Consider the following 135,332-nt stretch of genomic DNA (forward strand, 5'->3'; position numbering starts at 1 on the left):
TCGTGAAATGTATTTTTTATTGAAAAAAGAATAAACCGATTGAAAGATTTTTCATTCCGTTCAACAATTGGTCAAACCTGTATTGCAAGTGAATGATGGACATGCTAAAGAAGTCGAAGTTATTTTCCATTAAGAGAAACTTACTATTTCTTCGCAGCCATTTTTCTAGCGAAACGTTTAAACTTTCGAGATTAATGATAGCTCAAGAGGGAGAGATGGGCGAGGGGTTTCAAGGGGTGGAATACATCGTGATCGTGGGGAGAGACGACTCCAAGATGAGAAACAAAGAGAAAGCGCGCAATACCGGTAGAAAGCCGGGAAGTAAGAAAAGGAAGAAGACTGCCGAGAAGAACTGGCAGAGAATAGGGAAGAAGAAAATAAACAAGATGGCGTCTTGAAACGTGGATCCAATATGAAGGCACAATAGCGTGAACGCCCTCACAAATCCCCCCTAGGAAAAAAAAAATAAAAATGACGAGAGATGGATAAACAGGAAAAAGATACGAAAAGATCCTAAGGGAAAACGACGGGTGGACGAAAACTGAGAGAAAACTCACACAGAGAACATAACTAAGGGAACAGCGAAGTTGAAGGAAAAGAAAGAAAAATAGGGTTGAACTTCCAGTGGAATACTTCTTATTATTGGCATTTTGTCCCACAAATAACAAAAAAAAACTCAAAAATTTTATTATTGATGATACAGAATTTCCTTGTTCGTATCATATTTTTCGCTACGTGAACGAGCATTCAACCGATTAATTACGTTCTTTAATTACGAAAAAAAACGTTGAGTATCTTGATTGACTCAACGTATATATAACCGTGTCCGAACACGCAGGGAAAAAAAGAGCTCTCAGGAAAAATGAATGAAAAACTTGAGAAAATATGAAACTCTTGGAAAATCGATTCCAATCAAACAGTTTGCGAATTAAAATGAAGTCTCTGGAAGCAGCGAATTCTGTGCAAACACTCGACTCTCTTTTCATAAGTTCCAGACGAAAAAAGGCATAATCGAAAGTTACGCGGAAAATAATAATTGTCCCTATCGAAGCGAATGCTTTATACTCGATAAAGCTGCACTTTGGATACGTAAGATCGTGAAAAAAATCTCTATGAAAGATTTTTACGGAAGTATATATAGTTTCCGTGACAACTGTTCAAGAATTCACAAATGATACAGTGTCGAGAAAATCATTTATTCTGCTAGATGAAAATGTGAACAAAAAAAAAAGGTAGTCGTCGTAGTTGTTGTGACTGGAATGTTACAAATGGCAGTTTTATTGGGTTGCACAGCTTTCTCTCTCTTTCTTCAGTGGAGCAGATGGCCGGAAAGAAAGCGTGGGCGGAAGGAATGGGAGGAGGGCTAACCGTGACGATCACGAAAGTATTTAAGTATATCCCGAGAGTCTATCCAACCTCGATCGTCCTCTGATTGCTGTTGTTCCTGAAGTGGGTCTCTTGCCTTGGGAAAATTGAAGAAATTCCATGGCATCGACCATCGCCACCGTCACACAGGCAAAAGCGTTGAAAACTTTTAAGAGCTAATGGACGAAGTGTTCGAATAGGGAATTAAGAAAAAAAAAACGAAGTAAAAACATTGGTTCTATGACCTCTGTTGGAAAAGTCGGGATAGTTTTCTGTGTTGTTTTTGTTGCTGCTGCTGTCCGGCGGGCTCGACAGGACGGTGAAAAGAGTTGTAAAGAACGCATCGTGAGAAGCGTACAAAGAAATTCGTCTTCGGTGGCCTGCCATATTTGCTTTTTCTTGCCCGCAAAAAAATCCTCCAGATTCGTTCTTTTTTCCTCCGTGGTTTGTTATCTCTCCTAATTAATTTTGTTCATCTCCCCTTTCATATCATTTTATGATCCTCCGTTTTATAATATTTTCGAAATAATCATGGCATCCAAAGCAATTGGAATGAATATATGAAAAGTGCCATGACTAATTAGTCGTGCAAATATCTTTTATGGAATTTGTCATAACGAAAATTCTGTATTAGATACGATAACCGAGTTGATTGGTCTGATGGATGTATTTTCATGATTAGTGAAAAAGTTGTTAACCCCAATGAGCGAGGAGCTATCATCCCTCGCAGGTTCTCAAAGCTCTCCATCATTTCTGACCCTTTGCCAGTACTGAACTTTTTTCAATTCATACATTTGCAATTAATCCTTTCATTGCTAATGACGTGTAGAAAAAAGCATGTAAAAGCAGCCTGATTCAATAGCGACGAAATAAAAAATGGGTTTTTTTTTCGCATCGTTATCAATTTTATCACGACAAGGTGTGATTTTACGAGTGTCAATGGTTTTTTTCTCATAAAAATACATTCTCAATATGCTATTGAACTGAAAGAATTTTTTGTCATCTTTTTTCTTGTGTGTGTTCATCTTTTCCACAATTTTTTTTTTATTTTTGTATAATCTCCTTCAACTTCGGAAGAGTATCATTAACGACACTTCTGAAGCTTCACTGATATTCCCAATTATATTTCCTCTTCGGTTTCCCGTTTGCGAGATTCTTAGTGAATTCATAGTTATAGAACAAACGAATAAAAAAATGAAAAAAAGGAGGCGCCACATTGTGAATAATTACTCCGGATCGGATGCGTTCATGGAAGCGTACTCGTTTTGGATTTTGGTCTGCGAAAATCGACAGAGATGTCTGAAATTTCGTGCTTCGAATGAAATGTCGAAAAACGATGCTTTTTCCGTATTTTCGTAGTTTAACGTTTATTTGGCTTTGCAGTTTCCCTTTCGACCGTTGTGGTCGCAGCAATCCATCCGTGTATACATGTAAAAACAATTCCATTTTGCAAATTTGGAAAGGACGAAACGAAACAAAGCAAAAAAAAATGAATCAAATGGCTCGAAAACTTCGAAAATTTTTTACCATGCAGCTTTCCCCACACTGCACCTCATTGCTCCAGGCGCCACTAAAATCTAAGGGATTTATTTCATATTTTTTTCTATTTTTTGTACTGTGTACTCACAAAAACATATTTTTATACGGTCATGCAACTCTCCATACGATATGTGAAGTTTCGAAACATTTCCCATGGAAACATCGATCGGTTTTTCATTCGTGAAATAATAACTAAAAATTGAATCAATTAGTGAGGAGGCGGAAATACAACATCTCGATTTTATATAATATCTTTTTCCGAGTGAGATGAAAAAAATGTAGTTGAATAAAAAACATGGAAAAACACTTTGATTTATGATGAAAATGAAAAATTCATGAATCGCACTTTTCACCGCGTGGACATCATCGATCGTGACCCCTGTGTCGTGGAATACGAAAATTTTGCCCGCAAGTAATATGAAATAAAATTAAAAAGTTAAAATCAAATTCATTCGAGAGATTGAATGCGTAACAAAAAATTGGATAAATTTATTCCGCCATACTTTTCGTCACTAAAAGTATCGATCGCAGGGGGTAGCACCTTGGGATATGAAAATTTCGCCCCGATCGCATATCGTGAACATCAGGGGTGAATTGAAGCGAGGGAGAAAGGCGGGGAGAGGGTAAGACATGGGATAAGAAGGGAGTTAAGTCGCAAAGCTTGCCCCCGAGATCGTTTCTCATGTGTGTCGAGAGAAATGAAAAGGGGAAAAAAATAGAAAAGTAAAGAGCCACGAAAACTGCATTACTGGAATATTTATCCCGTGGTCGTTGGTGAATTCTCTCGCGAAATTCATATATTCAACATGAGAAAGAGCGAGCGAGAGAGAATTGGAAAAGCTCTCTCGGTGATTCTGGGCTTGGTTCACCGACTGGAATCCCACGAGAATCGACCCTACCCCAATCCCGAAGTTTTCATCCCCGCATTTCCCCAACGTTCCTATCGGGGGTGCTATAATGCCATGGAAAATACGATTAATTAGCTATTATTGTTAATCAGATAACGAAGAACTGTTCGATTGAAAACGTTCAATATCTCTGTTATAAATTACTCTTGGATCCTGTCTCAAATACTTCAAAACTTTTCATTATTTTATGAGAAAAATGAAGCAACGATTTGTAAAAAAAAAATTAGGTTCATTCATTACTACGTAATAAAGGAAATTCGAGACTGAAATGTTGATGGTCGACAGCAAGTTGTCGGTAAATTCAGAAAATCACGGTAATATGTGTGAATATTTTTGAGATGCTGTTACATTTCGTGGAAATTGTATAAATTTTTTCCACTAGTTACCGCGTATTAGTTTGGTAGCAAGTTAATTATTGAATATCGACTTTTTTCTGACATTTGTCACTCCAGCACATGGAAGTCGTACAGTCGTGAAAAGTTATTGAATTTTTTCATTAGTTATATCCAAGATTTCGTAAGAAAAAAAAATCGATCCTTGTATTTCGTGGATATTCAAGAATGCATACGTATTTTAGTTTTTGAACCTTACCGTTGAAAATCGACTGAAATATGAAAAAATATCTGATGAAAAATCATTCAGATTAAACGAAAAATGGATTGGTAACGTTTGGCAACGCTGTATTCAATATATGTTCACATATGTGATAGCATAGTTCGTCCTTTTGATCATATTTTGTCTTTCGTTTGCTTTGCCACATTTTTTTTCAGCTTTTACAAAAGGACCATTTTTATTCCGGTTAAATTTTTAATCGTTCATTTTTTTCTTTTTCCTCCACTGCAATACTACTTTGGACAGCAAACTCACTTCAGAACCTATAAAATTTTTAAACAAAACTGACAGCGTGACATCGATAGCAGCGGCAGCTGTTGCACCATGCCCGTCAAAATGAACTCTTCAAACGTTTTTTAATAATAAAATTGTATGAAAATTAAAGTCTACCTTTTAATGTTGTACGAACAGCATGTTTCTAGTCATGTAACGATATACCGGGATATTGAAAATGTATTGATATTCGATATTTATATTATTTTAAGAATCACATGTTTTTCGTTATCAGTTAATCTGTATCGGTCAACTCGATATTATTTGACCTCTTGTTGTTCACATAAATCCAAATACTTCCAAATTCAAACATATATCTCAGGAGAGACATAAAAAATCTAATCATTATAGGTCATTCATTTTAGCAACTCGAAATATCAATAAAACTCTCGAAATATTTGCTGAACGACACGTGCCTTTTATCGCAAGTATAAATATCGATATGTATGGGATGTTAGTTCCGAGCTTTAGGTTTGATGGATCAAAGTCAACCTCGAAATGGGGACGTCTCTCGTGAATTTTTATAGAGGTGTGCAAACACGTAACACCCCCGGAATCGTATACATACATATATATATATATACATGATTTTCGATCTCGAAATCAGCTCACGAATTTCATTTTTCTGTGTACGACTTTCGGCAGGTTTTTGTTTATTTTTGTATGTGCGTGTGCATATTTTTTTTTATTCTCTATTCAACAGGACAGCTTCAGATTGTTGTTATTATTTTGAAAGGGAGGACGCACAATTGAAAAATCCTTCAATTGCTATCCATTTCGAGGTACAATTAGGTTGAGCAGATATTTTTTATGGCACTGAAAATGACTTAACTCGAAAGAAAAATAATGAAAAAGGATATTTTTTAAGTTTGTTAAAAACGAGGCAAGCTCACCAATCGGCCGTAAAGTTAATGCCAATGAAGAAAGATAAAAACAGAAAAGTTAAACGACAGAAAGAAAAGTTGAAAATTTATTGTTTCTCTTATTTTCGACGGAAATTTTAAACCGTATTTTTTCAATGTTTCCCTCTGCTACCGTCAAAAACGGTGATTCTTACCGGAAGCGATGCTATACCACGAGATTTCTCAGAAAGAAGAGAATCACGAGGCTTGTGTGTGGAATACGAGACGAAAGAAAAGCTCGGGAATGAAAAAGCCGAGCGGGGAACAAAACGAAAAGCAACGGGGTGAGATTCTCCACCACGATTTTCAACGCGCTTCCTATACGTGTATTACGTCCATCAAGGTTCAAGCACATACGGTTTTTCGGTTTTGAATTTTCGCTCTGACGTGAAATTCACTTTTCTCGGAGCCTAGATCGTTTCAAAGCTCAATGAGAATTCGTATGGATATGTATGTATATAAAAGGGTGTTGTCAAACATTTGAATGTGCCACAGGAAAAGCCAAACGAGCCTTTTACAACTTTTTATTTTTGCCCCTGTTTTTTTCGCCATCCTGTCGATGAATGTTCGACTTTTATGCTCTTGTATTTTATAACGACTCGTTCACTACTTTTTCTCTGGAATAAATTCGGATAGAAATTATTCAAATAATTTATTCTGAAAATATTGGAACAACGCCATAAAAACCAGTAACTATACGAATATAAATGTTACGAAATAAATCATGAATAAATAAAATACATTCAGGGAGCAGATAATCAATCGGTTATCGATTAATTCATCCGACTCGCTCCGCACGTTGACGTTTTACCTCCTTTTCTCCTCGATTATCGAAGAGTAACGTCTTTTTTTATGCCCTCGTGAAAACGAAATGGGCAATAAGACAGCCTGCGACAGCCATCATTTAAAATGTTCTCATTCGCATGCCTATAACGAACTCCTAAACATGGACTTTACGTAAAAAACTGTATATTTATAATGTTCCAATCCTGTTTATTATTCATTAACAATAGCATTATTTCAATGTCATCGTACTTGGTCAATTATTGAGTTAACAAAATCATCTTTCCCCAGATCTGCTGAAAAAACGGTTATTGCTACATATTTTTTCTATAGTTACACGAATAACACTAGTCCCATACTGTTGGTAACACTTTTATCCGATGCGGGTGAGGGTTATTAAAAAAAAATTCAGTCGGACAATAATACGAAACGTGACATCGAGTCGAAGTTGTTAGATTAAAAAAACGATGCAACGATGATTATGCCGCGCTACTGGCTTGCGAGCCTTAGGGCACGTGAGACTTGAGAAAAAAGGGCAAAGTTAGCGCCCTTATAAGTTGCGAGGTACGACTGTTCGTAAAGTTTACATGGCCGTCTGGTAATCTCGTTATTTTAGTTTCTTACCTTGCTTTATTTTATTCTTTTTTGTACATTTTTTTCGCATCTTTTCAGGCCTGGAACTCATTTTCTCTCTTATTCCACCCCTTCCGGCAAAATCTCGGGCGAGTACTTTTCCGACACTCTTTTAAGTGTGAAGTAACAAACGTTGACTGGATACAAAAGAACAAGTTCTTCCGGCGAGCAGTATGAGAGTAACAGAGAGAGAGAGAGAGAGAGAGATAGAATCGGAAAGAAGGGGTAGCCGAAGGGGGTTGAAAGAGGGTGTGTGTGTGTGAGAGAGAGAGAAAGAGAGAGAGAGAGCGGAGGAAAGTAGCATTACTCTCAGCCCGTCTGGTTCAGTCCGAAGGAAAAGTTGAGCTCGCACCAGGGGTAACAGGTTGGAGAAAAGGGTCAAAGAATAGGAGGAGGGATAGAATCTCCCGTGTTTCAGGGGGAGGATAACAGGTTGGAGGGAGTCGAGTTTGCCGAGGTAACGATGCGCGGCAGCTCCAGGGCGACATTATATCGTGCTCCGCCTCGACGTCCGAAGACGAAAGGAAAAAAGCATACAAGGAGAGCACAAAAACGCACAAGACAGAAAAAACGAAGGAAAAAAGGCCTGATTCTTGGGATGAGAACACACGCAGCGTCCGTGTACGAGCATAGTATCGACCTCTTATGCCGTTGAACCAGTCCCATCGATGTCCAACCCTCTACCCTTTCGCACCCCAACTTATAAATGTTTTATCGGTTCTGTGGTCTGAATTTTTCATGAAATATTGCGTCTCCGAGAGGCTCTTATCATTCTTCTCCTTCCCCTCGTGAACTTCGTCTAAGGTCGCGTTGACGCTACCGTACGCATTATTCAAGGTCACCGAAAGAACGATCAGATCAAGATTAAATTCGTATATCCACGTCGACTATAATGTCAAATGTTTGATATGAATGTTGGATTTGAAATTTGATTTTCTGTTGGAAAATGAAATTTTGACACTTGGGTATTCTAATAAAGAGTGACATAGAGTCAAAAAAAGTTCATCAAGGGCACGGTAATGACCAAAAACCGATGAGAATTCAGTTTTTGTCTTTTTCCTCATTTCTCCGATTTCGTTTCGAATTGTTGACGCTAAACAGAAGGAGAAAAGATCGGTAGTTCAAAACCCTCTTTCCAGTTGGTCGCTTTTGCCGGCTCGTGGCTTTCAGGACGTCGGTGACTATTGTCCAGGATCCAGAAAGTAAGTTTTGTTCTGAGTGATACACACGCAGATCGCGGGGGTGTGGAGAACAGGGTTCGAGGGACCTGGCAAATGGAGGGGATGCTCGCGTCGCCGACGATTTTACCTTCCCCCGTTCCAAACCCACTATTCTTCTCGCACCCTCCCCTCCTCCCGACCTACGCCACGACGCCGGTTCAATACGCATGCGAGATAAAGTCGAGGTTGACGCGCGCATGCGCTTTTAGCGGTCGAGCCTTGCTGGCTCTTTTCGATCGACGGGACCACGGGCAGAGCGAGCGAAAACTCGCCGTTGACGACCTCGCACACGTAGTAGTCGCCGAACGGTTTTGCGGCTATCGGACGCGCTACTCCGCACATTGAAACCCTCAACAAATATACATATATCTATAGATATATTGTCGTATATATGCACAAATATATGTCTATTTACATATATATGCACATTAATTCGTTCAGGTATATTAGGATGGCCTGAGAGTCACATGAAAATATTTGTCATCGAAGCGGCGCTCAAATTGAATATTCAAATACAAGAGTGTTTGGAAACATTTGGGATCATCCAGTTGCGAACTAAACGACGAAGAGTCTAATTAAAAAAGATAAAGTTTTTAATGTAAATAATTAATTATTTACTCTTAAACTGACAGATCGCTGATTCAACATGTGGCAAAGTGCAGGACTATCCGGTTGATCCAGCGTCATGGTTAAAAAGTCAACGTACCGGCGTGGAGGGCACAACGATGGAAGCTTAAGTGCTTTGTGCCTGATACGGCATTGTTGTTTTTCCCCGAGGGATACTTAGCGTCCTAACTCTTGAAGAATACAAAAAGTGGTACTGGTAGTTGTTCCCTTGATCGTTAAGTGCAGAAACTCCGACGAAGACGAATCGGTAGATGAGAAATAATCGTTCGGGTGGTTATGCCGGATAAAGGAAGTGGGATTTAGTGGTTTTTTGGGGGGAAGATCTTACGCGGGCTGGATAAGATCAACACCAAGATGAAGGCGAGTTAGGGAGGGCGAATCGGAGTGAGTTATCGCCTTTGGAAAAGGGTCCCAATGGCTCTTCGGTGTACGGGGGCTAATGAAGTGTCTGCAGTGTCTGTGCGGGTTAGTGATCAGTGCGATATCGACGGACCTTAATGACTGACTTGTCTGCATCGTTAAATGATGGCCCACAGATTTTTGGTAAGCGAGTTTTTTTTATTAGCTTTTTGGACGAGCCGCGTTGAAGAACATTCGGACGTTGATGGTTGAATGAGTTTCGCAATAATATGTTTGAAATTCTCGTCGAGAGTGGAACCGGTCAACGTTACCGGAAGTTTGATTCGCTCGCAAGAGGACCAATTTGAGGACCCACGTTACTCGAATGTTCCATTGGAAACGGAAACACGAAAAGGATCAAGATTTCCTGAGTTCACGTCCCCCCCCCCCATTCTTACTCTCAAATCCCTGAGTGATAAAGCATCCAGCACCCTCATGACGATTCGTCACGGGAAATCTTTGTCCTTGATACTTCTAGCGGCCGAGGATCGTTTCTCATATTAATATTCCTGGAATTGGAAAGGAATGTATCTTCGCTTCGATACGCGTCAAACTCGATCACATCATCCGAAAAGTACGGATGAAGAAAAGAGACATATAGAGGTCGTTGGAAATGTCAATGAGATGGTGATGATTTGGTAATGAAAGTTAAAGCCTTGCCGCAGCGGATACCAGAGCGGATAACGTTTGTTACAATTCGGATTGGATCATTTGCTCCATTTCGGAAACACCAATAATTCCTAGAATTCATCGGTGAACTTCACCCTTACGTTCTATTTGCTAAAACCTCAAAACCGAAAACGCATCGTATTTGACTTCGGCACATGGAACTTTTCGCTTTGAGGCTACGAAACCCAAGCAACATTCATTAAATCAAAACTCTACTCCTATTTCCAGAGTTGTTCATCATTTAGAGCAAAAGCTTTCACCGTTGCTCTGCTTATCTTAGGCTGAAGTTCTGTCGGAAGCCACGATGCTTGGAAGCACCAAAAGAGCTACCATGTGTAACGATAAACTCTGAAAGGAGAATTGGATAGAGATTCATAGACATAAGAAAAATAGTCGGATTTGGCCTGAACCGAGTATAGGTACAAATCAACAAAACGAGACTGGTTAGAACGAATTTTTCAGACAAAAAACTTGTTGTTTGGTCCACCGACGGTCATCACCAGGAAAACTGAAACTCACATTGCGATGAACTGAAAATTGACTCTTCGAAAGTCACCTTCGCAAAAATTGACAAAAAACATTGATACTATGAAGAAATATGCCGACAAGAAGCTAAAGTTAATGAACAAAGCTTGCTCTTTCTAAAGATTGTTTGACATGGTCAGCGGTGCTTGCTTCCTGAGTTCGTTATCGATTGAACAGACTTTAACGCGAACATGAGATACATAAAAGCAAAAACTTGTTGAAAGGAAAGTGCAGTGTGGTGAGGAATGAGAAGTAGGAAGTGATATTGTGCAACGTGTAATGCAAGAAACCGATTCGATGTTACCGATGTTGTTATAAGTATATTTAGTATGTTAGTGGTTGGAACAATAGTGGGACGACCATGATTCATCGAAAGCTGCTCTTGATGAGCACAACGAGTTGGACGAGGAGTTCGAGCAGGCATCTGAATTACGTGCTGATAGTCAACCTATTGACTCTCTGGATTATCGGAGCACTATCCGTCAAAGACAGTGAGTACACAACAATCTCTAACGCAGTCTCCCCCCCCCCCCCCCCCCACCTCTCTCTCCCTCAATCTCTCTTCCTCTCTTGCTCCGTCCTGCACCCTAATAACCTTCCAGTCTCATACATGATTAATTACTAAGCCGATATAAACTGGGATAGCCAGGTTACGGGATTAATTGCGCCACGATGCTTACCCAAAACGGAGGCAAGAACCCCACGTTGGTCAATTACGAATTAGGATAACGAAGTGATCCAACCACAAATCCTGAAGTCTATGTCTTCATTCCTGGTCGCTTCCTTGGTGTCGATACATTTTCCTACTGAATTTAGGGCTTAATACATCATTTTCCCGTAAGTAGGTAGATTCGTTGACGACGAGAGGTATATTTTCGAAAAATCAACTCAAGTAACTTGTGAGCAATGATTTGAATCAAATACAACTCTTATAAGATTTCTTGATGGTAAAAAAAAAACAGTTTCCAGACAACTCGATTGATCGTCATTTTCATTGAGCGAGGCTTAAAAGGTTGCTGACAACGGAATATTTTGAAGGAGAGTTGATCTCGTGATGTAGATAAAAACGATGATGGATTTACGCCTTTGTCTTAAACTTTCAGAACTGCGATAGCAGTATCTTGAGACAACGAAAAAAATTGTTCACCTAAAAAGACCATCACCCATCACGATATCTCATTCTGTTTCCATAATCTGCTGACAACGTGTTATAGTTGAAAAAGCATTACCAATGTGGAATAAGTGGATTCACGAGTTCTGGATTGGTTCTCGAATATTCTTAGGTGAAATTCGTCATGGCCGCGCTAGCTGAAGGGAAATACGACTCTCTTCGATCAGTCTGACGTCGGAACCGATGCCGCCAGCTACAGGCTCTTCGGTTACGAACATTGATGCATTTAAACTCTGGTCTCTCCTCGATCTCGGGCGTCATACATCTGCTCCACTCGAACGGTTCAACCCATGGGGCGAGGGGGATAGTACCGAAAGCGATATAACTTCCGTCGTATATATTCTATCAATCCTCGTTGGAATGGGACTTCGATATCTTCCTACCAGCGACAAAATTGCTCGGTCGAACTACCTTTTACGATGAGATCGTGCATCACTCTGCTCCAAGTCTTCCACTCACGAGAGCCAGCATCCTCTGGACGGATGTGACGTATGGTTGAGCAAACTTCATCATCTTGTTGTATCGCTTACACGAATACCGGATGTGCATCTGGCGCCTATTTCATGCAGCGCCCATTTTGTTTTCTCACCTAGTTTATTCTTTAAATTCTACTCGAATCGAACCACTACTTGGTGTACCGCTGTTCATGGGAAAGAATATTTAGAAAGACCTCAAAACAAAAAACAAAATAAGCAGAGTGTTTGTTCGTAAATTGATGGGGTTTGAGAGGGTATTTTAATACAAACATTTCGAAAATTGTTTATCACTCTTAGTAGATTAAGCTTGAGAATGAAGAAAACAGAAGCTGTTGTTGAACACGCATAAAAAGGTCTCGATCGATCGAATAGTCCACGCAATTGTACTTTTCGCAGTAGCTTCTCCATCCATCTTCTTTTCGAAAACAACCCTCGATGGCATTCGGTCGTTGGTACTTCTTGGTGATTGCACGAGACCTCTTTGGGGAAGCCTGTCGCTGATGGCCGAACTTCGGACAATGGGAAAACTCCAATTGTCACATCAACACACCAATAAATGCTGTGCAGGCGGATAGACCGGAAGTGAACACTCGAGAATCCAAACGAGGGGAAAGAGTGTCCGCGAAGTAAGGGTGAAAGGGAGCAGGGGGTTGCAAGCTCTGGTTCGAAATCGACGACAGCAGGCGCAACATTGTTGACCTAGCTCGAGGTTGACCATAAAGTCCAGAACCAGTACATAACCCTTCTTCAGACTCCGTTTCTTCATGGCTCAGCCTATAACTGTAGACGCTCTGTGTAACTGCCTGAGAAGAAGGAGAACCAGCAGAGCAAATCTGATGTACAGCTGCTTCACGGTTTCTGAATACGAAAAGCGCTTCTACGGGTCTTCATCGCACCCATCTACGACAACGAAGGATTCCAACGTCTTGCTTGTGACAGTCCAGCCATCCGTTACGCTCCTACAACTCTGAAATAGTTTGAAAATGATGGCACGATACAGAAATAGATAGCTGAACAAAGAGTGTTGGATGTAAAAACGTTACAATGCCCATGGTTACCGTTCTGACTCAGACGACCAAAAAGATTTGGATGGACATGTGAATACCTCGGGGATTCCCATTTCTGTTTTGCAGCCACTCTACGCGACTATTGAAAAAGGCCGAAACTTTTTAACTATCTTGAAAAAGTGCTTGGTAGTACGAGAAATGCCATTTGCAATCGTTCTGAATCTTTTTACGAGACTAGAGAAACTTCCGGTAAAACCGATTATTTGACACCGTTTGGTAAAGTTCTACGACGACGACCAAAAAAGCTCAAACTTCTCAGAAGCTTTGACGAACAATTGGAAACCGAGCGCGCCAATAGATTTGAATGTTTACACAGAGCTTGTAGTCGAAAAGTGCCGCCGTAGAATGTTGAATAAAATGGTAGATAAATTGAGCGTACAAACACACCGTTCAAGATCTTTCGTTTGTGAAGTTATCGTAAAATGGTATGCAGGAAAATTCAAAGCTGGCCTCTTTTGTCTTTCGGGCGGATGACGTTCTCTCTTCTACCTCTTTTTTTTCAGAAAGCGCGTTCTGGCTCGGGTAACCGTTCGGGTAACCGTAAAGCTTTAGGAAGGTACGTGTTCACACTCTTATTGACTCGAACAGCGGAACAATAATGCAGCCGTCGGTAGTAGTGGTAGTGAACCAGGGGGCTAAGTTGGAGGACGAAGAGGGAATATTTGCCATATAGTATATAGAAGAATGGGGAATAGGGAGGCGAGTTTGCGGAGGATAATATCGCCTCGACAATAGCTTCACGACGGGCCAGAGTGTAATATCTCGCTTCAACCCTCTCACAACCTTATCGCTTTCTCTCTCTCTTTCTCTTTATCCACCCTCCAGCCTTAGCTTTGCTCTACTAGGATCATACGATTTTTCTTCGAATCTCACCCTATCGTTCTTTCTCGTGAATGGAACCTCATCCCAACGACCACCAACCCCCCTCTCTCTCTCTTTCTCTCACCTTCTCCGTCAAACTCAAATCGTACACCCTCTAGTTTCATCCCTTTGGTTCGGGGTCCTTCTCTCTGATTCCACACTTTTATTCCACATTGTACGTGATCTTGAACGATTACATAAATTCGAACATTTTGTATGGACACACGAGTAGTCTGGATCATATCAACCGGAGGGGAGTTCTGTTTATCGGAATGCTAACCGTTTAGCTTCCGAGTGCCCAATGGGGAAGGACTTTTCATCCTGCATAACTTTCTTTTTGCCTACACCCCACTCAAACTCACTAGCTAAATAATGTCTTATCAACAAACTGTGTGTGGCAGTTCTCTAAACATAAATATAATCTTGGCGATGGAACTCGAAGATAACTTCGTATCCCATGGACCTTAAATTGGGGATTCGAAACTCCTCGAATCGAGACAAGTTACAAAACTCGTTATCGTCCATTTCTCATAGAATTATTGAAGATTCTCGGGACGCACGTTGGGTCACCCTGAGGAATCAGCTTAATCTCACTTTTATTACTGCGGTATGAGATAGCCGCACGATGACCCGGCGTCGAAAGAAACTTTCTTGACTTTTGTCATATCTTGGATCCCTTCCCTTACACAGAGAGACCTTATAAACCTTACGGATACCGTCCCCGTGACATTCACGAGTTCGCGATATCATCACGATATAATACTGCATTATACCCACTTTTCCTTGGCTGCCCAGCTCCGAATATCCCTTTTCATAATAACCCTACCTTAAACTCACCAGTATACCTAACCCCCTCGATTTATTCCATCTCCATCCCCTCAGCCGAAACTTCGGACGTATCATCTTTGCATCATTCCTCATCCAGCATTTCCCTTATCATCCTCATAGTTCTTTATTCATTCGTGATCGCATTGCGATGAGCCGGAAAATGATTTTCGGACCTGATGAAAATGTTGCGTGATCCATTGGATGGTTTTTCGAATTTGTGAGAACCCTGAATGAGCGAGCTGTTCAGTCGGCGCGAAACGAGCGACAGTGCGGTGGATGATATCAGCACTTTTTTCTCCGCTTATTTCACGCTTGAAAAATCGGATTTTGAAACTCGTTGAAAGGTCAATACTGACAGATACAAAAAAAACTCGGCAAGTTCTTTTCTTTACCACGGTGCTTTTACGCGACGGTCGAATATTTTAAAATGACGAAAATGAGCTCCGCGTATTCAAGAGAGTTCACGTGAAAGAAGGTAAACGAGAAAAAGACTCTCAAGCCCAGCAGCAGTTAACCCGGGAGCCCGGAAGAAAAACAAGGCCGAGAAATGTCATCGGGCGTATATGGGTATGACTTTGACCCGAATTACCGAGTCCAAGCCGGTTAGTTAAACAGGAAGGAGGAGGACGAAGAGAGGTGGTAAACGGTGGGTAAACGCGTGAAAGTAGTTGTATAAGTCGGAGAGGATCAAGTGCATGGGAGAGTAGGAAAAGGCGGGGATCGTGATCGTCAGTGGATAGCCGTGATCCTCTTCGTCTATTCGGCACCCTAACCCCATTCGTCTTCGCTTCGGCAAGTAGCGTGTATGTTGAATTTCTCCTTTCCAGGATGGGGCTCAGGAGAGAGCCCCGTTCCACCTCAAAAAGAGGCTACGGTCGTCTATCCTCTTATATAGCTCTCCTCCTGCTTCGACTACTCGTCCTCGTGCTTCACCGCCTTCTATCCGATACGTGCGATCACGCCCGAACCGAATTCCAACTTGAAAATTACATGCATTACTCATCGAGTTCAGGCGGATACTTCCTCTCGTAGTTTATACACATAGACTCACTCACGTACGCTGACGAAAATAAACACACTTGAGAGTTTCTCGAATCCGTACCTCGTTTCCCATATTCTTTCAGCATGGTATTCTTTCAGCATGGAAAAAATGCCCGAATAAAACTATGGCATGTTTTTGGGGCCGGAGGACTCGAGCGAAGGAACATTGAAGCTGTAAGCGAAGGGGGCTGCTGAAAACATGCACCTATCCGGGAAATCCTTAACGCGTGCCTGCACTCCCAAGTCTCTCGGGAGGTATTTCTATCCCATATATATTCCTGACTCGAATGTGAAGCTTCTTACCTTACACCAACACTTATTAAGTATTCAGCTATTCCCCTCGAATATCTTGTCTCGTACAGCCCCTCCGAATACACCAACCTCGTTCCTTCCACGTCTTCAATCCCACAGCCCTCCAAGGCACGTAAACACATATGGTCTATCATTACCATGATTAGATTTCTGAATCGACCCTTGAACCCCCCCCCCCCCCCAATTTTTTCATCCTTTCACCTCCTTTATGCGTAAACCGAATTTTATCGACTCGATTTCACGCACAATTGCCACCATTTTGTGATAACAGCTTTCGTAACAACTGCTATGTGGCCACGCTTTTTATGAGAGCTAGCTCGAAGATATTAGATGGAATGATCCTACTCGACGAGGAGTGATTCGAGTGTGTGCTAAAAGTCATGCGCCAGCTTTTTTTCTCCAAGAGAAAGCTCGTGTGTGTAGAAAGCTTGTGTACAGAAAGTATTAATTTATCAAACAAAAGTGACGAGAAGTCGAGTCACGATAGAGAAATATCACTTTGTTCGAGTCCAGAGCACCTGATGCACTGCAAAACGTCGAGGCTAAATTGAAGTGGGATTTGCACGATGGTCCGTAACCCTCATCGTCTATTCGACTATGTGCAACCCCTTTCCTCCCTTTGCCAGGGAACAGCTCTCACCCGGCTCCCGAACGTCCATGAAAAATTTGCATCTTCTCCGGCTTTCGGCAACCTTTCGTCATGCTTTTAATTAATTTTTATCCCTCGAGTCGTTCTTCTATCCTAGCAAAGGAGAATTCTTCTCTTTTTCCAAAGCCTCATCCCCCTTTTTCACCCTCAGCCATACGGCTATCCTCTAATGATATGCCAAGCTGAAATACCCAGCTTCAAAAATTCACGAGCGCTTCTTCGAGCTCACCAGCCTTGTATTATCTCAACTTGGAAGGATTTGCGTGCACATGAAACCCCCTTATATATCCTCCAGGCTTAAGGTTGCTACTGCTGTACACTCCCGACTGAAAATCTCTCCGTCTCGAAACATATACAGCTCTTAAATGAAGAATTTACGAGAGTCAGTGATTTTCGAAAGATTTTATATAGATTCGGAGTACACATAGAGGCAGCTAAGATTATTCGTCGATGTTTAAATAATATATTTGTTCGACAGATTGTCATAAGAAATTCTTATTCTTAATATCCGTAGTCTTACGAGTTCAATTTTTTCTTATAATCTTATTCCGAACTTTTGAAACATCGAAAGTTTTTTTTCCACAGAATACTCGTTTCGTTGAAAATAAGCGATTCGTGCAGATATCAAGATTTTTTAAATGTCAGCTTTTCTAAGAGATACGAGGAATAAAAGAAATTGTTTGAGTAGTCGAGAATTGAAATTTTTAGGAAGCCTCAAGTTTTGAAGATCTTTCCGGCAGTATTTTTAGCTGGAAATGTACATGATTCTTAACAGTTAAAGATTTTCTTGAAATGCGAAAGCCCGCTTCCTCCGGAATAATGGGCCAAAAGGTCAGACGCAGATTACGTTATATATTTTTGTCCCTTAGCAAAACTCGTGTCAACGTTTGTCGAGGGAAATTTTATTAGTCGTCCTTTGTATATCTGTACACAAAGAAGATTCCGGTTGACGGAATAAAGGTTTGTGAAACTGGAATTTTTTCGTTCGTTTGACCAAGAGGAATTTCAATAATAATGGTGAACACGTGAATAAGAGAAATCTATAGGAATAACGATTACATGCGAATGAGACGTTGATCGTACAATAAAAAATTTTGTCAACTTTTTCGCTTCGTTGTGAAAGTCCACTCGAAATTTTTGTCGATTTCAATTGACATCGTTTGTCGAAATGTTCGCGTAAATTTTTGGATGAATTATGAGGAGAAACGTTTGATATTGAAGCGATCGAAGATTATGAATAATATGAATACGAAATCAACGAGTCTTCCGAGCGTATATACGATCGTTCGAATAATTCGAATTATTCCGCGTTGCGGATCAAACTATCCAAGGGGTTGAATTGGCCAAAGCAGGGAAGAGTAGAAGCAAAATAAATTAAAAGAATAAAGCACGTCGAATACGGAGCAAGCGAGGAAAAACCTTGTGTCGAAGAAAAAAAAACGTTACCGACGAGAAAAAAATGAATAAAAATGCTGCAACGTGAGGAGAGGACGAAGTGAAAAAAAGACATGAAAAGATAGCGAGACCAGCTGAACAGGCAGAAGTAGGTTTATCGCAAAAAGAATTATGTAAATAAGGATAGAAAAAGGTGAGAAAAGACCAAAAGGAATGAAGGAAAGGTGGCGTGAGATTAAAGGAATAAGAAATGAAAATACGTAGAGAGGGATTATTACGTCGGACGAGAAACGAGCTGAGAAAGTGCTCCGCCATCGTTGATCCCAGAGCTCCTAACGTTGATGCTGTTAGACGAAGAGTAAAACGCTTTCCAAGGTGCCTTCGACCTTGTAATCACGTTATCTGACCTGCAGATACCATTTTCAAACGATAATCTTCTTTTTTTACCAACAACCTGCCCGAGATAGAATTTCAACAATGTGTTAGTATCAACACATGATAGGATCCTTCAGCTAGAATGAGATTCGAAATTCACTTGCTTATGCGCTGACGTATACCGTAAGGCGTCAAAGATGCATCATCGTTACGACCATCCGTTACATTTAATCCACCAATAACCAAAAAAACGTCCGACATGTATTGCAAATTGTGACTGGGCTACGGCGTTGTCTTACCGCTCATCGTGAGCATTCTTCACGCTCACAAGTGGCTCACGTACACCCGTCTGGTGTATCTCAAACCATGCATGCGTGACTCTAGCTCGTCCGCACAATTTGCAGCAAGCTCCTCGAGTGTCGATAGAAAAATAACTTCGGCCCGATATAATGAGGGAATAAAAATCAAACATTACCGAAACATCGGAGCATCGCGAGGGGACCGAATATCAGTGGCACATTAGCTGACCTAACAAAATTCGAACATCAACAACAGGCCGAAGTAATCATTTTGAAAGGAATGACCAGTATAGTATATGAGCAATCAACGAGGTCCAGTCAATACTGGGATAACGGGCTAACTAGGATCAACAAATGCACTGTCAGGCTAGAGAAACGGGTCGGAGAAGGCTTTTAGCGAGGTGGCTCGTTGCAGCCTTACGCCGTAACAGGTTGAGCTCGTGTGAAGGCTGCTGACCTCATTCACGTGCGTATCTGTAAATGTATAAATCTGTTATTATTACGCCAGAGCCGTTTGTGGCACGCCCTGTATAATAGCGAGCTCGCGGTTTCGTTCAATCCGTCCTAATGCACACCCTGAAAACCACCGGGGCATTGTGCAACGCTCAATCGACCCTCCCACCAACCGAGCCTGGATTTATACAACCTCCAGTGTTATATATATTTATTTTTTTTTCCCGTCTGTCGCCACAAAACCATTTGACTCTCCCTCTCGTTCCCTCTTTTGCACCTTCACGCTTTCCATTTGATGCTATCCGAACTAATTCACTCTCCCCAACCGACTGTACATCTCCACAGGTTGAATAGCTCCGAACTCATGTGAAAATCCACCCCCAGCAAACCTTGTTCCCATTATTTCGTGAGCGTTCAATGAAAAATCTGTACTCCACGGTATTTCATTCAATTTGACTTCCCTTCGTTTTCTACGGGCATGCATTCGTCGGGAGGGATTTTTACAGCTTTTTCCCCTTTCTGAAAACAAGCACGTATCAACGCTGTAACAAACAAAACCGATGTTAGTGATGAACCCTCCCATGATCATCGAGACACACGCGTATTTCGTTTGTTTTTTTCTTCCTTTCGTTTTTCCATGCTAATATAATTGATGACACGACGCTTTTCAATCGAATTGTAACCATGGTCGAGCAGGCGAACAACGAATGGATTATATTTTTGTGAACACTTGAATTTATTATCACGAACATTTCCGTTTCTCCCATGTTTTATTTCATCCTCGCTCGAAGAGGATCTATTAACTTGCAAGGCGAATGAATTTTATTTTCTATTTTCGATAGTTGAAATAGGAACATTTTCAAGAGGCCAAATTTTGACGCAGTTTTTTGTTTCTTGCTTGAAAATGTTTCTCTCAAACTGCTGAGGTCGACGCAGAGAAGAGGAGGAACAAATACCGGCGGGGGCAAAAAAATATGAATGTTTAATGCCCCTGTTTTCGCATTAATCCTAGCACTGAGGCGAGCAAAAAATGCGCATGGAAACCGAGCTGACACAGGAGTTGATGCTCAAGGCCGTTGGAGCCTCGTAAATCGACGGGTATCCATGCGAGATCAAAGGGATCATAAATTGATACGAAACGTGGGAAGCTGTGCGAGGACGAGGGAGTGAAGAGGAAAAATAAAATTTGCAAAAAATAAAAAAACGCGACACTTATCCGTGCACATTAAAAAGCATCGGAGCACGAAAACTGGAGTCGAACGAAGCGCCTCGTTCGATACACTTGCTCGAACAGTCAAGAGCTTCGGCGCCGACGACGCGGACCGAGTGTGACGACTTTTCCAACTAGTCGTTAATGACGGTGCTTCCTGCATAGATTCGAATGTGTATTCAAAGGCTGATGGGCTTCTTTGCTCTTGAATTTTAATTGTCAACTCGATATATGCGTCGAACTCGAAAAAAAAAAACAGCTCATAAATGGGAGGAAAGAAAGGGTGATCTCTTGAACCACGACGCAATTAATGACGAGACATGAAATCAACGAGGAAATAATGGCATATTGGAATCACCTTGGTTTAAAATTAATTACTATCGTACATGGACGCGGAATTATATTAACCTCTAATATGTCAATCATAACTTTAATCTCAACAATATAATGAAATTGTGAAATAGTGATGATGATCACAAATAGGTCGGCGAATTCAATGAATTACAAAGATAATGAATGAAAATGAATATAAATGAGAGAACGATGTCGGAGGAACGAAAAATTGAATTTAATGTCGTTGGAAATTTATGATCTTTTTGATATTTCGTGTCTCACAGTGGGAGAGTGAGTGACAAGTGACGGGGCCGTAAAAATCCGTCAACCCACTCGCGTGCTTCGAAGAGTTTTTCCAGAAAATCGCAATAAAGATCGGGATGCTTCGGGACGAGTTCAGCTTTGTCACTTTCATTTCAACGATGTCACACTTCGGTTCAAGAGTCACTGACATTTATGTACGTTTCAACATAACACGCCACCCCCTTTTCTCATTCTCATACCTCCGTATACATATACGTGTATCCGGAAGCTTGTTCTACCATCTTTCCCTCGAGTGACTCGAAATTTTCTTGATGCGTAGAGGTCATGAATATGAATCTCGACAGAGCTTCAAATTGTCAAATGTACACGAAATTTCTCGCATGACTTTGAGATTTCTTATCTGCGTCGTAAGAAACTTCTAATCCTGAAACAAAAAGCCGAAAGTTTCGGTACATTTATCTCTTTATCGATCAAAATTTCAGGCAAATTCAACATCATTGTTAACTCTGAAATGAGAAACAAATTAATTTTGACTATTGGCTGAGTGAATGATCATTGAGGAATCGATACGGCTTCATAAATAAATAAAAAGTTAAATGCCGCAAATTGGACAAGGGAAGTTCATAGAAAAGTCCATTATCTCGAGTGGTGATGGAAAAAAGAAAAAAAGTTGAGTTCGTTTTAGTGTGGATAGAAAAGTCATGAATATTTTACATTTTTCAACGCCGTACGGGAATCGATAAGCAATTTCTATCGATTAATCATGCACAAAAATATTGGGCATTTATAAGTTGACATTTTTAGGCAAACGCTTCCACGTGTAAAGCATATTTTTTGATTAATCGAAAGGCTGATTAAATTTTTGCAATAATCGCTTACTTTTGAGATATGGAAGCTTTTAAATTGAACGAAAATGATATAGCTCCGACATGTGCTGGACTCCGTCCAATAAACCGGTAGCTATTCCCAATGGACGCGTGAATATTAAGCGTCAACGTGCAGAAACTTTCGTAAAAATTTCACCGGTCGTTTCACCGGGACAAATCCAACGAAGGGATGAAATTTTCAGCGGAGCCAAAGCTTGATTAAGCCCCGTGGCAGATGTGGTATTTTCTGTGTTTTCAAATTGAAATACAACTTTTCAACGAGAAGTAAATCATGACGAACTAACGACGACAATAAAGAAATTAGTGTGTCATTATTATTTGAAAATGGGTGCATTACCAATACTTCGCTCTGATATACTATTTCCGTTGAACTTTTCACAATATTTCATCATCGTCGAATTTTGAAAATTTTTCATCAATAAAATGAACGATTGATTCGGTTAAAATATTTGCATAATTAATTTTCTTTTTAATGAAACAGTGCTGATTGGCCAGCCCGAAATATTTCACATCACCGTGGAAATGAATAATCAGCGGAAGGTAGAATTTATTCACTATATTATTTTCGACGTTGAAATGTATAATTCAATGTTTTCGGCAATACTAATATTAGTGCCACGTATTCGGGATAAAAATGAACGTATTTTCTCGAGCATACTAACACGTAACTTCTGATGGAAAGGTTTTTTCTCGGTCAGTAAATTTTCATACTGGATTTTTGTCAGCTTTTATAACAATTCCCATGTTTCTTTCCCTTTAAATTTATCATGCGATTACAGTGATACACAATTTTGTGTAGCATGCCATAAAATAGCTCGTTTAATAAATTTTCAATTCGTATAATGAGTAGGAGAACGCGAATCAACATATTATCTAATTGGTAAAATTCGTTAAAAATGTATTCCATTAAAACGCCGCTTTTCATTTGATATTACAAAAATTTGTATTCTCTGAATTGTTCAGAGATTCAGTTCCTATTTTCATTGTCATATGGATCTGCCATTGATATGGTTATCCGTCAAATAGGAGAGACCGGGAAATAACGGGGTATTTCAATATGTATATACGGAATTGAAAATTCGAAAAAAAAATTCTTTCAAAGTTTCTTATCTTGTTATATTTTTTCACCATTCCTTTTTTATCTCTCTTTTTCCGTACTTTTATTCAGTGCATCTCAAATTTTTTTACGACGCTTCTCAAAAAAAGCAATCAAGATACATTGTACTGAGATTGTAGTAAAAAAAAATCATAAATTATTGATGGGTATCTCGTTTTACTGGACTTTTTTTCATTCGCAAAAAATTATGCTACATTCTCGGTTTCGAACGTAAAAAAGAGACAAAGCTTCTCGAAACTCTTAAAAACCATAATATTCCTTTAGATACCCCGTTTTATCCCGATCTCTATCCAATTGCACTTTGTATTCGGGAATAACGTCGAATATTTATTTACGAGGATAATAAACAAACATCGATGTAATGTACTACTATGACGCGGTAATTATGCACGCGTCACATAATGGTTCACATTGTCTCCGGATTTTGATCATTCGCAAATTGCCGTTGTCATCTACTAGTTTGAATAGCCGAGATGAAATTATTAAGAGACTCGGTAGAATCTCGGGACAAGTATTATAATAAACCTGAAACACAGCACGAATGCTGTAAAAAAACTAGAGACAAGTACATTTATGCCCTCTGGGAAGTCATCTGTAAGATCATGGAAATCAATGGTTGTAAGACTTTAAATCCAAGAAACAAAACGTTGTCAAATAAATGCAGAAATTGCCGAGCACATCGCAATACGAACAAAAGAATTACAAAAGAAGAAAAATAGGACAAAAAAAATTAAAACCACAAAAAATACAAAGACAAAACATTACAAAAACAAATTGCGACTAAAAAAAATTAAGATCATAAAATTTTAAAAAAAATTACCCACGGAAAAAAATTATATACCAAAAAATTGAAACAAAAAAAATTTGGCCGTTGTACTTGGCGTTTTTTTTCTAGCTAATATTATCTAATTTACCTGTATCTTATACTCACAAATTCGAAAGTTGAGTAAAACGCCAAATACAACGGCCAAATTTTTTTTGTTTCAATTTTTTGGTATATAATTTTTTTCCGTGGGTAATTTTTTTTTTAATTTTATGATCTCAATTTTTTTTAGTTGCAATTTGTTTTTGTAATGTTTTGTCTTTGTATTTTTTGTGGTTGTAATTTTTTTGTCCTATTTTTCTTCTTTTGTAATTCTTTTGTTCGTATTGCGATGTGCTCGGCAATTTCTGCATTTATTTGACAACGTTTTGTGGAAAAAGTGGAAAAAAATATACCTAGACATCGAAAACCATGAAGAAATATATCTGGACATCGAAAACTATGGAGGCGCCGACTTAAATGTCGAAAACCTTGCAGTCGTCGACCTAGACATCGAAAACTATGGAGCCGTCGATCTGGACATCAAAAACCATGGAACCGTCGGCCTAGACATAAAAAACCATGGAGCCTTCGACCTAGACATCGAAAACCATAGAGCCGTCGACCTAGATATCAAAAGCCGTTAAGAAATATTCCTAGGGTCGAAATCTATGAAGCCGTCGATGTAAATGGCAACAACTATCATGAAACATACCTAAACATCGAAAACCATGAAGAAATATACCTAGACATCGAAAACTATGGAGAAATATACGTAGACATCGAAGACTATGAATAAATATACCTGGTCATCGAAAACCATGAAGAAATATACCTAGACATCGGAAACTATGGACCCATCGACCTAGAAATCGAAGACTATAAAGCCACCGACGAGAGATGGATTTTGCTTGTGCCTTTGGTGAATAGGGGTCGAGATCGTTTCTCTACTGCGTATGCACCGACACATCATTCTAACCTCGTACGATGACGCGCGTAATTATTTTTTTCAAGCTTTGCTCGTACAAAAAATAAAGAATGTACGAATGTACATTTGGCGCATTCTTCACTTAAATTCACTCCAATGCTTATCACCAACGATAAGCACGAGTAAAAAAAAGCCCAATCTAACGATTTACTCGATAGCATCATACCTACTAAAAGAAGATTAAAAAAAAGATTCGGCCACAATACGTGACTCAGATTTCTTGGAAAAACGAACATGTGGTATGTCACATCACCTTTAATCCCCGAATGATTCGATAACATTTTGTGAAATTGACAGCTTAAATTTTGAATACAACGGGGAACTGTCACTTTCCAAATTTTTGAAGCATGAACAGATTCATGGAAATATATAGATATACAATTTGTATTATGGCACCAGAAAAAAATATATTGATATATAAAATGTATTATGGCACCAGATTTGTCACTAAAGAAAAAACAAATAAACATCAAAAATGTGTGCGAAAAAATGCAACATTTTTTGATGAAATTAAAAAAATAAATCATTAATATCTTTTCAATGCGTTAAGCTACAGAGTTCGTAGAGGTCGCGATCGAAAGATAAAAAAAAATAAAAAATATGTCATCTTGCAGAATTCACAGAAACACTATAATTATTAAATCATTAAAGAAATAAATTTCGAAAGTTATCGAAAACAGCTGAAAAACATCGTCGCTCCTGTAAAGACTCTCTGGAAGCGACTCGTCATACATAAATGTACTTGTCTCAGAGTCGCTACCGCGACTCTAGATTTTCGTCCAATTTCAAGATCTATAATTAAATATTGTATCATGAATAGCCCAGATGAAATTATCAAGAGACTCGGTAGAGTCTCGGGACAAGTATGTTATACTATTTTCGTCCCATTTCGAGATCCATAGTTAAATATTGTATAATGTTTCGTTTCGATAGTGTCACTCGCGGATTCCCTTGAAGGTGATGGATCACACGATATCATACGTTGCCGCACCCACCCCTCCCTTGTCGGTACTGCAGAACTCGAAACCAGCTACTGCGCAAACTACCGACAGGTGTCGCGACGCGATACTTCCATCAGGTTCCAACGAAGAACCCGATGGATGAGCAGTAAACCTGATGCTCGCTTAAAAAAACGGTAAAATAGAATAAACAATTTGTCTTGTTTATACCAAGGAACGATTTCCGTTCCGTAAATCTCCAACAATTTTCATCGCTGGTTAGTTCAATGGAAATTGAACTCTCCAGCAGTGAAGACTGCTGGGTTCTCGCTCGAGACAGCGATAGAATTCGATAAACAATTTAAATTGTTTATCCGGGAGAATGTTAGTTCTTTCCGAATATCTCCAATGATTTTCATTGATGGCTCTCCAGCAGTGAAGACCGCTGGGTTCTCGCTTGAAAAAACGGTAGACATAAATAAACAGTCAAATTGAAAAAAAAGAAAATTTACCAGAATTATTGAAAATTTCGCATCTTCAGTCGCTGTTTTTTTCTCCAGTTATTTTTTCTCCCTTTCGACATCGAGCACGTTCCTTTGTATATTTTGTCCTTTATTCTTCAGCACTACACTTTTTCCGCACCACTACACTGCACAAGAAGACTTTCTGTCAAATCCATGACGTATACGAAACGTCATTTTCTCTTATGCTCCTTCGTTTGTCTTTTCAGAAACTGATGGTCGCGCACATTTCGATAAACCAATGTCGATAATTTTTTTTAATAAATTTTTAAAAGCTTCTTTCTCCTTCATTTCATGATCGATTTGGATGCAATAAAGCTCAAAATGGGTGTTTTTTCATTGCCATTGGCTGACATTCACCAAATTGCGATTCGATGGATATTTACTGACATGAGTTATTCTACAATTACTCAGATGGTAATACGAAATGCAAAAAAAATCAAAATTTCGAAAAACCCTCATGTCAGCCCAATTGTGGCACAATACTGTATTCACAGTTTAAATTTCAACACAATCGGTTGAACGGTGCGGCAGAAATTAACTTTCGAAATTTCGATCTGCATATACCGACTGATCCATCACCTGCTTTAAAAACTCAAAATTTAAAAAAAAAATCTTTTTTTTAAATTGATTTTCTTTTTTCATCAATCAATAAATTGATCTATCAACTCAAGATAAGCCATGAAATAATTATATTATCATTGAAAATATGGATATTTCCACCATTTGTGATATTTGTACAGTTTTATCTCATTTACGATAACTTCATGATATTCTTTGAAGAACATGAGGCAAGGGAGCACCATAAGCAGTTAAGCTGGATGTGTCGATTTGCATATGTTCTGTCAACTACTGTCGTATTAAAAAAATTATTTTTCATACTTATTTCTCATTTCCTATAAAAAAAAAAAATTATGAGGCAAAATGGATTTGCCCTCGAAAAAATGCTCTTTTGACGATTTTGACTAATTTTCTTAGATATGTGGTGAAATTAAATAAAATTTGAATTTTATGAAAAAAATGGGGCAAAAGTGACCTTTTCTTTGTGAGAAAAAATTTTTGTGTCCACTTTGCCCCATTTTATCTTAAATTTTGCTGAAAGTTTTTCCTTTCTTGGCGTTTTATTTTAACGGAACTTGGTTGAAATTTATGAAACGAAATTGATCAATGGAAGAAGAACAAACCCACTGTTCTCATTACACTCAATTTCATATTATGAAGTGAGAAAAAAAATCCTATGACCTCGCCATATCATCGCCATGAGGAGCGACGTCGCTTCCGAAGCCCAACATTGCCCACGACTGGGATAAGTAAAATGTGATTTGGTGGCACTAAGAATAATGTTAGAACGCCTCGAACTGCTATTGTTTTATCAAGAGACGCGGTAGCGGCTCGACGCCAAGTATTAAAAGGAAAAACTGCAGCGCAAAAGAAAAGCCAGCGCGAGCCCTGCCGCTACTCTTATATACGCGAATATGCCGGTTTTATGACGTCACAGAATTTTCAAATGGCTCTCACAAATAAACCATTTCATAAAAGAACTTGAAAATTTGTGACGATTTTTTTTCGATTTTTCTCTTTCCATTGGTCTTTGTTGCAAGTAAATCCGTCCAGTAGATCCTGAGATATGTAACGTTAGTGATTTAAAATCCATCATTTCGGGATTTTCATTTTGTTAGAGACAGAGGGGCGTAAGTTACGCTTGTTTACATTTGGACTTACGTCCTTTGCACGATTTCTTACTTTTGTCACACTCTACGTCACGCACTACGCTGAACGCGGCTACCCCCTCTCTTTCTGCGTCGCCGAGCGAGAGAGACAGAGAATGGGCGCACAGCGGGGGCAATACCAGCTCCTGGTTTGCGCATAAAATATGTATATAATTATATAATATATATTTTATTTATTAATATTAATTAATAATAAAATATTATTATAATAAATATTTTATTATAATTAATATATAATATAATATAATATAAAATGATAATAATATAATGAAACAAAAAAATTGAATAATACCAATAACATTAAATAATAAATAATAAAAATAAAAAAATATAAAATTCTGGTCGACGCCGCTGGATTTTTCGAGGATGTCTAAGGCGATAGATCATGGGTTTTGGAGGACTAGGTTTAGGTACATTCTATCGTGAATTTCGATTTCTAGGTGGACGACCCCATAGTTTTTTATGTCCAGATATATTCCTCCATGGTTTTCGCGATCGAGGTTGACGGCTCCACAGGTTTCGATGTCCAGATATATTCCTCCATGGTTTTCGTGGTCTCGGATAATTCCTCTATGGTTTTCGATGTCTAGGTATATTCCTCTATGGTTTCTGATGTGCAGGTGTATTTCTCCATAGTTTTTAATGTCCAGGTGTATTTCTCCATAGTGCTTGATGTCTAAGATATATTTCTCCATGGTTTTCGTGGTCTAAGTATGTCTCTTCATGGGTTTCGCGGTCGAGGTCGACGGTTCCACAGTTTTCGATGTCTAGGTATGTTTCTCCATGATTTTCGTGATCTAGGATAATTTCTCCATGGGTTTTGATGTCTAGGTATATTCCTTCATGGTTTTCAATGTCTAGACGTGTTCCTTCATGGTTTTCGTGGTCCAGGTATATTCCTCCATGGTTGTCTCGGTGTAGGTAGATTCCTCCATGGTTTTCGTGGTCTAGGTATGTTTCTTCATGGTGTTCGTAGTCGAGGTCGATGGCTCCACTGTTTTCGATGTCCAGGTATGTTACTCTCGGGTTTTCGTGGTCGAGGATAATTCCTCCATGGGTTTCGATGTCTAGGTATATTCCTGCATGGTTTTCAATGTCTAGGCATGTTTAATCATGGTTTTCGCGGTCGAGGTCGACGTTGCCACAGTTTTCGATGTCCAAGTATGCTTCTCCATGGTTTTCGTGGTCTAGGATAATTCCTCCATGGGTTTTGATGTCTAGGTATATTCCTTCATGGTTTAGAATGTCTGGACATGTTCCTCCATGGTTTTCGTGGTCCAGGTTCCTCCATGGTTTTCGATGTATGGATATGTTTCTCCATGGTTTTCGTGGTCTAGGTAGATTCCTCCATGGTTTTCGTGGTCTAGGTATGTTTCTTCATGGCTTTCGCAGTTGAGGTCGACGGCTCCACAGTTTTCGATGTCCAGGTATGTTTCTCTCGGGTTTTCGTGGTCTAGGATAATTCCTCCATGGTTTTCAATGTCTAGGCATGTTTCTTCATGGTTTTCGTGGTCTAGGATAATTCCTCCATGGGTTTTGATGTCTAGGTATATTCCTTCATGGTTTTCGATGTCTGGATATGTTCCTACATGGTTTTCGTGGTCCAGGTATATTCCTCCATGGTTTTCAATGTATGGATATGTTTCTCCATGGTTTTCGTGGTCTAGGTATGTTTCTTTATGGTTTTCGCAGTCGAGGTCGACGACTCCACAGTTTTCAATGACCAAGTATGAAGGACCACGAAAACCATGTTCCTTCATGGTTTTCGTGGTCCAGGTATATTCCTCCATGTTTTTCGTCGTCCAGGTATATTCCTCCATGGTTTTCAATGTCTAGGCATGTTTCATCATGGTTTTCGTGGTTCAGGTATATTCCTCCATGGTTTTCGATGGCTGGATATGTTTCTCCATGGTTTTCGTGGTCTGCGTATGTTTCTTCATGGTTTTCGCAGTCGAGGTCGACGGCTCCACAGTTTTCGATGTTCAGGTATGTTTCTCTCGGCTTTTCGTGGTCGAGGATAATTCCTCCATGGGTTTCGATGTCTAGGTATATTCCTCCATGGTTTTCAATGTCTAGGCATGTTTTATCATGGTTTTCGCGGTCGAGGTCGACGGCTCCACAGTTTTCGATGCCCAAGTATGCTTCTGCATGGTTTTCGTGATCTAGGATAATTCCTCCATGGGTTTTGATGTCTAGGTATATTCCTTCATGGTTTTGAATGTCTGGACATGTTGCTTCTTGGTTTTCGTGGTCCAGGTATATTCCTCCATGGTTTTCGATGTATGGATATGTTTCTCCATGGTTTTCGTGGTCTAGGTACATTGTTCCATGGTTTTCGTGGTCTAGGTAGATTCCTCCATGGTTTTCGTGGTTCAGGTATATTCCTCCAGAGTTTTCGATGTCTGGATATGTTTCTCCATGGTTTTCGTGGTCTAGGTACATTGTTCCATGGTTTTCGTGGTCTAGGTAGATTCCTCCATGGTTTTCGTGGTTCAGGTATATTCCTCCAGAGTTTTCGATGTCTGGATATGTTTCTCCATGGTTTTCGTGGACTAGGTAGATTCCTCCATGGTTTTCGTGGTCTAGGTATGTTTCTTCATGGCTTTCGCAGTCGAAGTCGACGGCTCCACAGTTTTCGATGTCCAGTTATGTTTCTCTCGGGTTTTCGTGGTCTAGGATAATTCCTCCATGGGTTTCGATGTCTAGGTATATTCCTCCATGGTTTCAATGTCTAGGCATGTTTCTTCATGGTTTTCGTGGTCTAGGATAATTCTTCCATGGGTTTTGATGTCTAGGTATATGCCTTCATGGTTTTCGATGTCTGGATATGGTTTTCGTGGTCTACGTAGATTCTTCCATGGTTTTCGTGGTCTAGGTATGTTTCTTCATGGTTTTCGCAGTCGAGGTCGACGGCTCCACAGTTTTCAATGACCAAGTATGAAGGACCACGAAAACCATGTTCCTTCATGGTTTTCGTGGTCCAGGTATATTCCTCCATGTTTTTCGTCGTCCAGGTATATTCCTCCATGGTTTTCAATGTCTAGGCATGTTTCATCATGGTTTTCGTGGTTCCGGTATATTCCTGCATGTTTTTCGATGTCTGGGTATGTTTCTCCATGGTTTTCGTGGTCCAAGTTGATGGTTCCACAGTTTTCGATGGCTAGGTCTGAGTTTCCATAGTTTTTGTTCTCTAGGTATATTTCTTCATCATTTCCGTGATCTAGGTCGGTGACTCCATACTTTTCGATGTCTAGGTATGTGTCTACATATTTTTCAATGTCTAGGTATATTCCTCCATGGTTTTGGATGTCCAGGTATATTTCTTCATAGTTTTAAATGTCTACGTATGTTCCTTCATGGTTTTCGTGGTCCAGGTATATTCCGTCATGGCTTTTGATGCTAGGTCAACAATTCCATAGTTTTCGATGTTTGGTTATGGTTCTCCATGGTTTTCATGGTCTAGGTCGACGGTTCCATTGTTTTCGATATCTACGTCGACAGCTCCATGGTTTTCGATGGCTAGGTATATTTCTCCATGGCTTTCGTCGTCCTGGTATGTTTTTTTATGCTTTTCGAGGTCTAGATCAACGGCTCCGTAGTTTTCAATGTCCAGGTATGTTTTCCCATTGTTTTCGTTGACTGCATAGTTTTCACTATCCCGGTCGATAGCTCCATAGTTTCCGATGTTAAGGTGAATTTGTCCATGGTTCCCGATATGAAAGTCAATGGCTTCATAGTTTCCGATAGTGTGGTGAGTTTTTCTAAGGTTTTCGATATCTAGGTCGTCGGCTCTATAGTTTTCGATGTCTAGTTTGGCGACTATGGGGTTTTCGATGTCTAGGTGGATGCCTTCGTATTTTTCAATATATATTCGACAATTTTATATTTCCCGATATTTAGGTAAACGGTGCAATGGTTTACGATATATTTCCTCATAGTTATCGATATCTAGATCTGCGATTTAATAGTTTGCATTGACGAGGCAGGTTCAGACGTTACAGAAGACCATGAAAAAATATCACTGGTCACCAATAACCATAAAGCTGTGGTCTTAGACATTGAATACCATGGAAACATCTCCTTGGACATTGCAAACCATTGACAGTGTCCATGTCAACATGGAATCCATGAATGAAAAGAAGATAGTTTCAAAAATCATTTTTCCAAGTAAACAAGTGGAGCTTTTCAAAAAAAGGAATAGAAAATGAAAATATCATCCCATTGCATAGGAATTTCCCAATCTTTCATTGGAAAATTCGATTTGCTGAATGGATAATCAAAATCGTCACCATTATTGCTTGTAAAAGGTTTCAACTCACATGAACATAAAAGCACAGTTTTCGTCCGTCTACATGGAAAAATTGGCTGTGTCGATTGCTTTTGGCACATAGAGAAAAGCACTCAACTTGAAACAAATCGTTTTAAAAATTTTCGTCGAAGACGAGGAATGTATTTTTTTTCTTAAGTAAATATTGTCACGCCTCTAAAAAATAAGCTAAATTAGAAAAAAAGTAATTGACAAAGTAAAAAAAGAACGCCAATTATTAAAAGGTCGCGACCGTAGTTTCCAATAATTTTCTATATCTGCATTATCAATAAAAAACTTCAAAATATAAAAAAAAATGACATCGTTTTCTGAAGTTGACAAATACAGTGAATGAAATACGATTCCTGTATAGTTGTCACGCCTCGCAAAAAGAAGTGAAATCAGTAAATATTAAAACTTCAAAAAGTAAAAAAGGCACGCCAAGTATTAAAAGGTCGTGACCGTCGTTTTAAATGATTTTCTATATTCGCATTGTCAATAAATAAATTTTAAAAAATGTTTAACTGTGAAAAAATATGAGATCTATTGTAACATATACAGTGAATGAATTACGTTTCCTGTAATAATTCTGAATTTTGGAAATAAAAAAAAATGAGATCATTTTCTAACGTAGCCAAGTACAGTGAATGAATTAAGGTTCTTGTGGAATTCATTCGTGTACACTTTTAGCCCTAATCCCTCACTTATTCAGAAAAATTTTCCAGCAAACGTCACAGAGCAACAAAGGTTTCTCGACTGATTCTGCAATTATTAAGAGATTATCATCTGTTTTTATGCTAGCTCGGGTTATAAACTTAAAACACTTTACGCGTACAAGTGCATGCATTGTATCTATACGATGTACTGCACAAATTCATTTTCAACATTACACACAAGCTTGGCGTGCATGGTTTTCAATCGGAAGCTCGGCGAAGGAATGCCTCATCCGTCCATATATTTGAAGAAAACTTGATGATCCTCTCATGTAATTGTTTTTTAATTTGCCATCCCTTTTCCATCCAACTATTTTATTGAGTAGTTCGACGTGAGATCCCGCGCTGTGTACACAAAGAAAAATATCTATTCTTGACTAGTTTGACTGATAAATTCATTACTCCAAATGTTTCGTATTCAACGCGTTTTCTTTTCTCAAATCAATGTTTACACAGCTTACTTCTTTGTTCATCCATTTCAATACTTGTGTAATTCATCCAATCATCTGCCCATTTGGTAAAAAAAAGAGTGTACGGACAAACGAGTGAAAGTGACGCGTGGATAAATTAAAATGCGTATGGGCATGAAAGAATGGCCGTATCTATCCGTACAAGATAAAGGCGTATAAAGGGATTGATTGATTTCATTTCTTTATCCGTTCGTTTAATTGTTCAATTTTATCCACAAATTTCACCCATCTGTATTATTTACCAAATCGATATATAACAGGGCCCCTCTTATTTTATTGGGGGATCGGTTTTTTTCACACTCGTTCATACAATTCTAATTAATTATTGTTTTCATAGTAAATTTGAACAATTGTCTCTTCCCGAGCTTCCGATTGAAAACCATGCACGCCAAGCTTGTGTGTAATGTTGAAAATGAATTTGTGCAGTACATCGTATAGATACAATGCATGCACTTGTACGCGTAAAGTGTTTTAAGTTTATAACCCGAGCTAGCATAAAAACAGATGATAATCTCTTAATAATTGCAGAATCAGTCGAGAAACCTTTGTTGCTCTGTGACGTTTGCTGGAAAATTTTTCTGAATAAGTGAGGGATTAGGGCTAAAAGTGTACACGAATGAATTCCACAAGAACCTTAATTCATTCACTGTACTTGGCTACGTTAGAAAATGATCTCATTTTTTTTTATTTCCAAAATTCAGAATTATTACAGGAAACGTAATTCATTCACTGTATATGTTACAATAGATCTCATATTTTTTCACAGTTAAACATTTTTTAAAATTTATTTATTGACAATGCGAATATAGAAAATCATTTAAAACGACGGTCACGACCTTTTAATACTTGGCGTGCCTTTTTTACTTTTTGAAGTTTTTAAATACACATTATATCCATTTTCTTTGGTGTTACCAAAAAAGCATAAGAGTTGTAATTTTTTCTCACTTTCAGATGTGTATCCTTAAAAAATAAGAGTACCATGAAGTTATCGTACAAATGAGATAAAATTCTATAAATATCACATACATTATAAGGATCCATATTTTCAATGATAATAATTATTTCATAGCTTATGTTGAGCTGATAGGACAATTTATTAATTTAAAAAAAAAATTCAATTTAATAAAAATGTTTTTTTTTTTAATCTGGAGTTTTTGAAGCATATTCTCCGTCGAGTAACGAAATTTTGCAGATTTTCAATGGATAAAAAAATTTTCTAAATTTTCAGGGGGGTGTGCCGCTTTATCCGCCTGTTCCGCTTTGCCCTACTCTCCCCTATATCTTCCGATGTGTTTAATATGATGACATAGTTGATCAAAAAATTGGAAATTATTTTTCCATTTCGTTCATTACATTTTCGATACTGAAATATTGTTTTTTTTTTAACTAATGTTATATCTACTCTGTTTCCGGAAACTTTTCCTCGTATTGAAAATATTTCAGATGAATAAATGATAATTGTGATTCCAGATTTTATAGGGTTCAGTAGTACTTTCATATAAAATTCGAGTAATTGTTTGGACATAATTACCAAAAAGTATACGTAAACTAATCGAATGAATAAATGATAAATGAAAAATCTTTCATCCGATTCGCGAAAATGCATCACCAGAGCTTCGAGATCGATTAGTCTCAAACTGAAAAAAAAAACAAGCAAAGATTAATCCCATACAGTTGAGGATTTTAAAACTGAAAAGCGTTTATTAAGATTTCACGGAAATGAAATGAAACGGAGTTCGGAAATGCGATCATTAGTAAGATGAATAATAAAAGTAAGCCATAAAATATGTCCGGTGATCCGAAGAAGGCGAACGTTAATATGTCGTAACAAAGCATAATGAAATTAGCGTCTGTATGTTAATATCACGTCTAGGCATTTCGCGTTTCGTTTGCGTCTGATAACGGGGCGTTCGGTGCTTTCTCGCCTGTGATGTTATTTGCATACATTTTCATTAGCCAAGCACGGTCGTAGGGGAGAAAAGTGAGAAGGGAAGACAGCGAGAGAGAAAGAGGGAAGAGCGGAGGCGACGACGTTGGTAACGTTACAGGATAATTTGAATATACGTTGCTTGCCCCGATGAGACGTAATTCGAGAAACCCTCACGAAACCCGCTTCCTTCCTCGGCCCCCGTCCCCCTTTACCATGCCACTATGCAATCCTAAGTCTTGAAAGTGAGATACCGTTGATACAGCATTTGCAGCATCAAAATTTCAGATTGAAAATCCTTCGGCCTATCTCCATGCGAGAATGATGATTTTCCGAGTAGAAGAACCGTCAGAGTTGTGAAAACCTATTAGGAGTGGAACTGTCAACCAAATTTTCGCCACTTCCTTGGATTATTCTGCTGCTCTTAAATACGATGAACGATGAGCAGCTTAACGTTCATTACAATTATCTCAAAATTAATTACATTTATTTCGTAAAATTATATTTGTTTACATGAGAGTAGTATAATATAAAAAGAAACAGAAGAATTTAGCGTCGAATGAATAAAAATATGGGTTGGAAGGTAGAAAAATAAGTGCACGAGAAAGCCTCCGTCGAAATGGTAAATTTATTCGGACGAGATACACGCCGGTATTTCGGTGGGTAAATCCGTCGAGAGAGCAACAATAGCACAGCTCCGAAGGTGGAAGAGTTTCGAAGTGGGTATACTGGGAGAATTCAATAGCCACTGCCACTCGAGACTGTCCGAGTGAAAATAAGTAAAGTGGCTGCTTAAAGGTACCGTTTCAAGCAACTTGCTGGCCGATGCATCTGCTTTCCTGAACCTCGTGTGTGCAGTTTCCACATACGAATGTCGATTTGAAGTACTTTCGAAGTAACTATTATATAGGAATAAAGTGGGCTAGACATAAATCTCTACTTTTACCAGTATGAAAGTCACAACGCGCAAATAAAAAGCTTCGAAAACAGTTTACGGTGAGCGGATAACACTCGAGATTCGACGAGTAAATATAAATCGTACAGTTATGAAGAGAAAAATATATGGAAATTTTCTTTCTACGAGTCACCGTTGATGAGATATTGAATAATTAGTCACGCCGAATTCGGTGCACGGATGTAAGAGCGTAGAGTGGGGAGAGCAGACCTCGCCCTGCTACGGGCGCAGCGAATAGGCTCGTGCGACGTTCCTCATTATCGACATTGGAGATTGGCTGAAACACTAATTACTTGATGTCTCGTGAACGGTGCAGCGAAGAGGAAATTAGCTTCGGGATTTCCTTCTCAAAATCATGTAATCTATCAATCTGCAACATTGCGGAGTTATAGCTGGCACTTTATTTGCCTATAAATACAATTTTTTTCACATGAAAATTATAGATCCGACGACGTATTTTTATACACGATGCTCATTGGCGGATGCATGAAACAAGTGCTGGGAATAATCATTGAGCATGAAGATCCGTGCGTTCGGATATTATCGCGAGCGTCACACAGGAGACGGAAATCCCGGTAAGCCTATTTCCTCGGGAAAATCGAGTTATGTACGTGCCAAATTGTTAGTAGGCAGAGAGCAGTGAGCGTGGGTGAAAGAAAAGGTGCAGCCATGCAGCGCGCCAGAGCTCGGGGATGCTTTCGCTCGGGTTCGATGTGCAGATTGAGTGAATATGGAGGGTAGTCCGGGTCAGAGAGTGAGTTTGGGAGGCTCTGTAAATCGAACGCGAGTGACATTGTCGTTAGTATCGACGAGGACGGAACGAAAGCTGGGTCTTCAGAACAAATCGGCGGATCGGCTGTAATCCGGAACGAGGTAGTTCCGCCTTTTTGCCGGTGAATTATCGCGCTTGTGTACAAATGCGGATATATATACTCTGTATTCCGCCGTATGCCTGTAGCGAATCTGGATACGGGGAGGCCGTTGACGGTACACTCTGTTGCTGCTTGTCGAGCCAGCAGTGCCAATTGCTCAGTTTCACGAGTTTGGACCCACGAGAATTTAACTTTTGTTTGTACCGTTTTTTTCTTCATTTTCTCTCTTGTTTTTTTTTTATTATTGCTATTTCTGTATTTTCGGCCTATTTTGCCACGAAAAGTTGTTCATCACACGAGAAATTCGCGAGTGATTCTTCCCTCGCTTCATCTTTCTCTTTCATTATTTCCGAGTGTTCCCCCAGTATCGGAACAGAGTAATATTTTGTTTGTTTTTTATTCCCTCGTCGTTTCGCCCATACGTCCTCGCTAAACCATCAAATCGTGTTTCCCTCAATTCAATTCAGCTCGGGATACGCAGAAGCTCCATAAAGTTTACTCGTTTGCATTATTTCCGTTTTATTACTTCTTTGTTGTTTGTTTTTTCAAGTATACTTTAGCTCCCCGTTCGAACAACGTGTTGCGCTATGAGGAAATTTCATTCTAATGCGATTATCGGGATTACCGCTATTATGTCCTGAGCCATCTCGTTCCTGCGTGTCATTTATTTTTATCTTTGTTTTTACACGGTCGCCACCCCGCCTACTTCCCCTTTCGCCTCTTTCTCTTTCTCTCTCTCTCTCTCACCTTTCCCTATAAAATAACGAGAAAACATCTACAGTATATTCCGTAATTGCGACCTCGCGTTAAATGACCTTTGTATTGGCGTCACTAATGCATCGCCCATTCAAGATAACCCCGTAAATGTGAGTTTTGGTATACTCGTTATCGTAGCTATCAAAACTCACGATTTAATTATAATATTCCGGATAATTAATACCCCTTTCTCCCCGATTTCTCCCCGCCTCTTCCAACGACCTTTCGAGACGAAAATTGTATTAATTCTGCTCACCGACCATAAGATACATTACGTCGGTATTACACATCGTTAGACTGGGAGCAACCAGTTGATTTCATACTTAACATCGCATATATCTATATACGTTTCAACATTATGGTCCAGTCGAGTCGAACTCGCACCGCGATAATTTATAATGTTCCGATTCACGAATTTTCAAGCTCCAAATGCCCGTGGCGCTCGCCGCTTCCGTTGCGACGAGCATTTAATCATCCGTGTTTCTAGCCCTTTCTCCACAAACATTTCACGCATCGTGTTAAGCCTGACTGGACCGAAATTATACGCGGATCATCGACTAACAACGACGAGCAGCAGGAAAAAACCTTTGGAACAAAGGTCCTTCGATGCGAATCGGAGAAAAGCTGACGAATGTCCGCGCGTTCGTTTTCAATGCAACTATAAAACTTCAATTCTTATTCCCGCATTGCTGTTACACGATTTACTCGATTTTTCAAAACACTGCCGTTAAGGAAATTGAGGCCGTACCGTCCTTTTTTTACACAAAAGTTATGACCTGTACCTTTCAAAGTTAGGCCAGTTAACAATTTGGCAACGTTGCATACACTTTAAAGAAGAGTCGGGAATAAAAAGACGAAAAACTGGTGAAAGCTCAGTCGAAAACGGGGACGGTGACGATTCTAGCCTCAAAAACTGCACGGGAAACAGATTATTATTAACATAATCTCAGCAAATCTTATAATAAGTCTAAAAAGAATTGACATTATTCAGAAATCTTTGCTCATGTTGCCCAAAAAGTTTCATATTTTTAGCATCATTTTTAACGGAGATATCACTGAATGGGTCTTGACTTCCATAAGATTACATGTTATTTGACCCAAATTGTTATTGATTTTTCTCAGCAACGACGCTCCTAAACTGTCGGAAAATTTAACAAATTTTTTTTTTACACTTCACTTTATAACATGTAATCGGTTTAAAAGCGATGACATTATTTTCTTTCTAATGCCTCAACTTCCTTAAGACATTTTCAAACGAACTGAAAAACATCAAAGTTCCGGTTCCCTCTAAACTCTTCTCCTTAAATAATCGAGCTTCGTTCCTCTTTTTCTTTCCTTTCCGTTATCTTTTGTACTTGATATTTTTTTCAGCCAAAATTGACTCCCTTCCGATTTGTTCATATAAAAAGGTATCCGCCGGATTTTTCCAGCGATAACGTCGATTCATAAAGAACCGATAATATCGATCCAACACCTGTATTCGTACGATCGGTTTGTGGGGCTGGTGCATCGGTTGTGCGCTTTCCATACCTAACTTGCTAGGTCTTAATTTGATCTGGATTCTGGGTAGCAAGGCACGTTTTTCAGATAGGGTTCTATTCTTTGTACAACGTCAAGCCCGCTGGGAAAGATTTTTCATCGAATTTCCATTCGGGGCTTTCCTCGAGTTTGGTACGTTTCTCGAGAACGTGATCTACCTACTTCAACTAAGAATTTAGTCAATTTAGGGTACACCGCACTGTACGCCAAGAACTTGTAACGCTCTATGTAGCTCCGTTCGATCAATGTTTTTCCGATTTTTTTTCATGCCTTTACAATAATTGTGTTGAAACAATGTTTTTTTATTTCTTCATCGTTAGATGAAAAATACTCAAACGAATAGCTGAATAAATAACTCCTCGGTGAAACTAGGAAACTGTTCGGATGTTGCGTACAAAATGAAAGCTGATGGAATTGACTCTCCAGTTTGGCAAATATTGAATAGAATCGTCTATTTAACGTTGAAACGTTTACAGTATACGTGCACGCAGTTTCGAGCTGAAAATACGGTAAAGCTACCAAACGTATTCCCAGGAATCCATCTCTTCGCAATACGTTTGAAATATTGATAAATTTTATGAAAAAGCACATGCAGTTGTAACTTGATAAATATCATCCAGCCAAATGGAATGGGGAATAGCAAAATAGATGTCCAGGTAGAATACAATATTATTATACAGTATTCGTGCTCTAGTCGTCGCTTTAAAGAGGGTGGATAGCGACGACACAATGTTGCCATGCTAAACCATGTTAAATACATTAAAAATTTCAAAATTATAAGAATTTTATAAAATTTGGTGAACATATTCTTTAGTGCCAAATTTGACAATACAAATTTTTTAAGATTTTTCTTCTGTACAGTTATCAAGTAATTGATCACTAAAGTTCACGTGTATAAGCATAGCGTTTCCATATATATAGGTATACATTCCAGGCATAAGAAATCTGCTTTAATGCGTAATTACTCGATAAGTAAGCAGAAGAAAATTTTGAAAAAAATTGTGTCTTCGCACTTGATGTTGAAGAACATTATCACGAAATTTGATCAATTTCTTATCATTTTGACGAATGTAGCCACCCTCCTTAAATAATGTAACGGAAATGCTTATAAATGCCCTGTGTGCAGGAACAAGCGCGTCAATAAATTAAATATCTTGAAAGCGATCGTCAAATTATTCGTACGACAAACGTCAAATTATTCGTACGACAAACGTCAAATTATAGGTTGAAAATGGAACTATAACAGTTCGAGCTGTAAAGGCTTCTCGATTACGAAGGGAATCAATAATTCATCATTGAAACGCATACTCCGAGTTATTCTGAGTAGATATGAAAAAAAAAACTTGGAAAAGCCGCATTTATGCTACGATAACTAGCAGATAAGTGATGTTAAAATTGTTTAACCACTTTGAAAGCAGTAGACAAGAATGAAACACAAACTCTTATGAATTTATAAGAAGCAGGTAAATAATATATCTATGAATTTAATGTCCTAGAGGAAACGGCTAAAAAAAGTAAATTTTTCTGTATAATGAAGAGTAATGAAAGCTCGAGCCCGGCGGGCTCGTTCCAGCGAATTTCATTGAAACCCCCAGTTTTTCCCGAAGGGCTGTTGACTGACCTGGATCTGAAGTTGCTAAACCAGAGAAACATCTGCATATGGTCCACAGACCCGAATGACCTGAGATTAGAATGCAGCGCGCATATTATTTTGCTGGAGAGAAAAAGATTCTGCAGGATTTTTAACGAATAACACGTTTTCTTATTTTCTTATTTGAACGTTAATATACCCGATTTGTTACTTGGAAGAATAATTTTATCAAATACCACAATTGTTAAATTTTATGACCGAGCAGCGAAGCGCCCGATTGTCAAACGTACAAAAACTGTGAGCGGAGGTTTTTCAGCTTCACGATCTTTTTTCTCTTGCTATGCATGAGGAAGAAAAAACATTTGTGATAGAGCGTATAAAAAATGCACCCCCGCGGTCAGGCAACAGCTGACACGATGTACGTTGTACAGAAATAGAGATAGAGAGTAAGAAGAGCATCGTCCCTCTGCCTCTCCGCCCCGCTCAACAGTTTTTCCACCCTTTGGGCTCCGTTGCGCCTGAACAAACATCACCCTCCTGCCTTCTTCTTTTATAGTCAACCGTATACTTCCTACTATAGCGCTGACCACATTTCGCTTGTGGCAGTCTCGGGAGAGGCATATATGTATGCTGTATCAAGCCGGAAAGTGAATAAAAAGTACTGAAAGGATACAAATATAAAGGGTGTTCCCAAAGTAACTTTCACTCCTCGTCTGCCATTCCCGATATATCAAATTTCATGATGAATAAATTCTCAAAAGAACATTATTTTTTCGAGCCTTTTTCTCACGATGCACCGTTGATAAGATAAAGAATAATATATAAGGATGAACCAATGCGACGGACTGCATAGTACGCTCCGCCACTGCATGATTAACCGATTACCAACGAACAGGTAGTCCGAGAGAGGAGCAGCACCCTGAGATTTTTCTTCCCATAATTATGTCGTTTACCGTATACGGAGGATTGAAAAACACGTTGATCTTTCGCTTGAACTAAAAAATCGTGTATTTTCAAATTTTTATCATTCGTTTTTAGGAAATAACCTAGAGCCACGCGAATGCGAATGGGTTTTTTCCTGGATGGTACGACCATAACCGAAGGGGAAATACCCGTCCATCATGGTTATATCAATGACAGGTCGGATGAGAGCCCTGCCAGGGACGAGAGAGTAAGAGAATGAGAAAATGATGTATTGACGAGACTATGGATTCGACGAAATTCCAGAGAGTCCAACCGATGGTTTCGAGTGTGACGAGAATATCCACTATATACGTTTACATGTTATACGGAGGGACAGCAGTTGATGGCTGCCTTCGCTTACCCGTTGGTTATGTACTCGTCGCTTTGCGATGCAATTTATTCTCGACCATGTCGACATCCAAGGTCGTTGACTGAAAGATTGAGATACGCGAGAGACGAGCCAATAATTTTTATACTCGCCCGCCCTTCTTTTTTCCTCCCTCGATATATAATTTTTCCCAAACGATAATTCTGTTATTCTATGTTATGAAAATTGCATGCACCAATAAAACATTTGTTTCAATAATAAGTCTCTCAATGAATCGACCACCAACCTCTCTCTTTTAGTAAAAGCATTAATTGTTTTGCTTGCCAATCATTCAAATAATGAAATAACATTTGATATTGACAGACGTTAGCGACTTTTTCTTTCAGGCCGAACGAACGCGCGGTGTAGATTACACGACCGCAGCAGCAATTTATTCAATTTACCTTTTTTCTTTCTCACCAGTCCTGCGAGCGTTTTATAGAAAATCGATTTACTAATAAAACTGTGCACCTATACGTGGCGGATTCCCATGCGACACGGGGGATATTTAATTCTTTCTTTTTGCATTCCTTATCTTCAACAGTATTCTCGCGGTATGATAGAATAACGAGAACAAATAACAAAAAAAAAAAAAAAAAAATTTGATATGAAAACATTACGACATTAACCAAGAAAAGTTGATTATTGAAAAAAAAAAAAAAGAAAAAACTTTGTATTTTTTTATTATTCCCTTCCCATCCGTACTGCTTTGAAAAAACAAACAAAAAAGCATGACTGCCAGTGAAAATTGACGTTTTATTTCATTGTATGGAAAAACGAGCCACGATATAAGCTCCTAGAATATATAATATCGTCCAATACAGAAACCGTATATCGAGGCGTTATATACGCCTGCGATTCTCGTATACAATATCATGTGTTATACGATATTATATGTGTCGTCAATTCTATACATAAACACATATATATTTAATACTCGTACATACAATAAGCTACGTTTTCAACAGTGTAATGCTCGATGCCGTTATACTGCCGCTTACTACTCGATAATGTGTTGTCAACGTCACATGCGGCACAAACCGATAGTATCGCTTATAGCTATAAGCTTTTACGCTTTTACGTGTGTATATCATCACAGTAAAGAAGTGTTAAAAATCAATAAATTATTCCAGACTTCTCTTTAAAGATGAATGCGATCGTTGCAATCGTACACGCGTTGATGCGATGTGAAGAACGGCTTTGTATATATACTCGTCGCACCGGATCTTTGATCGCGATAATTATTTATATTTGTTTGAAACTGTTTTGTTGGTTAATGTGGAAAATTATTCAAGTTGTTGTTACTACTGTTACGGAATTTGTTGGAGCATTAAAGTTCATTGTAACTTGGCGCGGTAACATCGGACAAATTTTTGGAGCTGATAAAGTTTGAGAATTGCAATGTTAGAGCGCGTAAAAGGGGTTCCCGGGAAGGCGATTAGCTAAGGGATGTTTCGTGCTCCGGTGTGTCAAAGTTCAAAACGCTTTTCGCTGAATTGTGTCACAAGTACGTGCTACAAGATCGTGACGAACAAACACACGCATGCACACATACACACACGTGCAGACAGGCCTGTACAAATCTGCATATGCGCCGACTCCCTTTTCACGGGCATTTGCTTTTCTCTTCGCTTCATAATACCGCAGCATCTTATTCTTCTTTGGCCCCCACTCCTTTGCTCTTCTCGCACTTTTCTATCCCCCGTGCACTCTCATACGTGAAATCTCAAAGTATTTTATACCGAGCACTTCTCGAGACTGGGGCAGCAAGCTGCTTCAACGTACGTGCCACGCTTGGCCGCAGCGTCCCGTGCTTCATTCACGAACGCGGCGAGGGGGATGTGCGTGAGCTCATGTACGAGGGTCTATGATATCGTCTAGCAGGCATTTACGTCGAGCATATATGAGAGAGGCGAAATTCACGAGTACCCGATGTATATTACGACATCGAAACCGTTTGAACGAGTCTAAAACTCCTCCATGACGTCTGCTCCATCCACGAAGGCTGCTTTTTCCGCAGACTTCCTTTCGTCTCTTTTTATCGTATAATTTCGGAGTATTCTTAGTGTTTTAAAAATGTTTGGAGCTCGATGCCGTTTAAGGATATTTGGTACAGGCGATACAATATTGTCATGCTAAACCATGCTGAAATTATAAAAAATTTCAAAATGATAAGAATTTTATAAAATTTGGTGAACATATTCTTTAGTGTCAAATTTGGCAATACAAATTTTTTAAGATTTTTCTTCTGTACAGTTATCGAGTAATTCATCACTAAAGTTCACGTGTATAAGCATAGCGTTTCCATATATATAAATATACATTCCGGGCATAAGAAATCTGCTTTAATGCACAATTACTCGATAACTAAGCAGAAGAAAATTTTGACGAAAAATTGTGTTTTCGCACTTGATGTTGAAGAACATTATCACCAAATTTGATGAATTTCTAATTATTTTAGACTTTTGTACCATACATCCTTAATCGTTGCGATATCCAAGTTATTTTTTTCCACCAAGATTCACATTCAGTTTGTCCTTTTTTTCGAGAAAATAAAGCCTGCTCGGGTCTTGGTTGGATAAGGATAAATAAATGAGATTTTTATCTACGCGAGGGACACTCCCGATGGTCACACCAGTCCGGACGTTACACGTCGAATTACTTTTACTTCCACGTGCCTTCTCTCAATGGACCTTTTTCTGTACCCCATTCCACACTCCCTCGGACTTAAGGAGATCACTATCAGTCACGTCCGCAATACTTTCCAAGCGAGAAGGATGAAAAGACAACACGGAGTACACGAGCGCGGAAGCTACCGGAACACCCTCGAGACCAATCACTTTCACATTCTCCATAAAAGAGACCCCTTATAACGTTCTATACCTTTTTTCATTATCTCCCTGTATCGACCGCTTATCAATCATGAAAATATTCATCCGGAAATGTTGTTTTCGATTTTCGACGAAAACTCGTATATTCGAATAATAATCAGGAAATCTTTGCCTATTTATTGTCAAAGTGATTTTGATTTATTGCATTCCAAGAATCGCAACTTCCGTGCGCAGTTACTCACTGCAGAGGTCTGATATTCATTGTTTTCTTCGTCTGTTCCCGCTCGGGACTCTCGGAATCTTTCAGCACAAAATTACCCCGACGAAAGTGCTCATCGCATCGTCATAAAGCACACGATACAGCGAGACGAGAATAGGAGCAGAATGTATAAAAATATGTATACACGTTGATACTTGAAGTTGCGGTGCAGCAGGCAAGATATAGGTTTGATGAACGGATGTGAAACGCGGAAGAAATATTTTCTCGGGTCCTCGGCGAGCAGTCGTGGTTGATGACCGTGCTACGAGATGCTCTTTCTGTGTCTCGAGGATTGCATCCCTGTAGAAATGAGGGCCGGAGGAGGGGCGTGAGAGGGATGGACGTTTGTGTTCGTTCACCCTTTAGAGTTTGCTGATGACGAGACGAGAAAACGACGAATGAATGTTGCGACTCTGGCCCAGTCCCATTTGTCCCTATCTCTTGTCCTTCCCCTCTCTGCCTCCCGCGTGTCCACTCGAGGTAATCGCTTCCGGTTTCGAATTGTCTCCGAAAGACTCCCGGGGGTGATTCACCAGAGCAGATATACGTTCTACATGCGAAAATACGAAAAACTGGATGAATTCAATGACGAGGTACTCCCTTTCGCGGATGGGCGGATGAGAGACGGGAGGGGCGGGGCGGGGGGGGGGGGATGATAATAAATATTTACTTGACGTTTCCACCTCGTGAGTCGTGAAAGAAGGGATTGTAAAACGACGGTTTATGCCTCAAATAACATTCGTAATCTCAGCTGGGCCTAATTTCAACTCTGTTGGAGCAGACATTGTAAAGGAAAAAAAACCAATGGTACCGAAAGGCTTGCAAGTCGAAGCGATAAATTTGGGTTAGGGGCGGATTTAAGCCACTCGAAATGTATATAAAATCATTCGGTTTGTCGTTCTCTCGACTCGATTTACTTTTTCGACGAATTCACCGTCATGCTTACGGAGCCGAATCGATCGAAAATGGGGCGGCAGGGAGGGGGGGGGGGGGCGGTCATGAATAAGGGGTTGAGAGGTAAACTCCCCTTTTATTTTTCCTCTCGGAACGTTGGCGAGTCTCGATAGCCCGAGAAAGAGAGACCGGGATAACGGTGTTTTGGGAAAATAACCGAAACCCCCAACCCTTATTTATTCGACGTGGATTTCGATCGAGAAAAAAAAAGCTATCAGTTTCGCGCGAGTTCTTTTGAAATTCAACGTCGATCCAATCTGCGACCGACGCGATTTACCCTCGCTCCAACAACTACGCTTTTTCATTATCGTTCACCATCGACTCTCCACGTATACGACAACACACGATACTCGATCCCGGTTCGTGGGAAACGTCAAGAGACGACGTTACCGAGAAACGTCGAAAACACGCAAGTATCAAAACGTTACTCTGCATACAAGAAAATCCGTTGATTGTCCAGCGGAAATTCGTTCCCGTGCATTTCTCGACCAACGAGATTACTCACGACGGCATATAGCCGGGGGAAAAGTATTGTATTTTTAAAACCTAATCTCGCCACTAAAAATTCTTTTAGTCCGTGCAATGAATCGCGTGGTGGATGTGCTACTACTCAACAGAAGAACCGACCCAACGAGGGCTCGAGAATAATATCGAAACAAATTGGGAGAATGCTCGAAAAAACGTTAAAATTCAAGTAAAATTCGTTCTCAAAAATGAGGAATGGAAAATGGGTTTTTGTGACGAGTACCGAAGATAACGAGAAAAGTCGAGTGATGTTAATACTTCTTCAGGATATGCTTGTTTCCCGAGTAGGAAGAGATAGAAACCCATCGAGACACCTGGATGAGAGCGGAAGTGACGAGAGAAAAAGTGCTCGCCAAATTTTTTCACGAAAAGTAAAAAAAAAAAAAAAAGAAAAAGAAAAAAAAACGAATATTTCCAGGACCCAGATTGTCGAGATAGGGTTGAAGAGAACGAACATCCCCATTCCCCGAGCCTTTCCTCTTTCCACTCGGCGTTCCGCATAGAGGAGGTCAGCGGCGGTCGCCAGCAGGCAGTCATGCGCTGAGCATCGATCGATGCGCGTGAACTGCCTGCTGCTTTTGCTGCTGCTTGTTGAAGAGGAGGTATTGTATTTCGTAAAACGACTACTCTCTGATTAACGTAGCATCACTACTGATTGTTGCTTCAAGAGGGCTGAAACAACTGTTGAGAGTAGAGTAGTCGAATAAAAGCTTTCGCATGGTATTGTATGGGCAGCCTGCATATGGATAGCAGAGGTACGTTTAGCTTCGTTTATATTAGTCCGGATCGACTCCGATCTCTTTAGGTACGTTTAAATATATTTGGACTAGCTTCGAGTTTTCTTGAGTCCCTCGCTTCTCGTTCGAAGCTATATTAGATCCCTTGAGAGCCAGCATTTGGGCCGATAAACGGAGCAGTGGCTTACCCCGCACCGTGAAGGAGTACTCTCTTTTTATGAGCTACCAAATACTGAAAGTTCATTGTTGATATTAACTCTTTTTTAACCCTCTCGGACCGTATGTTGCTTCTACGCAACACGCGCTTCCAGGCCCAGTAAAACTCCACCGGTCAGTAAGGCCGGGGTTCTAACTGCCTATTTCCATCAGGCAAGGCTAGATTGCACCATAGATACTCCTAAACCAAGAGATAAACTGCTTTAATCCATCGAAATATCAATATGAAGCCGGCGTTTCATGTTGAGTTGGCGTTGTGTGAAAACGTGCTTTAGTTATTGCAAAAGAAAAGTGAGTACACATTTCTTTTCGTACTCCAAACTTTATTTCCTTTCAAAGGGAAGCTAATATGATATATTTCTTATGCTATGCTAGATTAATTCGTAAATTTTCCTGATTTTGCTCCCCAAGGATCTGGTGCTGCGCGCAGCGAACATTCAAAAATTCATATTTCCCAACAAAACAACTGAAATTTCGCAATGGATTCGGAAACTAGAAAGTATTTCGAGATAAAATTATAAAGGGAACCATTTTCCGTCAACGCAAAATAGATCTCGGTCTGAGAGGGTTAAGGCTTATATGCAGAGAGAAGAGCCTAATTCGTTGCATTTTATAGACTTCGTCGAAGAAGCACGACGAATACGATAGCGTTCGCGTAGTAAGAACGTTAGATACATGACGAAAGATTACTCGATACTCATGCAACTCAGGCGTGATAGCTAAGTACATTATGACATTATCTATTAACACATTAAGGCGAATGATACGAACGTAGAATACGTATAGCCGTAACAAGTAGAGTATAAACTTCTAGACATATCCTAGAGACAGTCTCTCACCGTGGCATCTCTCCCTGAAGCCCCAGTACCGCAGGTGCTCCCATTAAGTTGTCAGGGAATTTCTTCATGTTGGTAGGGCTTCCATAAACCATAAACTTAAGCCTTGCAGTGAAAATGAGGAGGGTTCGAAGGACCAGAGGGAGACTTGGAAGAGGGCGGAGGAGTGGATTGAGCTCGTATCCCTTGTTCCAGGATGTAGTCATGATCGTAGTTAACAACTGCTGTTAGTGCTTCGTCGGACGGTACTTCCCTTGACGCCAATGAAGCGCTATTATCCTCCTTTCAGGTAGCGAAAGTATCGAGGAGCGAGCTACGTAGTTTTCGCCTGATCCTTAATTCTCCTAAACGTTGCCATTCGAGGCATCACTTTTAGCTCCTCTCGGATTGACTCCGGTTCGATGGGAAAATGAATGGGAAAAAAAAAAATGAAAATTCGTAGAAAGGGAGTCAGAACCCCGGTGCTGCTCGAGACGGTGCACGATCAAACGATAAAAGCTGCATGACTGTACCAAAGAACTGAGGAAAAAAATTTACAAGAGCTCTCACTTCGTACCGTGAAGAAGGAACAAAATGGCCGTTAGATTCGCGTTCCGAACATCCAACGACAGAATTACAGTCGTTCAAACGTCACCCCATATCTTCTGCTCGTATCACGAGCAGATATTTCTCGCTCTCTCGTCTGTCATCTTGATGCTTAAACCCGCCATTTCGAATGCGAGTATTACGTTCGACTTCTTGTACAACGAGGAGAAGGTTATAGAAACCTCGAGACTGCTGATGCGGCATTCTCCTCTGCCTTTCCCATTAGCCGGTGTCTCGCGCCCTAGTGAAGGGGCTTCACCGCACAACCATTCAAATTAATATCTCCCCGAAGAGAACTCTCTCGAAAAAGCATGTGCATGGGAATGCCAAATTGAAAGAGGCACTTGCTATTCAATCCGGTAAATCATCCAAGTCCCGTATAAACTTGAGTATCTTCCTTATTCTTGACACAACATAGGACCCATTAAGGCCGTCTTTTCCGATAATAAATATATTAATATATCGCATTCATGAGCCCGGAGCTCAATCGGATGCTTACCAAATCGTTTTAAAGCGAATTCGGATATCGGAGTCCAACCAGCTGCGCATACTCGAGTGACTGAATTTTGCACCAAATATAGACAGAATATTCTGCCGCACAGACCGCATCGTGTCAATATAGTAGTCTGACCCCATAGAGGTAATATCGTAACTTCAGGATCGAATTTCGAATCAGCCACATGCGATTCCAGAATCAAGTCGATCTCCAACAAGTTATTAATTAATTTATTCGCCACTTATTGCGGTTGTGCTTTCGCCCTTCCAAAGCTCCAGTTCCGAATTTCATTACAGCTATGATTGCGAGTATTTCGCATGGAACAGTCTTTATAGCGCGGTGGTTGATTGTATATCGTGCATACCAGGAATTGGGGATGTCAAGAGAAGCCTCGGGTCTGCTTTTCATCGGAGTTTCGTGAAATTAGGCGCGTACGAATTTGGGCGCGAAGAGAGCCTTGGTTTCGGTATCTTTAGATGCGAACGAGGCAGGAATTAGCTGGTGAGAAAAAAACATTAAACATCAGAGGATTTGTCAGTTGACAGGATAAGATAAAAAGGTTGCGGGAAAGGTGTTGTTTAACGAATGAACAGACATCGGGCGGACGTGCCGAACGGTAACGTTCGGAGGAAATGCGATTACGAAAAAGAATGAGAGACAGTTCCAATACTCCGAATACGAGGAAGGCCGCCAATGAAGGGAGACTCAAGTGCAAAGGAAGAAAATGGTCGGAGAGGGATCGAAGAGGATGAAGAATGAGAAAGGAGGGGCAGTCGATAACGCAAATCCTGGATTTACGCTGAAGCCCTGGGGCAAACAAAAAATTCACCGAGTATACACGGAGCATGAGGATAGTGAGAAACGCGGTACTGTTCGCCCGGAGGATGAAGCAGGTGGAGGAAGAGATGAAAAAAAGTGGGACATGTGCAACTGCGAGGTGGTGAAAGAAAATGAGAAACCGAGGGATTCGGGAATCCCGTGCAAGAAGAAACCGGAAACACCCTAGTACCGGAGCGAATAAAGGTCATGGTGTCTGCAATGTATACGTGTTTGCGGTGCGAATAGAGCGAATAGCTCATACAGGGTTCATACAGAGAGTAAGTACTAGTGGGAGTGTGCGTGCGAGAGTCTATGCCCTCGGATATAAATTTACCTCACTAAATACAGAGTTCGGTGGAAATAAAATGTAAAAAAAACGCACACTAGGGGGGTTAGTATATTGCAAAGTTTAAGGGAAAGGAAAACCAGCAACTCGCTCTCGTTGGTTAGCTTGGGAGGTGCATGAGTTTTTTTTGCACTTTTCACGCCTCGCTTTCTCGCTCGCTGCGTTCGCTGTGGTGCGAGCACACGACGACGACGACGACGACTTTTCAACGAAGCTCGGATACCTGCACGGCCATGTCTGCAAGCACACTAGTATAGTATATTTTCTCTTCTCTCACCCTGGGCACACCCCAGAAACTCACCTCGGCACCATGCGAGGACTCGTGCTTGAAAAAAAGGCAAAAATATTCTCCGGCACACTAAAACAACCCGGTTTTAATTTCCGTCCGGTGGAGACTCTCCGTGAAAAGGTCGGCTATCGAATAAATTGCGAGCACACTGGCCTCTCGTGGAGAGCCAACCGCGGCAATGGAGATTTCGAGGCACCTCCATTTTTTACGCTTACATGCACTGCCCTATTATTGTTACTGGTGTTACTTTTGTACGGATTATACAAGTATACCCCCTCGTAACTCTCGCAGTGGGTATGAAAAATTTAACATGAGCATTCTCTCCTGTTCTTCCATCCGATTCGATCTGTATGGATCGTTGGAAAAATACACAATAAATAATAAATACTACGAGTTTAGAATTTTTTACGAGATCGAGTAATTCGCACAATTATATTTATCGGCAATAGAAATCCCAATCGGTAATAATGGTGGAATGTACGGTAGATGGGACCAATCGAAACTTGATAAGTTTTAAGTGGTTCCCTCACAGCTTCAAGTGGTTCGAGCCGAAGGAAAAGTACGAAAGGCTCTTAGCCCTTTGCTGATTGAAGTCTTCTTTGAACCGTTTACCAGGCTTTTCTTATTAAACAAAAAGATGGTGAGATGAGCTTTTTCAGAAACGGAGACAAGACCGCCGTCGTTATAACGAATCTTTAAATGTTTCCATCCTGTAAGTTTGAAACTCGTTGACTTTTCCATCTGGCAAGCCCATTCTCTCGAGCAATTCCATTTCAAAAAGAGCTCTTTCATTTTTCATTATCGAGGACGTCTTGGTCTGGTAAGAGTATGTGTATGTTATATACTAAAAGTGGAAAGGAGAGAAGAGTTGATGTTACTCCTCCACCGCGAACGTGGCCACGAAAGCTTGGAATAGGGTGATTTCCCGTAATGTTCTTGGCTTGGGAGGGATAGGATTGGTTGGATGTGCGATTCCTGTTCCATACCCTGAACCTTTTCTTATTCGGCCTAAGGTTCTACAGCCATGAGGAAGTGAAAGAGGAAAGTGAGAAGACATTGTCGTCGCTGGTGGCAGTCAGCGACCATCTCCACTTTACAGCTCTTACCCTCTTCGAAAGTAATAATATATAAAACGCGCGAACCTGCGCTCGTGTAGTCCTAGGCGATGTAGCAACACAGGATAAAAGAAATAGAGGAGGAAAGGTCGTACTATAGCATTGGAATATCTTCAGGTTCTAGATTACTTGGAAGATCTCGTGAACTCCCGTTGATTGCCGTTGTTCTACCGAGTGGTACCGCGTGTATCCGTGAAAACGTCTCTACTTTTTTTCTCATTCACCTCGGTTCCTTCGTCCGCAGTAGCAACAACGAGATGACCAAGAAAAATAACGGGGTCCCAGAATAGTATGAGCAAGAGCAAACCCGAAGCAACAGAAAAGTCTATCTTTTTAGTGGACCAACTTATGCCGCAGAAGAGTTAGGGAACATTCTAAAATCTCTATGGGTGAGCTCGGACGGAGTTGAAGTGGGCCCAACATCGTAAGCTAGTACATTTTGAAACTCATTCGAGACCGATTTAACCTTCAATAAGCTACAAAGTCAACCTCAGGGCTACGACTTGTAGCATTGTTATTTTCACAGGAGATCGATTGGATCAACGTCCAGCCAGAAAATCCAGCCTGCAGATATTTCCGAATCTGGAACAACGCCCTTAGCGAAAAGTCGAGAGAGAGAGAGAGAGAGAGAGAGAGAGAGAGAGAGAGAGAGAGAGCCAGGGCAAGCCGTATATGTATGAAGGAAAAAATTCTTCTGCCATGTTCGTGGATAGCATTTTTTTCTGCGGTTTGTCTACGAAGGACTCGAGCGTTCCTCATGAGTACCTTCTTGACCTCGAGTGCAGGAGTTGGGGCTGGTTGCCAGCAACGAAATGGTCCTCTCTTTTCCATGCGTTCTAACCTCAGTATCAAGTTGCATACGTATTTAGGGGTTGAGGAACATTGCCGTAGAGCACGAGGGCAAGCAGGATGAGGAGTAGCGGAAAATTCAGCAACAAATGCACAAGCCGCAGCAGTGAGCCTTTTACTTATAGGGTCGAGTGTATATACGTGTGTACGATGCGAAGTTGGTAGTAGCGGAGACGCGAGGGAGCCGAGCATGCTTTTTGGTATGGGAGACCACTGATTTAAGTCGGTACTCTCACGTACAAGCAGCTAGCTTACACGTGCCTTTCACCCTTGCCTTCCACTTTTGCTTTACGCCAACCTACCACGTAACTACTGTGAACCCTCCCGAGGATGGGGTAGCCAGCGAGAGGGAAGGGCCAGGGTGCACGCGATATTTCAACGGTAAAACACAAGCTCACGCTCTTCAGGTATACACGTACACACTTTTCGCTTCCCATCAGTTAGCTCGCAATTTCTCCACTCGCAATACAACGAGAACCTTTTCCAGTGCACGCTTTTTATTTATCTTCCTGCTTTTGCACCGTGGCTCACTCCACTGACGGCGGTTCGTTCATTTTTGTTTTCCTCTTTTTTTTTTCTTCACAATCGAAGGAGTCGTGCGCTTATTGTTCGACGTTTTGCTGCAAGCTGTGACACTCTTGGTGGAAACGACAGCAATCAGCTGAAATGTATTTTCCGTCGGTTGCGCCTGTTGGCTTATGAACGAGAGCAAGTGTTTGTATGTAAGCTTACTTTGGTAGGGTGATAATATTGACGCCATTTTCGTAGCCGACGCATTACGCTGTTCGGTCGTCCCTCAATGAGCCTCGAGTATATTTTGTTTGGCTTCTCATTGTAACCAACCGTTCGACGTCAAAAGTTGTATGAGGTCCGAATAGAAGAAAGTACGAAATGAAGAATGGAATGATCGCTTTTATTGTAAGAGCCCGCCATATGATCACCTCAATTATCCCTCATGCAGTACCTAACGTTTGATTACATGAGAACGATAACTAAGGACGCACTAAAGTACGTTCCAACAGCTTCGTAAATCGTGCAGCTGAGCTTCGTGACGTCACGTAGCGAAGTAAATTCGACCTTCAGCGTTGACATTCGTCGGATCTTGGTCCTTTCTCTATGGGAATGAATTACATTGTAAAGATTCCAGCCGAGCTGTATCCAATGGTAATAAAGCAGCCATTACATCTATACGACGAATGCTACAGTGTTCACTATCTGGGCTAGGACTCAGATATGTAGATTGCCGGAGCGTGCATGTTCTCTGTACCGTACCGAGGAGCCTGCTCTATTCCCCCTCCCGCCCCTTTTCCCTTCTCTGCCACTTCGTTCCTGTATTATTCCGTTCGCGCGGAGAATGGCCAGCGGCGAAATTTCGTGCTTTGCATTTGCATGCCCGACGTTCTGTTCTCTTGCTACTACTTACCCCTACAATTGTGTACGCGCGGGCGTGTCCGTGAGTATCTGTTTGTTGGTGTCTCCGCACGGTATGTCTGTGTGTCGAGTTCTGAACGTGTAGTTTTAATTGTGTGCTTTTCACAGTATGTGCCCTTCCAGTCGGTGTTGCCGTGTTCGTGCGCGTTGGTGTACTTCTAATTGTGTGCTTTTGGGTGTGCATTTTAAGAGATCGGTGTGTCCTCGTCCGTATTCGTGTGTCTCTAATTGTGTGCTTTGACCTGCGTGTTGCTATACGGGTTCTCGGCAACTCGTTCTGCTCGTGTCCTTCAGTTTTGGTGCATCGTGTGCCAGACCGCTTGTATATATACGGATACGCGAGCTTCTATGCGTACAAAGAAACGCTTTCTCTCGCATAGAAACACACACGCGCGAGGGAGGAAGCGAGCGCGCGCGCACTGGCTTGTACTGACGACACGCATACGACACACGCGCGCGCGCGCGCGCACACACACAAACACCGACAGCCCATTCGTTAGATAGTCTATCCTGCAACGTCATTCCCGCCCACAATTCCGAAGCTTCGTGCAAAGGGAAATTGTGACCACGGACAAGAGGAGAGACAGAGAGAGAGCGAGAGAGAGAGAGAGAGAGAGAGAGAAGGAGTGAGGAGGCAGAATTCGAGGGTGGAAAAGAGGTTGAATACGAGAATGAAGAAGAGTGAGAGATAATCACGCCACGTAAAGGTTCATTCCGTTAATTTGCATGGTTTCCAGTTTGCTGTACCGAAGCCAAGAGGGATTTTGTTTTTGTTACTCCTTGGATATTTCTCTTGCTCGCCCAACACCCCCGGCTACTTCATACTCTCACACGAGATTGTACCACAAAAACACGCGCGCCCTGATGCACGAGCTGCAAATTAGTCTCCCCGTTGAATTGCATTTGGCCGAAACCGACGTCATTGATTTCGTATACACTCTCGATTCATTTGATCAAACATTCCGCTGCTCCAGTACTTTTCAATTCTGGTCAAACATTTCGGAAAAACATAATATCGTAGCTATGACGATCATTTTTCATTCGACCGTCCAAAATATACAGCTGGAAAATTGATTAATACAGATACCGGATCGCTGACGAATTTCATTAACTGGAAGATAAAAGCGAGCCGCACAATTCACGCTCAAGTATAATCGAGTCTCATGGTTATTCTGCAAAAAGTTATTGGCCATATATACGCATCAAAGAGAATGCCATTCTAGATTTTCAATCGGAAAAAATTCATCGCGGATGCGTGCAGAAGCGAACAATGACACCATCCACCATTCAATCAATCAGTATTAGATCCGGTAACAAAGTAGAATTATAATCATTATTTTTTAACATCCCTTATTGTGAGCACAATGAACGAATCCCATCGCTGTCTCTCATTATGATCAATATTCTGAAAAACCTCACCTCTTCTGCATTTTGATTATACCGTTTCCAAGTAAAGTCTATTAATTCGGTGTGAATTTTCGATTCCCATCGTTAATCAATAGACTCGTCGACCGCTTTTGTTTCATTCAATTTGTCTATTAGCGTTACGCTCGATGCAAAAAGAGCAATGATATTTCTTTGTGTGCTTACAATAATTGTTGAAAATCAGGGTCATCCGCCGCTATTCTTTTGTCAAATGTGAATAAATTTTTCATCTCCTCGCTGCGGTAGTTTATGAATATTTTGTGGTAGGAGTAAGAATACACGGTGGTGTGTAATAGATGGAGCTCGAGTTGCTCTGGTGCATGGTCATAGCGCGCTATCGACCTGGGCTAACTCAGCGTATATGTTAGCTGATGCTGCACCGGAGCTTTTGCCCTGGCATTTCGGTATTTCGAACAAACGTGACGTGTCCCAGGATGAATTGAGTATTATCTTGGTTTGGATTCGTCCGCGAGCGAAAGTTTGTTGAAATTCGTTCCGATTATATACTTGGGTCTGCAGTATCCCACCGAAGGATCAGACTTTGCACTCAGGGTTCCGGCACTCGGAATGGTGCCGGATTACTGCGAAAATGGCCACGAAATCCTGACCATGTGTCCTGATTGATGAAACTCTAGGGTACCGTTCATTTTCATGAATTAGTCCCTGCGACACAATTCTAAATGCTGCTCCATTCATTATTGTTGTACTACAAAGTGCAGATGGAGTCTGTGTTCACTTATGCAATGACCGCAATTTCAGAGGCCATATTATTCTTTAATATTTAGGCGTCGAGACAGACCTGGAATAGCGACACTGTTCCCGAGGATCCGAGTTTCATTTTTAAGGTCAGGACCTCTGATGCACGAAACAAACGCACTTGACTCGGCCAACCTCCTAGTCGTACAATTTAAATTAGTCCACATGAGTGTTAACTTGTATCTCTAACGAGCAAAGATCACAGGCTTTCTGCGCAGTGGAAATCGTCGAGCATTCTTTTTCATTCTCTCCCGTATAGCCACAGCTTGTGAAGAGTTAACCAGAATGCAAGCATCAAACAGGTTGCCGATTCCCTTGAGGGATACCAACAAAGTTCATTTCACCGAAAGGACGTGGCAATAGCATTCTCTGTGTGCACACATCAACCATTGAGAATTGCCGAATTTATCTCTCAACGCTAAAAAGAGAGGGAGACAGAGAAGAGTTTGGGGGTTCTGAGCGAGAGAAATTTGGCAAAGCTTCACCTGGTGGCTTTGCGTCATTCAAGTTGCCGAAGCTCTTCTCCGGTCTGCCAGGAACTCGATTGCTTCAAACGTACACACGCGCGCGCATACGAAGATACAGAGACGAGTTTATGTCATTTCTGGTTGCATCCGTATATAGCCTTTGATACAATCTCTCTTTCGACCACTCACGGAAGTACCAACTGCCGGTCAGGGGAATCCCCTTAATGTCTGACATATAATTGTATTTCTCTACTTAGAGAAGGGGAAGCTTCACGGAGACTGACGACCGCAGGGGCTATTTCGTTTCTCCGAAATTCTAATCCCTCAAAACCTCTCTCGATCCAATTACGTTAGTCCGGATAAAATTTGTGCATGTGCGTAAACGTCTGTGAGCACTCTATGCTGCTACTCTTCTGGACACGTGTGTCCACGTACGTATGCACACACTGACCTCTCGAAACTTCGGAAGCAAACTTCCGGCCTCGTCTGTTGTACGACTCTCACGGGCCACACACAACCCAATAAAGCTACCACTATTTCTACAACTATTACCCGCCACCACCACGCGAAAACGTCTGACTTTCCTTCAATATCCTATCGCCATTTTGCATCGAAATATCGTCACTTAACTACGTCCGAACGCATCGAGAATAATTCCGCAACGACTTCCGCAATGACGTCATTTATTTTCAGCTCAAATACGTGGATCCCCAATTCCGAGAAATATCTGAACCAATTTGTTCTCATACGAATAGGAATATTCTTGGCACTGAAATCTTTGCTTCATATATTTTTCAAATTTGTCGCTTTTTGCCCAATGGCTTGACGTTGCAGAAATGTATTTTTAACAGAGAATGAATAGTACATCAGGTGTCAGTTAAAAAATCAGAAAGTTTTTCAAAGCCATTACTTGGAAAAATGAAGACGCTGTCATTTTTGTATGTGACGATAAAAAGAATTGGCTGGAAATTGTGCTAGAAGACTGTTTCCATGAAGAGAAAAAAACGACGATTTCGTTCGCTCTCGTTCGGCTCTCGTTCGCTGTGAGGTTAGAGAAAAAAAGGAAAAAAAATTAAATAAGTTTCAGGCACCAAAGGACTTGACCACTTCGACCTGGGGCGTTTGCTTCGTTATCCAACTGCATAAAGAGATTAAGGCTCGAGGGAATTTCTTCGTGGCTCTTCATTTATGCAAAATTACTCATAACTTTGTCGTCTTCTACGCTCGAGTGGAGAAAAAATCATATTAAAAGTATAATTCACCGTGATTATAATCAATATTCACGGCTCGTAAAATAATTTAATTCGTGTTAGCAAACTTTTTCATTGCGATCGCTATGATTTTTACACAGCATTGATAAATAAATCAAAAAGTTTGTTCCTCGGAGCACAATAAATCCGTTATTCTATCATCTTCCAATAATTAAAAGAAAAAAAACACGTCAATTTGAGATCGTATCAATTACGGGTCTGAGTCTTCTCACCCATCGTGAGATGGAATTTCTCTCCGAAATATCATATTTCCATTAAAAATATGTAAGATACTCACGTGCATGTTTTTATTTAATATTCTTGGGCCGTAAGTAAACGAGAACGGAGGGTCGATCCGTAAAAAATAATAATAATAATAATAAAATAACTGCCAGGAATACACATGATATAAGGGTGGAAGGAAAATCGCCGGGAAAAATATGATAGGAATTAATTAAAATTGTACATGACTGGGTAGACCGGCCTGGTTCGAGCCGAAGGCAAATAATATTTCACGTTCGCGATAAATCCATTAATGATAATGGTCCTATCACAACCCTTCGATCCTCGCTAATAAATCTATTTCGTATTCGTATTTACCCGTTCGAAAAGCTTCACAAAATTGAATCAACATAAACGTAAATTATTTATTAACAGCACCAGCGGACGCATTTGCATGCAAAAATGCCGCATACCGTATGAAAATTTAGTAGAATCGTTTGCAGAACACATACCAAGTTTTTTCAATTCTCAAAGAAAACAATTTGGTTCGTATTATGATTATAGATTAACGGTTGACATTTTATTTGGTTCCATTTAAAGCACACATTACCAAGTTTTTCATTATTAAAAGCTTAAGAGATGGATTTATATTCTCATTTGAATAATTCACAGCTTATGAATTAATGGATCCAATACAAATATCTTCGAATCGTCACAGTTACATTAAATATCGACCTGTGTTTACCATCCCACTGGCTCTTTCTCTTTCTACCCGGATTGCTCCCTCCTATGCTTTGTGTACAAAGTCAATATGTGTATCTCCGCTCCCGCGTATGTATAAATATCTAGAACAGTGCGCATATATACCTACAAGTAAATCTAGTTGTGAATCCGGATTATTTATAGGATTTATCGATTTATCGATTACCTCCTGAAGGACAGCGCCCGGAGGCTGCATCTGTTACCGAGAATTAGGAGTATTATTTCGCGAAAGTACATGCAGCATAGTTATGCGATCGTGTTGCATGCTTCTATGGGAACAAGCCAGATTTTCATTTTTCCCAATTTTCAACATAGTTTATTGAACCGATAAAGCGGCGAATGAATCATTGAAATTGGAGATGAGAGTGTTTTGTACAATCGTAAACTGGCGAAAAGTTGATAGCGCAATACAAGAATCGCTTGCGTTCAGATCCAATTGAAAGCTTCGGCAACGGGCAGACTTTCCTGACGAGTTGGTTAATTCTGTACCAGAAAGAATGAGCCAGACGAGAACAAGTTTGTTAAGAAAGGTGAACAAGGTCTTTTTCGATATAATCTTTCGACTAGGATTTACATATGAGTGAAGCAGTGATCGAGTATTCCAATTTAGGAAATCCCTTTTCAGTAGGAAGAAGAGATCGGGTCTCTGGACGTGTGTACAATGAGTATACAGATTAGGTGGCTCGACCGGACGAGAAGCTAATGCTCCAACAAAATGCTAACATACGCGTTGGCTGATGCAGCTCCTGCTGGTATTGCCGATGTTGGCCTTGATGTTGGACCATCCTCAGAAAGCTGCTTCGTGGGATGAGTGTGGCAGAGTAAGAGAGGGGGAGAGGGAAAGCCTGGGCTCACAATCCCTTTAGCCCTTTTGCGGAGCTTAACACACGGGCTGACAGGGTTTGGTACCACATACACAAAGAGACGGCATGGCTTCCTCGGCAATAGCCCCGAACAGTTTCACAAAGTGTGCGGCCCCATATATCTGCATAGCGCCCTTGTGCACCAGTCGGATTGCATCGATTTGCATTTATGGCCAGTTTCAAAGTGAGCGAGTGAGATACATGAACAAACACATGAGACGCCGGGGTATGAAGAGAAAGCCACCCAAGGTAACCGTCTGCCATCCTGCCGGACCAACGCCACGTTCGAGGATATCAAAACTTTCGAGACACCCGACTGTCCAACAGGGCTTCCTAGCTTAGTGTCACTTATCTTTGTAGTAACGGATGTATCACGCAATTATAATTCCACAGGCTCGCGTGCTAGTGCTTCCTAGAAACGTTCCTTAAATTGCTTCGCCAGGATGTCCCCGGATGGTGGATATGCCCGAAGCTATTCATTACCTACTGTTATGCATGTGTCTCATGCATTATTAGCCACTGGATTCCTGTTCAAATGATTCAGGCTCCCAGCCATAGGCGTTATAAATCATACATTACATTGGCATGTTTCCCTATATACTGTCGCAAGACTTTTTTTTAGAGACCTTTCGACTCAGCTGATCTTGAAAATTTCATGGTTGGTTATTGGACCGTCGTAAAACTGATTACATTTATTTTGTAAGCCTTAGGGATTCTAGAATCCAGAAGAATGAATTTCCTTGCGTTGAGGAACTTTACCAAGCCCCAAAGCTGCCATCAATATTGAGAAACGTCGTTCTCCAAGTTGACTCCGGATCAACATGTAATGATTACAGAATCTCGGAGATATCATCATGTTCAATTTGGTAGCTTTTACTAAATTTAGATTGACTCTTCTTAACTCGAGGGGTTCGACGAAACTCAAAAGCTGCAATCCGAGTTGGAATTTTGATAAACTTTGCGAAATAAGGCACTCTACAATTTCCAATCATTTTTTCTACGACAGTTCTTTTTATCCGCAACACATGGTCATTTCTGTATAAAGATAAAAGAGACTTGAAGCGATGTGTACGTATATATGTATTCTTTACTTAGAATATCGAACGTCACCTGAAAATGTGTTATGAAGGAGGGACCAAGGTAGACAGAGCACCTCTCAAGGGTTATATTATATCAACATTATGCTCGCTTGATAAACCACATTACGGTCTTGCCACAAGCTGTCAGTTTAACGCTCGTGCACCTGACTTGCGACGCGTCGAGTAACGAGTATGTACACCTTGGATGGGACATGGTCTCAAAACTATATGTACTCGTTACTCTACAGGGCTAGGAGCAGTCCTTTCAAGTGTACAATAGCGTCTTGCTTGATACGATGCGAGGTCGCACTAACACGTATGTTGGACCATTACCTATTGTCAGCACGTAGAAAATCCCGCTGCGTTGCACGTGAATTTATCAACTCATGGAGACTGGAGAATCGCAAATTTCATTCCACAAGTGTTCTACTCCCAGGGAGGCTGTAGAAGAGAAAATATCGGAATCTTTTTCGACGATTTTCCATCCGGTTGAATTCCTCCAAAAAATTCAAAATCCAATATTTACCCTCTCATAAATTTCCAAAAAATATTTTTGTTCCTGTTTCTAAATGTCATTGTCTGTACGGTCTCCGAATTCTCAAAGTCAATGAAATATCTTAAATTAATCAAAATCTCTAATGATCGAGTAATTTTTCTGCCAACAGTTCCAATTTCTCATGTCGTTGCTATCGTCGGTGAGCCCACGTATCTACCGTGTGACATCTCGACCAATCATGATGGAGATTCGGTTCATCTTGTGCTCTGGTATCGTGACAACCTTGATACGTCCGTGTACAGGTGAGTTGTTCTACCTAAATCTCATAATATCTGCCCGTTTGGAATATAACGGTTTTTAACGGAGGTTATTCAAAGGTCGTATACAGTATTTCAATGACGCAACGACGATCTTGACAAAGGTCCATCCGACCTTAGATGCCCCAAACCGATCGTGTTAACACGATAATCCGAATAATAACCTTAAATGTGACCTCTACACTAGTCCCTTATTTTTCGAATAGAAAAAAAAAACTAGCGATAAACTACCGACATCCGATCGTTTGGAACAACACGAAAATAACCCGCCGTTGGAGTGAAGATTTATCGTAAACGTTAACTTTTCATCTCGGATAAAAACGAGCAGCCCCGACGACGTCAAGACATCCGGTGGGCTTACCTCGAGGACTTAAACTCTTCCCCATCAATTTCAGTGTCTTTATGACGCCCGGACTTTGGACCTCGTGGCGACAAGCTGATGTCACTGAGCTCGTGTTCCATGTTTCTTTTTTTTTATCTTCACCTCTTTACCTCCTGTTTTATATCCTCTTTGGACCTATTTCGATCAGGGATCTCATTTCCTCTTCACCATTACAAGGGATCGTTATAGTATTTCATCTGGAGTTTATGCCCTTCGCGAAGATAAAAGTCGCGGTAGAAAAACGGGATGTACAAAATAGTGATGACTTAAAAACGGTTAATTCTTCGTTCAGCGAAATTTAAAGCCCAATCAAAGTTCGTCTATCCTCAGTTCGAATCGGTCGAAGCGCAAGAAAATTTCATTTGTTTTATTTTTAACGTAATCGAGATTTTTTTAGGTGAAAAAAATGTAATTAGTAGTTTGAAAAAAGATGGTGTATCGATAAGGCAGCCCTAAAAATTCGGCGACCTCGTTTCATCGAGTGGGTGCAAATTGGCGTGTGACAATGTCGAAGCGAATGAGAAATTAAACACCGGATCCAATTAAGTCGAGGCTGTTCTAACAACCCGAACCGGATATTTTCAGTCTGGACGCGAGAGGTCGTGACTTCCGGGTCGCCGAGAGATGGTCCGACAACACGGTATTCTCCAACCGTGCCTCATTCCTACAGAACAAACAACCTGCTCTTCTCGGAGTCGATCAGATAAGGGAGGAGGACGCAGGAATCTACAGATGTCGCGTGGACTTCCAGATCGGACAGACGAGAAATTCCAAGGTCAATTTGACCGTCATAGGTAAGTGGAGGTCATCGTGATTATTATTACGGCTGACACGCTCTATACTGCGAGGTGAACAGGGCGATCGATGTCCTTCGATGAATGTTCCAAGTTCATTCCTCTGAGTTTCCTGGTCTCGGATAACGGTGCGTGATAATTTGACTGAACTATCGCATTTCCGTGTGCTTCCGGTGACTTACGAATACTCGCGATCGGATGAACTCGTGAAACTTCTCAAGGTCATTTCTTAGGCCGGATCCTCGAAATTCGTATACGTTATGACTTGACCAAACTCGTTTGATTGTTTCTTAACCTGTGATCTTCGGTTGGTTGGAGCTACCAACGCAGTTGCAATATTATTGCCTCGAGGAATTTCTCAAGGTCATTTCTTTGTCCGAGTCCGGTACGAGATAACTTGATCAAATTCTGTTCATTATTTCTCTGCCTTGTAACTGACAGTTCGAGCTACGAAACAGCGGCGATTTAATATGATCACGAGCAATCTCTCGAAACCATTACTTTGAGATTCATTTTTTATCGGAAACCGAACGAGACTGTTGATCAAACTTTCCGGACGTCAAAAGCTTTGCAACAGACTGGTACGAGCGAACGCATTGAAATTAACTCATTGAAATTTCAAGTCATTTTCATGCATGATAAACATTCTTGACGTTAATGAGTGAACGTGAAGTAACGGTGGAAGGAGAAAAAGAGAGTAACGTACAGACGGACGGTTGTGGCTGTTCTTCATGACAAATTTTTTCCTCAACGAAGCAATGCGATTGTTGCTTCGACAGTGTTTTAGCTCAGCTCAGTGTGGCAAGGGGATGAAAATACGCGTCGAGGCTCGAAGCTAAGCCCGAGGCGAGTCATTTTGTTCGCGGCAAAACTGTGCTGCCTTTTTTTCATTATTCTCTCACCTTTTTTTGTTGCCTTTCACCTTCATGGGGACGCGAAAAAACATGTCAGCCGTGAATTATTGCGACAAGGTAAATGGGAACCCGTTCGAAGCGTCGGATGGTAGTGCATTTAACAAAAATACGAAAAATCAGAATATAGTAGAGTCGGTACAAAGTTGAGAATAGCACAGTTAAAAAAAAAGGGCAAACACGCGGATTACCGAGCCGAGGAGCCGAAGAGGAAGACAATGAGGGATCGCGAATGAGCCTCCGGAGGAGGGGGTCAGCTGGGGCTGGAAAAAACTCGGAAAAAGAAAGAGGCGAAGGGAGCTAGAAAAATGGCGGAAGAAAAGTGGGTATACGTAGAGGAGAAAGGAAGTAAAAAAAAAGCAGCGAGAGAATCAAAAGAAGGAGAAATAAAACCGAGCGGAGGGGATGAAATAGCAGTGAGGAATAGAGGTTAAAAAAGAAAAATGATGGAGAGAGGATGAACAAATTGCAAAGTGGAGTGAACGAGAAAGACAGAGTCAGGGAGGTAGAAAAAAAGAGAACAAAAAATCGTGGAAAGGAAAAAAAATGAGACAGAAAAAAATAGCAGAGAGAGAGAGAGGGAGGGAATATGCTGAGGAAGGTGGAAGAAAGGAAAATAGAGGATGAGTATTTCGAGGGTGGAGAAAAAAAAATCCAATTAACAATGGCATATATGACCGAAGCTCTGGCCCGGAGAATAGCGAATCTTGACTCACGCCATCGTGCTTTCTCGAGGTCCTATTTTTTTCTTTCACTTTTTTATTCCTTTTTTTCATCCCCCATTGTGTACGATTGCCCATACCGGCGCAATGCCTCTATAAACCATATGTCGTATTGTATGTACGAGTATACTTAACGAATTCGCACGATGGACTCTTGTACGTTTTCAGACAAGTGCATGCTCCACTGTACTGAAAATTAATTGTTCCTTTTTTTTCTTTGTTCGAATTGAACAATAAAATTCTATGCATCATTTTTCGACGTAGCTTTCATTTCAAAAATTTTTTTCCACCTGCGCTTTTCTTCGCCACTATTGTGTTAATGTTTTTGTGGAAACTCTTTCAAAAAAAAATAATTTGTACGCATAACTGATTATATTTTCTTGCTCGAACTCACCCCGTTCTTCAACGTACAATTGAAATCCGTTGAAATCCTAATTAAAATATTGTCTTTATGCATACGATTTTTACTCTACGATAAAATTGGCAAATAAAATTCCATTGAACGAAAATAGTTAAATGATACGTCTCGACAGAATGTTTATCGAATTCAGTATATGATTACATGATTCAATCAAAGAGCATGGAATTTTCACCATCCATGACCAAAATATTGTTCACAGTAAAACAATTGATATTAATTGAAGTATTGAGCAATACTAATATCCGCCTCTTGAACTTTCGGATTCTAATTGCATAAAAGACACGCAATAGTATGCCAAAAATAATGCATTATTTCTATTCGATGAAGAGTAGCACAGCAAAAACCATTTTTGACTATCTTCAAGTTTTTTCATCAGGTCGTATTTATTGTTCACTCTAGAAATACAATTTTCCATCCTATTCTTTTCTCAGTCGAATACTCTTCATCTTCGTAGTTGGAATCCTGTGTGCCTTAGTATTTTCCCATCTTTCATCCCTCTCTCGTTTTATCTCCATCCTCCATTCACCCCCCTCCCCCCCCCCTCTCGTCCCCATTTGCTTTATTATTTTCTTTCAATTTCGTAGGTAATTTTTTTCGCCCGAATCGCTCTCTCGTCTCTCCGTCAGCTCGGAGCTTTTTCGTCTCATTTTTATCCTCTTTTTCTTTTTTTTCCCCCTCGTCCACTTATCTTTCCTTTTTCTTCTTCTTGAAGCTTCCTCGAACTATTCTTCGGGCTCTCAGGGAGAGATATCTTTCGGGCTCATAAAGTCGTTTTTCGCGAACGAGTTAACGCTAACCAGCGGCGGGGGCTCCGAAGATGGTTTGCCTCCAACCCCAACCCCTTTTTTCGAGAGTCGCGGTGAAGAAAAGAGAAAGAAGGAAGCATCGATCGCATGGATGCTTTTTTCACTAGCGCCTTTTCCAGTGGCAAACTTATTCAATCTCTCAACGACTGAGAATTTTTTATCCACCCCCGACCCCCTTGGAGCCCCGCGAACCCCCTTCATCCAGCAGCCCCGAATTACCGGGAGTTGAAGAGATGGGATAATAAGCAGCGAGTGCCAAACTTCTCGCTCACACCCTTCAGTGTCCTCCTGTACTTAACGCCCTGTCGGCCAACCTTCTTTTCTCACCCTTGTTCGCTACTCGAATCACCCCCTAAAAAATAGAATGCTGATTTTGTACTTTCTTTTCTTCACTCCACCTATAGATGCGTCAACAGGTCTTTGGAATTTAAAGGCGGCTCACCCTATGGTTTCATCTTATTTCGAACAACTCGAATTTCGGCGAACTCAGGAGGGTGCATTTTTCTCATACAAAAACAACTAAATTTTTCAAAAGTCTCATACTTGATGGAATTTTTTTTATTATTCCGTTTCGTTCGAACGTGTGGGAAGTATAAACATTTTATGCTGATTCGAAAGCTCATCGTTGAACGAAAAAAAAACGACGTTCGTCCAGTGTCTGTTCGCCTTGTTATTATTTATAATATAACTCTTTCGAAGCATTGGAGTCCTCGCGCCTATCCAAATTAACGTTTCTTTATTCCACTTCCCGTTTGTGTCCCTCTACCATTCAACTCGGCTCGGCAAAAAGTTGAACAAACTTTTCTCGCTATGCGATGGAGATGAAAAAAAATATACGAAAAGGACGAAGAACCGAGGTAAAAAGATGAAAACAAGAGAAAAGATCGTCGACCAGGGAAACAAGACGAAGAAAGAGAAAACGAAAGAAAATCCGGTCCGGATCTCGACGAGATAACTTCGGGAAACCCCGGGCGCGTAAATCCCGTTGAATCTTCAGAAATAAGTATACACAGGACACGTTACATTTTCCCTTCTTCGTGAGACGGTACCTTGGCGTCTGTTTTTTTCTTTCTTCTCTCTCTCTCTCTTTCTTTTTTTTTCTTTCGAGGTATAGACTTTCTCTACGAACTCACTTCCTTACCTATGGGAGAGAATTTTTCCCGGCAAAAGAAATTCGGCAAACTTTTTGTCCGGTTTTTCCCCCCCGTGGTAAAGGAAACTCAGAGTATGTTCTCAATCGTGACCAAACGCTTTCTCACTTTGTAGACACGGAAAACACAGTTCAGTATTCTACGATGCAATTTCCAGACGGTTTCAATTGCCAAGAATTTTTTTAAATTAAAAAAAAATCAAATTTGTACACAGCCTTTGCAAAGAAATGTTTTTTTATTCGCAAGTGCCCAAATATTTCGACGTATTTTTCATCATTCGGATTTGTTGACAAAAGTGACAATATTCCTCATTTCATAAATGTTGTCAAAAGCGAGAAACTATACGAGGTCGGAATGCAAAGAGGAAGATTTAGCATTTTGTTATGTTACCTTATTTTTCTCGTATTTCGATGCTCTGCGCACAGACTCCGATTTTCTCGCGTTCATCTCGAAGATGGTATTGAGGTAGAGGCTCTTCTTATTCGTTCCTCGAACGTGCTCGTATAAATCCGCCTGATCGCCCGTCAGTCACGATTCTACTCGTGTTTCTCATTTTATATCACGGACTCTCGTTGAAAATCCCATGGGGCACCGCACCGAGATATCGATAGGTGACACGAAAAGCTTTTGTAGAAAAATTCTCGCTCCCATTTCCTCCTGAATTTAACACATTCAACGACACTATTTTTATTTGTCGTCTTTCTTATTCCATCGATTTGTGAATAAAGATAGAGTACCAAAGAATGCTTTTGAAGAAATAATAGAAGAATAAAATGTTGTGGTGGAGAAAAAAATTAATGGATTTTGTGCTCGAATAACTGGAGTTTCGAAGTACTCTATGGAATCCATTTCCATCGGAAGTTTATACCTCCTGAGGGACAATAGTATTCAGGAAAAACTCACATGCTACCAGTCCGAAATAAGCTCTGTTTTAGGCTATTATTTTTTCTATCGGCTGAATCGTTTTCTTTCCTAATCGTTAAAGAATAATTCCAATAAATTTTGGAAATCCATTAGGAACGAAGAAAATATTTATTTCCATTAATTAAATTTTGAAAAGTAATCAATTTGTGGGCAGCCTCAAGGGTGATATTGCTCCTCGATCGATACTCTTTGCCCACTTTTACAGTGGGATAAAGACAAAAGTTATCGAAAAGTTAAGACTTTATTAACAAAGACCAGCAGGTATCTCAACGAAAAGCGAGCTCTTGATAGGGCAATCTCATCAAATTCCGAAGAGCTGCAATCAAAGTTGGTGACCTCGTCAGGTGACCGATGACGAGAGATCATGATTTATATAACAGTACGTCGTCAAAAAATCTCATTTGCAAACCAGCATGCTGACGGAACCTTGTAACCTTTTCAATCAACATTTCCCTCTAATGCTGCTGATGTTTTCGCAAATTTCATCGGTAATTTCAGAATCCGTGTGCTCAGCTATTCTCACGTGGTTTCGCCTTCTGTTTGCCCAAGTAGTTGGGTCAGGTAGTTGGCCAAGGGAGGTATAGCGCTGGTCGAATATATCTATACACATATGGAACGGATTGCTATGTACGCATGAGAGAGTAGAGAACGAGCTGGTAGCGGTAAGTTGGTGGAGATTCTTGAGAACCGAGTGTTAGTGGGTGGTATTCACTGTAAAATAGTTCTCTGTATATCGACGATACAGAGTCGTTCAAAATGTGCACATTAAAGCATTGTATAGATCATAAGATTTCGAGAATAAAAGTTTTTAGCCATTCCCCTCTGCGACGCATCGTTCGTGAGATATTTGAAAACTAGAAGTAGCCAATCCGGGTCACTGGAAACAGAGCGCGTAGAACGAGCGATACACGACTTACCGCCCACTCTTCCGCTGCACCTTAAGAGTTGTGGGGGTGGCGTACAATGCCACGCCCACAACTCGTCATCGGCACGCCGGAATGGTTATCTCCGCTTCATTCAATATCTCATCAACGATAGATCGCAGAAAAAAGTAACCAACGAGTTTTCTCTCGAAAATTTCACGATTTTGCCGGCTTCTCAACCCTTACACGTTTTGGCACAACCTATACGTCATTTGAAGCGTATTTGTGTGTGTGCGCGTGTCCGTGTGTGTCAGGATGGCGCATCAACCGGACTAGTAGCAAAAAAGCTCTTCTCGCCCATAAGCCACATTCTCTCTGGTGCCGTTCACCGGGGATTTCTACACATCCGCCATGGAGGATATCCGAGAGCACTTGAATCGATCGGGTGCTGGAAACCGTTCCAAGGATCTCTATTCAATCCGTCCACTCGTCTTGGCCCCCGTTTCGACTCACCGACTTTTTCCACTCTTACCGCTACTGACTTCCAACTATATCTATCTATCTATCCACCGGTTCTCCAACTCCGGACCCCGATATCCATCGTTAACGATGGAAATCACACGATGTAGGAACACCCGGATGTTATGTACTCGGTACATATGCAGAATGAAAATAATGATTGGATAGCATGAATGAAGATCTGCTCGAGGTTTCGTTGATGAGAATTTACCTGTGCATGCACCAGTACTTCTACCATTTTCATTCTTCTTTCATCGCCAATTTTTTTTCAACCTTGGCACAAAAAATTCTACAGTTGTTGTTTCTTTTTTTATCATTCCAAACATTTTTTTAACGAGCCTCTTCCACTACCAAAAGAATTTCGAATCAGTGAAGGAAAATATATAAACGACGCGGTAATCCATATTGGGAATCCTCGTTGAAGATCTAATTCGCTAAGCTTCGCTTAAACTTCCGATCCAAAAGGGCACTAACTAACTGAAGCACTCTGCTCTGCAAAAATCATTAACCCTGCTCACTTATTTATATAAAAGCTTCACGTGAACTTGAGGGAGCTTATAAAAAAGTCTCAACAAAGGCGATTCTTATCGAAAAGTCTACCGGGATATCGATGGCATTAACATTAAGGATGTACAAGCACTAGGCTCCATTTCAGATGGCACTCTAATTTTTTTGTATATTAGAGTCCAAGCTTAAAACTTAATCTCTGTGAAATTTCAAGGTCTCTTATAGCGACTGTTTAATCGAAATATTTTTAGTCAAAAAAACACAGTTTTACGTGTCATATATAGCCACAATGACTTCGAAGCCTGTGTAACTCAAAATTTGATATATTTTTATATCAGATGTGAATCATAAAAAACGTCTATTATATGCATTGAAACCTGAGGATTTTAACGGTTCGTTAAAAAAGGGGCTCTAACCTCAGCTGTCAACTGAGTACGTTCGATGTTATCAGACGTAAACTGTTCATAATGTAAACGTGTTAATGACTCTGCATATAATCCTTTTTGTAATGAAATGAACTTAAATATTATTTACCATTAAAAAATCGTTACAAGATTTCTTAATTAATAATATTGTGCTATATATGATTGCCCGTGGTAATTTCTTTGAAAAAATATGGTCAAAGACTGTCCATTGACTAGTACGAACCGCTTTTACATCCTTAAAATAAAAAGTTTTATAAAATTGGTTTGCATCGCCATTAGTTATGGTTACAGGGGAAAAATTACTGAAAAAATGTGAGTAAAAAAGTTCCCCTCACTATCTTTGTTGGTTGACAAAACGAATGTCGATCAAAAAGCTACATGCCCAAACTCATTTAACGTGCGAGGTAAAAATTTGTTCGCCGAGGCACGACTTATCGCGAGGCAAGATTAAGTAGACCAAGTTTCAGTAGGTACTTGGTTTTTTATCTGAAACGTACGATCAGCTCTCATTTTGGATGCAGAGGGAGGTCATGATAGAGTCACAGAGTTGCCGAATCGAGGAATGAAAGCTCTCGAAGTAAGAATTCCGTGAAAGGCTTTATTTATTCGACTGAGGATGCCGCTGAGTCGCCAGTTTGGCTCTTTGCCCCAGCTTGATTCGTCGTCATCTTCGTGCACTTCCCAATATTCCGGCAGTGGTAGAAAGAGGGGGAGAGGGAGAGAGAGAAGGATGAGAGGTTGCTTAGGGAAAATAGTTGGAAGGGGAGGTTGTTGTGGTAAAGGAGAGTGCGCTTATTCCCCCGGGGTGTGTGAAAGGCAATGGGGATAAGAGGTTTTTGCCTACGAAAGGCCTGCATTACTTTGACGAACGAGACCTCCTTCACATAGACGCATCCTCCAGACACACATAGGTAAATTTCTCTCTCCTCACAGGGGATTATAATTTACGATGTGATGTCCTCGAGTACCGGGCAAATCTTACAAAGACGTTCCTGGTGAGAACATCACGTACTCGAAACGTCGTAACGTCACGAACTTGACGAGAGATGAGTTAGGTAAATGTTGTTGATTGTGGGGGATGAGAATTCGCGTTTGGTACATGCCAGGCGTTAGTGAAATTGGTAGGATAAAACGTTTCCCACCGGTAGCCGAAGATTCCGGAGGTGCACGAGTTTCCTTTCCGACACACCGTTATACTATATAAATACTGATATGATTAAGCGCATTCATGAATTTCCAATGCACAAGCAACAGTTTACCAATTATAATCGGATGTTGTTCTGCTATTATTCAATTTTTACTGCGCTCTTGCTACAATACTATTACAGTGTAGCTACTGTGATAACGCTGCTCCATTACCATACCATTACCGTATTATAACAACATTATTATAAAACTATTGACATATAACGATTAGTGTTTCCCATCGTACGTAACTGCTGCATGTGAAATAAAAAAAAAAAACGTATCGCTCCAATACTTTCTGCTGCACTCCAACCGCACTATCGCCTTCTTTTTTCAGCATTATTCTCGTTTTATTTTTGTCCTGTTACGTCACTATTACCTCTAATGTACTGTGTATTATGAATGTGTTATCCCCGTACTGTCGTTGCTGTACTATTCATTCATGTACTATTACAGTAATATTGCCCTGTTTATTACTGTGCTATCGTTGCATTCCTTCCACAGTATTATTGTGTTATTATACTTTACTATTTCTGTGTTATTAATGTAGTGGTTACCTTACTCTTATCCAGAGTCGCGGTAGCGACTCTGAGACAAGTACATTTATGTTATGACGAGTCGCTTCCAGAGAGTCTCTACCGGAGCGACAGTGTTTTTCAACTGTTTTCGATAACTTTTGAAATTTATTTCATTATCAATTAAATAATTACACTAACTCAGAGAATAACGCAAGTTGACATATTTTTTATGCTTTTTTTTCCTTTTGATCGCGACCTCTTCGAACTCTGTAGCTTAACGCATTCGAAAGTTATTAATTATTTATTTTTATAGTATTACTAGGCGTCCATCTGAAGGTTTTTTTTTCATTTTTATTAAGTGGTTTTACTATATTTGGTTTTACAACATTTGTCTCTATAAATTCGATTCGTGTTATTGGACAATTAATCAACAACTTGCCCATTGATTTCTTTTGTTACGTTGTTTTCTCTCCCATAATGATACTTTATAGTTGAAAATATCATTCGATAAAATCAATTGGCTCACATTAGTATTGGACAGGTGACTTGGACGGAGATGAAAAAATTCGCTGATATTAGGTATTACGGGCACGGTAGAATATCAAGAAATTCAATCCACGAGCGGCATGGTCTGAAATGAAAAATAACATGGAAAAAAAGAAAAAGGAGAGGAACAGGCAAGAAGCGCGCGCACTCGAAAAGTACAGAGAGCGAGAGAGAGAGAGAGAATAAGGAAGAGGAAGGAAGAGAGCAAATCCAGTGAGAAAGTTATTTGTGTTGTATAATCCGTCAGATGCATTGGAAAACTGATTGGAACATTGAAACGCCCGATCGTTCTCATCGTCATTCTCCAGCTACGTCGAGCATGAAATAATAATTTAATTTAATATCTGCTCCGACACCAACCTCTTTGTCTCCTTCGCGTACTCGAGTAATATTGCCTCGCTTCTTTGACAATCAATTCGGATGAGGTCATACCGTTGAAAAGATTGATCGAACTATGAATAGTTTTCGGAAATACTCCGTTCTTATTCTCCCTAGTAAAAATCGAGTTTTAATATATGATATTTCTCGAATAATTGGTTTTTATATTGCCTTTTTCGTTCATATTTTTTTGGGATATTTCATTTTTTTAATCGGACGACCACTTCGGCTTCGAGAATGTGGGCACAAAAGAATTTACCTCGCAAACGCTTTTTACGTATTATTCGAGAAAAATCCATTCATAGGGGATTCCCTAGTCCGTTGTAAGAGCAGAGAAACGTTTTATGAATATATCTCATCGTAGCAATGCGCATCAGAGTACGCGTATAATGCACTAGACTGTACGAATCCAGCTGCTCACTGCTTTTTCACATTCATAACCTTACCCATGTGGTATATGCTCGATGCCAGCTTTTTCGCATCGCCTCAAAGCACGACTTTGGAAAAACGAAAAAAAGGCTGTTAAAAAATGTCTGAAATATAATATTCCATATCGTCGTAATGTTGTTACATATATATGTGTATGGATGTGACATTATGCAGTCTCGTCTGCTTTACATGAAAGATGGCAAGAGCGTATGATGACTGTATAAAATATTTGGCTCTCGACGAATGCTATGAAAAAGAGGTACACGCGAAATGGTGACCCTTGAGGAGTGAAACAAAATGGCCGCTACCCACTTTCTTTTCAATTGTAGGAAAACTAGACATTTTTCACGACATCCTACCATGCAAATCCGCAAAACTACCGGAAATTTAAAAAACATGACCGTCGGGAAACCTCACACTTTTTTGTCAATATGAAACTTCGGAAAAGTATATGTAAATGTAATTTTCATATTTTATGCTTATTGAGGTCGATCTCAAAAGTCTCAAAGTGAAAGATAAATATGCCTGAAGTTCGTCACTTCTATGAGTCCTTGATTAGTCGTTTGAAGCGCGCGCAATTCGAACGCAATTCAGCCGGACGTTAAATTCGACGAAGCTTAGCTAGAAAGTTACAGTGATGAGAGACTCAGGACCTCAGGTATAGGAAGAGAAGACGAGATACGAACAAGTGCGGAAAAAGTTCGTTACGATATAACCAGAAAATTATTCGACCACAAATGATAATAATACCAAGAAGAGCAATAAATTGGTGAATGTGAAAATGATTACGTTTTGAAAAATAATAATGAGAATAAATGAACAGCCCTACTGCATTTTACTTCGCAAAAATTATTAAAATGAAACGAAAAAAAAACCATTTCAATTCCAATAAAACGATATTCCCAACACGAACAGTCTCATTTCCAGAGTTACTCCAATTTACACAACATATATTACAACAATACCTCCAAGAGCTTGTAATTTTTTTAAGTGGAAACACGAGATGCAGTAGATGTTCGATTAAAAAAAAAAAACCAACGAATACAAGGGCGGCCGAGAATACTTGGAATATTAATAAAAAAAATATATATGCATCCCTTTTACCGAAGACTTTTTTTCTCTTTCAATCTATCTGTACCGAAGACGAGGTATCAGAATTTTCGTGAAAGGCCGCCAGGAGCGTTGCTGTCGCTGAGCTTGATACGCTGCTGCCGAAGCAATTATGTCCCGAGGGAAGGACGTTGGGGAATCCCCGTTATAAGGCACACAGGAAAAGAGAGAACCCTCACAATCACTCGGGATTTCCCTTCGTTCTTTCTCTCAGTCTTCCCCCTGATTTCCCCCTTTAGCTCGCTCTCTTTCACTTTCGCGCTCTCTCTTTCTCTCTCACTCCAAAAATAAAGAAGGTTATGGGGTCGGGTCGAGAGAGAGAGAGAGAGAGAGAGAGACTACTGTCGATTATTTTCCCCTAAATCCTGACTCAGCCACTCTTTGGAAGGACATTACGGTCTCGGAAGATCCTCCACGTCCATTTTCTCCTTATACACGTACATATAAGGATATAAGTGTCAAACGAGTGAGATATCTCGTTCCTATATAATCACAACTCTGTATTCTCCCTTCGCTTGTCCTGAAATTTAGAATCGGCATTCCAACACTCGTTCGACATTTTCATTTTCACTCGCATTCAAACTTCTTCCTCTTTACAAAGTTACGTCGAGTTTTTGCGAGGAAAATTGTTAACACCGAAGAAGCGTTCAAACGAATTCGAACGGCAAACCCACGATGCGAATTTTCTACTAATTTCACAAAATTTGCAAATTTGCTCAACGGAACGATTTTTCTTCGTGTTATAAAAAAAAAATCTCATAAGAAAGAAAAAAAGGTTGATTAATGCTTGCGATAATTCATGATCCAAAAGTCCCGAATCACGACTGGAGCCTCTTGAAAACTTTAACGCAATCGTTCAGCATCTGTTCGTTTCCTGATTCATCCTAAATTTTGAGCTCCATAAATAACTGTGCTTTCAGCCTAAACCATCCACCGTAATATTTCTTTTTTCGTGATGAGCTGTCAATTCCTTTCTATGCCAATGTCTATCAGACACTTGTTTCATTGTCATTGGCCAAATTTATTGACAATCACTCTTCCCAATGTGGATTATTATTTTGTTCTCGAGCCCGTTTCCCACGAAGATTCATCGGCTTTGGCTCAATCCGCTCCGTCATCCGTGCCTCGTTCTGCGTATCGCCACTTACCTAAATTTTTCTCACCCCAGCACGTTTATTTTTCTTCATCTCTTCGAAAATGGTTCGCCATTAAAAAAGATGTAAGAAGTAACAAGAAAAATAACAGCGATCATCGTTACCACCCAAGATAAAAGTTGGACGTATTTTTCCACGATAAGAAAGACGAGGCACGAAAGATTGAAGCATAAATTAGAAAAACGGATATTCGGACCGAACGGTTTCTATGCAAAATAGGATTTTCGTAACTTGGCCCTAATATGATAAGTACAGAATATCCGGCGGCGAGATTTTCCGACGCTTTACCAAAATGTATGATAATTTGTATCGTATATAACGACAAACTCAAACGAAAGCATGCACTCCCGCGTCAAATGTACTTCGTTACGAGTTCAAATTGCGATAGCACCGAGTGAGATCCAAAGTGATGCGAAGCAATAGAACGACAGCGGGACAGGAGCGCCAGGAGGGCGGGAGGGAGGGAGGATGCTTTAAGTCGATTTGCGTTACAGGGGTACGAAAGGGGATGAAGCACTTTCTGCTTCTCAGACTAAACTTCCTCGTGTTCGGTGTTCGAGCAGCTATATACTTTGAAATGAGGGAAATTATCTCACCCTGTACTTTAGGACAACAACGTCCTCGACGACGAATCTGGCTTTGCTCATTTTCGAGTCCCACTCACAAAAACCAGAGTCCTACGGTACTACCTGTTTTCCCCTCGACCTTTCCCGCCCCTTCGTTCGCTGTTAACGTAGCTTTTCCTTGTGTCAAACAAATTCAACTACTTCCAGCATTAGTTACTATAAACGCTTTAAACCCCCGCCTTATTGGTTCGTGCTCATCTCCAGCGAGCTTGTTCCCACTTTCTTCCGTATACGAGTCATTCCAGTCGTCCTATATAAGCGTCACTGATTCTCCGGCTCCGGCTCGAGTCAGTATCGCTCGAAGTCGAACCAGAACTCAACTTATTCGTGAGACTTTTCGTACCAGGTTTCATAGATTTTCAACTTTTTTTCCTTCAACGATGTACGCGATCGGTTCATTTTTTTTTGTTCACGCTTATTATATTCCGCAAGCAGCTTCGAAAACGTTGAGGTTGCTGAGAACGTTGAAGGCGAGCATCGCGTGCTTTTCAATGTGTTTCTCCGCGCTAGATTAATTCTCCCGCTCATCCTTCGTTCACCCGTCGGTTGAGATATGGAAACAAACAGAAAGTTGATTGAATGAGCCTCACTCAAAAGAAACGGAGGCATTTCTCATACCTTCTTTCATCCCCTAATTTTTTTTAACGCTCGCTTGATCCCACACAAAGCGAAGCTCACTATTTCGTCCGGAATTCCCCGTAGATCGGAGTATATGTATATATTTACCTTTTTCTTCAAAGATCTCTTCTAGTTTCTGGAGTCCTCGAAATGACAATACGAACTTCAAGAAGCATCAGCAGCTTTGTACGTACTCGTTTCGTACTCTCAGCCTTTCTAGTTGAAACGACGACAACGAGGACGGAAAAACGTGAAGATAAATCGATAGTTCCGCGCGAACGAATGAACCAATCGTCGTGGCCCAAGTGTCTGCTTGTTTCGTTTCGTTTCGTTTTTTTTTTTTTTTCATTTTCTTTTTTTCCACAGTTCTCGCAACAATTTACTAGAGTCCATGAAACGAATGAACGAGCGAGAGAAAAATCACTTCTTTATCGAATAACTTGCCTTTTTCCATTCAATACGTACTCCATATTCGATAAAAACCTGGTTGGAAAATCAATTCTCGAAAAAATGGGGTAAACCGATTTTCACGAAATAGAGCCTTCGAAGCCACGGAAATAAGTGGAAAGCTCAAAATATCGAACGCAACATAGCATTATTGAAAAATCTGTTCTCTTTCAGGATTCAGGGTTTCATTAAATCATCGCATTCAATGAAAGGTGTGCAGCAATTTTAAAAATTCGTGCACTACTTATGGTTGGGTTTCATTGACCAGCTCCGAAAAATTTCTCGTCAATATTCATCAAAGAGAATGCCCATCGCTCTCTCATTTGTTGGATGCTCAAAAAATGTAATCCGCTTCGTCACTAGGGAAAGAATAATCTTGAAAAAGGTATTTCCGGGAGCTCTTCCGACTTGGTTGAAAAAATATACGCCCTTCCCTCAAATGTCCTCTAATCGAATATTTGATTTAATATTTTATCAATCCTACCAAGAGAGCTCGTAGAGTTTTGTTTCCTTTTGGATATTTTTATCAGATTTATCTTTAATTAAATAATTCGACGAGGAAATAACATTCCGACCATCCGAGCTGGAATACTTTCACGGGTCAGTGATGAGTGATGAGATTGATGGTCGACGTCGTCGTTCATATTGAATTTTTCAATTATAGAGGAAACCCTTCAATCGCGTCTCCTCTCCTCCAAAATGAATCAAAATTCCAGCTTTTTCCCAAAGGAAACAAATTTCATCGAGTTCTTAACGCAAGCCTGTTTTTCTGCATTCTCCGTACAACGTGTATACAGTCTGAATGTTGTATTTTTTCAATACGAAACGTGGTTAACGTCATTGATAAAAAAAAAAAAAATTCATGTTTTTCTATTAAATCTGCAGCGTACGGGAGCCTCGAGAAAACTCGGTTCACGTGTTACAAATCGGTTGAGATTTGACTTTTGAAGATTTCGCGGCTGTTGCGATTACGAAATTTTGTGATTCCCAGATGGACCTTAAAAGTTTCCTCGTGTTTTTTACGCCTGGTGCTGAAATAAAATACTGAAAAAACGTCGTGAGTTCCAATGAAAACGAGAGAGGACAGAAATTGGAAGAATTCGAAGGTAATGAAAATCACGATCGTGCCCGCGACAACAACGTTTTCGATACTTTATCCGCACCATCGTACACTAAAGTCCTGGCCGAGCATAATAACAAAGCCCCAGAATGTTTTATATGCTGGTCAAGCAATTCCGATCGTTATGGCGAAATCCCAACCCGAAATATCTTTCATGCTATATTGGAAATGTCGGACGTATCATGATGAAGATCGATCTATCCGGAACTTTAATGAATCCTGCTGCTGAGCATTGTCAGGTTATCGAGAAAAGCTTGCTCCTTTCATCCATGCATGGAATTCAATGCCTCTTTGGATATTCCGTGGCAAGCCCATATCGCGTATCCATGTACTTGTGTTTCAATTTTGTGAACAAAAGTTCCTCCTAGGCCTAACAATAGCCTCATTGTTTCATTCACCCGAAACAGCAGAAACTCGAATCGTTGTATTAACGGTATAGAGGGTGTTCGGAAAATCTTTCGTCAAATTCAGTGTGAATACGAGTCAAGTTATTCCCACAATAGAAAAAAATCGCTTGCGAAATGTACCAACATTCGTTTTAGCAATTATTTTTTACAATTTCACGTCAAGCTCGTTTACATTAACAATAACTATTTGCTGCATCCTCCATATCATCATTAAAAATGATTATATCCAATATTGACATCGACGTAACATCAACGGTGTTTGAAGGGTTAGGAGTCAACGTCGAGGTTCGTTTAGCTCCCCTAGGATGATTTCCCACCCTATACGTATACGCAGGTTTAATCGGACTCTATTGTTTGCTATGGAATTTGTGAATTTTCGTTCCATTGTTTGTCCCTTTAATCACTTTGTCCAGTTCAGTTTTCCAGCCGGGACAGACAAAAATCATAAGTCACAGCACGATTGCTGTTGAAAAATTGGAGACAAGTACATTTATGTTTTATGTCACCTGGACAGTAGTCTCAGTGAAACCCTATGTGACATTCATGTAGTTCAAAACACAAATGCACGCTGATTTATAAGAAGTTGTTCGATCTATTCTCTCGAAACTTGCTTCAAACGAGCAATTCATTACTAAAGGTCATAAAAAAACCATTTCAAACGTAATGAATAAAAAAAATTGCATCTGCTAAATCTTGGTAATGTATGAAAAACGTTTGGTTCAAATGAACAAAACGTTGTCAAATAAATGCAAAAGTGACGAGTACATCGGATGACGAATGAAAAAAATTAAAAACATAATGATATGTATTAAAAAAAATTACGAAACCAACTGTAAATAATTTCAACAACACAATTAAAAAAAGCTTTCACAAATCATGAAAAAAAAATTATATTTAGAAAAAATACAAATCCGTAATTATATTGTAAAGGAAAAAAAAATTCAAATAGAACGTGAGAAATTCATTCCTACGGGAAGCATCCGGAACTTGAGAAAGTTCTAGTGAATCAAAAAGTTACCAAAAAATCGCATCAAAGGTAAAAGACATTTGTTACTCTATGGTAGCAGAGACTTATAGAAGAAAATCGATTCTTCTCAGACTTTCAGGATCCCTTGGTATTCACAATATTTGACGTCGATTTCGTATCGGTACAAATTATGTTTAAATATGTGCTAAAAGTACTTGTCTGGCCCATCACTTTTCATTCAAATTGCTCATTCAAATAAAAATCAAACTAGACCTTAATTAATGTATTATTTTATGGAACTAGTATTAACGCTGCCGTTACACGCCCACTTGAATTCGGACATCATCCCATATATGCTCGGCGGCAACTATCTCTTCGCAACAATTCACTCATGTTTTTATGTTGATTTTAACAAAGTGCAATTGTGTACGTGATGATAAAAAAACGAGATTGTATAGACGAATCCTCTCGAAAATTTATTGAAAATGCGATTTATTATCAGTTGAATACTTTCAGTAATAGAATAGCTTAGTTGCTATAACAAATAAAATTCGTTTGAAGAAGGAAATGTGAAGTAAAAATTGCCGTTATTTCAATATGAACTGGGGAGTTAATTTGGAAGCTTGACAATTTTTATCGTCCGAAGGGTATTTTTTCATCATTACACAATAATATCTCTTGTATATTACAGAAAAATTTGTTTGGATTTTTTATAATGTATGCAATTAAGTTAAAATCTCTTGGAGATAATTTTCTCAATTCCCTCTGTAGGCTGATGTGATCCATCAGATCTAGAAGAGCCCTGATTTTTATTTGAATGAGCAATTTGAATGAAAAGTGATGGGCCGGACAAGTACTTTTAGCACATATTTAAACATAATTTGTACCGATCTAAAATCGACGTCCAATGTTGTGAATAATACCAGGGGATTCTGAAAGTCTGAGAAGAATCGATTTTCTTCTAAGTCTCTGCCACCATAGAATAACAAATGACTTTTACCTTTGATGCGATTTTTTGGTAACTTTTTGATTCATTAGAACTTTCTCAAGTTCCGGATGCTTCCCGTAAGAATGAATTTCTCACGTTCTATTTGAATTTTTTTTTCCTTTACAATATAATTACGGATTTGTATTTTTTCTAAATATAATTTTTTTTTCATGATTTGTGAAAGCTTTTCTTAATTGTGTTGTTGAAATTATTTACAGTTGGTTTCGTAATTTTTTTTAATACATATCATTATGTTTTTAATTTTTTTCATTCGTCATCCGATGTACTCGTCACTTTTGCATTTATTTGACAACGTTTTGTTCATTTGAACCAAACGTTTTTCATACATTACCAAAATTTAGCAGATTCAATTTTTTTTATTCATTCCGTTTGAAATGGTTTTTTTATGACCTTTAGTAATGAATTGCTCATTTGAAGCAAGTTTCGAGAGAATAGATCGAACTACTTCTTATAAATCAGCCTGCATTTGTGTTTTGAACTACATGAGTGTCACATAAGGTATTATATTCTTCGATTATAAACATCGACAAGTCTGATGATACAATCAGAGAGAGAGGAGAGAGAGAGAGAGAGCTGATGAGAAAGAGCGGAGGCATGGATTTTTTTTCTAATGTTTCAGAATCCTGACTGATCTCTAGTCCTGACTCTAGATATATATAGAAAAATACTCTAACCTTTCTAAATATTTTATACCATCAATCCGAATGTTGTTGACAATTTTCGATTTGTCTCCATTACATATAACACTGTTGGATTCCGTTTTTTCTTCTTCACTTTTTCTCACCACTTTTACCAAAACAGTGTCCTGCATTTATCTATTTTCTACAAAACCGGAAAAATTAGAACAGTGTCGGTGAACTATCAGATTCGCGATCTTTATAACCTTATGTAGTTAGCATTTATAACATACCATACGTCATATCGTAACGAAAATATATAGGTATATACTTGTACTACAGACCGGGATATCGGTGAACTGTCAAATTCGCGATCTTTATAACCTCATCATCTATTAGCATAAACAACACACCGTACGTTATATACGTTATGAAAATATATCTAGAGTCGCGGTAGTGACTCTGAGATAAGTACATTTATGTATGAGGAATCGCTTCCAGAGAGTCTTTACAGGAGCGAGGATGTTTTTTTCAGCTGTTTTCGATAACTTTCGAGATCTATTTCTTTAATGATTTAATAATTATAGTGTATCAGTGAATTCTGCAAGTTGACATATTTTTTATTTTTTTTTTTATCTTTCGATCGCGACCTCTACGAACTCTGTAGCTTAACGCATTGAAAAGATATTAATTATTTATTTTTTAATTTCATCAAAAAATGTTGCATTTTTTCGCACACATTTCTGATGTTTATTTGTTTTTTCTTTAGTGACAAATCTGGTGCCACAATACATTTTATATATCTATATATTTTTTTATGGTGCCATAATACAAATTGTATATCTATATATATCCATGGATCTGTTCATGTTTCAAAACTTTGGAAAGTGACAGTTCCCCGTTGCATTCAAAATTAAAGCTGTCAATTTCACAAAATGTTATCGAATCATTCGAGGATTCAAGGATATGTGACATACCACATGTTCGTTTTTCCAAGAAATCTGAGTTACGTATTGTGGCCGAATCTTTTTTTTAATGTTCTTTTAGTAGGTGTGATGCTATCGTTTAATGTTCTTTTAGTAGGTATGATGCTATAGAGTAAATCGTTGGATTAGGCTTTTTTTACTCGTGCTTATCGTTGGTGATAAGCATTGGAGTGAATTTAAGTGAAGAATGCGCCAAATGTACATTCGTACATTCTTTATTTTTTGTATGAGCAAAGCTTGCAAGAAAAAAATAATTACGCGCGTCATCGTACGAGGTTAGAATGATGTGTCGGTGCATACGCGGTAGAGAAGCGATCTCGACCCCTTCTCACCAAGGGCACAAGCAAAATCCATCTCTCGTCGGTGGCTTTATAGTTTTCGATGTCTAGATAGATTTCTCCCAGGTTTTCGAAGTCTAAGTATATTTCTCCATGGTTTTCGATATCTAAGTATATTTCACCACGATTCTCAATGTCTAGGTCGACGGCTACAAGAATTTTGATGTCTAGGTCGATGGATCCATAGTTTCCGATGTCTAGGTATATTTCTTCGTGGTTTTCGATGTTTAGGTATGATTCATGATAGTTGTTGCCATTCACAGCGACGACTTCATAGATTTCGACCCTACGTATATTTCTTAACGGCTTTTGATGTCTAGGTCGACGGCTCTATGGTTTTCGATGTCTAGGTCGAAGGCTCCATGGTTTTTTATGTCTATGCCGACGGTTCCATGATTTTTGATGTCCAGATCGACGGCTCCATAGTTTTCGATGTCCAGGTCGACGACTGCAAGGTTTTCGACATTTAAGTTGGCGCCTCCATAGTTTTTGATGTCCAGATATATTTCTTCATGGTTTTCGATGTCTAGGTATATTTCTACATGGTTTTTCATGTCCAGGTATAGTTCTCCATAGTTTTCGCTATCCCGGTCGACGATTCCATAATTTTCCATGTCTAGCTATGTTTCTCTACGGTTTGCGATGTCTAGGTTGACGGATCCATGGTTTTCGAAGTTTGGGTCGATAGCTCTATAGTGTTCGATGTCCAGGTCGACGGCTCCACAGTTTCTGATGCCTAGGTATTTTCCCCATAGCTTTCGATGTCGAGGTCGATGACTCAATGGTTTTCGATGTCTGGATATATTTCATCATAGTTATCGATATCCTGATCGAAGACTCCATGGTCTTCAATAACAGGGGAGATTTCAAGAACCCAGAACATCGTGAATAAATATCATCGGACACTGATAATCATGAAACTGTCAATATAGATACTGGAACCTAATAAAACACGGTACGAGATGAAAAAGATAATGAAATATGGAAACGTCCTCTCAAACATCGGAAAACAATGACAATAACAGTGTTAACATGGTAATCATTGAGAGATTGTTCTTGACCCCATAAACTATGGCGACTTAAATATCAAAAACTATGGAGCCGTTGACCTCGACATCGAAAGCCGTAGAGAAATATACCTAGACATCAAAAACTCTTGAGAGATATACCGGGACATCGAAAACTATGGAGCCATCCCTCTGTACTCCTGTTTATTCTTATTGAACTGCTTCAAGATTGGTGGGCTTGAAAACGCTGTTGCAATAAAAGTAGCGCTGCAGCGCTACAAGAAAATTGTTCACACGCTTAATCGCACGGAATGCACCCTAGTTCGGAATAAATTTTCAAATAAAATGTATTGTGTATGATATAAATATGGAATCGAAACGGAAATGTATAGAATTGAATTGAATATTGTAGATGGGTATATTTGTTGAATATATCTATTTTTACAATAATTCAATTCAACACATTACATTTTTGATTCTTTATTCAATTCTCATGGAAAACATTTTATTTAATAACAAATGAAGAATTTATATTCATCTACGATATTTGTTTGATTATATTCTCAGATTTCAAATCCCGACACGTTTCATTTTCATTTCAATTATTATATCATATGGAAAACATTTTATTCAAAAATTCACGAGCAATCGGTTTTTAAATATCCTAGTAAATTTTAAAGGATATTTAAATAAATAAATAAATCCATACCTCTGCATCTTTGTCATGGCTACAATTTTCATCAGCTCTCTAAAATTGAATATTGTCAGAATTTTAGATGATCATTATCATCGTCATTATGCTATTTTATCAAAAATTGGATAGTTTCCATTGAAAAATATACATAAAATAACCCAAGATAGGAGTGACGAATAAGATCAAGGACTACAAAAATATCTACCGAAGAAGCAAACGCATTGTATGGAAAAACTCTAAGAAGAAAGTTTAATTCTAGTCAAGAGCTCGACGCATTGAGAAAATTTCTGGTGGTCTGAAAAGAAAATCATGATAGAGATCTTGCGATTGTAATTGCATACGTACAGGCTGGTGACAATGGTTTTGAAATTCTCAGACTTTTGGATACTTCTATAAAAAAAATGTTAATAATGCCTGTACTGTGTGTTCTGCCATGTAGTTTATAGTTGTCAAGTAAGCAGAAAAATGTTGATTATTGACTTGAATTTAAAGAAAATTTTTAAAAGTCTTACGACTATTGGATGGAATCAAATCATTTGAAATGTCATTTATGATTAAAAGATTTTCTGGTAAACGTTTTTCCAAAGTAAAACAGTAATTGCATGTTTTCGATTGCAGAATCTTGTAACAATACGAGCCGCTACCGCGTCCCTTGATCCCCAGTACTGATAAATGTGGAAGAGGCTTGTCGCAGCTTCACTATTTCTCATTCGTCATATATTCATGGTATGCTATCGAGTCAGAGCAATGCCAGGCACCACGAAGTTGTTCTGTCAATTGGCATCGATGGTTCCGCTTGGTGGTATTTTTCATTTCACACAGAAGTTTTGGAGACTTTGTCGTAACGAACCAAGCTTATGGATTCCCAAAGTATTAGAACTTGTTACGTAAACTTTATACTCGCTTTTCTTGTGGAAGGTCATTCCTCGGTCATTCGAGCTTTACTCGACGGACAGGGAATTATTTCTTGTATTTTCCTCGAGTTGAAATATTATTCTCACATCACTGTTCATCTCGTCCTCGACACCGCGAAATCTTGGGTTTTGGGAAATTCAGCCATAGCAAAACGAATGCGTGTTTTTTTGTCTTGCACAGTCTTGTTTCGCGGTACAATGGGAAGGGACCCGAAAATTTGCCTAGTTCAAAAGCAAAACAGGCAAACGAACCGGCAAAAATTTTGTTGATCCGAAAGAAGGGGCGATAAAAAATTTTTAATCATCACCTTTTGATAAAACATCCTAAAACAGAATATAAACTGCAAAACTAATAAACTCGTTTAGCGTCATGTTCAATTTTAATTAAAATTCTACAGTCAATTGATTTCTGAAGTAATATTCAAGTTTCAATTCCATTTTTTGACGTCGATAAATTTTGCAGTGGAAAGGGTGCACAATTTCCTAATAATACTTTTAACTTCAAACTGATACGGAGTGATTTTCTACGATCGCAATATTGGTACATCTGTGCGGAAGAACAAAATCAATTAGTCAACACGGTTTTACAAAGTCTCGGGCGCCTCATGGAAATATTCCAAGCTTTTGGACCTCGTAATAAAAATTCTCATCGCTTGTCCAGATTGTGTGAAATCTCAACTGATTCATACCGAGACATTCCTTGAGCCAGGGGCTTCAAATATATAAGTGGATACTGGCAATGAGATTCATGGGTCACTTGTGAGAATCGAAAAATCCGGAATATTGTCTGAAACCTTGTTTATCAGAACTTTCGAAAAACACGAGAAACATTCTAGAATTAGGTCAACAAAATTTTGCTTAACGACCATTTTTCGCAATTTTCACCTATTTTCACGGTATTTTGGAACTCGGCTTCAGCATGTCAAAATAAATATATAGAGAAAGATGGGTGTAGATGAATATATAAACTGCTTTATTGGGTGATCAGATGTTTCAATTTTATGATCATTATTTCAATTTTTCATTATATCACATAAAATTTCAGATTTCGAGTACACAAAAAGTTGTCAAATAAACCTGAAACACAGCACGAATGCTGTAAAAAAACTAGAGACAAGTACATTTATGCCCTCTGGGAAGTCATCTGTAAAATCATGGAAATCAATGGTCGTAAGCCTTTGAATCCAAGATACAAAACGTTGTCAAATAAATGCAGAAGTTGCCGAGCGCATCGGACTACGAACAAAAGAATTACAAAAGAAGAAAAATAGGACAAACAAAATTACAACCACAAAAAATACAAAGACAAAACATTACAAAAACAAATTGCGTCTTAAAAAAATTAAGATCATAAAAATTAAAAAAAAATTACCAACGGAAAAAAATTATATACCAAAAAATTGAAACAAAAAAAAATTGGCCGTTGTACTTGGCGTTTTTTTTTCTAGCTAATATTATTTAATTTACCTGTATCTTATACTCACAAATTCGAAAGTCGAGTAAAACGCCAAGTACAACGGGCAAATTTTTTTTGTTTCAATTTTTTGGTATATAATTTTTTTCCGTGGGTAATTTTTTTTTAATTTTTATGATCTTAATTTTTTTCAGACGCAATTTGTTTTTGTAATGTTTTGTCTTTGTATTTTTTGTGGTTGTAATTTTGTTTGTTCTATTTTTCTTCTTTTGTAATTCTTTTGTTCGTAGTGCGATGTGCTCGGCAACTTCTGCATTTATTTGACAACGTTTTGTTTCTTGGATTCAAAGGCTTACGACCATTGATTTCGATGATTTTACAGATGACTTCCCAGAGGGCATAAATGTACTTGTCTCTAGTTTTTTTACAGCATTTGTGCTGTGTTTCAGGTTTAGGTAACTTGTATTATGACACCAGTAAAATAATATATAGGCATATAAAATGTATTATGGCACCAGATTTGTCACTAAATAAAAGAAAATAAACATCAAAAATGTGTGCGAAAATCTGAGACCATTTTTTGATGATGCAATTGAAAAATAAATAATTAATATCTCTTCAACGCGTTAAGCTACAGAGTTCGAAGAGGTCGCAATCGAAAGAAAAAAAAAATAAAAAATATGTCAACTTAGAATCTTCTCCGGAATGCTATAATTAATTAATTCTTGAAGAAACAAATTTTGAAAATTTTCGAAAACAATTGGAAACGCTATCGCTCCGGTAAAGAGTCTCTGACAGCAACACGTCATATATATAAATGTACTTGTCTCAGAGTCACTGCCGCGACTCTAGATATAGATTCGTTTAAAAATCGTTGAAAATTTTCAAAGGAAAGTACACTGTTTTTTCTTCTACCGAATGAAAAAGAATTTTTCAAATTTTGTTTCAGTTCCACCCCAAGAAATCGTCATTTTGGATAAAAAAGGTGTCAAAAGAAAATCTGTTGTTGGTCCCTACTTCGAGGGCGACGATCTCGAACTTTTATGCGACGTTTTCGGCGGTAAGATCACAAATAAATCGTCAATTATTGCTTCTCTAAATCTCTTTTTAACTTCCGGCTTGTCTCGTTCGGATGAAATATAAAAAATTTGTAACGAGCCATCGATCGATTTTTACCGCAGGCAAACCGCAACCCACCGTCGCTTGGTACCGCAACGGGAAATATGTCAACAACGAGACCGTAAGTGTCGGAAATCATGTGATAAGAAGCGCGATACTGGTCAAAAATTTGGGACGCGATGACGTCAACCTCGAATTGACCTGCACGGCGACGAACAATAACAGATCGATTCCCCTATCGTCAACTATACGAGTCGATATTAACTGTAAGTATTTTGCAATCACTGTGAACATTTGAAAAGAAAACTTCACTCGTCTGTAAAAAAAATTTTAGTAATCGATAAATCGCTGCTCAAGTTTCACCGAAGATAGTTAAAAACAAACTCAACGCAATCGGTTCTCTCGATTACGAAATAATTCGAATAATAATTATTAATTTTTTCGTTACTCGAATAATAGGGAACGCAAAAATGACAAACTTTACCGAAACATAATGATTCGAATGAAACGAACTGCGGGATTTTGAAAACAAAAGAATCACAATATTTACAATAAACGTTCCACTTAATTATCCGATGAAGCACTCCGAAATGACGAACATCTTTTTTGTCGTTTGGTTATTATTTAAACAACCGAATTCGGACACATTTGCATAGGCCAAAAATCTGAACACTCGGGTTGTTTTTCCATTCGCAACGTATTCAATTCTGCGCTAAATCATCCATGATGCGTTTCCTGCTCCCACGGTCAAATGGTCAGACATGTCAGAAAGCATTCTCCAACGATGAATTTTCGCGCCTGTGAATTTCACCGCGTTATGTCAAGAAAGATCCTCGTGAGACGTGACGAAAAACGGTGGAAATAATAAAAAATTGCTCATTTTAGCGACGTCGTCGAAAAACATGAGAGTCGTTTGAGGCAGAAAAACTTTGTTCGTTCGAAACTCAAATGAGTTCTTGAAAGAAATACGTTTTGTTTACGAGTGCCCCGCAGCACGAGATTAAATCACTGTGGTAAAAAAAATGATCCCCATTTTTAACAGTCCGAATTTGACGGGAGACAATAATTTAAATGTTCGATCGACCATTCAGGACGGTGCTTATAAGTCAGTATATTGGAGGATATACAACGAGACGTAGAGTGTGCTCGAGCGATTTTGACGAGATATAGCAATTTGTATATACGCAAAAGCGTTGCAGGTGCAACGGAAAAACAGTGAAAACGTTAAATTTCACGAGGACAGCAGGCTGGTGGACGTGCAATATATCTGACATAATACCCTTTATATAGCTTGTCAGAATCCCTGTCAGCCAGGTGCCACCCACTATATCAATCGACAATTCGACACATTTCCAAACATGAATATTGATAAGGACATAACGAATTTTTCAAAGCCACGATCTTTGTTATTCGAATTTTCATTATTTTCGCATTGACGCGTCCGGCGGAGACGCCGATAAATAAATCGAAAGAATCGTAATGGAATGGCGAAGCGTAGGAAAACAAACTCCACGAATATTCGGATGCTGAATTTTGTATTCATCAAAAGATACACGTGAATCCACATCGAGCGAATCTAATTCTCGAAAAGCTTACAAGGCTCCGTAACATTTATCTATATATACAAAAAAGAGTATCGATTTATTGCATGGATACATGTACAAAAAAACGTATTTCGTTCGAGCCAGGCTGGATTTATAAATATTAAATGTCTCGCTATCCCAAGGACAAAATTTCGTCCCTCCAGTGCGGGAACTCGGCGAAACGAGGGAGATTCCGTTTGACCTTTTTCCAGATACTACGATCCCATAAATTATTCAGAACATAAATTTACGTGTGCCGATTTAATGATACGCACGAGAGAAAAGCTCGTTTAAGAAGTTTAAAGTGCGCTGAAAAAATTGGTGAATTTTAGCACAATTCGACGGGGACAATTATTTTGATTAAGCTGATCGAAACTCTAATGTCGTAACGGCCAAATTAAATCAAATTATTATTTGATTTTATTCATTCGACGAGCTCTTGATAAAATCACTATTTTATTTGAACACCTTTGTTTTTTTATTTATGATTTTCATTGTTTCTCCCACCGTTTCGAGTCTTTCGAAAGCCAAATTTTCGCTGATTTCCGGTCCGTTTCCGGAATCAGAGCCTCGGAATAACCGCCTCCCGATTAGCGACCGGTGCATGCGCAGATGACTGCATCGGTCACCGGTCGCCAAACCGAGTATTGGCTTCGTCCGGGGCTCCGCTTAAAATCGCTGTCGCTCAATATGAATTAAATATTTACAATCACTCGTTCCGTCCCGGCCGCGATGCAATGTCGAAACGAGTACGCCGTTTTTTCGAGTTTTCGTAAAAAACTTTTTAGCCGAAGGAGGAAAACAATTTCATCAAAAAGTAATCTAATAAAACATTATTGTTGCTGTGTTCGCTCGATGAGAACGTTTGGAAAATCAAATAAAAAAACAACTTTAGATTCACCTTCATGAGAATCATGAATGTACGAAATGAAATTAACTACAGGTGAAAATGAAATACGTTTTTATTTTTGACGTTTCGCCTGACACGGTCAAAGATAAGTTTGGCAACACGTTGATATTTATATCAGAGTATTAAATTCTTCCAAGTTCGGAAGCCTGGAGCAACGATTGAATCTTTTTATTTGTAAAACGTTGATCGAAATTTTTCAGCCACTAATTACGTATTATTTAGTGTTAATGCAAGAAAGAAAAAGTTTTTAATCAATATAAGATTCGATGCGCTAGCCGACGAGCTGACCGAATTCGGCAAATCGTCGCTGGCGCGTGCTCCCATTTTCCTCCTTTAAATAATTAATTTCATCCATGCACGCTATAATTCAAATCTGTCATTTTGTCTAATAATAATTAACCTTCCCCTAGGAGCTCTTTATCTCCGGGAATTTCTATCGGATTAACATGACACACGAGCGACTTGCGATTCTAAGGAGAGAGCACGGTGTTGAATTTCGTTATGAAACTTTTCCTCCGCGTTTTACTAAGTTTTTAAGGACGGCGGCCTTAAGCACACAGCGGTTATGAGACTCCGCCATCTTTCTAAGGCGTTCAATAACATCGTCGACTAAACCAATATTTCTCCCGCTAGGTCCTCCTTTCGAGAAAAAAAAAATCTGAAGAAGCGCTCGACGAGACTTTCACTTTTTTTTTAATCGTGGAATGAACGTTTGTATAGAGAACCCATTAAATGCGTTTCTTCTCTTTTGTTTATTGTTTTTTACTCAAATTAGAACAATATCTAAGTACGATTTTCACCTGCTGTGGAAGTTCTACGAAAAGGAGAAACTTATGATTCCCACGATGCCAGCTCGCGTCGTCAAAATTTCATTATCCGTAGGAAATTGGATCCACCGATCAATTACCCTATTCTCAACGATCCTCATACTTCCTCGAGCATATATACGTGTATAATTCTCGAGTATTCTACTACTACATTCGTAATGGCTCACGAATTTGTTCGCTTCATCACTCTCGCCACCTCCTCGTTCTCTCATCGCCACGATTAGCGAATGGGAGAATGTGTTGAGGGGCTCGAGCAAGAATAGGGTTGATTCAAAGACTAGCTCAGACGGCGCTGCGAAAAGGCTCTCATCGTCGGAAAGTCATAAATTTTCAACCTTTATAAAATTTCAAATCAACGAAAAACCTCTGTCTCCGATAATATCCATTCGACGCGATAATTTCCATCTTTTGAAAATTCTTCTCCATCGAATCGTTCGCTCGTTCTGAAATACATAATAAATACGAAAATCCAATCAGTTTTGAGCGTGCATCAAATCGATAAATAACCCATATAAACTGTCAGTGCTGCTCGTTATAGATTTGCTTCGAGTACAAGCAAGCACTCGGAGGGTCTCGAAGCGTTAGACCGTGTGATGAGTTCGATGGCCTCCGAACCTCTCTATATACTTCGATCCACCGCGATACTTGCCCCCTATATTTTAATGACGAACCGTAACTTTCCAGACACGAAGTCTCCGTCCCAGTATGAGTACTAGCATACGCTACGTATTTTTGTCTACGTCTGTGGGCTTGTGTGCCTGTGTGTTTATATGCACGAGATTGCATGCCCTTCGAGGGGGCTTTATTGAGTGAGTAACTTATTGGAAAGTCTTGGAAAGTATTGAAATTACATCGCAGCTGCGAGCGATGGACGCGACGCAGAGGAAAAAAAACGATTCTAAAAACTTGGATTAGTCCACTGTTTTGTGCATTTTCGAAATCTCTCGATGCATCAAAATTCGAGAGAACGAACAACGTCCAAAAGCTTGTTTCTTCCATTGCTCCACTGCCCGCCAACTGTTCAACGAAATTCAACGAACTTCGCGCTAAAAGGAACTCCGTATAATCCATACGGGGATTCAACTCCGTTTGCCCTTCGGTTTATCGTTTGATAGGAGCTGAAAAAAAAGAAGCTCGCTGGTGAAATTTGGGGAAAAAATATGGAGCATGAGAATCGAATACAAATCGAATGGGCATAATTTTAAATGTTATGTTGGAGTAATAAAATTTGTCAGGTAGTTGGTCGATTTTTTGGGAACGGCAAGGCTCGTGGAGATGAAAAATTCGGTTAAAGAAATCAAAGAACTTCCGTTGGTTCTGTTCTTCTTGGAGCACGGTTTGATCTTGCTTTTTTTATTCTTAGTTTGGTTATGAAATCGCGTTTTACAAATATGGACGACAACGGTTACGCTAATATTGGATTTCTTATTATTATCGACTTTAATGTGACCCACGAGCGATGACCCGAACTCATTCTCGTCTCTCACGATACTGCTCACCTAAGCTTATTCGCTTCTGCCCTTCCCCTTCTCTAGGGTGTGAATACAACAGTCGCGATTATCGGCGCTACAAATAATTCGCTAACAGTTAAAACCGAACACTACTATTCCATCGGAGTGACTGAAACGAGGAATTTGTCTAAAAAATCTGTGACTTTTATCTCACAGCTGGTTAAAGTGCGGAACTTTTCGGAAAAATTTGTGTAAATTTGATTAAAACCGAAGCAAATGTTGCAACCTGATTTTTCGTACATCTCAATATTTGCTCGTTGTTTTTTGTTCAAATATGCATAAAAATAAAATAAATTGCAAAGATACAATAGAAATGTTGGTAATGACCCAATTCGGATGATGTAAAATACAAAAGCTTGGAAACTCCGAAGTTTAACTTTCTCAATTCTCCAAAAATAATAACGAAACTACTATAAACTTGAGACACGCTTCATTTTGGCTTCGCTCGGGAAGAGAAACCTTTGTGAATTTTGTTGAGATATGTGATGGTGGTTGCAATATGTGCGAGTTTAAACTTCCCGTTTGTTTCCCCACTCGCACGACTCCCGAAGCTTTCGCTCAATAATCCGATCTCGCTGTGTTTGAGTTGACTACTTTTCTTTTCTTCTGTGCGAAAGATTTCCATTATGAAATATTTACTCTTGAGATACAAGAGTTTGCGCAGTTCCTTAATTCAGTCTCGTTCTTTCCGTATTCCTTTTATTTGGTCCCCTCGCATTCGCTTAATCAATTCGACCAAAATATTTATTCGCTTTCTGAGAAATTCCAAATAAAATAATAATTAAAATGTAATTGTTTAAATGAATACAAATATCAATATTCGTTATAGTAACCACACCCGTCAAATTCTATCGAAGAAAGAAAAGAGAATGAGGAAGGAGAAGGGGCGAGGTGGAAAAGTGGAAAAGCTCGAAAGTGCTCTCTCGATGTTACATTGGGGAAAAGTGTATCGGAAGGGTTAAAGTTCCTGGATAACCTCGTTAGCCGTCAACCAATTCGCCCCTCGTCGAGCAAAGTACTCCTCGCACCATCAGCTACGTCCTCGCTTCAACCACCTCCCACGCCTCCCTCTCTCGCTCTTTATCCCTTCTTCAACCCTTCATCCTCGAACGCTAAGCAAGCAGGAACCTTTGGACGAGGGGCAATTAATTTCGTACCCAATTTAACCCTGACGCCCGACAAATTTCCGAGATCGCGCGATGTACGTGGCGACACGGTCAATTCGATTAATCATTTTTTTCCAAAATCAACGAATAAATATGTCGCTTCATTATTTCGTGTTCAGCAAAAATGAGTGATTTTTTCTTTTTTGCCAAGTAAATCTTTGTTAGAGCCCCATCATGCCCGACGCATAGGGCCATGAAACGAGGAAAATGGAGCCTCGCACGCTAGCGCTGAATTATTTCTTGAAGAGAAAACCACTAATCGTCGTGGTCCAGTTCTCGTATTGACCAAGAACTTTTGTATCTGTCATCACCCGCTGATTCAATCTCAATCTCAATCTCAATCTCTCTCTCTCTCTCTCTCTCCTCGCTTCGTGGTCCAGAACGAGCTATTGGAAGGAACTTCCTTATGGGCAATTTAACTCGAGAGTGTTTCCTGCGTTCACATGCCAAATCGAGGCTCCAGTTCTATTCCATGACAAGACACGTTACTGCGACTTTAAAATCCTTCTTTCCCAAGAGCTTTCTTTTCATAAAGATGCATATTCAAGGATGTAAAGATCCGTTTCAGGATCTCGCAAGTAAAGATCATAATTCACTATTCTTCAATATACATGCAGTCGTTTGATTCGCTAGGCTTTAATCCGCCGAAAGTTAGTCCGGCATATTCGCGACGGAGCTTATTCTTCTTATATTCGTACGACGCGACATAACTGCATTGCCGGAAGACACCGAAGTCTCAAACGAATGTCGGACGCTTCGTCTCTTCGGTTAGAGCCTTTTTTCACACGTTAAACACGAAAAAAATCCACGGAGCGATGCCCCTTAATTCGTTTCCGTAAAATGTTCATTGTGGCTTGAAATGGGAGTTGACGTTAGTGTACGAAGCTTTCCCAGAGGTACACCGGAGCATGTCTATGGTAGTTGAGAGACGCCAGTTTTCAAGGTAACTCAATTTCTCTCATCCCGTGCCTGCTCCTTGCTTCCATAGTGAATAAGTTTGGCTCCTCAAGTGCAACCCGAGAGGGCAACACTCGAGCCATCACCAAGATCAGGAAGGAAGGACGGAAGCAGGAAGGAAGGAAGGAAAGAGAGTGCATGGTTTCTTAACAAAAAGGATTAATCAGTGAAACTTTGTACGTTTCATCAGAACATAATCGTCATTGGGCAGCGATTATATATTGCCAGCTTTCCATAATAAATTAGATTGAGTAGACAATGGGGGATTTACCAGAATCGGATTTGATCGACCTCCAGCCTTATATAATCCGTCGTACAATATACTCCGAGCTAATCTGGATATTGAAATTTTACAGTCAGACCCTTGAAGGTCGAGATCATCGGTTCCAATCAACCGTTATCGGCCGGCAGAAGGTACGACCTGGTTTGTACGACTTATGGCTCGAGACCTCCGGCTAATTTAACATGGTGGCGAGACGGAGTTCGATTTGATATGGACTCAAGCAGGACCGTGAGTATCGAGCTTTTTTCTTGAAGATATCGAGACAATTCGGGAATCGGGCTAAAATGAGAGATTTGTATTAAGACTGTTGCGGCATTAATTATGAAAGACTCGTAAACTCGAGAGTTCACCCGTTCTCTGGTGCTGGAAACGCACTCGATATTCGTCATGTCGAGTGTCGATGAGACAACAGTCGGATTACGGGGTCACGAAACAGGTCACAAAAAAAGTCTTGAATACGTGTGGAAGTTGGCGAAGGGTTGGACTTTCAGGAAGTTGGAGTGTTTCCATCGAGAAAATTGAATTATCCCATGAAATGAGATCGAAAAGATATGGTTGGGTTAGGATCGAAGAAAATAAGGGGGGAGCTCCTATCGAGTCGTCCCTTTTCTTTTTCTTGCGCAGAACTCTCTGTGTTATCGAAACACCTCAGAGCGTTTATTCGTCGTCGCCTCGTATTCTCACTTCTCTTTCTCTCCCTCGCAATCTCTCCTTAAGGGAAGAATAAGTCTTGTGCGACGTTGGCCGCATTAATCAGAGCGCGAAATTGCAATTTCATCGTGATAGGACGAGGCCTTCCTCAGTGGCGACATCTATGCTGAGTGAGGCCGTAACAAAGATAGAAAGGGCGCGAGAATGAGATATGAGAACTCGGTCTCGTTTGTTCACCAGTTCTTTTTATTTTCCTCCTCACCAGTTTTCTCTCTCTCTCTTCCTCTCCTTCCTTTCTTTGAACTGACGGAAACCCGAGTCCTGACAAAACATTTCTCTTCGATTAAGAAGAGGAAGAAATTTATTCAACCCTCCAGCAGTCCTCCGGTCGAAAAACCATTCCCGTCGCTCCCTCTCTTTCTCCTTACATCAGCGATGAATCGGTGAACGTAAAACCTCAACATTCCCGATGTGACGAGAGCTGTCTTATCGAAATTTTCAGGAAACCGAGACCGAGACGGGGATTATTGAAAGTATGAAAAATCATAAAAGAAAAGAACGTTCGTGTTCGATTCGACCGAGTTTTAGCTTAAGAATGAGAGTCTAATATTTTAATGAATTTCTAAAGTAGAGTATTTGGTGAACCACTAAAATGCGTAGATATCGAGCGACGGAAACACGACTACGAGTGTTTTGTCGTTCAAGCCAACAAAGAAGGACGCCGGTAGGCATTTGTCGTGTCGTGCGGAAAATCCAATAATGGAAATAGACCCGATCGAGGACGAATGGATTCTCAAGATACACTGTAAGCTTACCCTAATAATGATATATATTTCGAATTTCTCGTTCGCTCTCTCTCTCTCTCTCCTTTATCGTTGCAAATGGAAATAATGTACAATTTCGAAGGATTACGTAACCGGCATCGTATAAATTCAAATAGAGCGTTAAGTTGGCAATTCCCGTTGGTTTCCAGATAAACCGGAGTCGCAGATAAAACTGGGCAAGTCCCTGAACAAGGACGCGATAAGAGAGGGTACTGATGTGTACTTCGACTGCAGAATAAACGCTGAGCCATCCGTCTACAAAGTCGAGTGGCGGCACGAGGTAAATTGAATAAAAAATATGAAAATTTCAGTTAGCAAAAATGATGGAAGAAAAATCAAATTAAACAAGACAAAACAAAACAATACGAAGCGAGTGACGTGACTGGATTAAAAAAAGGATCATTAAATGAGAAATAAACAAACGAAATGATAAAACAAATTTCGAGAACTCTCGACATCAACACCTTTTGCCTGAAAGAATTCATTCAATCTTTGCTCTGATATCCACCACGTTAATTAATAGCGAAGAAGGAGGGGAGGACACTTGAAAACACGGCTTAAATTGCATTTTAACCGCATATAATGAATTCTGAAGGATGAGCTTCTCGACTTAATGAACGAGGCCGCTCGTCCTCAATCGAGGAGTGACTCGCTCGAAAGGTCAAAGCTACATCCACTTGGTCTGTCTGTTTCTCGAGCTTTGTGTTCCTCGAAAAAAAAGGAGGTGTTACAATTGTTTTATACTTTTGTCAATATAAATGCTATTTTTTTTTCTCGTTCTCTCCCGTTCTTTCGTGTCGGTCTCGCATTTGTTTCGTGTCTTTCGAGTTTCGCACATGGAGAAAGTCTTTTTCATTAGCGTCTCGTGTCTCGTTGCAGGGCAAGACGCTTAATCACAATGTGACACAAGGAATAATAATAAGCAACCGAAGCCTCGTGCTTCAAAAGGTCGACAGAAAAAGCGCGGGCAATTACACCTGCGTCGGTTACAATACCGAGGGTGACGGCGAGAGTTCACCCTTCTATTTGAGAGTCATGTGTGAGTATTGTTTCTCTATTGTATTTTCTTTCCCTATTTATTTCTTTTTCCTCTCGTTTTTAGCTCTTCTTCATTTTTCCCATCCTCCCGGACTCGATTCTTTTCTCTCGCCCGCAACCAGAAAACAAACATGACCTCCAGCACTTTTTTACGATTGCACGGAGAAGGACCTACTCGGTATGAAAAAAAAAGCAAGAGAAGAAAAAAATAAAGTGGGAGAAAAATAAAATACCAGAGCCCTCTATGCTTACCGGTGAAGTCGTCATTCTAATTAAACGCGACGAAAATTAAAGATTCTTTTCGCCTCTGGTTACGCGCTCTGTTGGACAAGCCCCGTTTCTACAAAATAGCCGCGACAAATTTAATTTACACTTGGAAAATATGAAAATGTTGCGGGCTTCGAGAGATTTCTCTATCTACGTAAATAAGGAAGAATATTAGCCGCGGCTTTGCAGTTGTTTTTATGCTAATATTCGAGAGATTCTGCTGGATTATTTTCAACATTATTTACAAAGTGAAGAGAACGATATAGCTCGGAGCGAGAATGAAGTAATTTTAATTTTTCAACGAACATTTCAAAATCTCTCCATTCCAAATGTTTTAATTTTTATTTTATCTTTGCATCAAGTCGCTCCAACCTGCAGAGCGAATCAGACGAACGTGCACGGTGTAGCGAAACAAGAAAAGGCCAATATTTCGTGCCAGGTCGATGCGAATCCATCGAACGTACAATTCCGCTGGACTTTCAACAATTCTGCCGAAAGTATCGATGTCACGAGCGATCATATTGTCAGAAGCGGAACGATTTCCATCGTTTCATATACCCCGATGACAGCATTGGATTACGGAACTCTTCTTTGTTGGGCTTTCAACGATATCGGTAGACAACAAGTGCCCTGTGTCTATCACATCATTCCAGCAGGTACACACTTTCCCCTTTTATTGACTATAAGCCAGTGATGAGATTTTTATCGCCTTGCAAATGGCTTCGCTCTTCTTGACGGATCTGCAATCGGAACGCAGAAATTTAAGTGACAAATTCCTTTGGTCAAATTCACCAACTCATATTAGTCATAAAATCCCGATCCAAGGATACGACAATTCAGGTGTCTCGAAAACTGAATTGAATAGATCGGGCAATTGGAACGGCAAGGAATGCGAAGTAGAAAATTCGAGAACGCTTTACAGAATAAGAATAAGAAGCATTCTCGAGCAAAATTCACCGAATCAGCAAAGATACGGTTTCATTCAAAGTAGGAAAATTGAAGCACCAAGTTGTCGGTGAATACCGGTGAATGCCGGACCTAAATTCAACAAATTCGTCAGGAAAGTCCCGCGGTTTAAAGATCGCGTCAATGGCGATTCTCGTTATTTATGATATCGAAATGGATTCCAGGTCACCCGGACATGGTCCACAACTGCACAATATCGAACACATCGACTACGTCGTTTGCGGTGCGTTGTTCCGAAGGATTTAACGGTGGACTCCATCAAACATTCTTGTTGGAAGTCCGGGAGAGCAACAGTCAAGAACTCTATGCAAACATGACCTCCGGAATGCCCCATTTTAGCGTAACTCATTTGGATCCCGGGGCTCTTTACCAGGCCGTAATTTACGCCTACAACAGTAAGGGCAGAAGCGAAGCGATGGTTGTGCAAGCTGGCACACTGAGGCTACCGGAGAAACAATTGACCTCGGAAACAGGTAAATCAGGCGGCAAACAGCCCCGGTGTTTTAATATACTCAACAGCTTTTTAATCCAAATACAAGCTTTTGGCTTCCTCAAGCGGAGCGGTTAGGGATTTGAAGTTATAGATTACAAGTGCCGAGTGACAGGGAGGCTGTTAATATTTCTATTGAACAGAGAGACCGAGACATCACGTTAAGCTGACTCCGATGTTGAGCGTCATGATCGGGGTGGTGGCCGCTCTCGTTATCGTCGCAGTCATCGTGATGGTAGTGTTAAGAATCCAAAATGCGAGTCCGGACGATCAGGGCAAATCGCACTTGGAGGAACACGACAAAGTCACCAAATCGATACCCATACAACGGGAGCTCAGATTCCGTGAGTGTAGCAGTCTGCTTACGGAAGAGAAGCATCCGGAAAGTCCATTCCGGAAGTCCGAAACCACGGGCGAATTGAGCGAAGGAGACGAGAAGAATCCTGACATAATACCGCAGCAAATAAACGGTAAGAGTCGCCCTCGATCGATCCGTTTCACGTATCCTCAATTTCAAACGCCATTGTCAAAGCGCCGGGTTTGACGTGAATTTTAATAATGACGACCAACAGGCACTGAAGAGCCGGCGGAATATACGAGAAAGAGACGTCTCGTCTCAACTATCGACACCTCCCCATCGCGGAGCATATTGAAACATCCAACGGCGACTTCGCTCAGTGGTCACAGCAACTACGTTGGATACTGTACGATTCGAAGCAGGATTCCGCTCCAGGAATTTACCGGATTGTCAACGAGACATAAAAGCGTAAGTATGGTGAATTTAACAATTCACACTTATTATCATTTAAGGTGGTCTATCAATTGCGTGAGTGCGAGAGAAATAGCTTCAAAATGGTTGCACGGTTTACTCGGACATCCTTGATTTTTTGAGAGAAATAAAAGTTACATCTTGTTCTTTGATAAAATGAGAATAGCGTGTAACTTATTTTTTCTTTTATCCGAAAAGGTGATAGATCACCTTAACTAATAAGTAGTAGACCCACTTTTACAAACTACATTAATCGTATCTGGAACACAGCTTCCAATATCATCCATTCAAACACCGACAACTATGGCTTTATGTAGACTAGTTTTCTACGTACCTATAATACGGTGCTTTCTTAAGAGCAGCTTCGCGCGTAAACCTCGTTTGAGTAAAGCCTCGTTTCTGAGAACGGCCGCTTTTCTAAATAAATCAGTGTTCCGATAACAGTGTGTGTCGTTTCTAAACACGATACTTTTACCAAATATTACACTACTTCTGATAATAACTGCGTTGTGCATTTTTGAAATATACCATCATGCGCATATGCACTTTTTGTATATGGATTCAACTTCAATATTATTCATTTTTTTTTTTTTTTATTATGTGTGGGTCGACCACTTCAGGATCCGGTTCCTTTCAATTTGATTGAATCTTGATAATTTTGTTTCACTCCACTAAAGACATCGGTGAGAATTTTTCCCATTTCTATCTTAACCAATCTAAAAAAATTAAAAGCAGCAAACTCCAAAAAATTGATAGCTTTTTTCAAAAAACTATAATGTTTATAGAATTTCCCTTCCAATGAAATATTTCGTATTCTTCCTTTAAAAGTATATATGAAAAGAAAATTAAAGAAAAAACGTGCCCATGCGTCAATTATTGAAAAAGTTATAGCTAAAAAGTTATGTTTTTGAAAAATACTCTCAAAAACATTCTTTGCGTCGGGTAAAAAAATTTGAAGAAATTCTCAAAAACGTCTTTAATGAAGTGAAAGAAAATTACCAAGTTTCAGCCAAATCAAAAGGGGTAAGGCTCAAAGAAAGTCGTCGATTTTACATGGTTGCAATGACCCATACATACGATTATTATTTTTTTTTCAATATCAATGATAATATAGTGTTATAACAATTTTAAGTACATGTCTACGGTTCTGAGAACAATTATTTATTGTCTTTTCCAAATTAATTAATTCTCGGGATCCAGTTTCATTTCGAAGTATATACTACCATGTTTTGGGACAAAACTTTGTCCTAAAACTGTCCAACTTTAAGTTTTTTTGTCACTGCTTCTCTTTTCCGCACAGCAATTTTTTCACGTACAATCAATTTATTACTGAATAAAATTTCTCCCAGGTAGTTCATGCACAAAACAATTTTCTTACCAAAGTCTTGAAATTTACACAGAGTTTAAATGGGTAATCGACTGATACGCATATTGCTTTCCATATAACGAAAAAAGTACACAATAACAATGGAATATACACGGTAAGGCACTAACCGTTGCTTCCTCAAATATCTCGGTAACTATTGACGTCACAAAAAAATGTTTCAGACAAAAATTGTTTTCAACCGTCTTCTATAGAGTATCGCCGCAAACTGCATGAAATACATAGGGAGTCAAAGTTGTTTAAGGTCATTCAAGATCAAAAAGTGATATAAACTTTATTCACAGAAAATGTCCCAAGTGATTGCCATTGGAATCGATGCAGTATTGTAATCTTGTTATCACAGATTACGTGGAGTTTTTTATCATTTCGACACTTATCGACGAATCACATGCTCTAAAAATTATCTTTCGCATATCGGCATGCGTAATTGGACGTTCTTTATAAACGAGATCTATTAAGTATCGCAACAAAAAATAAAAATAAGAGTCTGGCAACTTATTTCTAGCTATCAGCGAAAAATGTGTTGGACACCCATCGTGTTGATAGTTACCGAGATATTTGAGGTGGCAATAATTAGTGCCTCACCCTGTATGATGGAGGCTGGGAAAAAAATTGAGACGATTGTCTTACTAGTAATAATAAAGATATATTACGTTATAATATATTACTTTAAAATTGAACAAAATTTAACACTTTTTTCTTGATCCATTTCCGGTTCAGTCAGTAATGAATTCCCGCTTAATCAACGGCCTGTGATTTCATTCACGAAAAGACAAAGTTGAAAAAATTTATTTACAATTTCGAATTAATAACTCTGACATTAATTTAACGATGTTTGGTACAAAAGTCTAAATAATTAGAAATTGATCAAATTTGGTAATAATGTTCTTCAACCTCAAGTGCGAAAACACAATTTTTTTTCAAAATTTTCTTCTACTTAGTTATCGAGTAATTACGCATTAAAGCAGATTTCTTATGTCCGGAATGTATGCATATATGTATGGAAACGCTATGCTTATACACGTGAACTTTAGTGATCAATTACTCGATAACTGTACAGAAGAAGAATCTTAAAAAATTTGTATTGTCAAATTGGGCACTAAAGAATATGTTCACCAAATTTTAAAAAATTCTGATCATTTTGAAATTTTTTATGTTTTTAGCATGGTTTAGCATGGCAACATTGTAAGCCTGTACTAAATATCCTTAAAGTGATAATGTCTTTAATTGTATAAGGATAAATCTACCCAATTTAGACACCCATAAAATACGATTCTTCGGGCATGATCTACCTTAACCAAGCGCATACAAACAGTGAAAGAAGTCCTTCAGGTTTATACTATCCTTGAGTGTACAACCGTCTTCAGTAACACTATCTCGTTCCTAATACCACAACACCCGCTCAGCTAAATACAGTGGACACTAGGGTGGTTCAAAAAAATCGACTATTTTTATTTCTTCAAAGCCCGAATTTCAATTATTGCAGTGAGGTGAAAAAAGATGCCTGACAAAATTTGAGCCCTTAAAAAAATTTTTTAGAGGTCGCTCATCGCGATTTTCTATTGTCCATTTAAATAACACGGGGAAGACGTTACTAGCTGCTTTTGAATTTTATTCCTCGGCAACGGGTGAGGGTGCGACAACGCCCAAGGTGGTTTTTTGTAGGGATTTGAACGCTCTATAAAAAAAGTCTCTTGGCGTTTTACGCTAAACCTACTCCTACGAAAGTTATTCAACGTCAAAATTGGCTTTGAAGAAAATCTCGACATTTTTTCACTTTTCCGGCGAAACTATTGACCTTGTCACAAAACGCTGTGGAAACTTTTTCGGAAATCATGTGATTTAGTATAATATCGTATTCTTAGTTTATTAAAAAATTGAATAATTTATAATAATACTACATTACGAGATTATTCTTAGAGGAAACTGCAATTTCCGTCGAGTGAATCGTTATATTAACAAAAAAAGTTCCAAGTTTCATCGTGTCATTAGATAATGCCTCAGAAAGAAATTGTTGGTGAAAATTCCAAAATGCATCGCATTTTTCCACCTTTCATTTATAATTTCTTTTGGGGCATTAATTTTTTTTTCCTGAGGAATGCAATATAAATTCAGATTTAATGTTATTTGAATTAAGTATAAATTGAAACGTCCAATATAAATGAGTGGAAATGATGTTTGGAATAATGGATAGCTCTACAGTAAGGGTAACATCCTATGATACCGGCAGAACGGAAAAGGAGGTTACCCTTACTGTAGGGCTATGATCCATTATTCCAAACATCATTTCCACTCAATTTTTGGGTAAATCTGTCGAACCAGGGCTGCAGCCCAAAAGTGCTCCAAATTTTTTTTTTATGTTTTTTATCACTAATATATGGTAGCCCATGGGATATTATGGTGGGGGACGCCATAAAACCCCATAAAAAAAATAAAAAATTCGCCATAATGAAAAATATTACTTTATTACATTACAGTAGATATTACAGTAGAGGTGATGAGTAAGTAGTGCCATGGCACTCGACACACACACACACACACACACACTGACTCACTCATTCACCATCGGAGTCAATGTCATTGAAGAAATTCTTGATAGCCGTAAGTAAGACCCGCTCTTCGTGACGTCGTTGACATCGCCAGGTGAGACTGCTCTCACTAAGAGTATATAGCTGCGTTGTTGCAAGTGGTACAAATAACTTCCCGTTGAAGAACCTCATGATTTTGAAGAATGACGATGCTTTCCTTCCGATTTTGGAATTTTATAATACATTGGGTAAGCGACATTTCACAACTGTGACAATCCATAGTCTCGAGAATACTAATATTACGAATATTTATCGTAGAGACTTACCTGCTTCTCGGATATAAATATTGTAGCAATGTAAACCTCGTCACACCTTCTTGCAATATTCCATTGTTTTTCGGTGTGTGTGTGTGTGTGTGTGTGTGTGTGTGTGTGTGTCCATTCTCGATTCATATCAGTCTTAGTTATGATTTTCAGTTTTATAATTTTCATGGTGTTTTTTATGGTGGTCGAGGGTGTCCCCCACCATAATTTTGCATTTGACACCTTCCTTGAGTGATAAAAAACGTTAGAAAAAAAATTCAGTGCATTTTAAGCTGCAGCCCTGGTTCGACAGATTTACCAATTTTTGCAACTCAATTACATTAGACGTTTCAATTTATACTTAATTCGAATAACTTTGAATCTGTATTTATATTGCATTCCCAAAAAAAAAAATTAATGCCCCAAAAGAAATTATAAATGGAAGGTGGAAAAATCCGATGCATTTTGGAATTTTCATCAACAATAAGCATTACCTAATGACTCAATGAAACTTGGAACTTTTTTTGTTAATATAACGATTCACTCGACGGAAATTGCAGTTTTTCTCTAAGAATAACCTCGTAATATCGTATTATTATAAATTATTCAATTTTATAATAATCTAAGATCACGATATTATACTAAATCACATGATTTCCGAAAAAGTTTCCACAGCGTTTTGTGAGAGGGTCGATATTTTCGCCGGAAAAGTGAAAAAATGTCGAAATTTTCTTCAAAGCCAATTTTGATGTTGAATAACTTTCGTAGGAGTAGGTTTAGCGTAAAACGCCAAGAGACTTTTTTTATAGAGCGTTCAAATCCCTACAAAAAACCACCTTTGGCGTTGTCGTACCCTCACCCGTTGCCGAGGAATAAAATTCAAAAGCAGCTAGTAACGTCTTCCCCGTGTTATTTAAATGGACAATAGAAAATCACGATGAGCGACCTCTAAAAAATTTTTTTAAGGGCTCAAATTTTGTCAGGCATCTTTTTTCACCTCACTGCAATAATTGAAATTCGGGCTTTGAAGAAATAAAAATAGTCGATTTTTTTGAACCACCCTAGTGGACACACAACACATCTGTTTTCCAAATATTACAAATAATTTACGTTTTCGGGTTTAGGTAACTTCAATGGTACAGTCAGGTAAAAATACGTCTTTTCAACTACAACCAACGGTGAGCGAGGTTTACGGTACCGGAGTTTGCACCCTACCAAGACAACACTGGCCAAGCCCGAACGTACAGTCGATGACGATGAGCATGAGCCCGCCGGTTCTTTATGCCGGCTTAGGAGTCATGAACCGATCCTGCGTGGGTAGTACGATGTTATCCAAAGAGGTAGAGTCACGTGGTCACGGCCAATGCTGCATACAAACGCAAAAAGACGCTACGACGAGCACACCAATCGTTATGACAAAACGAGAAAGCTCGGTGTGACGTTCCACCCTACTTTGAAGACGCTCCACGCGTCCTTCAAGTACAACGCTTTCAATCGTCGGCTACAACTATTCTCCCTAATGCAATCACAAATTTGAACGAATAACATACATGTTTTCAAGTTATTTTTCTTTTTTTTCATTTATCAAGTGATAGGTGGTAATGGACATGAGTAAGAATACGAAAATTCCATATTTAATGCGGAAAATGATGGATAATGCTCCCGTTAGTGCGTAATGTTCGCCGAAACCAAACGAATATCACTACCTTTGTGTCCAGAAACTCGTTTCCGGACACTCATCCGAATTGTTCTAATTGGCACAACTTTTCATTTGTGTTTTCACTTCCTTGTGGAGCCCTCTAGGTAAATAAAATGACATTGAGTACAATGTTTTTTGTATCAAATGAATACTCGTATGAAATTATTTCATTATTTTCTACATAACCAAGTTGGAAAACGAAAAACTCTGTATGTATCGACCGTAATCATCAAACAAAACGTTACGTCCCCACCTTGAATTCAAGTGCCCTTTTTGTATCGTAGAAAACTTGAGTTTCCTTCGAGGGAACTCGAGTTTAAATTGAATTACAGATACAAAAAAAAAAAAGAAAAATATCGTTCTTTCATAATTCGTGGAAAGGTGTGCGTGTCGCAGAACGATTAATAATAAAGATTGTATGTCTGTATATGTGTACATACAAATGTAAATAAATGATCATAAATCAGTGTAAAAAATAGTTATATATATATACAAATATATATGTTTGAATAGATAAAAGAAATATTGGATCATCGGATCGAAGCAAAATCGTATGTGCTCGGTGTGTGAAAACTGTCGCCGCGCGAGAGAAAAACAAAAGCATTGACATTTCAAATGAATTGAATGAAAAGAATGAAGAATCGAGCGAGACATATCGTTCAGTTTTCCGTCGAGGAAACCGAATTTCTAAAAAAAATGGCCCGCCGCCATCGATCTGCATTTTGGTTTTGTTTTTCTCCACCTTTTCAAGCAACCTCTACATTTGTAAATACTTTTACAAAATAGTACCATTATCTTTGCTACGAGAAAGGAAAACCGAGTCGTTAATAAAATTGGAAAAAAAATTGCGCGATTTTGTTTGGTCAAGGAGGAAAAAATTTTTCACGGAAAATGCAAAAAAAAAACGTTTGCACGACGTATCATACGAATTCACTTGACCACTTGAGTCTTCGAAGCTAAAAAATATAAAACACTCAAGATATCACCGATTCTGTGACGTCTGAGTCGCGATATTACATGCCTGCCGGATTGTTTAACGCTTACGAAAAAAAAGGCAAATATAAGTCTCGTTGCGGATCATTCAATCGCACCCTTCGCCATTCTGATACAACTCACCTCATTTTTTCCTTCCTCAGAACGACTATTGAGAAAGATTTTCCAAAAATCACCATCAATCTCGTTCTTTATCTTCTCAAATCAGTGCCATCTGCTAATGAATACTTTGAAAAAACTCATTTACTAATAATTTAAAGACAAAAATAATAATTGTTACAATGAATCAAATAATTATCGATACGTTATCACGAAAGCGTGAGAAATTTTAATCCTCAAATGATTTTAATGTTTTCCAAAAAGAAATTTAATTTATTAAATTGAAAGAGATTGCTCTAAACATACAAAACTTTAATAATGAACGCATTAATCTATTAACATTTAAAACGAATTGACGGAATTTATTTGTCAAATTGACCCTTGAATTGAGCGTTATTGCAAAATCTACCTGAATTAATCACGTCGCATTGCAAAGAGTAAAATTCCAACACCAGTTACATTGTTATTGGACAAATTCGTTTTTGTGCAAACCACAAAAAAGAGACGAATTTTCTACTCGAGGCGAAAAATTCAAAATTCACCATACGAATTTAGTTTAGTTTATTTCATCGTTCGTCAACATCATTGTGACTGATGAAGGAAAATAAATGATCCAGCGAGGTAAAACAAACTCACGGTCTCGTTGAAACGATGGCTACATAATTAAAAATAGATAAACTATTTTCATGGATAAATTATATTGTGTAACGTAAGTGTTGTCGACAAAAAATGTCGAGTAATTTTTAATTCCTGGTTCTCGATGTTTCGTAAAACAAAAAACATGACCTTTGTACAAATGAAAAGAAAGGAAAATGGTGTAATGCGTAACGTGTAAATTTCATATTGAGAACAGACACGTTGACAGGTGATCAGACAAAAAAAAAGAGAAAATATTTCGAAAGAAATGCGAAAATTTTTATTAACTGTCATCACAACATATTTCGGAGTTAATAACATCGCTGAAAAAAAATGAGCGCACCGATAAGTTAGACAAAAAATTATTTCAGTGTTTTCTTCATTTTCATGTACGAAAGGGGAAAAAATATCGAGAAAGGTGGCTCTCAGTCACTTTGCCGTTTGGTCAAACGTCTGAGCATCAAGTCACGATGCGAGTCATGCTCTGCGAAAACTGACTGAGGCATAAAATGGCAAACCGGTGGCCAAATTATATCTGCAAAGTAAAGAAAAAAATATAAACGTTGAAATGATTCGTAAATAAAGGAATTTCAATATCGAATTATAATCTTATAAATAAATGAAAAATATATAAATTATTATTGTTGAGTTTTGACATTGAATGACTGAACTTTTTGCGCTTGTACAAAAATATATATTAAAAAATGGAAACGATATTCAGCAACGAGATTGAACATTTTACTTTATCCAAGCGGATAATCGTTCCGATAAATCTTTTTTCTTGTGCTGTTTATCGAAGATCGCTTTTTACTTTGATCTCCCCAGTTGTAATTATGTGTTTGAACAGATATACCATTGATTTTCCATCGCTATGTGATATACAATAATTGATGTTCGGTGACCGAGTGAAAAATAAATATTGAAAAATGATAAAAATATAAAGGAGAAAAAGCGAATCGTTCGTTTGATTTGCAATTGAACGAGAACGAGAAAATTTTATATCGAACCCGTATTTTATCGAAGGATTTGTGGTGCCCGTAGAGTCATTTTTATAAGAATTTCCCTCCCCTCTTGGTCCGCTTGCAATTTAAAAAAATTAAAAATAATATCGACGAAAATCACGTATTAGGATGGGTTTAAAAAAAATCGAATATACCAGTATTTTTTATTCTTATAGCAGATTTCACGCACGAAAAAAAACATCCTCTGAAGGAACGCAAATAAAGTTTTGTTTATTTTTCTTCGCCAAATAGCAAAATCGAAGAGGGATTAATGGATAAATAAAAAAAAAAATACAAACTCTTACACTAGAATAAGAGTGCACCAATTCATCTCAAAATACTGCCTATACATATATTCATTGAAAGAATTCATGCGAGAGAGAGAGAGAGAGAGAGAGAACCAGAAAATATTATGGAATGAACGTTTCGAGTGAAATTTTACGAAGAATCATTAAAACAAGAGGAAAACGACAACATAAGCAAAAGAAAATTTGTGTCCTAAGCTTTAGCATTAATCGAATTTGATGTGTAACCCTAAAACGACGTATAAAAAACGTTTTTTTGATATTGTACATATTCTTAAATAAATAATCGTTTTTAATCGACGTTTCTTTATTTTCGTTGAAATTGATCCATTACCATTGTAGAGCTTGATGTGGGGAACGATTCTGGCCAACTCCACATATTCCCGTAAGTCTCGCAGTATAGACGATTTCGATTTTAATAGAAATTCAATGAGCGTACTCTCCGGAAGATATCGTTGGTCGTTTTCGTCGCCTAAACTCTTCAATACTTCGTCGACCGATCCGAGCTATAGCAAACGAACCGCGTTAGGTTACCATCTTCAAGTACTCGTTGAATAAACAAAGCAAAGCATTTTGAAATCAAACAATCGTGAAGGTCGATATTCAAGTTCAAACGTAGGAACGCAAAAAGTGTACGATTCCAAAGTGTGAAACAAAAAGATGTAATGGATTGGAATATCCAGAGCTCACACTTCCATTCGCGTGACTCGATATATACTCGCAAAGTGTATAAACTTTGAGCAAACAGTTGGTTAATTGCTTTTGAATTTCTGCCGTCCCCGTCCCTTCCAATTCTTCCAACAACTCTGGTGGTTTGGTAAAAACTTTGAGCCATCTTGAAAAAAAGCACTGAACCAAAAGTCGAATATAAAAAACATTTAATATTTACTACCTTTCTATGAATGTAAAAGAAATAATTGAAAAAAATATATATATATATATAAGCTAGGATACTTTGTGAACGTGATGGTAAGGCGGCAATGGCAAAACTCGACCAAGATTTATTTTCATTTCTTCCTCGTTGAATATGGCTTGCAAATGACGATAAATCATTTCTTCCGATGTCTACGATTGGAGATATAAATCTCACCGTAATTCCAGGTAAATCTCGATATATTTTTTTCAATTACCTCGATAACGTGCACAAAGTAGAACGGATAAACTAATAACAATCCTGTTACACGAGAATCTGAATATTCGGATCGGAGATATTTTATTTCGATCTCGAATTTCTGTAAACCACAAAGGACGAGTTGAATTATTGATTAATTGATTGAAAATTTAATTTGTACCCAAAACTCGATTGTTTTTATCGAATCAACCTTGTCGCTTTATTCAATTATTTAGAGACGCGTCTTGACGCCAAGTATTAAAAAGAAATTTTGTAGACAGAGCGAGTCAAGACGGCCGTGTATCTTCACTCGAGATTGATCGATTTCCCCTGACTCGTGAAGTTGAAGTGACCGCCATTTGTTCGAAATTAGTCGGATGAAAAAAATAGCAGTGGGACATGATAATGTGATGTATGCGCTTGGTATGATGAAAAAATTAGTTTGGTGTGACATTGGGAAAAGGGTTAAAATGCAGTAGTGAAAATTAGGGGGTGCAATTTCAGGATCGAAAATTTTCTTCAACAATATATATATATATATATATATCTACTTTCCGTTCCCTTTCCATGGGTGAAAATTTGCTTATAGGGATAAATTCTTGGAATTGGAGCTCGAATAGCGCGTAGCAAAAAATTCTCGGAATTGGAACTCGAATCCTTCTGAGCAGTAATCTTGGAGTTCAGTTCAACAAACTCATGTATACGATAGGCATATAGAATGCCAACGCGGGCGGTGGGGGTGGAGGGGACGAATTCCTTTCAATATTTTGCGGTAATAAAGGAATCTGCAAGGCAACGGTCGTCAAAAAAGTTTAAAGCAAAATGACAAACCAACATCCGATTTAATTCCGAGGATCTTAATTTTCAAAAATTGCTCTTAGACGCATGTTCTTTTTCACAGCTCAATTTTTTGAAACACAAATTTTTTTCACAATCATAAAGTGGACTCAGTAAGGAGATCATTGATCGGCCAACGGCATCATTTATCTTTATACATTATGTTTGAAAAGTACAATAAAAAATTATCAAATCTGCCAAAATAAGTAACAAAGTCGCTAATTTACGGATGAAAAGTCCTGATGAAAAAATTAACGTAACAAAATTTCACTGCACGTATAATTACTCCAAAAATCTAGAATTAATACTGATTATATTGTAAAGTGATACGTACGCTAATTAAAATCGAAAATCATGGCGCTTTTTTTCGAACTTTCGCAACGCTCGATCGATCTTTTTTTTCTTATCACAATGAGATCGCTGGAAACTAGAACTATAAAAACAGGAATCCCAAATCTTGACAACAAGTGTGGTCTGAAAAAATCTTCACACGATGGATATTCGAGTGAAAAATACGAAAAATATAAATCAAAACGAATGATTTGACAGGGAAAAATCAAAACCGTGAAAACAGCATGAGTGCTGTAAAAAAATTGGAGACAAGTACATTTATGTTTTATGTAACCTCGACTGATGAGTGAAACCCGACGTGTTACTCGTGTAGTCCAAAAAATAAATGCTCGATGATTTATAAGAAGTTGTTCGATCTATTCTCTGGAAACTTGCTTCAATAATGAGCAATTCATTACTAAAGGTTATAAAAAAAACTATTTCAAACGTAATGAATAAAAAAAATGAATCTGTTAAATCTTGGTAATGTATGAAAAACATTTGGTTCAAAGGAACAAAAGGTTGTCAAATAAATGCAAAAGGGACGAGTACATCGGATGACGAATAAATAAAATTTTTAACATAATGGTATGTAAAAAAAATTACGAAACCAACTGTGTTTGAATAAAACAATTAAGAAAAGCTTTCACAAATCATGAAAAAACATTATATTAAAAAAAATAAAAATCTGGAATTATTTTGTAAAGGAAAAAAAAAATCAAATAGAACGTGAAAAATTCATTCTTACGGGAAGTATCCGGAACTTGAGAAAGTTCTAAAACTTGCTTCAAATGAGCAATTCATTACTAAAGGTTATAAAAAAACCATTTCAAACGTAATGAATAAAAAAAATGAATCTGCTAAATCCTGGTAATGTATGAAAAACGTTTGGTGTTCAAATGAACAAAACATTGTCAAATAAATGCAAGTGACGAGTACATCGGATGGCGAATGAAAAAAATTAAAAACATAATGGTATGTAAAAAAAATTATGAAACCAACTGTAAATAATTTCAACAACACAATTAAGAAAAGCTTTCACAAATCGTGAAAAAAATATTATATTTAGAAGAAATACAAATCCGTAATTATATTGTAAAGGAAAAAAAAATTCAAATAGAACGTGAGAAATTCATTCCTACGGGAAGCATCCGGAACTTGAAAAAGTTCTAGTGAATCAAAAAGTTACCAAAAAATCGCATCAAAGGTAAAAGTCATTTGTTACTCTATGGTGACAGATACTTAGAAGAAAATCGATTCTTCTCAGACTTTCAGGATCCCTTGGTATTCACAATATTCGATGTCGATTTCGTATCGGTACAAATTATGTTTAAATATGTGCTAAAAGTACTTGTCCGGCCCATCACTTTTCATTCAAATAAGAATCAAACTAGACCTTAATTAATGTATTATTTTTATGGAACTAGTATTAACGCTGCCGTTACACGCCCACCTGAATTCGAACATCATCTCATATATGCTCGGCGGCAACTATTTCTTCGCAACAATTCACTCATGTTTTTATGTTGATTTTAACAAAGTGCAATTGTGTATGTGATAATAAAAAAAAACGAGATTATACAGATGAATCCTCTCGAAAATTTATTAAAATGTGATTTATTATCAGTTGAATATCTTCAGTAATTGAATAGGTTAGTTGCTATAACAAATAAAATTCGGTTGAAGAAGGAAATGTGAAGTAAAAATTGCCGTCATTTCAATATAAACTGGAGAGTTAATTTGGAAGCTTGACAATTTTTATCGTCCGAAGGGTATTTTTTCATCAATACACAATAATATCTCTTGTATATTACAGAAAAATTGAATGCAATTAAGTTAAAATCTCTTGGAGATAATTTTCTCAATTCCCTCTGTAGGCATACATATGATCCATCAGATCTAAAAGAGCCCTGATTTTTATTTGAATGAGCAATTTGAATGAAAAGTGATGGGCCGGACAAGTACTTTTAGCACATATTTAAACATAATTTGTACCGATACGAAATCGACATCGAATATTGTGAATACCAAGGGATCCTGAAAGTCTGAGAAGAATCGATTTTCTTCTAAGTATCTGTCACCATAGAGTAACAAATGACTTTTACCTTTGATGCGATTTTTTGGTAACTTTTTGATTCACTAGAACTTTTTCAAGTTCCGGATGCTTCCCGTAGGAATGAATTTCTCACGTTCTATTTGAATTTTTTTTTCCTTTACAATATAATTACGGATTTGTATTTCTTCTAAATATAATATTTTTTTCACGATTTGTGAAAGCTTTTCTTAATTGTGTTGTTGAAATTATTTACAGTTGGTTTCATAATTTTTTTTACATACCATTATGTTTTTAATTTTTTTCATTCGCCATCCGATGTACTCGTCACTTGCATTTATTTGACAATGTTTTGTTCATTTGAACACCAAACGTTTTTCATACATTACCAGGATTTAGCAGATTCATTTTTTTTATTCATTACGTTTGAAATGGTTTTTTTATAACCTTTAGTAATGAATTGCTCATTTGAAGCAAGTTTTAGAACTTTCTCAAGTTCCGGATACTTCCCGTAAGAATGAATTTTTCACGTTCTATTTGATTTTTTTTTTTCCTTTACAAAATAATTCCAGATTTTTATTTTTTTTAATATAATGTTTTTTCATGATTTGTGAAAGCTTTTCTTAATTGTTTTATTCAAACACAGTTGGTTTCGTAATTTTTTTTACATACCATTATGTTAAAAATTTTGTTTATTCGTCATCCGATGTACTCGTCCCTTTTGCATTTATTTGACAACCTTTTGTTCCTTTGAACCAAATGTTTTTCATACATTACCAAGATTTAACAGATTCATTTTTTTTATTCATTACGTTTGAAATAGTTTTTTTTATAACCTTTAGTAATGAATTGCTCATTATTGAAGCAAGTTTCCAGAGAATAGATCGAACAACTTCTTATAAATCATCGAGCATTTATTTTTTGGACTACACGAGTAACACGTCGGGTTTCACTCATCAGTCGAGGTTACATAAAACATAAATGTACTTGTCTCCAATTTTTTTACAGCACTCATGCTGTTTTCACGGTTTGATTTGACTACTTTTTGTGCACTGTGAACTTGAAAAAAAATCACAGGACATGTTACGACACAACTATTATCGTTAATTCATTTTTTTGTTCGTTCCAAGAAATACACATAACTATTCTTGGCGTTTCTCGGCCAACTTCTTTTTTCGACCTTAGCATAATCAGCAAAAACCCATGACGTACCAGATCTTAACATGTTCGTATAATGCCCTTCAAATACTGTTCGATCATGATAGCACTATTGACTTTATATTTTTCGCCGCAAACAGTAACTACAGCGGATGGAATACCTTTAATACTAAAATCAATCTTTGAAAGTTTCATAGTTTTTTCATCTATAGATAATATTAAAAGTTGAAGAATCAAAACGCCTTGAACAGTTGATAGCGAAGTTTTTGTTAAGAGTGTTCCCATTCCGCCACAAGCATTGCACTGATGACCTTCAATCGGATTCCACTGAGACAAACTATGTTCGATTAATTCCTGTAAAGTAAAAGCTTTTTTAACACGCGGAAAGCTCAAAACTAGTATATTATTTGCTTGTTCATCTGTGGTCGTATATTGACAAGCTTTACATCGAACTTTAATAATCAATTTATGTTCTACAGCATTTTGAAGTAAATCAGATTTTTTGCAGATTCCCATGAAAAATTCAGAAACGTCGTGCTGTTTTTTTTTGAATAAACGATTCTCCTACATATTCTCTTACAACGCATGAACTCACTGATTTATTTCTTTCCACATAAGACCGAAGTAAAAGAGGTATAGGATTTTCTTTTTCCTCCGAAGTTCTGAAAAATTCTTCCCTAAGAGGTTTGCAATTGAAAATACATTGTATAATAGAATTAGCATAACACGAAACACCATCCGTATTGGTTAATCCGTTAATAGACCAGGAGCTCATATTTTTCCATTCACTTGCCGCTGATTGACACTCCATAACATTTTTGGATATAGCCCAAACAAAATCTGGAATTTTGGGAGCCCATTGTTTGGCAAACTTTATGAGGACAAGATCTGTACGAAACTTCTGTCTGAGACGATTGTATTCCCTTATAGCTAACTCATCTGCTTTTACAGAATGGGGATCGAAATTGATTAAATGTAGTCCGTCTAAGGTAGTAACACGAGAAAGACCGACATAAGTCTGTCCACAAGTGAATATAGAATTTCCTGCATTATAATTATTACCTATCAGTGTATTCGGAAAAATTTTTAATTAATAAAATAGATTTTTAGTTTCCCTACCTTGGAAATTTTTTAAAAAATTCCCTGCCTCATTGAAAGAGAAAAATATATCAAATTACGGCTAATAAAAATTCCAGATAACGCGATATTGAAAATCCAACTTACACAGAATTAGTTTTTTTGAAAAATCATTTTATTATACATTAAAGTTGTTTTAAGTACTATACAGCCAAACAAACATGCGCGCGCATATTTTATTTCCAATTTAAATTTTACTTTGTTCGATTAAAAATCATCAATACTTTCGAATAGTCTGTTATGCGGTTACAAATTCAGCGCCATTTTCTAAATTATCAAGAATTCCATCAACGCCCTCATAAATTTCTTCTCCAACCCCATTGACTTCTGAATTAACGAGTCAGAGCAAATTTCAAAATGGACCATATTTTTTACCAAAATACATTAAGCAAACTCGTTTCTGAAAAACACGATGAACCAAGCCACAAGTCCTTAACTTCTTATCAGCAACAACGAGGAAAACTGCAAAAAACGTAAATATATATATATATATATATATATATATATATTTTATATTATATATATATATATATATATATATATAAGTGTTTCAAACCATGATTGCAATAATGTCCATCATCGACTAATTCGTAGCGTTAAACTTGGATACTGACTTACCTTGAGAAACACTTGAATCAATGGTTGTGTCTTGGCAAGAGCAACACGAAAAATGACCAAGCAGTTTGGACGGAATTCTCACAGCGAAAATCCAGAAATATTTTTTTTTTTAACTGAAATAGAATACAATTAATCACATAATGATGACTTCGTTTCTCATTCAATTTGATAGAAAACTACAAAAAAATGCATATAAATATACCTGAATCGAAATTTCATTCTCTGTAGTATCGCACCTTCCAGAACTGAAAAGTTCTAACATATTCCCAACGAGTCTGACCCAAGAATCTCATTCCCAGTATCCACTCATTTGAAGCCCTTGGCTCAAGGAATACCTCCATATCAATCACTTGAGATCACGAAATCTGGACAATCAAGACTTTGAGCCATATATTTTCATGGAACGCTTGAGACTGTAAAACCGTGTTGACCAACCAAACTGAGGTCATGGAAAAATCACACCGTGTCCATTTGAATCAAAAGAGTTTTATCAGGAAACACCGCTTCCACTGTAATAAAAAAAAATTTTTATTGCAATTTCATCTTCATCTATACTATTAAACTGAACGAGTTTATAGGGCTTGTGGTTTATATTCTGATTGAGGATCAAATTTTGATACCTTTATCTCAGATTTGCTGGTCCGTAACAAGTTCTGACACTTTAGGAACCTCTACGCTTGGACCATTGCGACAATCTTCAAAACCAAAAATGAAAAGGAACAGCAACAGACCGCTTCCACATTTCATTAGCACTGGAGATAAAAGATTCTGTAATCAGAAAATTACTATTATATTGAAAAATTATTCTACTTACTCAAAAGCATTGTCACCGGAGCCTGCAAGTATACTCACCCGCACTTGATCTTTCTTCATTTTCTTTGCAGATCAACGTTGATCCAAACCTCAAGAAATCTCTATCCGAAAGGAACCAAAATTTTATCTCGGTCTTCTGACTGGCAGTCTTCTAGTATGAAACTTTAACGCTGTTGATTGCAATTTCATCGTCATCTCTACTATTAACTTGTGGTTTAAATTCTGATTGAAGATCAAATTTTGATACCTTTATCTCAGACAACAAAATTTTTGCTGGTCCGTAACAAATTCTGACACTTTAGGAACCCGTGGACTTGGACCATTGCGACAGTCTTCACAACCAAAAATGAAAAGGAACAGCAACAGACCGCTTCCACATTTCATTAGCACTGGAGATAAAAGATTCTGTAATCAGAAAATTACTATTATATTGAAAAATTATTCTACTTACTTAAAAGCATTGTCACCGGAGCCTGCAAGTATACTCACCCGCACTCTATCTTTCTTCATTTTCTTTGCGGATCCAAAAATTTTTGTTGATCCAAAAATTCAGAATACGGACCAACTCAAGAAATCTCTATCCGGAAGGAACCAAAATTTTATTTCGGTCTTCTGACTGGCAGTCTTCTGCGTATGAAACTTTAACTGTTGAAAACACAATCTTGGATTTCGACCTCTATTTCGCTTTTTTTCATCTTTATATTTTTCACCATTTTCACTAAACATTGTCCTGCTTTTAAATAGTCGGTGAATAGTCGGTGAAAACTGTTACATTCGCGATCTTTCTTTTACATCACGGAAATATATAGATATATACTTGTACTACAGAGAACTGTCAAACGCGATCTTTATAACCTCATTCATTTAACAACACACCATACGTCATATCACGAAATATATATAAGTATATACTTGTATTATGGCACCAGAAAAAAAATATATAGGTATATAAAATGTATTATGGCACCAGATTTGTCACTAAAAAAAAACAAATAAACATCAAAAATGTGTGCGAAAATCCGACCCATTTTTTGATGCTATTAAAAAATAAATCTCTTCAACGCGTTAAACTACAGAGTTCGAAGAGGTCGCAATCGAAAGAAAAAAAAAATAAAAAATACGTTAACTTATAATATTCTCTGGAATATTATAGTTAATTAATTATTAAAGAAACAAATTTTGAAAATTTTCGAAAACAATTGGAAACGCTATCGCTCCGGTAAAGAGTCTCTGGCAGCAACTCGTCATGTCATGTTGTTGTTATAAATGTACTTGTCTCAGAGTCGCTGCCGCGACTCTAGATAGCTGACTGAATTTTCCAAAATATCAATGAAAAAATATTTGTTTTATTTTCTTTTGTTATTAATTCTACTTTTTGATTTTTGGCCGATCCAGAATCGGCGGCGGTGACGGGGACGGCTCGCTCGGATTACCCATCCAAACGGTTTTACTAAAACGACCTTTAACCCTAATCACTCACACTTCTTTAGGAACATTTTTCAGCAAGCGTCGCAGAGCAACGCTGTGTTACACAATGCATTCCAACAACAGAGAAATAGCACAGGCACCATACGACATTGTGTTGCATAGTGTTGCACAATATTCTACAGTGTCGCTTGCTGGAAAACGTTAGAACTACACAAAACGAATGGGGTCGTTTAGACCCCAAGTGAGTGATTAGGGTTAAGGTCAATCCCCTGCGACAGCCCCAACCAAAAATGATGTACCGCGTCTGCATATTAAAAGGATTGATAATTCGTTCGGATCGTAATCAATAACTTTGTGAAGACCCTATATACGTACTCGGTGCCAGCAGATATATTACAAATATTATTTGCTTTCGTAAAATTTATTCTTAAAATATTTTTGATCTGACATCGCGAGTAAATTCTTTGATGGAACTATTCGGGCTACGCTTCAACACACAGAAAAGGTTGTCTGTACAGATGACATTCGCTTGTTCGCTTGCAAAATATATCGCATGCAGCCTAAACCTTCGTACTTCTCGAGACTATATCTGTCCAACTAGATGGTCAATCACCTTGATTTTTTTTCACAATATCTGTGATATCCTGCTCTAGCTCCTCCTCGTTTTTTATAAACTTCCTGATTTTAGTACTAGTGGTCGAATTAATTATGTGCTGTTTGCCTACGCATGGTCCATATGATACGTGTTAATTGAGTCAACTTCAATTACATATACTTAATATCTTTTTACTGACCTTAAGAGTACAGATCAGTCGACTAACCTCACTTGGAATTTTCGAAATTAAAATTCTCTGACACAGTTTGACCGATTAAAAAAGGCTCTGTCAGCCTACGTATAACGATGGCAAAAATCGACTGACAAAGCCTTTTTTTAAACGGTTAAACTGTGTCAAAGAATTTCGATTTCGAAATTTACAGCTATCTCTCTCGCACTCACGGTTGCGATATACCGACTGATCCATCCTCTTAACGAATTGATCACTGGAACATATTGCGATGCGTTAACCATAAAAATCGTATGCGCATCATTAATTAAATCTGTGTGTGCTCCACATTTATGCTATATGCCTCGAACATGTTTAATTTTTATTATTTTTTTTTCTAATCATTGATTAAGTTACACTGACAAATATTAAATGCCACGAAGGACTACAATTTAGTTAATTATTACATTTACATTAAAAATTTTGAGGTTAAAGCTGGGGTGTCATTAGATTACGCCAAATCGGTTACCACGAACAATCAACCGAACTGGCCGAACGCCAACCGAACTGGCTAAGGGTAAGGGAAGGGTGCTATTATGGCATTCCAGAAACTCGCACAACATCCGCTAAGAGGCTACATTTCTCGTCAACGCTTCAACTACCACTCATTCCAATATATAATCCGTCTATCCCAGAACCCTTTATCTACAAGCTTCTGGAGTAGGGTACACTGTACAGTCGGCATCAGCCCCACTGTCGAGTCTGCCAGGGTACCTAAGACGAAACACACGATCCTTCCCGTTCATTTCCGACCACACTTATGGCAGATCCAACATTGCCTACATTGCCTACAACCTTACAACTCCTACTTTACCTTTAACAGGTAATCACATCATCACGGACTCCACGGGTAACTCATCGTCAACAGTCAAGCGGACAAAATTCAAATAAGTAGCTAGCGGACACAAAGTCATCGCCACACACGACCAGACCGTGCACACGACTCATAGATAGTATGAAAGCCCACGACCAAAATCGTGTCTCATAGCAATACGGCTAAAACTATATAAAATCATTAGATTATATGATTTAGAACCCGACTAGGTGGGTAGTAACGGTCAAAAGTATAGCAACTGCGTGGGAGGTCATTTCTGCTGTGTCAAAAAAAAAAATAGGCAGTCGGCGTTATAGCAATACGTCTGATTTACATAACATACATAGGTATTGTCATTTCATGACAAAAAAGTTCGTTTTCAGAAAGCCTGAGCGCATTTTTGAAAATGTCAAAAAAATTAGCCGACATGTTTGATAGCAACCCGGATAATTTTTTTTTTTAACTTTTCACATGGCTGTCGGAATTACTGAAAAAATGTTTTCAGAAATTTTCGATGTCGCCTATACCCTAAAAAACGAAAAAAACGTTTCGGAGTAACCTGGCAATCGCCTCGGCGCTTGATACGCTCCTATGGCGGGAACGGCTTTTTTTTGGCAATTCCATCCAAGTTCCCTTTTGAACTAATTATTTAACTCTCTTCAGTTCGGTTCTACGGATTCGGGTAAATACGATAAAACGGAGTATCGAAAACTTTTCTAATAGAGAAGGTGCGACACTATATTTTTCTGAAATTCATTTTTTCTACATCTGCACAACTTATTTTATCATGTCAAACAGTTTTCAGAAATATTGCTATAAAACAAGTCGGTACATTTTTTTGACATTTTTAAAACGTTCTCGAAATGTAATGCGACATTTTCTTCTGAAAAATATTTTGTTATCGTCAACTAACGCACATTTTCTTATAAACAAAATTTTCAGACGTATTGCTATGGGTTTTTTTTTTAGTCTCATTTCTAATTTTTTTAAGTGATCCTCCAGGTTCGGGCGACACTATTAACTTCTGAAAAATATGTTTCCGGTATCTTAGAGCTATCATTCAACTACCTTCCAATAATCAGACATATTGCTATAAAACATGTCGGCTAAATTTTTTGACATTTTTGAAAATTCGGTCAGATCAAACGCTACGCAGAAAATTTCTGATATGGGTATTTTTGAGTTCAGGACAATCGTGGCTATCGATTCGATGCGGTTTTGGTCGTATTGCTATAAGACAGAAATTTTGGTCGTGGGCTCTCGTACTAAGAATCACGGTAACACAGCTTTCTACGTTCCACTTTGTACCGCTCCGAGCGAGAATTACTATAACTATTCGGAATGATTTGATTCGGGTGGGTTCGATTGACAAAGGGTTGAAGCTCGCCTTACGAAATTTATCTTGTAAATAAAACTTAAGACAAAAGATTCACTTTTATGAATATATTGTACGAAAAATATAAGTCCGAACTCTTCGGCTGACATAATCTTCTCTTCTAATCCTACTTTCACTCAACTCTCAGTGTGACAAATTTTTGACTCGCATGCGCAGACTCCGCACTCCTCGCCTTCACACGCTCGCTACACAATGCCACAATGTCCTTATTGTAAGTCCTTAACATAAGTGTGACGATGGATATGTCTTAGCCTAATATTTATAAGATAGAAGTGGATAAAATTATCGTATTAGAACTATTTATATAAGAAACCAAAGAAATTCTTATTCTGATACGTTTCGACGCATGGAGATTATTAAATGTAAATTATATGAATGAGTTTTTTTTTTTTTTTTTTTTTTTTTTTTTTTTTTTACCAAGGAGTTGCGGAAATCCTTTTTACGGATTCCATGTAGTCTTACGGACTACATGGGTATGTGGGACTCCCAAAAAAATAGGCCTACCCACTAAAACCGCCACCTCCTTGTTGTCCTTCCCCCCAGCCAGGGACTATGTTGATATTACTTCTGACTGGGGGTTCTGTCTGTGTTCGTTCGTCCGTTCTGTCCCACCGTTATCACGTCGCGTCACTCCGTCTGCTCAGTCATCCGTCAAGCAGCCGTCCGCGTTCTTGCGTCGCAGTATCGTTTCCGTGTAGGTGGCGACTAAGCACCACCAGTCGGGTTCGTGCAGCATTACCCCGACGATATTCTCCGGGGTAATACTGCCAACTGTTATTTCCAGTTCTTGTCTCTGTCTCGTCCAGCGGTCACACACGAAAAACGTGTGTTCCGCGTCGTCTCGTTCATGTCCACAGTACTTACAGTCTGGTGTCCGTACTCTGTTCATTCTGTGGAGGTACCGTCGGAAGTAACCGTGCCCCGTCAAGAGCTGGGTAACGTAAAAATTCACGTCCCCGAACTTCCTTCCGAGCCACGGCCTCAGGTCCCGTATAAGTCGTCTCGTCCAGTTGCCATCGTTCCCGTTTGTCCACCGTCCTTGCCAAGTGTCTATCGTCCTTTCGCGCTCGGCAATTGCCGCGTTCTTCCGTCCTATGTCCGCGCTGCTCCCGTAGACCCTCTTACGTTCAAACGCAAGGAGATCCACGGGAATTACGCCCGCCACCACCAGAACAGCTTGTGCAGAGACTGTCCGGTAGGAGCAAGCGATTCGCAGCGCTCCTTGTCGCTGTACCATCGTCATCGTCTTGCAGTACTTCTTTGTCTGCAGGGAGTCTGCCCAGATCTCCGCACCGTACAGGAGGATCGAGTGAGCTGTCGCCATTAACAGTCGCCGTTTCCCCGGTCTCGGTCCCGTCGTGTTGGCCATCAGGCGGCTCAAGGATGCTATCCTCTCTGCCGCCCTTTGGGCCGTCTTCTGTATGTGAGGCCAGAAGGTCATCTTCGTATCAAGGGTTACCCCAAGGTACTTGACTTCCCCCTTGGTCTCCGTCTCGTGTGCTCCCACTCTCATGGGCAGTATCGTCTGTATGCGTCTTCTCGTAAGGAGCGTCAGTTCCGTCTTTTCCGTTGCGAGTTGCAGTCCGTGGTCTGTCATCCAACGTCCAACTCGTCTCATGGTCTGGTTCAACTTCAACTGTGCTAGTTCCGGAGATCGCTCTGTAATCACCGCCGCTACGTCATCAGCGTAGGCGACGAGGATCACTCCGAGCGGCATCTCCAGCCGAAGCAAGCTGTCGTATAAGCCATTCCAGAAGTCAGGTCCCAGTATCGACCCCTGGGCAACCCCAGCGGTGACCTGTCTCGTTACCTGTCCTTCTATCGTCTCGTACGTTATACGTCTGTTTTTCAGGTAATCCTCCACAACCCGAGCCAAGTAAGGTGGGATCCCGAAGTTGCTTTTCAGCGCCTCCAAGATATCCACCCACCTGGCCGAGTTGAAAGCATTCCTGATGTCCAGTGTCGCTAGCAGCACGATAGGTCGGGCTGCGTGGCAGTGTCTGTCCAGTTCCAGGAAAGAGTCAACCACCTTTTGGATTGCTCCAATCGTCGATCGACCCCTCCTGAAACCGAACTGCAGGTCGGAGAGACCCCCTCCGGCCTGCATCGCGTCCGTCAGTCTCGGTCTCAGTAGTTGTTCGTAGAGTTTACCTGTCGTGTCAAGTAAACTCAACGGTCGGTAGGCCGAGGGCGTGTTAGGGTCGCCCCTACCTTTCGGGATAAGGACGAGCCTCGCCTCTTTCCACCGACCGCTGAACGTTCCTGTCGTCAAGCACGTGTTGTACAGGTCGAGAAGTATCTCCGGCCGTAGGCGAGCCACGAGCCGGAGGATCTCAGCCGGTACTCCGTCTGGTCCCGGCGCCTTACCACTCTTCATCGCCTTCGTTGCTCTGGTGAGCTCCTCAGCGACAAAGACGGGGGGCGCCGGCACGTCAGCGTCGTCCGTCGCGTTCGTCCGTATCGGGTGCGTCGGAAACAATCCGTCAACAATCCGTCCTGCTGTTTCGGCGTCTTTGAGTTCCGGTGGAACTCGGGCCCCTAGTTTGCCGGTCACAATCTTGTAACCGGTTCCCCAGGGATCCTCGTTCACCTCCTCGCAAAGCTTCCTCCAGCATCGCGTCTTGCTGTCCCGTATTGCCTTCGTCAGCGTCTTCCGTGCTGTTTTTATATATATATTTTTATATATGAATGAGTTAGTCAATACGTGTTCATATTTATTATCGACTAGCAGTTATTGTTTATCATATACTTATGCATTAGTTACTCAAGTCCGTCGCGTTCCTCTCACTTTACTAATATTCGAACAATCAATTTATCAAATTAGTTTAAAATGCTATAGTATGAAATTTGAAAATTTGCGGTTCCTTGCGCAGAAATCAACGCACTCTGGTGACGAATTACACATTCGTCACAACTTTACACCCACAGTGCCCTCGACCACGAGTGCTGAAATCACGGTACTCTATTGGAACACTATGGAGACGAATTCAGGAAATCGCAATTTGTGCTAGAACAATCCGCTAATACTATACCATCAAATGGTATTTTGTATTCTTAGCGCAAATAGCGACTCCCTGAACGCATCTCGACTCGGCGTTCCGACAAATATAGTCGGGGGACTGAAAAGTTACTTTGTTGATACAGTCCACCAAAAAAAATAACTAGCAGCGAGAACTAACTTTAAATACAGAAGTGTGTTGCACACCCGTTCGTACATGTAGGTCTGGAAACGACGGTATTGGGTGATGGGTGAACGGGGAGGATGAGAGCGACAATGACCCAATATTCTATGGTGGCAGAGACTTATAAGAAAATCGAAAATCGAGACTTTCAGGATCTTCTGGTAATATTCACAAAATTCGACGTCGATTCGATCGATACAAATTATGTTTAAATATGTGTTAAAAGTACTTGTCCGGCCCATCATTATTCATTCGAATAAAAATCAATCATAAAAAAACGAAGTTAGACGGCAGAATCCAGTTCAAAATTTATTGAAATGCGTTTTATTATTAGTTGAATGTTCTTAATAATAGAATAGGTTAGTTCTTATACCCAGTGGAATTCGTTCGCTGGAAGAAATGAAAAGTAAAAATTGCCGTCATTGCAATATAAACTGAGGAGTTATTTCGGAAGTTTAGACATGTGCAAAATGTTTTTCATATATCGATGCACAATAATATCCCTTGTATATTAAAGGACAATTCGTTTTCATTTTTTGTTAAATTAGTGCAATTGAGTAAAAATTACTTGAAGATAATTCTCTCAATTCCCCCTGTATGGATACTTGTAATCCATCAGTTCTAGAAAAGCCGTGATTTTTATTTGAATAAAAAATATAGATGGAAAGTGATGGGCCGGACAAGTACTTTTAACACATATTTAAACATAATTTGTATCGATCGAATCGACGTCGAATTTTGTGAATATCACCAGAAGATCCTGAAAGTCTGAGAAGAATCGATTTTCTTATAAGTCTCTGCCACCATAGAATAACAAATCACTAACTTTCATGTGATTTTTTTCGATTTTAAAGTTTCTTAGAACAATTTTACAATGTTAAAATTTAGAGTTACTAATAAATTACTTGTCCTCCGATTGATATCATAAATTTTACTGCTGCATGTAATTCGAGTGGTAAATTTTTTCAATACATTTGAAAATACTTGGCCTCGAATCGATATCATAAATTTTAATGCTGCAAGTAATTTAGATGGAATTTTTTATTCAATTGATTTAGTTGTTAGAACAAGATAAGAAGAATGGGGCATCGTTTTTCAAAATGTTTTCAAAAACAATATTTCGGTTTTTTATTTCTCATGTTTTATTTGAATTTTTTTCACTTTACAAAATAATCACAGATTTGTATTATTTTTAATGTAATATTTTTTAAAATTTGTGAAATTTTTGTTCGAACTGTTTTGTTGAAATTATTTACAGTTCGTTTCAAGGGACCATCAATGTACTTGTCCCAACCTTTTCTTCCCTAAGGGAATTTTGGAGGTTTTATATCACGACTTTTTTCTCTAAAGTTCCTCAATCGTGTTTCGTTGGCTATAGAATTTTGACTGAAATTTTCCAAATTACCAATAAATACTTAGACTCAAAGCGATATCATGAATTTTAGTTCTGCATGTGAAATAGATGGAAACTGTTCCAATTCATTTTTTAGTCATTATTTCGCTGTCAGAATAAAATTAAGAGGATAGGGCATCAGTTTAAAAATTTTTTACAAGCAAAGTCTTCGAGTGCTATAGGATTGTAATATATTTAATATTTTTTTACGGTTTGAAATAATTCTCATTGCGAAGTTTGAAAATTTAAATTCTAATTTTTTAAGGTATTATGTTTTATTTATTAGGAACCCAAGAGAATGGAGAAATGTGTGTTGCGGGCCGAGATATGATTTTCGGCTTATAACGTTGGTTTCCACGAAGAAAGACCAATTTTTCGTCAAAATTGTACCGGAAATATTTCGTCACAGGTCTGTCCTCTGACTTTGGCGATTTTTTTCCTTGTACTCTAATATGTTATGCTTATTAGGAGACCGAAAGCACGGTGCAAAGCGGGTTGGAGGCCGAAATATGACTTTCAGCTTGTAACTTTGGTTTCCACGAAAAAAGACCTATTTTTTCGGTAAAATTGTACTGGAAATATTTCGTCACAGGTCTGTCCTTGGACTTTGGCGATTTTTCCCCTTATACTCTAATATGTTTTGTCCACTAGGAACTCAAGAGCATGGAGAAGTGCGTTTTGCGGGCCGACATATGATTTTCGGCTTGTAACATCTGTTGTGTCGAAAAAATACCTATTTTTAGATATCGCTTTTGCATTCTAAAGCTGGAGATTTTCGTGTCATCCAAAACGTGCCCCCGATGAAAAATATTTTCAAAGTTTGCAAGTGGCCGCTGAGGTTCGATTATCTTCAGTTTGATAGTTACTGAAAAAAAGCACCCGAAACCTTCTAACATTTATTATGCCAGAATTCAAAAAAGCAAAAAAAAACTGATCGTACTTAATTCAAAAGAGTAACAGAATTCAAAGAGGTTTAAGGTACCTGCATTGATTTTGGAGGAAAACAATTTCAAGACAATTTAAAAATGGATTTAGAAATTCAGAAATTTAGCATAGAATTTAGAAAAAGGGAAATTAAGATAATTAGTAAAGCTGAAGACTTTTGTGACGAATTTTTGAAATTACATGTTACGGTTGGAGTAAAAAATTTGAATGATTGACACACATGCTGCGACACAGAAATATGAAAGTTTGGAGGTATTCGCTCCATACCAGTAATACAAACTTCAATACTATTTGAAAAGAAACACTTCAAAACTTGCTGAACCAAGTTTCAATACATATTACCATAATCAAATATAGGGGGTGATATTTAGCACACATATTTATGCATAGGAATTTCAAAATTCGCAGGTGTTTGCTGCGATTCAATATATCTGTGCAATGAGTTTCGAAGACAGCAATTTCCAATCTACCCATAAATGAGCAACTGAAGACTTTTTTAATGAATTTTTCACTTCTTATATATTAGGGTGATGCAAAAAAATCGATATTTTTTTTTTCTCGGAGCTCCAACGAAAATCGTTAGTACATCAAAAAAAAGTAATTTTCCCAAAATTTCAGATTTTTAAAAAAATTTTTGTACAGTGCTCAAGCCACTTTTCGATATTTTCCTGGTTTTTTCTCAAAAATCGCAAAGCAAAAATTTTTTTTTTGCTTTCATAACAGAAAGTGTTAGTACTCCATGGAATTATAAATCTAATAAAATTTGTTCACTCTCAAAAGAATTAAATGGCTACCTCGCATAATTTATTTCTTTTTTTCTGTATATTTCGCTATAAATGATGAGATTAAAAAACGTGTGGCTACAGATAACTATTCTTATCGTCCTTCCAAAAGAAAGGGTGAATGTACTTTGCAAAAAAAATAGTTTTGCAAAATTACCTGTTATAACAAATATTTTTGAGTTTTCTCAAACGATTGGTTTCAATTTTCTTGTATTTTTCATACAGATTTATATTTTTATTGACGAAAACTTTTTTCTTGCTAGGGCATCGTACAAAAATGACAACATACCAAATAAAGCTGTGTTTTGCCGAATTTAAATTCTCTTTTTCAAAGTCATGTTTTTCACCGCAGAAGACATTATACTTTGGAAATTTTCTAGTTTTCCCATTTGTTATAAAAAATAGTAAAATATTTTGACTGAATTTTAATGGAAAATAAATGTAGGCTTATGAATGCGAAATCGCAAAAATGTTTAGTTCCGAACTCTTTGTTTATAATCAATAACTATTTGAGTTTGTACAGGGAGGCAACTTTGTACAATAGACCTATTTCGATCTTGTTAATTTAATTTTTTTTTATCAGTAAAGATTACGAAACCGATATTGAAAGCTTTATGATAAATATTTGTGATTTTGCATCCATTGGTCTCCATTTTTTTCTAACAGAATTCGGTCAAAATATTTTACTAGTTTTTATAACGCACGAGAAATTAGAAAATTCCCAAATTTTAACGTTTTCTGCGGTGAAATATCAGACTTTGAAATAATGAATTTGGCAAAACACAGATTCGTTTGGCACGTTATCATTTTTGTACGATGCCCTAGCAAGTTTTCGTGCATAAGAGTGTTTATGTCTATGAAAAATACAAGAAAATTGAAATCAATCACTTGAGAAAATGCGAAAATCATTGTTATAACATGTAATTTTGAATAACTATGTTTTTGCAAAGTACATTCACCCTTTCTTTTGGAAGGATGACAAGAATAGTTATTTGTAGCGCCACGTTTTTTAATCTCATAATTTATAGCTAAATATACAGACAAGAAGAAATAAATTATGCGAGGTAGCCTTTAAATTTTTTTTGAGAGTGAAAAAATTGTATTAGATTTATAATTCCATGGAGCACTAACACTTCTGCTATGAAAGCAAAAAAAAATTTTTGCTACGCGATTTTTGAGAAAAAAACAGAAAAATATAGAAAAGTGACTTGAGCACTATCCAAAAAATTTTTTAAAAATCTGAAATTTTGGGAAAATTACTTTTTTTTGATGTACTAACGATTTTCGTTGGAGCTCCGAGAAAAAAAAAATATCGATTTTTTTTGCATCACCCTATTATATATGTTACAGTTAGAGTCAAAAAGTAAAATGAGTGTCACAGTATATAAATTTTATAGTTTGCAGATTTTTTCTGCATTACAATGATCCGAATCTACAGTATTATAATGAGAAGTTGTCAAAAGTCATGATATTACATTGAAATGACATAGCGCACATTGCATTCAGAAATTCTCTATGTTTCCATGGATGTTGGCAGGCATTATATTTGATCGCATCCAAAACTGAGTAACTGTAGACTTATCGTAATGCATTTTTTCACTAATAATTCTACACTAATGTTTTTGAACATCTAATTTGACTAATTTATATTATTTACTAACTATATATGCGAACATTTGTTAAATTTGTCCCCCACTTCGTAACATCACACCCCGACCGGTTCGTTATCACGCAGCTATCAAAGGTAACTCGTATATATAACCTATTTACACATGATATATAAGCACGCAACTGACAATATATTGAAGGATTATTTTCGTCAACACTTATTTCCAATCGAACGAAATAATGAAATCTTAAAAAGTTTCGTTGACATATGCATCGCGCATTTTTTTATATTCTTTTTCACACACAGAGCGCGGACTACATTTACGCGGCCGCTTTTATACCGGTTTAGTATACCACAAGTCAGGGAGACTAGAGGGAAGGAGTGGACACAGCATAGGAGAATAAGTAATAACGACGTCTTCAAAATTCTGTGTCAATTAAATTCTCATTTTTGCCACCAGGCGTAAAAATCGTACATATAATATCAGAATTTATCCACACCGTGAAAGTGACCGCTTCGCACTTACGGAAAAAAAATGAAAATCTCCAGAGATCTGCAATTGCTGTGCAATTAAAGGTTATATATACCGAGAGTTAGTGAAAGGAGTGTTATTGTGTCGTATTTACAGAAACATAATTGGATTTGTGATAACTTTCTTACGAATCTCATAGAGCATTATTCTCTGGCGTAACTAGAGTTGTGGTTCGACTTATTTTTACAAGCAAGGTAATTTATGGAGTAATTTGGAGTTGACATTATATTTGCAATCACAGCATGAACATAATTAATTGGAGTAAACATATTCATTATAAAACTTCTCATTGCTATCCTTTAAAATTTAATTTTTTGTCTAGCTTGCCGAAAATTTGTAGGGTGGGTGCGAAAGCGGAAAATATCAAGATCGCAAGAAACGAATTGAGCTAGGGTTGCAGCGCATTTCTCTGTTTGCTGTACCGAAGGTGAGAAAATGAAAATTCACATTCCACTGTTGTCTATCTTAATTTTTGTTAACCTTTTCTTATTCGTAATTATTGTACTGCTTAAACTTTTGCTCCTTATATCCTTATTTAAATCTTCTTAATCTATGACTTTCTGTACGCACTCTCTTTCATCCTTATCACTCACTCACTCCATTATGCTTTTTTTAATCTTTCTTATTTGCTATTCTCTCCCTTTTCCTCTTCTCTTTTCCAATTTCTATTTCCCCCTTTCGTTCCATTTTCATCACAATATTTCTCCAGACTCCTCCTCGTGTGCTTCATTTGCCCTTCTCCCTCCGCCAATACCACCTGTTTGGATTTTTATCATTATAACTACGTAAAAGCTTGATAAATGTGCTTGAAAGTTTTATAAATGTGTATGAAATTACTGGATGCAGAGTGATGACCGGATGAAAGCATGGGGAAATGCTCTGAAGCAAAATTTAAACAAAACCCAGCATATTTGTCATTTACATTTTGCGGATGAATACATGCGAAAAAGTGATAAAATCAAATTGCCTGATGGTACTGTTATGTGCATACCTTTCAAGCGCTGACTATTGGTAGGCGATGCTATACCAACACAGCCAAATCGATCCGTCGAATAAAGCGAGAATAAATGGCAATCGAATTTTTTCCATTGATGATTTCAAAAGCGATCTGAGTTCGAATTTTTTACCCGAGTACTGGACTTGGAGTCAGCAAAGCTCGGACGTATTATTTACTTATTTGGATCGATAGGATATGTCAATACGGCTGCATCTGGTTGTGCATGAAGATCTCTCGATACACGTAATCATACCATATTACTTACCGACTTGTTAGATATAATGTTTCTAACAAAGAATAATTTTACTCATAACAACATTCATTCATTTCCACAGATTCGGAGAATTACAAACAGAATAGTCGATTTGGAGGACACCATTGGTACGACACCTGACATTCTTCAACACATGAATGTAGCTCAACGTTTGCCTATTTGCAGAGGGATAGACATCGAAGACGAAAGGTTTGGTTAATTCAATTCATGAGCCAAATAGTGGAGTTACGTGTATAAATATATTTAACGAATTTCATTATTTTTATGTTAATTTTCTTAGATTTAGGCGTGATCCTCGATGTGCGGGAATTCTTGACGACACTGAATCCTACAAACGTACTGTGAAGCGTAAGGTGTGCTCGTCGTCGACGGGTTCGCAAAAAGTTATTGCAGAGAACCAAGGCAAAGGAACTGCAAGCAAAGTATGAAAAGTCGAAATACGCCGCGCAGTTAGGACGGCGCAAGTATCTTCATTTGCAGCTAAAGGCAATTCAACCATTCATGTCCTACGTATGAGTAATAAAATAGAATTATGTGCACGATTCTACTTAAAATGTGTGGTTTTCTTTACTTATAGATCGAGATGATGAAGGCGACGATCAATCAGTTACGAACTGAGTATGCGATAATCGACAGCCGCGTACTGCAAGAAAAAATTTCTGGTTTTCCGGAAGCGCAACAAGAAGCAATTTTAAATCGTTTTTAAAGCTTTCAATGTTACAGATTCCAATGTTAAAAATTTCTACGGACGGAGATACACAATGAACTGGATTTACGAATGCTTGTTGATAAGGATAAAAAACGTAGCGCTGTACGAACATATTAGGGATCGAAAAATTTTACAACTTCCCTATCGCAAAACATTAGGCCGATATATTCAGAAGATGAGCTCTTCGACCTACGGCTTCCAGGAAGCTGTTTTTGAAGGTCTTCGGAGAAAAGGATCACGAATGGAAAAATCTTTTAAAAGAGGTATCGTATCCCAAGAATACAAAATTATTCTCTATAAGTATTTATTTTTCTAATCATTTATAACATTTTCAAGAACTCTCATAAACAATAGTCTTGTACATTTTTGAAAAATTAATTACTATACGATCATCATTACAGTAATTTATGTTGTAGCATATTAGCATGAAAATAAGTTATTAGTATGTACATTACGGACAAAAATAGATTGAAAAGATGTAAAATTGAAGGAAAACGACTTACCTGTAAACCACCCAGTGTGACGTTGAATGCTTGATATCTGAAATAGTTGAAAAAAAACGAGTCAACAGGAATAAATTTGATATAAAATTATAAGTTGTAATAAAAAAAATTCCGCAAAAATAAATAGAAAATGTCTAAAAACATTGTTTTACAAACTCGTAATGTGTACTAATCTGTGAGATTTTTTTTGTGTAATTGTACATGAATTCTCTTTTGTTTAGGCGTTCTCCTTGTCGACGAGATGAAGCTGAGCGAGGCAATTTCTTTCGATCGAAAGATTTTGAAGTTTGGTGGTTTCATTAACCTAGGCCAGTATACTCCGGAAGCTGCCAAAGACAAAAGAGTAGATCATGCGCTCGTTTTTATGTATCAACCGCTTCGAGGTCAATGGGTACAAGCCGTTGGCTGCTTTCTGAGCAAAGACTCAGTAATGAGTACGGTGTTGCACGAGTTAATTTTGGAGTGAGTGATTCTGTTCGGCAACGTGGGTTTTCACGTCAATGGTGTAGTAACCGATGGAGCTCAGTGGAACCGGGGAATGCGGAATATTTTCGGCATCAACGAAAATAATCTGAGTTGTCCACATCCCTGCGATGAAAATAAAAGAATGTGGATGATTTCAGATTTCCCACATTTGATCAAATGCTTTCGCACTGGCTGTATTAATCGTTCCTCATTCGAGGTAGGAGGATTGAATCTACATTATCGCTTAACAGTTCATTGAATTAATCGTCTCATAGGACTAATCGGAAAAATTTTTCGATTCGCAGATGCCTGACGGAACTGTTAAAAAACAACACTTCGAAGCATTGTTGCAATGCGAGAACTTTTCAAAGCCCAATTTAAAATTGGCATACAAATTGACGCCTGCACATCTAAATCCTGTAGGATATCAGAAGATGAAGGTGCCTTTGGCTTTTGAGGTAGCTAGCGTTTACAATGTTGTTCACAATATATATTATTTTTTACAAAAAATATTGTGGCAATTATTTAACGAATTTTTTCAGATGTTTTCGCAACAAATTCGCGTTGCAATGGAAATTTATGAAGGGACTTGTCCACAATTAAGAGGTTCTAAATCAACACAGACTTTTTGTGAACGCGTCGACAATTTGATTACAGCCATGATGTCCAGAACCCCTGAGAACGCGCTACGTCTATCCGATTTTTGTCCACAAAAAAAGGTACGTAACACAGAGTATATTGTCATTGTTTTCACATTCATGCGTGGAAAATTTGATTTAATGATGAATTTTTTGAACCTCGTCACATCAGCGAGCTAATGCTGAACCAATGTTTTTATTATAAATGTGTCACAGGACTTGAATTCTTTTCTCGTTTCCCAAGAGCAATTCATTCACAGCTTGAATTTTACAAAAATTTCAAAATTCCGTTACAATACCTAAGTATCGGCACATATGTTTCTGTAAGAAGTCAATATAATTAACACCGAGTAAAATTTAACTATTTACAGCTTTCAGCAGGTTCACCTTTAAGTTCGACGTGAAATATGGACGTTCATCGTTGAATTGTACATTATCAAAATAGGTTCTCTCATCATGGTACAGCATAGCAGCTATTCTGCTCAGTTTAATTCAATTGCCGAGCATTGCAAGCTGCTAGAAGGTAACGCTCGGATAAGCTTGGTTATTCCTTTATCGATGTGGATTATCTTGCCTGGTATTGTAGCTGATCGTGAATAAGCGGCTGCACTTTTTCCATTGTTTTTCGCATGTTTTCTCACTCCAGAATCCTAGCTAAAGTACTCATACTCGCGATGGTCCTGGTTTCTTTATACATTTCAGGAGCATAACATTTATTTCTCCACCTCGATATAGGGACCGTGCGCAGCGTTTACAGTGTCATTATGCGGCCAATTTCATAACTTTTTAGATGCAATTTGAAGCAGGCGCATATGGGAATTATTACTTTTCGCATTATTTAACAAAATAAAATTATTATTTTTTATCATGTCTCGATCGAGAAAATATTGTTGAATTTGAGAGTGCTCTAATGCACAATTTCGACGCCGAGACGTTGAAGTATCAGTAAAATTTTATTATTTCCCAGAGGGCACAGTCCATTCTCCATGGAAAAGTGAGAAACGGACCAAG

At 38.8% G+C, this 135,332-nt stretch overlaps 1 protein-coding gene across 1 annotated transcript; it reads left to right on the top strand.

Annotated features, from left to right (window-relative positions):
• The first annotated feature begins 8,518 nt into the window (after window positions 1-8,518).
• LOC122412164 (neural cell adhesion molecule 1-like) lies at window positions 8,519-110,069 on the top strand. The gene is made up of 14 exons (XM_043421513.1): window positions 8,519-10,946; window positions 62,409-62,541; window positions 63,524-63,732; window positions 88,415-88,525; window positions 88,647-88,850; window positions 95,895-96,049; window positions 97,133-97,277; window positions 97,446-97,576; window positions 98,176-98,335; window positions 98,964-99,257; window positions 99,732-100,040; window positions 100,201-100,527; window positions 100,630-100,823; window positions 106,165-110,069. Exons 1-14 carry the CDS (start codon window positions 10,817-10,819, stop codon window positions 106,477-106,479), a joined length of 2,817 nt encoding a protein of 938 aa, XP_043277448.1. The 5' UTR covers window positions 8,519-10,816; the 3' UTR covers window positions 106,480-110,069.
• Window positions 110,070-135,332: the final 25,263 nt, after the last annotated feature.

Source organism: Venturia canescens, chromosome 6, assembly GCF_019457755.1.
Source record: "Venturia canescens isolate UGA chromosome 6, ASM1945775v1, whole genome shotgun sequence".
Taxonomy (NCBI): domain Eukaryota; kingdom Metazoa; phylum Arthropoda; class Insecta; order Hymenoptera; family Ichneumonidae; genus Venturia; species Venturia canescens.

Coding starts and splice junctions, on each gene's coding strand:
- LOC122412164 (XM_043421513.1), top strand. CDS start 10,817: ATGATTCATCGAAAGCTGCTCTTGATGAGCACAACGAGTTGGACGAGG. Junction 62,542..63,523: donor CTTGATACGTCCGTGTACAG/GTGAGTTGTTCT, acceptor GGATATTTTCAG/TCTGGACGCGAGAGGTCGTG. Junction 100,528..100,629: donor AATACCGCAGCAAATAAACG/GTAAGAGTCGCC, acceptor GACGACCAACAG/GCACTGAAGAGCCGGCGGAA.